Source organism: Salmo salar, chromosome ssa25, assembly GCF_905237065.1.
Source record: "Salmo salar chromosome ssa25, Ssal_v3.1, whole genome shotgun sequence".
NCBI classification, from domain to species: Eukaryota; Metazoa; Chordata; class Actinopteri; order Salmoniformes; family Salmonidae; genus Salmo; species Salmo salar.
Genome location: NC_059466.1, coordinates 41981263 through 42125441, shown reverse-complemented (window position 1 = coordinate 42125441; position 144179 = coordinate 41981263).

The window sequence follows — 144179 nt, the reverse complement described above, 5'->3', positions numbered from 1 at the left end:
GACAAGTGGCAAATCATTTGTAAAAATAGAGAAGAGTAATGTCCCTGAGGCATACCGCAATGTACATATTTTATGTTAGAGAAGCTTCTATTGGAGATGGAGTTAGAGAGGAATGAGGGTGGTGGGCTAGCCTAAGTCTACCTGATTTCCCTGTGGACTACCTGCCTCCTGGTTTTACAGTGCTGGTAAGATGAGGGAGAGAGGGAGGGAGGGAGGTGGAGAGGAGTGAGGGTGTATGGCTAGCCTAAGTCTACCTGATTTCCCTGTGGACCATCTGCTTCCTGGTCTTACAGTACTGGTGAAAGAGAGAGAGAGAGAGAGTAAGAGAGAGAGAGAGAGAGAGAGAGAGAGAGAGAGAGAGAGAGAGAGAGAGAGAGAGTAAAGAGAGAGCAAGAAGAGAGAAAGAGCAAAGAGAGAGCAAGGAAAGATAGACAGAGAGAGCAAAGAGAGAGAGAGAGCAAACATAGAGAGAGCAAAGAGAGAGCAAAGAGAGAGCAGAGAGAGAACAAAGAGAGAGCAAAGAGAGAGCAGAGAGAGAGAGAGCAAAGAGAGAGCAGAGCGAGAGAGAACAAAGAGAGAGCAAGGAGAGATAGAGCAGAGAGAGAGAGAACAAAGAGAGAGCAAGGAGAGATAGAACAGAGAGAGAGAGAACAAAGAGAGAGCAAGGAGAGATAGAACAGAGAGAGAGAACAAAGAGAGAGCAAGGAGAGATAGAGCAGAGAGAGAGAACAAAGAGAGAGCAAGGAGAGATAGAGCAGAGAGAGAGAGAACAAAGAGAGAGCAAGGAGAGATAGAACAGAGAGAGAGAGAACAAAGAGAGAGCAAGGAGAGATAGAGCAGAGAGAGAGAGAACAAAGAGAGAGCAAGGAGAGATAGAGCAGAGAGAGAGAGAACAAAGAGAGAGCAAGGAGAGATAGAGAACAAAGAGAGAGCAAGGAGAGATAGAGCAGAGAGAGAGCAGAGAGAGAGAGAACAAAGAGAGAGCAAGGAGAGATAGAGAACAAAGAGAGAGCAAGGAGAGAGAGAGCAGAGAGAGAGCGAACGAACAAAGAGTGAGCAGAGAGAGAGAGAGAGCCGAGAGAGAGAGAGAGAGAGAGCGACGGAGAGAGTAGCCTAGCTTGAGCCAGTAACTGAAAGTTTGCTGGTTCAAATCCCAAGCCATCTAGGTGAAAAACCGTAACCCTAATCGCTGTGGATAAGAGCGTCTGCTAAATGCCTAGAATATAGAGGGATAGAGAAAGCAGGAGAGAGCCCAATTATTGCCTTTTTAGGGGGATCCAGTAATGCTAAAGAAAACATTGGAATACAGTGACGCAAAATAACTGCATATCACTATTACCACACATCAGCACATTGTATTTAATCCATATTACACACACCTCACGCAAGATCAAACAATGGTATGAGTAATGGTATGAGCATTCCTACAGATCGCCTCCCAAGTAAAAAATGTTATGTTCTCCCCAAGTTCGAATTGACCCACGGCCTCTTCACCAGTAGAAGAGGAGGAGGAGGAGCGGAGAGGGGAGGGGAGGGGGTATTTTTGGACACAGAAAGAGCCTTAAATAGAATTATTTTTATGTGAGATGAATGCATGTTATTTTTTTTACTGTGATACTATAAACTAAAATGTTTCCTTTTGAAAGCTGTGCTGTCCTTTTTTTACAGTTATAATTTCAGACTTAATAAAGATGCCTCTCTTTGTCAATGGCATACCTACCAGTGTTGGGGTAAATTCAGTTTTCAATTCAGTCAATTCTGGAAGTGAATAGAAGATTGTTACATTGTTTTCTATAGGGACTGTCTTAGAGTGGAGATGTTTTAGATTGAGGTAAGTAAGACTTCCCTCAGCTCAGCACAGCTTAGTGGGTTACAGGAGAGATCCATGCCTGGCTCCAGCAGCATCTGCCTCTTATGAGAGAGAGAGAGAGAGAGAGAGAGAGAGAGAGAGAGAGAGAGAGAGAGAGAGAGAGAGAGAGAGAGAGAGAGAGAGAGAGAGAGAGAGACTCAGCATTTTGCTGCAGCTATTTTTAGCTGCTCCAGGTCAGGGGTCACTGTGCTCGGGGAATAGCGGAATTCTAGGCGCAATTCATCTCGTCAACGCTGAAACCAACATGTCTGCTAATTCATTGATATGAATGTTGAAAATATTTGGACTCAAACTGTAGCCTTGTCTCACACCTCAACGTTGTGAAAATAATTCTGTTCTTTGGTTTTTGATTTTTATTGCACACCTGTTTTCTGTGTACATACATTTTATTAAGTCATACACCTTACCACCAAGCCCACTTTGGATAATTTTGTAGAATAGCCCTTCGTGCCAAATAGAATCAATTGCTTTTTTAAAAGTCAATAAAGCAAGCAAAGATTTTGCCCTCTTTTTTTTGGTGGACGTTATTAATTAGTGTGTGTAAGGTCAGTATGGTCAATGTGGTCAGTAGTGCGATGGTTAGGGAGAAAGCCAATTTGACATTTACTTGAAGAAAGGTTTGATATCTTCAATTCAAAATACTACAGAAAACCTTTCCCAAGTTGCTGTTTACGCAAATTCCCCTGTAAATTCCCCTCTCTCTCTCTCTGTCTACCCCCCTTCCTCTTCCCTCTAAAGGACATGACAACCAGAGACTTGTTACTGCAGCGCTACTCGTTAGCTAATGGAGACAGGACGTGGAGACCCTCTCCCCTGGTCACTGCTGCCCAGGAGACCCTCTCCCTTGGTCGCTGCTGCCTAGGAAAGCCTCTCCCCTTGTCACTACTGTCCAGGATAGTAAGCTACTGCTGTTGGCTAGCATACACTGCCTGTACTCTCTGGGTACACACACAGTTACGCAGAGTCTCAAGCACACACACAAACACACACTCATACACACACACATCTAGATACACAGTAGCAAACATCGGCTGGTGGCTCTCAAGTGACGCAGGAGTCTAAGGCACTGCATCTCAGTGCTAGATGCGTCACTACAGGCCCTGGTTTGATCCTGGGCTGTATCACAACCAGCCCCGTTGATGTTAATGGGGACCTGTTTGGCCCGCCTTTTCCTGTAGTCCACGATCAGCTCCTTTGTCTTGCTCACATTGAGGGAGAGGTTGTTGTCCTGGCACCACACTGCCAGTTCTCTGACCTCCTCTCTGACTAGCTGTCTCATCGTTGTCGGTGATTAGGCCTACCACTGTTGTGTCGTCAGCAAACTTAATGATGGTGTTGGAGTCGTGTTTGGCCATGCAGTCGGGGGTGATCAGGGAGTACAGGAGCGGACTAAGTATACACCCCTGAGGGGCCCAAGTGTTGAGCATCAGCGTGGCAGTGTGGAGTGCGATTGAGATTTTGTCATCTGTTGATCTGTTTGGGTGGTATGTGAACTGGAGTGGGTCTAGGGTACACGGGAGGCTGCTGTTTATTTGAGCCATGACCAGCATTTCAAAGCACTTCATGGTTACCGACGTGAGTGCTACGAGGCGGTAATCATTTAGGCAGGTTACCTTCACTTCCTTGGGCACAGGGACTATCGTAGTCTGCTTGAAACATGTAGGTATTACAGACTCAGTCAGGGAGAGGTTGAAAATGTCAGTGAAAACACTCCGCGCATGCTTTGAGTACACCTCCTGGTAATCCATCTGGCCCCGTGGCTTTGGGAAAGTTGACCTGTTTAAAGGTCTTGCCACCATAACAGCCATCTACTAATACTGTGTCTACTGTTTATAGGTTACTGGCCTCTATGACTGGTCCTAGATCAGCCATCTACTAATACTGTGTCTACTGTTTATAGGTTACTGGCCTCTATGACTGGTCCTAGATCAGCCATCTACTAATAGTATGTCTACTGTATTTTAGGTTACAGCTGTTTCTGTAGGACTGGACTGCTGAGGTGGGACAGATACCAGGCACTGAAGGAGCTGCACGAAAGGCACACACACACATGTAGGACCACACACACTACATGGCATGTGTGTTAGCTAGGGAAAGTGTGTCAGCAGTGCTGCCCTGGGGGAGCAACCTGTTCACTTATTCTCTCCAGCGATGCTACTTCCTGTTCCTATTTGCCAATCTAGGGGCCACAATTTAGCGGTCCAGGAATTGATACGTCAAAGTGTGTGTGTGGCGTGCATGTGCATGTGAATTTTCTTTTCTTTTCTTTTCCCAACCAAATTAATTTAGCTTTGCAAATGGACTCATCCTTACCTGTTTCCTGTAATTAGTCATTCAATAACAGCTCTCTCAGGTGTCACACACACACACACACACACACACACACACACACACACGCACACGCACACGCACACGCACACACACACACACACACACACACACACACACACACACACACACACACACACACACACATCTCAGGTGTCAGACAGAACAGTGAAGTTATTGTCTGTGTAATGTCTGGGGTGTTGATTAAGCCATGATGACATCATCAATAAATCACAATCACAGACTCATATTAGCAATTATCGGTCTAGGCTAGGTACATGAGCTACGAGTTGCAGTCTGACACACACACACACACAAACACACAAACACACACACACACACATGCCCAGGGACGTGACCTTGGAGGCAGTGCCAGGACAGTCAGTAGACAGTGTGTAGTATTTATATATCTGTGTTAGCGTCAGAAGTGGAAACACTAATGTGATCTCTTGACAATGACTGCTTTCATCTCAACTACCATAACAGGAAACAAGCAGGAGAGAAAGGGGGGAGGGGTGGGGATGGGGGTGGAGAGAGAGAGAGAGAGGAGTAGAAAGAGGACAGAGGGATGATGTAGAGAGAGAGAGAGAGGAGTAGAAAGAGCATAGAGGGATGATGTAGAGAGAGAGAAGGGAATAGAAAGAGGGATTGTGTAAAAGAGAGGGGGAGATTTTTGACAGTGTTTGTCTGCCGGCTGTTGGCAGGACAACTCTTTCTGTTTATCTCCCACTGTCCTCATCTGTGTGTGGGTCTCATTGTCCTCATCTGTGTGTGGGTCTCATTGTCCTCATCTGTGTGTGGGTCTCATTGTCCTCATCTGTGTGTGGGTCTCATTGTCCTCATCTGTGTGTGGGTCTCATGTCACTCTGTGGTTTCTTTTCACCCTTCTTGATCTCAAAGGTCAGATTTTACATCATCCAAAGGAGACAACATTTAACCATCAGAACTATGTGATAGATTGTCCACCATTTGTTCTGAAACTTGGGTGGGTGTGAGAGAGCTCCACCTAGGCTGGCAGGAAGGATGTTTGTGGCAGAGCGTCTGGGCTGAAATTAAACCACTTCCTCTCCTTTTGTTGTTGCGTCTCAGACGTGTGTACGTGTGTGTATGTATGTGTATCCTGAGTTTCCTGTGGCTCAAACTCTTGGTATGGTTCCACCAAACACTATTCCACAGAGAATTCCCAGAGAATTGGGACACTATACTATTAGTACACATACTACAGAATTAACATTTTTACAGAAATAATTTTACTGTAGTTACCATTATTACAGAAATACTATTACTGTAGTTACCACTATTACAGAAATACTATTACAGTACAAATAACATTATAACAGAAATACTATTACTGTAGTTAGCATTATTACAGAAATACTATTATTGTAGAGTTAACATTATTACAGAAACACTATTACAGTAGAAACAACATTATTACGGAAATACTATTACTGTAGTTACCATTATTACAGAAATACTGCTAGTGTATAATTACCATTATTATACAAATAATAATGGCAACCATTAGTAGGCACAAGGAATTGCTTTGTGGTCTTTTGGAGGGGGTCCACCCCTTGGCCGAACGCCATGACCGGCCGTTGTACATCTTGCTGGAGCAATTCCACGGGTTGGCTGGGAGGCAGCCTACTATGACGGAAACCTAACATCCCCTTAGTAACTCGGCTGTTAGCAGGGCCGCCTCACCGGTCACTCCGTCTTCCCGGGAGCAACGCTTACCTCCCTGGAACGCTTCAATGGACAGCCAGGCACCAGTCGGGCGTTTCTAGCTTAGTGTGGCCTCATCTTTGAGCTTCAGGCCTCCTCCTTCCCCTCCGACCGCTCTAATATAAAGTACCTTATCACGCTGATGTCCGGGAGGGCGCTCGCCTGGGCAACAGCTGTATGGGAGAAACAGCCGGCCATATGCGTCAGTCTGGAGGAGTTCGTGGGAGAGGTCAAGAAGGTATTTGATGGCCCATTCTCCGGGGGAGAGGCTGCCTGGAAGCTACTCCAGCTTCGGCAGGACTCCCGCAGTGTGGCAGTCTATGCGGTGGATTTCCATACATTGGCAGCTGAGAGTGCCTGGAACCAGGAAGCGTACCTGGAACCAGGATCGATGGGCGACTATGGGAACAACAGAGGGAGAGAGAGATTCGATTTTGCTTGCCCATCCAAAGATTCCACCGGAAGTCTCCGACGGCCAAGTATCCAAGAGAACCTGAGGCTACCCGAGGTTCCCCGAGAGTCGCCGAAGACGGCCAAGTCACCGTTTCCCGAGCCTATGCAACTAGGCAGAGCTGGTTTGACTCCAGCAGAATGGCTATACAGGCTCAACACTAAAAGTTGTCTGTATTGCGGGACTCGTGGTCATTTTGTGTCCTGTTGTCTGTTAAAAGACCAGGCTCACCAGTAGGAGCAAGTACTCTGGTGGGCCACATGGAGAACATGTTTGCTTCCCTTACCCGCACTCAGTGTCATTCCATTCTGCTGTGGGGAAACCAGTCGAAATCTCTCCGTGTCCTCATCGACTCTGGGGCCGATGAGAGCTTTTGGACTATACACTGGCTTCCGAGCTGGGCAAACCCACTCAGCCCCTCTCCATTCCCATGGATGTTAGAGCGCTGGACGGGCGCTCTATAGGCCTGGGTCACCCACAACACCACGCCCATCAACCAACGTGTGTCAGGGAACCACAGCGAGGCTATCCAGTTCCTGCTCATTAAGTCTCCTCAGATTCCCATGGTATTGGGATTCTCCTGGCTCCAGCGACACAATCCCCTCTTTAACTGGTCTGTTGGTGCCTTCATTGGCTAGAGCCCGTTCTGCGATGCCAGTTGCCTGAAGTCAGCACAACCTGCCCCGGGACATCTTCTCGGAAGTTGCCCCGGACCTCTCCAGCTGGTCTCCTCTAACTTCTACCTGTCCCTCACCATCCCTGTGTATTTATACCTGTGTTCTCTGTGTCATGACGTTGCCCTCTTTGAGTACAGGGAGGACAGTTGACCCCCTCCCCCTTGCAACATCCCCCAACCTACCTTCCCCCACCCAGGCCCTGTGTGAAGGGGTGGTCAAATTCCAGAGGAGAATCTCTTGCCACATGGCCCATAGAGAGACACAGGAAATTCTTCCAACTCACAGAATTGGGGAACCGAACGACATTTATGTTCTGGAGAAGGTATGGAAAATTGGTGAAGAATCCAGCTACGAACTGGTCCGCTTGGTACAATTTTGTGATACTCAGAAGAGACGATATAGCCATATTACCATAAAACTGTTTATATAACAGCCTCAGCCATGGGACTTGCATCCAAATGGTTGTATAGAATGTATTAATAATGATAAAGCTATTTTATAATACATTGAGATGCTGTGTACTGATGTTAATGTGATAGAATGTATTTATGTTCAAAGATTAAATCAGTCATCGACACGCCCCCAGGGACACAGACAGGACCAGGCGTCATGTGACAAGCCTGTTCTATGTTCACTATAAAACCCCACCCTGATTTACTTTCTTCAGACCAGGCCTCCACTCCATTGCGAGTTGGCCAATAGGTTTGACCATCCAATTCCTATACTGAAAGTGAACTATACCACGTGGTTAACCTCTATGGGCTAGGCGGGACGAATTCGTCCCACCTACGTAACAGCCACTTGAAGCCTGTGGCGCGATTTTCAAAACCTTAAAAATCCTATTACTTCAATTTCTCAAACATATGACTATTTTACAGCTATTTAAAGACAAGACTCTCGTTAATCTAACCACACTGTCCGATTTCAAAAAGGCTTTACAATGAAAGCAAAACATTAGATTATGTCAGCAGAGTACCAAGCCAGAAATAATCAGACACCCATTTTTCAAGCTAGCATATAATGTCACATAAACCCAGAAGACAGCTAAATGCAGTACTAACCTTTGATGATCTTCATCAGATGACAACCCTAGGACATTATTTTATACAATACATGCATGTTTTGTTCAATCAAGTTCATATTTATATCAAAAACCAGCTTTTTACATTAGCATGTGACGTTCAGAACTAGCATACCTCCCGCAAACTTCCGGAGGAATTCGCTAACATTTTACTAAATTACTCACGATAAACGTTCACAAAAAGCATAACAATTATTTTAAGAATTATAGATACAGACCTCCTCTATGCACTCGATATGTCCGATTTTAAAATAGCTTTTTGGTGAAAGCACATTTTGCAATATTCTAAGTACATAGCCCAGGCATCACGGGCTAGCTATTTAGACACCCGGCAAGTTTAGCACTCACCATAATCATATTTACTATTATAAAAGTTTGATTACCTTTTGTTGTCTTCGTCAGAATGCACTCCCAGGACTGCTACTTCAATAACAAATGTTGGTTTGGTCCAAAATAATCCATCGTTATATCCGAATAGCGGCGTTTTGTTCGTGTGTCCCAGACACTATCTGAAATGGTAAATCAGGGTCGCGCGCATGGCGCAATTCGTGACAAAAAAAATCTAAATATTCCATTACTGTACTTCGAGGCATGTCAACCGCTGTTTAAAATCCATTTTTATGCCATTTTTCTCGTAAAAAAGCGATAATATTCCGACCGGGAATGTCCATTTAGCTAAACTGAGGAAAGTAAACAAAGCTTTCGGTCGACGCGGGCACGCGCCTGAGTCTCACAGTACTGTAACCAGCCACTACCCAAACGCGCTACTTTGTTTCAGCCAGAGCCTGCAAAGCCACGATTCAGCTTTTTACCGCCTTCTGAGACCCTATGGCAGCCGTAGGAAGTGTCACGGGACAGCTAAGATCCTCACTCTTCAATAAACAGAGACAAGAAGAACGACACCTTGTCAGACAGGCCACTTCCTGCCTGAAACCTTGTCAGGTTTTTGCCTGCCAAATGAGTTCTGTTATACTCACAGACACCATTCAAACAGTTTTAAAAACTTTGGAGTGTTTTCTATCCATATGTAATAAGTATATGCATATTCTAGTTACTGGGTAGGAGTGGTAACCAGATTAAATCGGGTATGTTTTTTATCCAGCCGTGAAAATACTGCCCCCTAGCCATAACAGGTTAAAAGTGGAACGATGCGACACTAAACTTCGAGGGGTCACTCAGACTACCTCGCCTCTCACATTGAGAGTCATGCTGAAACTACACTTCCAGGACGTATCGCTCGTTCACCCTGTGTATGTTACCAGCCTCGAAACTGTAACCCTGCTACTTGGAGCAGACTTGATGGATCGGTTACTCCCATTGATGGATTGGAAAACCAACCAGGTATGGTCACAGGCCACAGTGCCTTCTGCACTGACCACACTGTCTTCCCCTAACGCTAGCTGCAACGCAGTCATTCACGAGGAGTATCTGTCGAAAGCACCCCTTGGGAAAAAGACGTTTAGAAACCTCTTGGTACAGAATCCAATCCACGGAGATAGTACGATATCTTGACACATTCCATCAGCCAACCTCATTGACCATTCTTTTCATGATTTCGAGCCAGCTGTCTCTGTGAATAAGCAACTTCCCTCCTCCTTGCAGTCGTGCAATACGATAGTTGAGATGAACTTCTCTTGCCCTTTGGACACTTCCGCAAGCACTGCGGCCGTCCCAGCAAGAAAAACATTGATGCGCAGAGTATACTCTGTTTCCGATGATACACCTTCCGCTTTGTTGTGGACTGTCACCCCTTACAATGACACTAATGGCGTCAGTCCAGCAACTGACCCGATGACTCCCACTGGTGAAAAACTTTGCGATATCACAGACCGATATCATCGTCTCAGTTCGCAGGTAATGAAGAGGTTGCCACACGCGGACGCGGTGGTGACTGACATGCCTCGACAGCCACTGAGCGTTTTGAAGCACAAACACCAGGAGATTTGGTTGAAAGGTTACAGCCATTCTCATAAAAATGCGGCCGCTGACAACTCGTACATAGGGTCCGATCTTTTCGTTTGCGCATCGGACAACAACACCACCTGCTGGTGGGGGGGGTCCCAAGGCACAAAGGGGGGGAATAGTAGCCCAGACCCATGATGAGCCTCATCGAGGCCGGTGGGGGGGTCAAGACTACGGACAACACAACGTATGAGGCCGCCAGAGCATAAATCAAATCTAGTTGTAAACTCCCCTATGAGAACAGTGAGGAGCAGACAGGCCCCTAGACGGGGATTATCTTAGAACACATCTAAGATAGTACTGAGGTGTACCACACTGGTCGTAAAGGAAGTCCAGTGGACTTGTCCACCTCAAACAAATGGCATCAATAACCATTCTTTGCCATGTGTAGGTTCAACTACAATACAACTAGTCATATGCTCCAATCATGTGTTCCGGTAGATAATATTTCAGAATAAATCGGTAGGATAACTGGTCCCCTTGAGTACCAGTACCAATACTAGCAACAGTCAGTCCAGCTACTATCAGTAAGAATGTTAGAGACTTAACCAATCAAATTACCATTGACAACAGCGACATAGGAGTCACTCAGAGTGCAACACGTGGAGGGGAATCTCCAGTGCACTCTTCCAATGGTTAACACACATGTCACTAATAAATAGGACCCTCCATTCAGGAGGAAAATTATTAGAAGTCATGAACCATAATCACACCACGTATGACTGGTCCAATACTTAAAGAATACTTCCGTCGTGAGGTTAGCTCCTCCGTGGATAACATAGTTATGAAATAGACTTCATACCTATCGCCACTACAATAGTGGAAGACAGTGACTGGTAGTAAAACCACTACAGACTCCCTTGACACCAATTCTGACTGACCTCCAGACATTGACCTGGAAATTACCTGACTACGTCAGACTCATTCTGAACAAGTTGTAATCTGCCCGGATACTTGGTTTTCTTCCCTTGACATATGCAATTGTGTAAGCATAAGCGCACATGCACAACGGAAGATCCTATTAGTATTTATGATAGGACCACTTAAGGGCCCAAGCAATATACCAGCCTTAGTAAAGTTGAACATTTACTTCTAGGCCTTTGACTCTACAGCACTCACCAGTTTTCTTCCCAGAAGTCCATAGGTCATCCCTGTAGACTGCCCAAAACTAGTGCATTACAGCTGTAGACTTATCATATAGTTATCAACTTAGGATAGCGCCTAAGCAACACACCAAGTAGGAAAAACCCTACATATGGCATTAGAGACAATGCCATGATAATAATTTTGCCAGAACATTGGACGTATATAGAATACAGTCCAATTAGATGATTTTTTGTGTGAGAACTATATTTTGTATATATTTTTTGTTTGTTTATGCTTTCATTCCTTTTCGGTTCAGTTCCTTTGACACTTAGGAAGTGACAGAGCCATAAACAAAGTCCCCATACAACCATCACTTAGTGCCACAACGCCGCTCATTGGGGAATGAATGTAATTATATATATTTCATGAGTGTGTGTGCGTTGTTAACATCTGCCTAAGTTACTGCCAGATCTCCCAGTCTGGACGACGGGTCCGGAACGGCGACCCCAAATCCGGACAGCCACGGCCTATCCTTGTGGCGGCATGCCCGCTGTCAGAGAGCCTACCAAGGTAAAACACCAGAGGGGGGGACCGCAACGGCGATCACCAACCAGGACATCCCCTGGCCCTTCCTGGGGTACTTTGCAGCTTCCAGGGAACCTACCAAGGTACACCACTAGAGGAGACCACAACGGCGATCACCAACCGGACATCACGTGGTCATGATTTTATGTTGATTTGTAACTTGTAGGATAAACAAGATCCAAACCACCAGGGGGGGTATGTCATGACGTTGCCCTCTTTGAGTACAGGGAGGACAGTTGACCCCCTCCCCCTTGCACCATCCCCCAACCTACCTTCCCCCACCCAGGCCCTGTGTGAAGGGGTGGTCAAATTCCAGAGGAGAATCTCTTGCCACATGGCCCATAGAGAGACACAGGAAATTCTTCCAACTCACAGAATTGGGGAACCGAACGACATTTATGTTCTGGAGAAGGTATGGAATATTGGTGAAGAATCCAGCTACGAACTGGTCCGCTTGGTACAATTTTGTGATACTCAGAAGAGACGATATAGCCATATTACCATAAAACTGTTTATATAATAGCCTCAGCCATGGGACTTGCATCCAAATGGTTGTATAGAATGTATTAATAAGGATAAAGCTATTTTGTAATACATTGAGATGCTGTGTACTGATGTTAATGTGATAGAATGTATTTATGTTCAAAGATTAAATCAGTCATCGGCACGCCCCCAGGGACACAGACAGGACCAGGCGTCATGTGACAAGCCTGTTCTATGTTCACTATAAAACCCCACCCTGATTTACTTTCTTCCGACCAGGCCTCCACTCCATTGCGAGTTGGCCAATAGGTTTGACCATCCAATTCCTAAACTGAAAGTGAACTATACCACGTGGTTAACTTTTAGACTATTGATACCGACAGAATAAGAACAAGTCTTTGATATTAATTATTAGTCTGCAGCTAAGTAAATTATATCACCGAATGCGAAGACCAACGAAACATCCATTCTATAACGACATTAATGAATGTCGCTTTGAAAGATCCATTCTAACCGAGAGAGAGAGAGAGAGAGAGAGAGAGAGAGAGAGAGAGAGAGAGAGAGAGAGAGAGAGAGAGAGAGAGAGAGAACTCTCCAACAGAACGACTCTCCAACAAGGATCCTGACGACACACTGAGCGTCCCACCTAGCCCATAGAGGTTAATCTAACCACACTGTCCGATTTCAAAAAGGCTTTACAACGAAAGCAAAACATTAGATTATGTCAGCAGAGTACCAAGCCAGAAATAATCAGACACCCATTTTTCAAGCTAGCATATAATGTCACCAAAACCCAGAAGACAGCTAAATGCAGCACTCACCTTTGATGATCTTCATCAGATGACAACCCTAGGACATTATGTTATACAATACATGCATGTTTTGTTCAATCAAGTTCATATTTATATCAAAAACCAGCTTTTTACATTAGCATGTGACGTTCAGAACTAGCATACCCCCCGCAAACTTCCGGGGAATTCGCTAACATTTTACTAAATTACTCATGATAAACATTCACAAAAAGCATAACAATTATTTTAAGAATTATAGATACAGACCTCCTCTATGCACTCGATATGTCCGATTTTAAAATAGCTTTTTGGTGAAAGCACATTTTGCAATATTCTAAGTACATAGCCCAGGCATCACGGGCTAGCTATTTAGACACCCGGCAAGTTTAGCACTCACCATAATCATATTTACTATTATAAAATTTTGATTACCTTTTGTTGTCTTCGTCAGAATGCACTCCCAGGACTGCTACTTCAATAACAAATGTTGGTTTGGTCCAAAATAATCCATGGTTATATCCGAATAGCGGCGTTTTGTTCGTGCGTTCCAGACACTATCCGAAATGGTAAAGAAGGGTCGTACGCATGGCGCAATTCGTGACAAAAAAATTCTAAATATTCCATTACCGTACTTTGAAGCATGTCAACCGCTATTTAAAATCAATTTTTACGCCATTTTTCTCGTAGAAAAGCGATAATATTCCGACAGGGAATCTCCTTTTCGGCAAACAGAGGAAAAAATCACAAAGGCAGGGGCGGTCGGGTCACGCGCCTAAGCCCAGAGTCCCTTGATCGGCCACTTGAGAAAGGCGATAATGTGTTTCAGCCTGGGGCTGGGATGACGACATTCTGTTTTTTCCCGGGCTCTGAGCGCCTATGGACGACGTAGGAAGTGTCACGTTAGAGCAGAGATCCTTAGTAAAAGATAGAGATGGAAAAGAAGTTCAAGAAATGGTCAGACAGGCCACTTCCTGTAAAGGAATCTCTCAGGTTTTGACCTGCCGTTTTAGAAACTTTAGGGTGTTTTCTATCCATATGTAATAAGTATATGCATATTCTAGTTACTGGGTAGGAGTGGTAACCAGATTAAATCGGGTATGTTTTTTATCCAGCCGTGTCAATACTGCCCCCTAGCCCTAACAGGTTAACAAGACACCAGCCATGCCTGTTTAGCCCACTAGGGCACATTACTCTACCAATTCTTTGTGACGATAATTACTGTTTGTATGCTTTCTGTGAATTACTTAGTTTAGTAAATAAATGATTTTAAGACAATTGATGTATGGATGACTCTTAGTAAAGGCTGGGTTCGTGCAGATACAACAATTTACGACGTTTGGAATGAGACTGGACGCGAGGTAAATTACACCATTTAAACCAGAAGATAATCGGCCTATACTATAATAGAATATAATATATAATGTTATTATATAGGAAAGTTATATTCGGAAAATTATAACTTTGTAATCTGAATATTTTCCTTGGTGCCCAGATCTCCTAGTTAATTACAATTAAACGATTAATCAGTTTGATCGCGTGATAATAATTACAGGGAGTTAATTGATAAACATGTCTTCAGTTTAATGGTACCCCAAAGACACGACATCTGTTTGTCTGTTGCCAGTTCATTTTGTTTCGTCAACCATCCACACGTTTTTCTCTCTGCTCCTGTCTCTCGATTGTTCCTGTTTTCTAGTTTTCCCGGTGTTGGATAACCAGCAGACAACGGCTCCAAGATAATAATCATGGATAACCAGCAGACAACGGCTCCAAGATAATAATCATGGATAACCAGCAGTACCTCTTTGAAGCCAACTGCCAACTATCTAACGCACAACACTACACTCATATCCCTGCTTCTACACAGATCCAGACACAGACAGATAATAGAAGATCTCTACGGAAAGAAAAACATTACACATAGACAAAAGGGAATATCAAGATAGACCAGACCCACCCTGACAGAGACTCTTCTATCTCCTCTCTACGATCCATCAAGCACCAGATAGCTGGACATTCCCATTTGAGGTCTCCAAGGGAAGACCCATTGTGTCAGAGTCCTCACCAGCAGTCGAATGCATTGACTACTTCCTCAATCCAATCTCACAAGTGCACCCTAGCTATCATAAGGACGAGTACCACTTCATAGACAACTCCTCACCATTCCAGTCCCAGCACATGCATATTTATTTACCATAGTCTGCCTCTACACCAACATAGACATCTCATTAGGCTTGACAGCCATGGACTCTGCACTCCGGAGATATTCAGATCCAGATAGATCAGACTCACACCTCCTACAGCTCTTACAACTTGATTTAAAAAACAATGATTTCACATTCAATAATCAACACTACCTACAGATTCATGGGACACTGATGTTTACATGGCAGACTGGGAAGCCTTAGCTAAATTCTGGTTGTGTCCCATGTATTATAGATGCTACCTGGATGATATCTTCGGGGTGTGGGAACATGATCTGGTACACTTCACAACATTCATTGACATAGTCAACAACCATCATCCTACCATAACAGTCAAATATGAGGGAGAGAGAGAGAAAAAGAAAAAGAGAGAAAGCGAGAGAGAGAGAGAGAAAGCGAGAGAGAGAAAGAGAGAAAAAGAAAGAGAGAGAGAGAGAGAGGGAGAGAGAGAAAGGGGTGTGAGGAGAAAATGTTCTTACCTGCCCTACTTCTGAGTGACCTCTTTTCTGTCCTTTTTTGAGAGGAGATGAGAGGAGAAGAGGAGGAGGGAGGTAGAGAGGAATAGAGAGGAGGGCAACTGAGGGATAGTAGTGTTTAAATGAGACCAGTGCTTTAGAGAACACCTCACCCCTACTACCTAGCGCCTTTAACTGTCAATCAAACTACTGAACACCTCACCCCTACTACCTAGCGTCTTTAACTGTCAATCAAACTACTGAACACCTCACCCCTACTACCTAATGTCTTTAACTGTCAATCAAACTACTGAACACCTCACCCCTACTACCCAGTGTCTTAAACAGTCAATCAAACTACTGAACACCTCACCCCTACTGCCTAGTGTCTTGAACAGTCAATCAAACTACTGAACACCTCACCCCCACTACCTAGCGTCTTTAACTGTCAATCAAACTACTGAACACCTCACTCCTACTACCTAGTGTCTTGAACAGTCAATCAAACTACTGAACACCTCACCCCTACTACCTAGCATCTGTAACTGTCAATCAAACTACTGAACAAATGTAGCATTATTTACCCTTGATTCATTATAAACCGTAACTGTCACTCTCTCTCTCTCTGTCTACAGCATATTATGGTGATGGAGGACATGCTGAAGACCAGCTGCAGAGGGATGTGTTCAGTCCCAGGGTCCTTAGCTTAGTGTTGAGCTTTGTGAGCACTATGGTATTGAACACTGAGCTATAGTCAATTAACAGCATTCTCACATAGGTGTTCCTCTTGTCCAGGTGGGAAAGGGCAGTGTGGAGTGCGATTGCGTCATCTGTGGATCTGTTGGGGCAGTATACGAATTGGAGTGGGTCTAGGGTTTTCGGCATGATGGTGTTGACGTGAGCCATGACCAGCCTTTCAAAGCTATCGGCGTGAGTGCTACGGGACAGTAGTAATTTAGGCAGGTTACCTTCGCTTTCATTGTCACAGGGACTATGGTGGTCTGCTTGAAACATGTAGGTATTACAGACTCGCTCAGGGAGAGGTTGAAAATGTCAGGGAATACACTTACATTTTTGTCATTTTAGCAGATGCTCTAACCCAGAGCGACTTACAGTAGTGAATGCATACATTTCATACATTTCTTTTCTACATACTGGTCCCCCATGGAAATCGAACCCACAACCCTGGCGTTGCAAACACCATGCTGTACCAACTGAGCCACACGGGACTACACTTGCCAGTTGGTCTGCTCATGCTCTGAGTGCACGTCCTGGTAATCTGTCTGGCCCCACGGCCTTGTGAATGTTGACCTGTTTAAAGGTCATAAGAGACAGCAGCAGTGTCATTTTGTACGAAAAAATGTTTTAAAACAAAAACACACAAAATAGCACAGTTGGTTCAGAGCCCATAAAACCACAGCCATCCCCTCCGGCGCCATTCTCTCCAAAACTGATGTTTAGTAGTTGTGACAGGGATGTTCTCTATCAGTAATCTGATTTGCTTTAGATGAGTTCCCTTTAAAATATGTGAAGAAAAAGGATACACTGTCCTGTATTGAGAATATTGAGGGACAGTGTACATTAGTTCATCCCTTTATATGTTGAATATATATTGACTTTATTATATTGATATTATATATTGAATAAGGTATTTGTGTTTTACTCACAGGGAGTGAGGATGAATTAGATTGCCGCGCTCATCACGGTGAAATCATCCATAGTGAAGGAGTGACAGTTGATCGGTCAGTCCAGCTAGACCTCAGTTCTTAGGGGAAGGATAGGAGTTCAGTTGATTTCTTTGATTTTTAAACGTCTCAGCTCCCACTCTTGTGCTTTGCATGAGAACTTGACAGTAGGAAAGGTTTTACCCTTGTTTCTTACATGATTGAGGTGTGTGTTTAGTTTTCATGTAAGATTCCTCCCCTTATTGAGGAAGTGGAGGCTAACTGGTGAAAGTCATCTGAAAGTCAAAAGCAGACACGGACAGGGCTGCATGTAAATGTGACCTAGTTACCTTCTATAGCTGTGTGTGTGTGTGTGTGTGTGTGTGTGTGTGTGTGTGTGTGTGTGTGTGTGTGTGTGTGTGTGTGTGTGTGTGTGTGTGTGTGTGTGTGTGTGTGTGTGTGTGTGTGTGTGTACGTGTGTGTGTGTGTGTGTGTGCGCCCTGGTTAACAACTATAACTGTGTGTGTGTTTGTGTGTGCGCGTGCCCTGGTTAGCTACTATAGCTGTGTGTGTGTGTGTGTGTGTATGTGTGTGTGTGTGTGTGTGTGTGTGTGTGTGTGTGTGTGTGTGTGTGTGTGTGTGTGTGTGTGTGTGTGTGTGTGTGTGTGTGTGTGTGTGTGCGTGTGCGCGTGCCCTGGTTAGCTACTATAGTGCTAGCTAATATTAGACCAACATCATGGCTTTGGGGAGGCAGCCTGTCATGAAGTGTACTGAGATGAGTGTGTAGTTGTGGGCACGTGTGTGTGGTTGTGCATGCATGTGGGTACGTCAACTGAGAGGTGTTTCAAAAAGATAATTGTCAAGCAGCCTGGAGGACTGGGGCATGCTGCAGGTCACAAAGTTATGGTAGATGACTCACGTGTTTCATCTTAAAGTAACTGTTCAGTGTTTCCATATTTCTATGAAATATGACCTATAATTAATTATAATATGAGTGAAATAGTTTTCCTTTCAAATTTGTTTAAGTATGTTCTAAAATATATTGTTCACTTGATTTGGATAGTCCAGATTTTCCATCTTTACATGCTCTTCATGTCACGTTCTGACCAGTAAAAGGGGTTATTTGTTATTGTAGTTTGGTCAGGACGTGGCAGGGGTGTGTTTGTTTTGTGTTGTCGGGTTTTTGAGGGTATTGTTCTATGTTTTGTATTTCTATGTTCGTATTTCTAGTATTTGTATTTCTATGTTAGTTTTGGGAACGACCTCCAATTAGAAGCAGCTGGTTGTCATTGCTTCTAATTGGAGGCCATATTTATATGGGTTTATTTTCTCTTGTGTTTGTGGGTGATTGTTCCATGTATAGGCAAGGTTACCTTACAGGACTGTGCGTTTTCTTGTTTTGTTTCAGTGTTCACGTATGAATAAAAATATAAGTATGGACACCTCCCACGCTGCGTATTGGTCCGATATTTCTTACTCTTCATCAGAAGACGAAACGTATGACAGAATCACCCACCAAACGAGGACCGAGGAGCGGAGGAGGGAGCAGCAGGAGGAGTATACGGAGTCATGGACTTGGGAGGAGATACTGGCTGGAGAAGGACCAATATGAATAAAAATATAAATATGGACACTTACGACGCTGCGTATTGGTCCGATATTTCTTACTCTTCATCAGAAGACGAAATGTATGACACTTCAGATGCTCATACTATCAACAACCGATCTTTTGATGTGCAACTGCTTACTAAGATAACAGAATTAGGTTTAGAGTAAGGGTTACTTTTAGGGTTAGGATAAGGGTTAAGGTTTGTTTTAGGGTTAGGGTATCAGGATAAATGTAAGACCCAGATGCAGACTGTGTCGAAGTAACAACGTTTATTACAGCAACAGGGGCAAAGGTACAGGACGGCAGGCAGGCTCAGGGTCAAGGGCAGGCAGAGTGGTCAGGCGGGTGGGTTCAGGGTCAAGACAGGCAAGGGTCAAAAACCAGGGGGACGAGAAAAGAGAGACTGGAGAAAGCAGAGCTGACACAAAATGCTGGTTGAGTTGACAAACAAGACAAACTGGCAACAAACAAACAGAGAACACAGGGGATAATGGGGAAGATGGGCGACACCTGGAGGGGGGTGGAGACAATCACAAAGACAGGTGAAACAGATCAGGGTTAAGGTTAGGGTTAGGATAAGGGTTAAGGTTAGGTTTAGGTTTAGGTTTAGGGATAGTAGATAGCTAGTTGAAAGGCTACTGATAGTCTATAGAGCATCTAAAGGTGGACTACTCAAATAAAGTGTTGCTAAAATGGCAATAAACAAGTAGACCGCTGATTGGCCAGCTCAGCCAATGATCTAACATGGCATCATGTTCTATGAAGAAATAGCAAGCATTCTTTAAACAGTCTGCTTGAGATACAAGTTTGATGTGTTTTTTTAAAGTATTTCTTTCTCCAATTTATGCTTTGCCACAAATACGAGTACAGGATGATTCAACAACATAATTTGGGTGTGAGTAAAAGTAATTGGCCTGGATAGAGGGAAGCATTCCATCTATTCTAAATTTGTTATAGACTGTAAAGTGTCTAACGACTCCATCCTTCCCAGGGACACTACAGTCTTGACCCTGATCCTACACCCTGACCCTACACCCTGACCCTACACCCTGACCCTACACCCTGACCATTCACCCTGACCCTACACCCTGACACTACACCCTGACCATTCACCCTGACCCTACACCCTGACCCTACACACTGACCATTCACCCTGACCCTACACCCTGACCCTACACCCTGACCCTACACCCTGACCATTCACCCTGACCCTACACCCTGACCCTACACCCTGACCATTCACCCTGACCCTACACCCTGACCCTACACCCTGACCATTCACCCTGACCCTACACCCTGACCCTACACCCTGACCCTATACCCTGACCCTACACCCTGACCCTACACCCTGACCATTCACCCTGACCCTACACCCTGACCATTCACCCTGACCCTACACCCTGACCCTACACCCTGACCCTACACCCTGACCATTCACCCTGACCCTACACCCTGACCCTACACCCTGACCATTCACCCTGACCCTACACCCTGACCATTCACCCTGACCCTACACCCTGACCCTACACCCTGACCATTCACCCTGACCCTACACCCTGACCATTCACCCTGACCCTACACCCTGACCCTACACCCTGACCATTCACCCTGACCCTACACCCTGACCCTACACCCTGACCCTACACCCTGACCCTACACCCTGACCCTACACCCTGACCATTCACCCTGACCCTACACCCTGACCCTACACCCTGACCATTCACCCTGACCCTACACCCTGACCCTTCACCCTGACCCTACACCCTGACCATTCACCCTGACCCTACACCCTGACCATTCACCCTGACCCTACACCCTGACCATTCACCCTGACCCTACACCCTGACCCTTCACCCTGACCCTACACCCTGACCATTCACCCTGACCCTACACCCTGACCCTACACCCTGACCCTACACCCTGACCCTACACCCTGACCCTACACCCTGACCCTATACCCTGACCATTCACCCTGACCCTACACCCTGACCCTACACCCTGACCCTATACCCTGACCATTCACCCTGACCATTCACCCTGACCCTACACCCTGACCCTACACCCTGACCCTATACCCTGACCATTCACCATTCACCCTGACCCTACACCCTGACCATTCACCCTGACCCTACACCCTGACCCTACACCCTGACCCTACACCCTGACCCTACACCCTGACCCTACACCCTGACCATTCACCCTGACCATTCACCCTGACCCTACACCCTGACCCTATACCCTGACCCTATACCCTGACCCTACACCCTGACCCTACACCCTGACCCTACACCCTGACCATTCACCCTGACCCTACACCCTGACCCTACACCCTGACCATTCACCCTGACCCTACACCCTGACCCTACACCCTGACCATTCACCCTGACCCTACATCCTGACCCTACACCCTGACCCTACACCCTGACCATTCACCCTGACCCTACACCCTGACCCTACACCCTGACCATTCACCCTGACCCTACACCCTGACCCTACACCCTGACCATTCACCCTGACCCTACACCCTGACCCTATACCCTGACCCTACACCCTGACCCTACACCCTGACCATTCACCCTGACCCTACACCCTGACCCTACACCCTGACCCTACACCCTGACCCTACACCCTGACCATTCACCCTGACCCTACACCCTGACCCTACACCCTGACCATTCACCCTGACCCTACACCCTGACCCTACACCTTGACCATTCACCCTGACCCTACACCCTGACCCTACACCCTGACCATTCACCCTGACCCTATACCCTGACCCTACACCCTGACCCTACACCCTGACCCTACATCCTGACCCTACACCCTGACCCTATACCCTGACCATTCACCCTGACCCTACACCCTGACCATTCACCCTGACCCTACACCCTGACCCTACACCCTGACCCTACACCCTGACCCTACACCCTGACCCTATACCCTGACCATTCACCCTGACCCTACACCCTGACCCTACACCCTGACCCTATACCCTGACCATTCACCCTGACCATTCACCCTGACCCTACACCCTGACCCTACACCCTGACCCTATACCCTGACCATTCACCATTCACCCTGACCCTACACCCTGACCATTCACCCTGACCCTACACCCTGACCCTACACCCTGACCCTACACCCTGACCCTACACCCTGACCCTATACCCTGACCATTCACCCTGACCATTCACCCTGACCCTACACCCTGACCCTATACCCTGACCCTATACCCTGACCCTACACCCTGACCCTACACCCTGACCATTCACCCTGACCCTACACCCTGACCCTACACCCTGACCATTCACCCTGACCCTACACCCTGACCCTACACCCTGACCCTACACCCTGACCCTATACCCTGACCATTCACCCTGACCCTACACCCTGACCATTCACCCTGACCCTACACCCTGACCCTATACCCTGACCCTACACCCTGACCCTATACCCTGACCATTCACCCTGACCCTACACCCTGACCCTACACCCTGACCCTATACCCTGACCATTCACCCTGACCATTCACCCTGACCCTACACCCTGACCCTATACCCTGACCCTACACCCTGACCCTACACCCTGACCCTACACCCTGACCATTCACCCTGACCCTACACCCTGACCATTTACCCTGACCCTACACCCTGACCATTCACCCTGACCCTACACCCTGACCATTCACCCTGACCCTACACCCTGACCCTACACCCTGACCCTACACCCTGACCATTCACCCTGACCCTACACCCTGACCATTCACCCTGACCCTACACCCTGACCCTACACCCTGACCCTACACCCTGACCCTATACCCTGACCCTATACCCTGACCCTACACCCTGACCATTCACCCTGACCCTACACCCTGACCCTACACCCTAATCCTTCAGTTAGAGATGGATTAATGATAGATAAGTATGACTTCTCTATCTATCTATCTCTCTCTCTCTTTCTTTCTCTCTCTCGTACTGTGTGTGTGTGTGTGTGTGTGTGTGTGTGTGTGTGTGTGTGTGTGTGTGTGTGTGTGTGTGTGTGTGTGTGTGTGTGTGTGTGTGTGTGTGTGTGTGTGTGTGTGTGTGTGTGTGTGTGTGTGTGTGTGTGTGTGTGTGTGTGTGTGTTTAAGAAAGATGTGAAGATGGGCCACATCCTGGTGATAGAAGAGGCAGACAAAGCCCCACTAACCTCGCCTCTTGTCTCTGGTATACACACACACAGCCAACACCGTCTACATTTCTCTGTGAGACTCTTCAACATAGTGACAGTGTATAAGGTAAGTTTAGTTAGAGGTGGAAAGTAAAACAGAGTGTAAACAGACAGTGTTTTTCTAAGTCTATTGGTACCTGTCCATAAAGGCTTTTATGCTATTCCCTGTGAGCAGCTTGGATGATGCTGGATCGTAGATGTTAACATCTGTTTATCTATGTTGACATCCTATCTGCTATTTATCTCTTCAATCATTCTCCCTGTCTCTAAAGAGGACCTGGGACACTTCTCTGTCACCCTTTCAAAACACACTTTGTTCTGACTGAAAGTGTGTGTTTGTGAGTGTGTGTGCACGTGCACGTGCATGCGTATGTCTGTGTGTGTACGCATGTGTTTCCATGTTTCTTTGTGTCTATGTGTGTATGCCTGTGTGTGTGCATTTGCGTTTGTGTGTGCATGTGTGTGTGCGTGCGTGTGCATATGTGTGCGTGCATATGTGTGCGTGCGTGCGTACGTGTGTGTATATGTGCGTGCTGTGCTGACAGTGTGTTTTCTCCCCTAACTGGGAAACGACTTCTTTGGCTCTCTGGGAAGACTCTTCATCAAATGTCATCAAAGTCTACTGGAGGACAATGTATTTTTAACTAAGACAAAATAACTTAAAACTACATTTTTCCAGTACAATTTAGGTTCAGCAAATCCCCTTATTGTTCGGGATACCTTTAAATGTACCTTTAGAGGTCATTCAATTCCATATTCATCAATAATAAAAAAGCAGTTTCTGTCTAAAGAGACAAGACTAACAAGGGAAATACATGAACTAATAGTACAGGTAAAAACTACAGAGATACAAAAAAGTTAGAGGAAAAACAAAAACAACTGGAGGAACTTATTCAAGAACGATCTAATGTAATCTATTACAAAAAACGGGATGGAATATGGAGAAAAATGCACCAAATTCTTCCTGAATCTCCAACACTGGAACGCTACCAAAAAGAATTTGCAGAAACCCGTCATCTATGATTCTCCAAATTATATTTTAAAAGAGGAAACTAAATATTTTAGGCAGATGTTTTATTTTCTGTCTCATCCTCACCTTCTGAATGAGGATTAATTTAAGGAATTTTTCCAAATAATTTTAAATTGTTTAAATTAACAAATGTACTGTCACGGGTGTCGTAGGGATTGGACCAAAACGCAGTGGGAATATGTATACTCATCTTCTTTTTTATTGAAGAAGGAAAACAAAAAATAAACACGTATACAAAAACAACAACGAAACAGTCCTGTAAGGCTACTAGGCTATACAAAGAACAACTACCCACAAAAACCCCATGAAAAACACCCCTACTAAATAGGACCTTCAATTAGAGGCAACGATGAACAGCTGCCTCCAATTGAAGGTCAAAACAATAAACTAGACATAGAAAAACTAGAAAATAGAACATAGAAACACAAAACATAGAACACAACCCAAAAACCCCGACAACACAAAACAAACACACCCCTGCCACGTCCTGACCAAACTACAATAACAAATAACCCCTTATACTGGTCAGGACGTGACATGTACAAAAAAATCAGTGTGAAGGCCAAATTACAGAGTAATAACTTTTTGAGTCTTTTAGATCCTTTCAGTCTGGAAAAACCAAAGGGCTTGATGGTATACCGGTAGAGGTATATCAAGCCTTTTTCGAAAAACAGTTGAAGTTGGAAGTTTACATACAGTACTGTAGCCAAATACATTTACACTCCGTTTTTCACAACTCCTGACATTTAATCCTTGAAAACATTCCCTGTCTTAGGTCAGTTAGGATCACCACTTCATTTTAAGAATGTGAAATGTCAGAATAATAGTAGACAGAATTATTTTTGTTCAGCTTTTATTTATTTCATCACATTCCCAGTGGGTCAGAAGCGTACATACACTCAATTAGTATTTGGTAGCATTGCCTTTAAATTGTTTAACTTGGGTCAAACATTTCGGGTAGCCTTCCACAAGCTTCCCACAATTATTTGGGTGAATTTTGGCCCATTCATCCTTACTGAGCTGGCGTAACTGAGTCAGGTTTGTAGGCCTCCCTGCTCGCAAACACTTTTTCAGTTCTGCCCACATATTTTCTATAGAATTAAGGTCAGGGCTTTGTGATGGCATCTCCAATACATTGACTTTGTTGTCCAAAAGCCATTTTGCCACAACTTTGGAAGTATGCTTGGGGTCATTGTCCATTTGGAAGACCCATTTGTGACCAAGCTTTAACTTCATGACTGATGTCTTGAGATGTTGCTTCAATATATCCACAAGTTTCCTTCTCATGATGCCATCTATTTTGTGAAGTGCACCAGTCCCTCCTGCAGCAAAGCACCCCCACAACATGATGCTGCCACACCCGTGCTTCATGGTTGGGATGGTATTCTTTGGCTTGCAAGCTTCCCCCTTTTTCCTCCAAACATAGCGATGGTCATTATGGCCAAACAGTTATATTTTTGTTTCATCATACCAGAGGACATTTCTACAAAAAGTACAATCTTTGTCCCCATGTGCAGTTGCGAACAGTAGTCTGGCTTTTTTATGGCAGTTTTGGAGCAGATGCTACTTCCTTGCTGAGTGGCCGTTCAGGTTATGTTGATATAGGACTCATTTTACTGTGGATATAGATACTTTTGTACCTGTTTCCTCCAGCATCTTCACAAGTACCTTTGCTGTTGTTCTGGGATTGATTTGCACTTTTCACACCAAATACGTTCATCTCTAGGAGACAGAACACGTCTCCTTCCTGAGCGGTATGACGGCTGTGTGGTCCGATGGTGTTTATACTTGCGTACTATTGTTTTTACAGATGAACATGGTAGCCTTCAGGCTTTTGGAAATTACTCCCAAGGATGAAGCAGACTTGTGGAGGTCTACAATTAGTTTTCTGAGGTCTTGGCTGATTTCTTTTGATTTTCCCATAATGTCAAGCAAAGAGGCTTGAGGTTTGAAGGTAGGCCTTGAAATACATCCACAGGTACACCTCCAATTGACTCAAATGATGAAGCTTCTAAAGCCATGACATCTGCAATTTTCCAAGCTGTTTAAAGGCACAGTCAACTTAGTTTATGTCAACTTCTGACCGACTGGAATTGTGAATTATAAGTGAAATAATCTGTCTGTAAACAATTGTTGTAAAAATTACTTGTGTCATGCACAAAGTAGATGTCCTAACCGACTTGCCAAAAATATAGTTTGTTAACAAGAAATTTGTGGAGTGGTTGAAAAACGAGTTTTAATGACTCCAACCTAACTGTATGTCAATTTCCAACTTCAACTCTATACTCATAGCTCCATTATTAGCTTATTTGAACAACTCCTAAAGAAATGGTAGTCTGTCAGGTACTCAGTAGGAAGGTCTGATTTCGCTATTATTAAATCAATACCCAGATGGCAAATATAAAGATCTAGTCTATCTAAAAAACTGGAGGCCTCTTACACTTCAATGTTGTGATGGAAAAATACTAGTGAAATGTATAGCACTCAGAATTAAAAAGGTTTTACCAGGTATTGTTCATCCTGTTCAGACAGGTTTTTTTGCATGGATAATACATTGGAGATAATATACGACAACTACTAGAAATAATAGAACAACATGAAACAGCTAAGAAGTAAGGCCTGGTGTTTATAGCGGATTTTGAAAAGTAAGACTGGATTTTATTTATTTAATGCCTGGATTTCTTCAATTTCAGTGAGTCTCTTATAAAATGGGTAAAAGTGATATATAGCAACCCCAAGTGTAAAATAGTAAATAGCGGCTACTTCTCAGAGAGTTTTGAATTGTCAAGAGGAGTTAAACTTGGGTGTCCGCTGTCACCATATCTATTCGTTATGGCCTTTAAAATGCTAACTCTTAAAATCAGAAATCAGATGGTTGAGGGGCAGGTCTCGGGGAACTGTGAGGGGATCTTGGAGGGCTGGTGGCCTTATGGTTGGGAGCTTGGGCCAGTGGCTTATAATTCGCTGTTTCGGTTCCCCGTTTTTGACCTTGTGGTAGATCTGTCGATGTGCCCTTGAGCGGGGAGTTGCCTTTAGTTGCTCCTGTGGGTTGCTCTGGATGGCAGTCTGTTAGGGGACTGAATGTTATGTAAATGTTGAGTGGCTTCACTGCAAGTAGATTGCATTTTTTCATATTCAATAAAACATAAAAAATGTAATTTAAAAAGACTCAGCTTTTGCAGTAAGAGTTTACTTGAAGGGTACCTACATAAGGACATCTTTACAGATTCATAAACCGTACATAACACATTCATAGGCAGTACATAACACATTCATAAGAAGCATATAACACATTCATAAGGAGCACATAACACATTCATAGGCAGTACATAACACATTCATAAGCAGCACATAACACATTCATAAGCAGCACATAACACATTCATAGGCAGCACATAACACATTCATAGGCAGTACATAACACATTCATAAGCAGCACATAACACTTTCATAAGCAGCACATAACACATTCATAGGCAGTACATAACACATTCATAAGCAGTACATAACACATTCATAAGAAGTAGTTAACACAATCTTCAGCAGTACATAACACATTCATAAGCAGTACATAATAATTACTGAAATGTATATGAATAAATAAATACAATTGTATGTTAAGAGCGGTAATGCTTTAGTTGAACGGTACCCGTACATGACATGTTCATAGGCAGTACATGGCATGTTCATAAGCTGTACATAACATGTTCATAAGCATTAAACTGGCCAATGTTTACACTGACTGGCCGTCTCCCTCATCCATAGGCCTGCTGTATAGGACATGCAGCTAGTTTGAGCTTTCCTATCAATCATCATTGTAGAAGAGAGGAGTATGTGTGTGATTTTCATTACATCACTATGGCAATACAGAAAGTTTGTGTATAGAGTAGCGATAATAGACCAATTACTGCACTGTTACCGTGGAAAATGGCCCAATCCAACCACACATCAACAAAGGTTTTTTCCCCTGGCCTGTCAGCTTATTCACATGCGAAGATGAAGGGTGATTGTTGATAGCTGACAGGCAGTACAATGAACAGAAATCAATCTCATTTGACAACAAAATATCAGCTAAAGTGCAAAACAATTTCCAAATATTTTTGGAAATAAGAGAATGTTGACAATCAACATTCACTTCGAATCAGCAAAGCATATGAGAATGTCAAAACAGTTCCCACAGCAGTTCACCATGACTGGAGTGGTCGCAGGGAAGACTGTGACAAGCGCTGAAAGAATCAAGGTGAGTGACGTTCTACTCAAACTTTTACTCCGCTGACCTTGGCTTTAGTAGGGTGGTCGGCACTCTGCTCTCCACAGTCTGTCTATGGAGAGCGCTGCTCAAAGCACTGAGTGTAATTTGTTAGCTATGCTGTTTTAAACTCTCTGTAAAACTTAATACGGATCACGAAGGCACAATCTTTCTGGATTATTTTTTAAATGGTAATACTGTTTTAAAGGTACATATCAACCACAATACTCTATTTGAATGTTTCCTGTTCTTTACCTCCCTTACGACCCTTTCAGAAAAAAATCACAATCTCAAATACTTTGAAGACAAGAAATATCTATCCTCAAATGGAAAGCGATTAATCAGCTTTGAATATATATATTTTTTTTTGAGAGAGAGAGTAGGAATGGGAGGTGCATCTCGTGTTGGTAGCAAGCCCCAAGCCTGATGGAGAGGAGAGGTGTGTGAGAGTGGGAATGGGAGGTGCATCTCGTGTTGGTAGCAAGCCCCAAGCCTGATGGAGAGGAGAGGTGTGTGAGAGTGGGAATGGGAGGTGCATCTCGTGTTGGTAGCAAGCCCCAAGCCTGATGGAGAGGAGAGGTGTGTGAGAGTGGGAATGGGAGGTGCATCTCGTGTTGGTAGCAAGCCCCAAGCCTGATTTGAGGAGAGGTGAGAGTGAGTGAATGTGTGAGTGGATTATGACAGAGCTGTTTGTTCAAGAAAATAAACACAATTGAGAACTTTAGATGTTTGTAATTGTTTTTGTATTACGTATTCTGCTTAAAATCATCCTAAAACTTTGTATTGCTTTATATGAAATTAACATCGCCAGATGTATTGCAGAATTTCAAAAAAGCTGCTGCAATATCAAGCATTTTTGGTTGCTGAAATCACATTAAAAAAGTGAAATCCTGGAGGGACTGTGTTATGCATCTAACTAAACAGCTGTACGGTTGTGTGTGTCACAAGGCCTAAACTTTGACATTCTTTTAATAAGATTTTGTTTAATTTATGTATTAACGAGTATGAATGTATGCTGTTTTTGACATCTCAATATTCCTCTATTTTGATGACATAAAGTATTACCTTATTTAATTTGAAAGAAAAGTAAGGATTCATTTAAAGGCCATACTCAACGGCATCATAATTGTGCAGTTTTTAATAAAGGAAAATATTAGTTTTTTCTGTCTCTTGTGTTTCATTATAAACCCTGCTTCTGTGATGTTTTCTTTTATAATCCTCAAGTAGAAGAATCTTGAGGTGTGACGATCGTCGTAGTGAGGAGACCAAGGTGCAGCGTAGTGAGTGCTCATGATACATTTTATTTTTGCTCAGAACACTAAATGAAAACAATAAACAACGGAAAACGAACATCACGTTCTGCAGGCTAAACTGAGCTGTACAAATACAAGATCCCACAACTGAAAGTGGGAAAAAGGGCTGCCTAAGTATGATTCCCAATCAGAGACAACGATAGACAGCTGCCTCTGATTGGAAACCATACTAGGCCAATAAAGAAAAAGACAACATAGAAATATAACACATAGACTGCCCACCCCACACCCTGACCTAACAAAATACTGAAATAAAACGTCTTTCTCAGGTCAGGGCGTGACATGAGGACCAAACAGGGAAGAAACAAGTATTTATGAGTCTATATTGGTATGATATGATTATGTTTAATAGACTAGGTTAGATGCTACAATAGGAAGGCTGTGTACTGGAACAGTACGACAACCTGATTCCTAGCACAGCAATTTAACACCAAACACTCATTGTGTACTGCGTTGTCATATTACATTTCCCATATATATATATATAAAACACAATACTTTATCCGCTATCTAAAATAGGAAATAACCTCCACCTATTTTGTCCAGTTGTATCAAAGTAAAGATATCAACTATTTGAAATGAACCAAATTGGGACAAACTGTACTAGACACATGTTGTTTGATGTGTTTAGTGTTTCCATTTGTGGGATGATTTATAATGAGTTGGACAGTTCCTCTCTCTTAAAGTCCATGTGGACTTTAAGGAATCTGTGAGATGTATCCTTGGGGTCCTGCTCACCTCTCTGATAGTGCTGTGTCTGGTTGTCATGGGACATCTCCCACCCTCCCTCCCAGAAGTCAGGGTGTCTAGTTACTGGACCACCAACCAGGAGGGCAACGCCGTCGCAAACTGCTCTGCCCTACAGAGACACACACCATCGATACAAAGGTTCCAACACACACTAACACACATTATGGATACAAAGTTGCACACACACACACATACCATCGTGTAACCTGGAGAGTGGAGACAAAGTCAAGTGTATGGAGCTGTATGATGTCGTCCCCAGGACCATCAGTCTGACAGCCCTTTGTGACTGTCCTGTGCAGCCCACTGGAGTGGCAGGTAGGGGAAAACACAACCAGATACACACACACACACACACACACAACTCACATGACCCCAGACTATGAGAGATATTTCACAACCCAAAATGTTATACAGCTGTTCTGCATTAGGAGGAAGCTCTAAAAATACCCTGGTTTTGGAGGAGAGGAGAGAAGAAAAAGAAAGTGAGTGATAGTATATCATTCCTCCTGTCCAAACGAACAGAACTCCAGACATCAGAACAGAGGTCATACAGAGGTCATGGCTCTCTCAGGGGAGAAAAAAAGACAACAAGAAAGAAAGAAATATTGTAACACTGTCAGCTAGAAACTCACTCACATGCACGTACACACACGTACACACGTGTACACACACACACACGCACACACACACACACACACACACACACACACACACACACACACACACACACACACACACACACACACACACACACACACACACACATACACACATACACACACTCCAGCACCAATTCCAGCACCAACACTCAAAGAGTGACACTTGGTTTCTAAATATAGCTCAGTGCACAGTGCATGTCAGCTAGGCTTTAAGGAAACTATTAGAGTGAAATGGAGGGAGGGACAGGCCTGGGATAGCTCTTCTTCTTGATTTTCCTTTAAGTAGAGTGAGGCACAGGCCTGGGATAGGTCTTCTCCTGCCCCTTGGCTTTCCCTTTAAAAGCAGGGAGGGATAGGCCTGGGATAGCTCTTCTCCTGGCCCTTGGCTTTCCCTTTAAGTAGATGGAAGGATAGGCCAGATTTAGCTTTACTTCTGCCTCTTGGCTTTTCCTTTAAAAACAGGGAGGGATAGGCCTGGGATAGTTCTTCTTCTGCCCCTTGGCTTTCCCTTTAAGTAGACGGAGGGATAGACCTGGGATAGCTCTTCTCCTGCCCCGTGGCTTTCCCTTTAAGTAGAGTGAGGGATAGGCCTGGGATAGCTCTTCTCCTGCCCCTTTGCTTTCCCTTTAAGTAGAGGGATGGATAGGCCTGGGATAGCTCTTCTTCTGCCCCTTGGCTTTCCCTTTAAAAGCAGGGAGGGATACGCCTGGGATAGCTCTTCTTCTGCCCCTTGGCTTTCCCTTTAAGTAGAGGAAGGGATAGGCCAGGGATAGCTTTTCTTCTGCCTCTTGGCTTTCCCTTTAAAAACAGGGAAGGAGAGGCCTGGGATAGCCCTTCTCTCTTTTCTTTCCCCATTAAAGCCATCTGAAGATTAAGTAATGAAAGCATTGGCTTGGTTGAGCTAGACAGTCTTACACGCACACATCACTCACACACACACACACACACACACACACACACACACACACACACACACACACACACACACACACACACACACACACACACACACACACACACACACACACACACACACACACACACACACATGCTGGCACATACAGGGACTACTGACTGTGGTAGGAGATGAACACTTGAGAGTGGCGCCCTCTGTTGACTGGGGTGTGAAGGGATGAATGAATCAATTATGTTTTATTGTCCGTCAAGAGGAGATTCTTTCCACAGTTTACAACAGTTCCACATGTATAACAGACAAAATCATTGGTCTTTCCAGCTATAGCTGACCTGTAGAACACATCTCAGTCCTGCAGATCATTGTAGCTTGCTATTCTCTCTACTCCTCCTCTTTCTAACCAAGTACTGTATCTCTCTTTCTCAACCCCCTTTCTCTCTGTCTGTCTCGCTTTCTCTCTCTCTGTCTCTCCTTCTCTTTCTTGGTCTCTATCTCTCACTCTCTCTCTCTCTCTCTCTCTCTGTCTCTCTCTCGTTCTTGGTCTCTCTCTCTCCCTCGCTCTGTATCTCTCGTTCTTGGTCTCTCTCTCTCTCACTCTCTCTGTGTCTCTGTCTCTCTCTATTTCCCTCATTAAAATGCAAATCATTTTCTAACAGTTTTGACATGCGTTTTTCTGGATTTTTGTTGTTGTTATTCTGTCTCTCACTGTTCAAATAAACCTACTATTAAAATTATAGACTGATCATTTCTTTGTAATTGGGCAAACCTACAAAATCAGCAGGGGATCAAATACTTTTTTCCCCCACTGTATACCTATGTTCTCTGTTTGCCAGTTGCCAGTTCATCTTGTTTGTCAAGTCAACCAGCGCTTTTGTTCTCAGCTCCTGCTTTTCCCAGTCTCTCTTTTTCACGCCCTCCTGGTTTTGACCCTTGCCTGTCCTGACCCTGAGCCCGCCTGTCTGACCACACTGCCTGCCCCTGAGCCTGGCTGCCGACCGGTACCTTTGCCCCCTTCTGAATTGTTTGACCTCTGCCTACCTTGACCCTGAGCCTGCCTGCTTTCCGGTACCGTTGCCCCACCTCTGGTTTACTGCCCCCTGCCTGCCTTGACCTGTCTATTGCCTGCCCCTCTTGGAATATTAAACCATTGTCAATAGTACTGGCCATGTGTATCGATGGGCGATTACGGGAGCGACAGAGGGAGAGGAAATTGGAATTCGCTCGCACGCCCAAGGATCCCACCTTGCCTCCTAGTCATCCCGGAAGTTCCCGACAGTCTCTTTGCCGAGAGAACCCGAGGCTTCCTGACCTGCCCCGAGGCCTGCCGAAGACGGACGAGTCACCGCTTCCTGAGCCTATGCCTCTAGGCAGAGCTGGGCTATCGCCAGCAGAATGGCCATACAGGATCGACACGAAGAGTTGTCTGTATTGCGGGACTCTTGGTAATTTCATTTCCTCTTGTCCTGAAAAAAAAAACAGGCTCACCGGTAGGAGCGAGTACTCTGGTGGGCCATATGGAGAACAGTCCTGCTTCCATTGCTCGCACCACTTTTCATGCCATTCTGCTGTGGGGAGACCAGTAAAAATCTCATTGAATCTGGGGCCAACGAGAGCTTTTTGGACAATACCCTGGCGTCCGAGCTGAACTTCCCTACTTAGCCCCTCTCCATTCCCATGGACGTTAGAGTGCTGGACGAGCGCTCTATAGGCCGAGTCACACACAACACCACTCCCATCAACCTACGTGTGCCAGGGACTCAGCAAGGCTATCCAGTTCCTGCTCATCAAGTCCCCTCAGATTCCCATGGTATTGAGATTCTCCTGGCTCCAGCGACACAATCCCCTCATTAACTGGTCTATCGCCGCTTCATCCGGATTAACCTCTATGGGCTAGGTGGGACGCTTGCGTCCCACCTATGTAACAGCCACTGGCAGCCTGTGGCGCGATTTTCAAAACCTTAAAAATCCTATTACTTCAATTTCTCAAACATATGACTATTTTACAGCTATTTAAAGACAAGACTCTCGTTAATCTAACCACACTTTCCGATTTCAAAAAGGCTTTACAACGAAAGCAAAACATTAGATTATGTCAGCAGAGTACCAAGCCAGAAATAATCAGACACCCATTTTTCAAGCCAGCATATAATGTCACCAAAACCCAGAAGACAGCTAAATGCAGCACTCACCTTTGATGATCTTCATCAGATGACAACCCTAGGACATTATGTTATACAATACATGCATGTTTTGTTCAATCAAGTTCATATTTATATCAAAAAACAGCTTTTTACATTAGCATGTGACGTTCAGAACTAGCATACCCCCGCAAACTTCCGGGAATTCGCTAACATTTTACTAAATTACTCACGATAAACGTTCACAAAAAGCATAACAATTATTTTAAGAATTACAGATACAGACCTCCTCTATGCACTCGATATGTCCGATTTTAAAATAGCTTTTGGTGAAAGCACATTTTGCAATATTCTAAGTACATAGCCCAGGCATCACGGGCTCGCTTATTTAGACACCCGGCAAGTTTAGCACTCACCATAATCATATTTACTATTATAAAAGTTTCATTACCTTTTGTTGTCTTCGTCAGAATGCACACCCAGGACTGCTACTTCAATAACAAATGTTGGTTTGGTCCAAAATAATCCATCGTTATATCCGAATAGCGGCGTTTTGTTCATGCGTTCCAGACACTATCCAAAATAGTAAAGAAGTGTCGCGCGCATGGCGCAATTCGTGACAATAAAATTCTAAATATTCCATTACCGTACTTCGAAGCATGTCAACCGCTGTTTAAAATCAATTTTTACGACATTTTTCTCGTAGAAAAGCGATAATATTCCGACAGGGAATCTCCTTTTCGGCAAACAGAGGAAAAAAATCCCAAAGGCGGGGCGGTCGGGTCACGCGCATAAGCCCAGTGTCCCTTGATCGGCCACTTGAGAAAGGCGATAATGTGTTTCAGCCTGGGGCTGGAATGACGACATTCTGTTTTTCCCGGGCTCTGAGCGCCTATGGACGACGTGGGAAGTGTCACGTTAGAGCAGAGATCCTTAGTAAATGATAGAGATGGAAAAGAAGTTCAAGAAATGGTCAGACAGGCCACTTCCTGTAAAGGAATCTCTCAGGTTTTGACCTGCCATTTGAGTTCTGTTATACTCACAGACACCATTCAAACAGTTTTAGAAAATTTAGGGTGGTTTCTATCCATATGTAATAAGTATATGCATATTCTAGTTACTGGGTAGGAGTGGTAACCAGATTAAATCGGGTATGTTTTTTATCCAGCCGTGTCAATACTGCCCCCTAGCCCTAACAGGTTAACTTCTTCGGGCTAGGGGGCAGTTTTCGGAAGTTTGGATGAATGAGGTTCCCAAAGTAAACTGCCTGTTACTCAGGCCCAGAGGCTAGGATATGCATATAATTGGTAGTATTGGATAGAAAAGACTCTAAAGTTTCCAGAACTGTTAAAATAATGTCTGTGAGTATAACAAAACTGATATGGCAGGCAAAAACCCGAGGACAATCCATCCAGAATTGTTTTTTTTCAGCTCACCTCTGATTACAATGGCTGGGAATAGGAATATAAAATGAAGACCTCCTCATTTTGTATGCGTTTTGAACGAGGGAAACCGGTGGATTACTGAGTCAAGCGCGCCATTGAAACTTACTTTTTGGGATATAAAGAAGGACTTTATCGAACAAAAGGACAATTTTTTATGTAGCTGGGACCCTTGTGATTGCAACCAGATGAAGATCTTCAAGGGTAAGTGATTTATTTTATAGCCATTTCTGACTTTCATGACGCATCTGCTTGGTTGGAAAATGTATGTAATGCTTTTGTGTGCGGGGCGCTGTCCTCAGATAATCGCATGGAGTGCTTTTGCCGTAAAGCCTTTTTGAAATCTGACAACGCGGCTGGATTAACAAGAAGTTAAGCTTTTAAATTATGTTTGACACTTGTATTTCGATGAATGTTTAATATTACAATTTCTGTAATTTGAATTTGGCGCTCTGCAATTTCACCGGACGTTGGCCAGGTGGGACGGTATTTTTTTTTTATTTTAGTAGCTTTTTAGAACCACCCACTGGTGGACATCTGACTGCCAACATTTTCACACAATTCTACATGATGAGTTAATTTCCAAAATACTATATATGCACACACTTTTCATGTTTGTGTTTTTTCTTCAGAAATGGTGGGTATCTTCGTGTATGTAAAATATTACTGTTCTCTGATTTTTTATTAATCGACTTTAGATGTGTAGTTAAATGTTGTTGTTTTTTTGCTAAATGCTATGTGTCCAATATTTCGCTGGAATGGAATGTTCATATCCTGTATATTGACTGTGATATGTGGTTGTCTCAGCTATCTTAAGATCAATGCATCTGCTAAATTACTAAAAATGTCAAATGAATATGTTTTACATACAGATTTCATATGACTATATTTAAGTTTTTTTGTACAAATAATTGTATATTGATGTCACAAATGTATCATTTGTACATTTCTTCATAAAACATGTAGTTATTTAGTACATTGCACAGTGTAAAACCTAGCAGTACTACTTATTTCTCTGAGTGAGGCCAACATATAACACTTTGCAAAAAAACATGCTTATTTTTCTCTTTGAAATGTAACTATCAAGTGATAGATTTTAAACAAATACAAATATGTCATTTTACCACCCTCCCCATGATTAGATATGGAAAAATACACTAATCTCTTTCATATTTCTTTAAAGAATAAAAGCTGATTTACCAACAGTTTTGAAAATGTATAAGCTCTGCTGTATATAACTTTTTGGAATGAAACTCTTCACATGTGGAGTCGGTTTGCACTCGGTTTGCAAATTACGGTGCCAAGAGGTGCCAAGTACTTTCGGCCAGCAAGCGCTACCGGTGTCTCCGTGCCTTAAAGTGAAATGTGTCCCTCCTGCCTTCCTGTAGTAACCAGTTGGATGTGCTGATGTGTTGGAAGGCAGGGTCTTCCTGGTGGCTACTGGTGGAGACCAACACCAACAAGAAACGCAAATCATCTCCTGTCCTCTACTCTGTTTCTTTCTGCTTTCTCAACTATCCTCCCCCATCCACCTCTCTTCTTCTGTTGTGATAACATGACGGTCCTGCTGACCAAGCCCACGCACGTGGGAGCAGAAGACTCTCACCGGCCACGGAGCCAGCTCAAGTAACACAACAGAACACAATGTCATTTAAATAAATGAGTTAATGAGTAATTTAATGTCCCTGACAGTACGACATAAAACGTAATGTCTTCGACACTAACAGCTGCTATGTTATGATATCATGAAACGTAATGTCTTCAACACTAACAGCCGCTATCTAACGATATCATGAAAGGTAATGTCTTCAACACTAACATCCGCCTGGTTATGATATCATAAAACGTAATGTCTTCAACACTAACATCCGCCTGGTTACGATATCATAAAACATAATGTCTTCAACACTAACAGCCACTATGTTATGAAATCATAAAACGTAATGTCTTCAACACTAACATCTGCCTGGTTACGATATCATAAAACATAATGTCTTCAACACTAACAGCCACTATGTTATGATATCATAAAACATAATGTCTTCAACACTAACAGCCACTATGTTACGATATCATAAAACGTAATGTCTTCAACACTAACAGCCGCTATCTAACGATATCATAAAACGTAATGTCTTCAACACTAACAGCCGCTATCTAACGATATCATAAAACGTAATGTCTTCAACACTAACATCCGCCTGGTTACGATATCATAAAACGTAATGTCTTCAACACTAACATCCGCCTGGTTACAATATCATAAAACATAATGTCTTCAACACTAACAGCCACTATGTTATGAAATCATAAAACATAATGTCTTCAACACTAACAGCCACTATGTTATGAAATCATGGGAAAATCTGACTTATCGCCAATAAAAGAGCAGTATAAGTCAGTGGTCTTCAATTAACCAAAATAGTAAGAGTGCACCTTTTTTCCATTGAAGAATTACGTCTTGTCTCTTGGCATTTGACACTGTTAGATGACGAGGATATTGATAAGGCAGACTACACACTGTCTGGCTGTCTGGACCACATTCATTACTTCCCCCATTACATCTCTCTCTCTCTCTCTCTATTCAATTCAATTTCAATTCAAAGGGCTTTATTGGCATGGGAAACATATGTTAACATTGCCAAGGCAAGTGAAACAGATAATAGACTAAAGTGAAATAAATGAACATGAAATTTTACACTCACAAAAGTGCCAAAGTAATGGAGATATTTCAAATGTCATATTATGTCTATATACAGTGTTGTAACGATGTGCAAATAGTTAAAGTATAAAAGGGAATATAAATAAACATAAATATGGGATGTATTTACAATGGTGTTTGATCTTTACTGGTTGGCCTTTTCTTGTGGCAACAGGTCACAAATCTTGCTGCTGGGATGGAACACTGTGGTACATCACCCAGTAGATAGGGAGTTTATTAAAATTGGATTTGTTTTCAAATTCTTTGTGGGTCTGTGTAATCTGAGGGAAATATGTATCTTTACTATGGTCATACATTTGTCAGGGGGTTAGGAAGTGCAGCTCAGTTTCCACCTCATTTTGTGGGCAGTGTGCACATAGCCTGTCTTCTCTTGAGAGCCAGGTCTGCCTATGGTGACCTCTCTCAATAGCAAGGCTGTGCTGACTGAGTCTGTACATAGTACATAGTCAAAGCTCTCCTTAATTTTTGGTCAGTCACGGTGGTCAGGAATTCTGCCACTAAGTACCCTCTGTTCAGGGACAAAAAGCATTCTAGCTTGCTCTGTTTAAAAAAATATATATATATATTCCAATGTGTGTGTTTCCTAGACAGTAGGTAGTGACCAGCTGCTTAATGAGAACCTGAGTGCAGCTCTAGCTAAACCTCCTCCTCTCTGAAACCTCCTCCTGCTATGCATGCATCATAGTGGGCTTCCCTGACCTGATGGTGAGAGACCAGCCACCTTACAGATAGTATTAGGACTTCTCATTAGAGATATCATGACTTTTTTATTAGCTCTGTCATGACTTTTGTATTAGAAATATCTTGACTTTTCATATATACACTGCTCAAAAAAATAAAGGGAACACTTAAACAACACAATGTAACTCCAAGTCAATCACACTTCTGTGAAATCAAACTGTCCACTTAGGAAGCAACACTGATTGACAATACATTTCACATGCTGTTGTGCAAATGGAATAGACAACAGGTGGAAATTATAGGCAATTAGCAAGACACCCCCAATAAAGGAGTGGTTCTGCAGGTGGCGACCACAGACCACTTCTCAGTTCCTATGCTTCCTGGCTGATGTTTTGGTCACTTTTGAATGCTGGCGGTGCTTTCACTCTAGCGGTAGCATGAGACGGAGTCTACAACCCACACAAGTGGCTCAGGTAGTGCAGCTCATCCAGGATGGCACATCAATGCGAGCTGTGGCAAGAAGGTTTGCTGTGTCTGTCAGCGTAGTGTCCAGAGCATGGAGGCGCTACCAGGAGACAGGCCAATACATCAGGAGACGTGGAGGAGGCCGTAGGAGGGCAACAACCCTGCAGCAGGACCGCTACCTCCACCTTTGTGCAAGGAGGAGCAGGAGAAGCACTGCCAGAGCCCTGCAAAATGACCTCCAGCAGGCCACAAATGTGCATGTGTCTGCTCAAACGGTCAGAAACAGACTCCATGAGGGTGGTATGAGGGCCCGACGTCCACAGGTGGGGGTTGTGCTTACAGCCCAACACCGTGCAGGACGTTTGGCATTTGCCAGAGAACACCAAGATTGGCAAATTTGCCACTGGCGCCTTGTGCTCTTCACAGATGAAAGCAGGTTCACACTGAGCACATGTGACAGACGTGACAGTCTGGAGACGCCGTGGAGAACGTTCTGCTGCCTGCAACATCCTCCAGCATGACCAGTTTGGCGGTGGGTCAGTCATGGTGTGGGGTGGCATTTCTTTGGGGGGCCGCACAGATGTGCTCGCCAGAGGTAGCCTGACTGCCATTAGGTACTGAGATGAGATCCTCAGACCCCTTGTGAGACCATATGCTGGTGCGGTTGGCCCTGGGTTCCTCCAAATGCAAGACAATGCTAGACCTCATGTGGCTGGAGTGTGTCAGCAGTTCCTGCAAGAGGAAGGCATTGATGCTACGGACTGGCCCACCCGTTCCCCAGACCTGAATCCAATTGAGCACATCTGGGACATCATGTCTCGCTCCATCCACCAACGCCACGTTGCACCACAGACTGTCCAGGAGTTGGCGGATGCTTTAGTCCAGGTCTGGGAGGAGATCCCTCAGGAGACCATCCGCCACCTCATCAGGTGCATGCCCAGGCGTTGTAGGGAGGTCATACAGGCACGTGGAGGCCACACACACTACTGAGCCTCATTTTGACTTGTTTTAAGGACATTACATCAAAGTTGGATCAGCCTGTAGTGTGGTTTTCCACTTTAATTTTGAGTGTGACTCCAAATCCAGACCTCCAGGGGTTGATAAATTGGATTATTTTTGTGTGATTTTGTTGTCAGCACATTCAACTATGTAAAGAAAAAAGTATTTAATAAGATTATTTATTTCATTCAGATCTAGGATGTGTTGTTTAAGTGTTCCCTTTATTTTTTTGTGCAGTATATATAACTTTTTTCACATTTTGTTAGGTTACAGCCTTATTCTAAATTTGATTAAATACATTTTTTTTACGGGCCTCCCGAGTGGCGCAAAGGTCTAAGGCACTGCAGTGTTTGAGGTGTCACTACAGATCCGGGTTCGATTGAGAGGATCTGCAGAGAAGAATGGGAGAAACTCCCCAAATACAAGTGTGCCAAGCTTGAGGCGTCATACTCAAGAAGATTCGAGGCTGTAATCACTGCCGAATGTGCTTCAACAAAGTACTGAGTAAAGGGTCTGAACACTTATGTTAATGTAATATTTAAGTTCTTTATTTTTTATAAATTTGCAAAATTGTCAAAAATCTGTTTTTGCTTTATCATTATGTGGTATTGTGTGTATAGGGTGTCATGACGTTGGCCTGTGGGTAAGGTTTATGACCCCCCCCCCATAAATACCTTTCTCCCTTCCCCTCTCTGACCCTACTGAAGGACTTGAATAGCCTGTGTTAAATATAGAGAGTCTGCGAACATCAAACAAATGGGGAAAAGGAACCATATTTTGGTAATAAAACCAGTTGGAAATATGCTTGGGAACGGTTCGGTTGTCATCTGAGACATTATGACTGATGACAGGACGACATAAACTGTACCTGAGAAAGTATACACCCTCTAGTTATCAGAGTAACATGGAATTGTTATGCAATTGAAATGTTTGATATTGAAATTGTTTGTTAGGAGATTAACCTCTATGGGCTAGGTGGGACGCTAGCGTCCCACCCGTGGTGCACTCCATCAACAGCAGGTGCATTTCAAGAGCGGCAAATTTGAATCCAAATAAATGTCAAAATTCAAATTTTTCAAACATACAACTATTTTACACCCTTTGAAAGATAAACATCTCCTTAATCTAACCACGTTTTACGATTTCAAAAAGGTTTTACGGCGAAAGCATAAATTTAGAGTATGTTAGGACAGTACATTTACAAGAGTTGTGTGTAATGTTTTGTCAAGTCAAAGACAGGGTCACCAAAACCATAAAACCAGCTAAAATGATGCACTAACCTTTTACAATCTCCATCAGATGACACTCCTAGGACATTATGTTAGACAATGCATGCATTTTTAGTTCTATCAAGTTCATATTTATATCCAAAAACAGCGTTTTACTATGGCATTGATGTTGAGGAAATCGTTTCCCTCCAATAACCGGCAGTCAAGTCAACACACAAATTAAATAATTAAAATTAGAAAACATTGGTAAAATATTATATTGTCATTTAAAGAATTATAGATTTACATCTCTTGAACGCAATCAACTTGCCAGATTTAAAAATAACCTTACTGGGAAATCACACTTTGCAATAATCTGAGCACTGCGCCCAGAAAAATACGGCGTTGCGATACAGACTAGACGTCATGTTGGGGAGATCTAAAATCGAAAATACTATGTAAATAATCCATTACCTTTGATTCTCTTCATCAGATGTCACTTCCAGGTATCACAGGTCCATAACGAATGTAGTTTTGTTCAAAAAAGCTCATCATTTATGTCCAAAAATCTCCGTCTTGTTAGCACATGATCTAAGCCAGCCGGACTTCTCGTCATGAACGAGGGGAAAAAATATATTTACGTTCGTTCAAACATGTCAAACGTTGTATAGCATAAATCATTAGGGCCTTTTTAACCAGAACATGAATAATATTCAAGGTGGACGAATGCATACTCTTTTATAACGTATTGGAACGAGGGTACCCAACATGAACTCGCCGCCAGGTGTCTAATGGGCCATCATCGTTCCATGGCTCTTGTTCAGTCAGATCTCCCTCCAGAAGACTCAAAACACTTTGTAAAGGCTGGTGACATCTAGTGGAAGCAATAGGAAGTGCCAAAATATTCCTCAGCCCCTGTGTTTTTCAATGGGATAGGTAATACAACACATCAGGTATCCACTTCCTGTCAGAAAATGTCTCAGGGTTTTGCCTGCCAAATGAGTTCTGTTATACTCACAGACATCATTCAAACAGTTTTAGAAAATTTAGGGTGTTTTCTATCCATATGTAATAAGTATATGCATATTCTAGTTACTGGGTAGGAGTGGTAACCAGATTAAATCGGGTATGTTTTTTATAATTTTAGCTTCCAAATGAGAGAATTGGGTTTTCATAAGGAAAGTGCCCTGCTTGATCAGTGGCCCACCCCTGTGAAGAGGAGGGGTTATAAACGATGAAACACATCCTTCCCCCCTCTCCACTATATAAGCCTTTGACGAAAAGATAACCACGTTGTTCCAGTACGGGAGGTCTGCAGCCTCTACGTTAGAAGGACACACATGTCAAGTACAGAACTAAGCCAACCTCGGCGTGAGCTTTGGTGGCGAATGGTATGAACTTTGAGCTTATTCACTACAGAAGTGATACTTCCTAGCCGTTGAGTTAGCAGCGGCCGCTGTAGACGTGGGCTAGGAAAGGACGGACGACGGATCCAGTCTAACAACCAGACGAAGATACCACCACGTATCCAATTGACCACCATTGACATTCTTCCGAAAACAGGAAGATCTGTTGGCCAACCCGGCTAGCATCTACGACCAATCTACCGAAGCGCAGCTCAGAGTAAATATTTATTGCATTTTCCTTTTCCAAATGGGCGGTAATTTAGAATGCATAAGATAATGTATTTACGATAGCATAGCTGCTGTTTCTTCGTTCCTAAGTCTTCCCGCTCTTTCATTCAAGCCCAACCCCCTTTCCTTTGAGTAACCAGCCATGATACAGGTTCCGTCCACCAGGACGTTTTCTGTATGACATCATATGTATTCGGTGTATTTGTAATTCTGTGTGATTGTTTAGGTATTTAGTAAATAAATAATTAAACCCAATTTTGTATTGCTGATTCAACTTGTTAGCCAGGGTTCGTGAAGATAGCCAAGAATTTACAACTTTCATTATGAGACTGAAAATAAGATAAGGGTTAATATTGACTGCTATCGATGTAAAATATTACTAAGTATTTTAAGAGTTTATTCGGAAGATAACGGCTCTATAAACGTTCTTCCGTGGTGCCCCGACTTTCTAGTTAATTACATTTACATGATTATCTTAATCAGGTATTATTAATTACAGAGAAAGAATTTTATAGGTTAGCATATCATATCACTTAATCCGGCATAGCCAAAGACACGACAAGGGAAAAAAACGATTTAACACTTTTTAGAATAAGGCTGTAATGTAACAAGATGTAGAAAAAGTCAAGGGGTCTGAATACTTTCCAAAGGCACTGTATTTATTTTATCTTCATTTAACTCGGCAAGTCAGTTAAGAACAATTTGTTATTTTCAATGACAGCCTAGGAACAGTGGGTTACCTGCCTTGTTCAGGGGCAGAACAACAGATTTTTACCCTGTCAGCTTGGGGATTTGATCTTGTAACCTCTCAGTTACTAGTCCAACACTCTAATCGTTAGGCTACCTGCCACCCCTTACGAAGACTTTTGAGAGATATAATTACTTTTCCAATAACATAGCTGACTGAAAGACACCAGCCCCCCAGGTCAGAGCCTCACAATAACATAGCTGATTGGTGTAGAGACAAAGTTACAATAGCCTACTTTGGTGTAGAGAGAACCGTGTCTGAATTGTATACCTACAGTATGTGGATTTGGGATTTGGGAGTAGTTGAAATGTTAAAGCATGTTGTAGTGCCATCCATTGGTCAATGGGAGTACTGCGTCTGAATCCTCCTCCATCCTCTGATCCTGTCATTCTGTCATCTGTTTGGTTAGTTGACTAGTCCCCTCTGTCTCTAATTGTTGGTTTATCTGATTGACAGGTCTCTGAGTGTCTCTCCTTATGCAACATGGATATCGAAGGTGTCCGACTCTGACGTGCTATTGGCCGGTGTGGTCACTGTGAATTTTGGCGGACACATGCGACTCTGGGAGATGGGATTGGACAACCTGCAGTGCTCTCTGCTGGACTGGAGGACAATAAGGCTCCGAGGATGGCAGGACTAGGGTTGTGTTCAGTGAGGTGAAATGCTTGGAACTTGTTGATAGAAATGTAACGCATTAGAGGTAACATGATTGAACAAGTAGCCATTTTCCTTCATTCTTCATGTCCTTCATTAAACAAAACTGTTCTAAAACCAACACCGCAGTCTACATCCTGTAATCCCAATCCGCACCACCAGGTGGCAGTGTTGAGTCATAAATATTCACACCTGATATAGATTGTTGCTGAACCCCACAGTCCTGGATGCTACAACCCGCTCTGAAATACTAGTTTACAGTCCTCCCTGGTCTTTGTGAATGGGCACAATGTAAAGTATGCAAAGTATAATTGTAGCACTTATGTAATGAAATTGACCTAGGGGTCATACTGTGATGTAATGAAGTTGACCCTAGCTAGGGGTCATACTGTGATGTAATGGAGTTGACCCTAGCTTGGGGTCAGACTGTGATGTAATGGAGTTGACCCTAGCTAGGGGTCATACTTTTTTAAACATTTTATTTCTATTTCACCTTTATTTAACCAGGTAGGCCAGTTGAGAACAAGTTCTCATTTACAACTGCGACATGGCCAAGATAAAGCAAAGCAGTGTGACAAAAACAACAACACAGAGTTACACATTAACAAACGCACAGTCAATAACACAATAGAAAAATATATGTACAGTGTGTGCAAATGTAGAATATTAGGGAGGTAAGGCAATAAATAGGCCATTGAGGTGAAATAATTTCAATTTAGCATGAACACTGGAGTGATAGATGTGCAGAGATACTGGGGTGCAAAAGTGCACAAGATAAATAACCATGTGGGGATGAGGTAGTTGGGTGTGCTATTTATAGATGGGCTGTGTACAGGTGCAGTGATCGGTAAGCTGCTCTGACAGGTGATGCTTAAATACTATGATGTAATGGAGTAGACCCAAGCTAGGGGTCATATTGTGATGTAATGGAGTTGACCCTAGCTAGGGGTCATATTGTGATGTAATGGAGTTGACCCTAGCTAGGGGTCATATTGTGATGTAATGGAGTTGACCCTAGCTAGGGGTCAGACTGTGATGTAATGAAGTTGACCCTAGCTAGGGGTCAGACTGTGATGCAATGAAGTTGACCCTAGACCTGGGTTGGCAGGTGAGTATAGGCAGTGATACAGTGACTAATGGGGCTTTCAAGACGAAGTCAAATCATAATGTCAGTGATCTTCAGGTCGGAAAGTCGGAGCTCTAGAAAAAAAAATCCAGTCAGAGCTTGGCTTTTTTCTAGTTCCTAGTTGTCTTGAACACACTGGAATCGGAAGTCTGAGATTTCTGAGTTCTGAGTTCCCAGTTGTTTCGAATGCGGCATAACATTTTTGTTGACAAGATTAGCAAATTTAGGCATGACATACCAACAGCAAACGTTGTGCCATCATATTCATTTATAACGGACCAAATAATGAAAGTCATGCACTGTAGTTTTGAGTACCGCAAAGTTGGTATGGTAGAGGTAAAAATGTTTTGCTATCTATAAATAAGGACAAGCCACCTGGTACAGACAACCTGCATGGTAAATTGCTGAAGTTGGTGACGGAATACATTGTGAGTCCTGTTTGCCACATCTTCAACATCAGCCTAGAAGACGGTGTGTGCCCTCAGGCCTGGAGGGAGGTAAAGGTCATTCTACTGCCCAAGAATAGCAAAGCACCCTGTAGGGGTTCAAACAGATGACCAATACGCCTGTTACCGCTGCTTAGCAAACTTTTTGGGGAAAAAAAACGTTATTTTACTGAAAACCAATTAACAACATACTTTCAGCATGCTTATAGGGAAGGGCACTCAACATGCTCAGCACTGACACAAATGACTGATGATTGGCTGAAAGAAATTGAAGATAATAAGATAGTGGGAGCTGTTTTGTTTGATTTCAGTGCAGCTTTTGATGTCAGTAATCATAATCTATTACTGAAAAAACATAGGTGTCTAGGATTTACATCTTCCGTCTTATCATGACGTGAGAGTTACCTATCTAATAGAACACAGATGGTTTTCTTTAATCAAAGCCTCTCTCGGATGAATGACATGCCCAAAGTAAACTGCCTGTTACTCAGGCCCACTAGGATATGCATATAATTGGTAGCAATGGATAGAACACACTCTGAAGTTTCTAAAACTGAACTGATATGGCAGGCGACAACCTGAGGAGAATCCATCCGGATTTTCATTTTTATTTAGGTCACAGGCCATTTCAATGCTGGTCTATGGGATATACAAATAAATAGCTCCCAGATTGCAGTTCCTATGGCTTCTACTAGATGTCAACAGTCTTTAGAAAGGGTTTCAGGCTTGGTTTTTGAAAAATGAGCGAGTAGTTGTAGTTTTTCCCAAGGTGTCTCTCATTAGAAAAGTAGTCTTATTGTGCGCATGAATGAGGAGCGCGCACTTGGTTATTTATCATCCCTATTGAACATACTATGCTCCATGTTAAATTGTATAATTTATTTAGATATTAGAGTACCTGAGGATTAGTTAGAAACATCGTTTGACTTGTTTGGATAAACTTTACTGGTAACCTTTTGGATTAGTTTCTATGCATGTTGAACGAGTGGATTACTGAATCAAGCGCGCCAAGTAAACTGATATTTTTGGGATATAAAGAAGGACTTTATCGAACAAAATGACTATTCATTGTGGAGATGGGACCCTTGGGATTGCAAACAGAGGAAGATCTTCAAAGGTAAGTGATTTATTTTAACACTATTTGGGATTTTGTGACACCTGTGCTGGTTTGAAAAAGTATTTTGATATGAGGCGCTGTCCTCAGATAATCGCATGGTATGCTTTCGCCGTAAAGCCTTTTTGAAATCTGACAACGAGGTTGGATTAACAAGAAGTTAAGCTTTTAAGTGATGTAAGACACTTGTATGTTCATGAATGTTTAATAACACAATTTTGTAATTTGAATTTGGCGAGCTCCAGCTTCACCGGATGTTGTCGATTTTGATCCCGATAATGGGATCTATGCGCTAAGAGTTAACATAGAGCTCCAGTCAGTTTTAGAATGGGTAACTAGCGATAGGCTGTGTCTCTTCACAGGCCCCATTGGGGATCCTAATAAAATACAAAAATACTAAGTACTGTGCAGTGTTTATGACGTGGTAATGTCAGAGACTTGGGTCAAAGACAAGTCAAATTATTTTAGTACAATGTAACCAATGGGATAGTCCCAAAACTGCAAACTCCGTCATATGGCCTTGAAGGCTGTAGTGTACGTACAGTCAAACATCTGATTAATGAAGAACCGGAACCTCACCCCTGGTTAATATAGGACTGGGTCTTCACCCCTGATTAATAAAGGACTGGAACCTCACCCCTGATTGATAAAGGACTGGGACGTCACACCTGATTAATAAAGGACTGGAACCTCACACCTGATTAATAAAGGACTGGGACCTCACCACTGGTTAATAAAGGACTTGAACCTCACACCTGATTAATAAAGGACTGGAACCTCACACCTGATTAATAAAGGACTGGGACCTCACCACTGATTAATACAGGACTGGGACCTCACCACTGATTAATAAAGGACTGGGACCTCATCCCTGATTAATAAAGGACTGGGACCTCACAACTGATTAATAAAGGACTGGAACCTCACAGCTGATTAATAAAGGACTGGAACCTCACAGCTGATTAATAAAGGACTGGAACCTCTCCACTGATTAATAAAGGACTGGGACCTCACCACTGATTAATAAAGGACTGGGACCTCACCACTGGTTAATAATGGATTGGAACCTCACCACTGATTAATAAAGGACTGGAACCTCACCACTGATTAATAAAGGACTGGAACCTCACCCCTGATTAATAAAGGACTGGAACCTCACCACTGATTAATAAAGGACTGGGACCTCACCACTGGTTAATAATGGATTGGAACCTCACCACTGATTAATAAAGGACTGGGACCTCACCACTGGTTAATAATGGATTGGGACCTCACCACTGATTAATAAAGGACTGGAACCTCACCCCTGATTAATAAAGGACTGGTACCTCACCACTGATTAATAAAGGACTGGGACCTCATCCCTGATTAATAAAGGACTGGGACCTCACACCTGATTAATAAAGAACTGGAACCTCACAACTGATTAATAATGGATTGGAACCTCACCACTGATTAATAAAGGACTGGAACCTCACAACTGATTAAGAAAGGACTGGAAGCTCACCACTGATTAATAAAGGACTGGAACCTCACCACTGATTAAGAAAGGACTTGAACCTCACCCCTTATTAATAAAAGACTGGGACCTCATCCCTGATTAATAAAGGAGGGATTAATAAAGGACTGGAACCTCATCCCTGATTAATAAAGGACTGGGACCTCTCTCTCTCCCTCTCTCTCTGGGACCTCACCCCTGCTTAATAAAGGACCTCACCCCTGATTAATACATGACTGGGACCTCACCCCTGATTAATAAAGAACTGGGACCTCACTCCTGATTAATAACGGACCGGGATCTCATGTTTGATAATGCAATATGTGCCCTTTAGTGATGTCTGCTTCAAAAGCACAAAGCCTTCAACTCACTCAAAATAGGTACGCAATGCTTCATAGGTCATAGGTGACACACACACACACACACACACACACACACACACACACACACACACACACACACACACACACACACACACACACACACACACACACACACACACACACACACAGAGGGCCCCTCAGATGTGAGAGCCCCACTCTCTCAGGCTGTTTTCCACCATCTAGAGGTCTTCTTTGATGGCCATCCTGAGCACACAAAGCATGGCCCTTCGAGTACACACTCTGCCTAGGCTCTCTCGCTGCAATTACTGTAAGCTGTATTTGCCTGCTAACACACAAACATTATCTCACTGTGCCCTCTGAAAGCCCTCTCACACACATACCTACACACTCTGCAGGACTGCCTCCAGTTAAAGATTCATGACAATAAACGCCACCCTGCGACTCCCTATGCCTCCTGAAATAGACACACACACACACACACCCACACACGCACACTGATAAACAGTGTTTAATTAGGGAAGATCACTGCTGTTTCCACTGACGGAGACAGATAGATGGCAGCTCCCTATAACCTCATAATGGACCTATTCACACACAGCCAAGACCTCTCCCACACAAAGAACCCATGCAGTGTGTGTGTGTGTGTGTGTGCGTGCGTGTGTGTGTGTGTGTGTGTGTGTGTGTGTGTGTGTGTGTGTGTGTGTGTGTGTGTGTGTGTGTGTGTGTGTGTGTGTGTGTGTGTGTGTGTGTGTGCGTGTGTGTGTGTGCGCTCAACCATGTCGTCCCATCTATGTGGTAGGCCCAATGTTTGTAAAACAGGCCGCTGCATTGGCTTTATTAGCCCTGATTCTTGTGACTAATCAATTTGTCTAGTTAAGCTCTGAATATCAGCTACCAAACTTTATCAGGAGTTATCGCGAGTCTATTTGCAATGTGTTTACACAGCTGGAAATGCAGAAGTATGTTATGTTTCTCTCTCTCTCTCTCTCTCTCTCTCTCTCTCTCTCTCTCTCTCTCTCTCTACACAACATTAAAACACAACACACACACAGTGGAGTAACGGTCGAATACACGTCAGTGTCATGGCGCCTGGCTTCCAAGATCGTGACCTTGTCTCAGCCAGTGTGTGTCTGATCTTGTCTCAGCCAGAGTGTGTCTGATCTTGTCTCAGCCAGAGTGTGTCGGATCTTGTCTCAGCCAGAGTGTGTCTGATCTTGTCTCAGCCAGTGTGTGTCTGATCTTGTCTCAGCCAGAGTGTGTCTGATCTTGTCTCAGCCAGAGTGTGTCTGATCTTGTCTCAGCCAGAGTGTGTCTGAACTCATTTCAGCCAGAGTGTGTCTGATGTTGACAGAGAGGAGAGTGTGAGAGCTGGGGTTAAACTGTCAGCGGTGCGTAACTGGTGGCAGGGAAGTCAAACGCAGGAGAGCAGAACTTGATATATAGCCAGAGCCGTTTAATATACATAACTACCGGTATACAAAAACAACAAACACATGGGCACAAAACCCGTATCGCACCAGTCACACAAAGGCACACAACTTACAATTAACAATTCCCGATAAGGACATGGGGGAAACAGAGGGAATATATACAACATGTTATTAGGGAATTGAAACCAGGTGAGTGTGACAACCAGACAAAACAAATGGAACATGAAAAATGGATCGGCGATGGCTAGGAGACCGGTGACGTTGACCGCTGAACAAGGAGAGGAACCGACTTCGGCAGAAGTAGTGACATAAACGCTTGGGAGCAGCGTGAACAATTGTGTGACTGGGGTTAAATGCGTGTGTAAGTGTGTGCGTGTGGGTGTGCGTGTGGGCGCGTGAGTGTGTGCGCGTGTTCGTGTTTGTGTGTGCGCGTCTCTGAGCATGTGTGTGCGCATGTGTGTGTGCGTGCGTCTCTGTGTGCGAGTGTGGGCGTGAATGTGTGTGTGTATGTGTGTGTGAGTGCATGAGTGTGTGAGAGAGATCTTGGCTAAGAGAGTGTCACTAAGTAGGGGCTCTGACATCGCTCCCTTAGCCTCTCTCCTACCCCTCTTCCTCTCACCGATGAATACAGAGCCTATCCTGTCTATCCTGCCTATCCTGTCTATCCTGTCTATCCTGTCTTCAATGAAAGTGAAGAGAAATAAAGTGCACATTCTCTAGCTGAATGAAATAGAATACTGTGAAAAGTGACACTGTGTTTCTGTGTACTGCATACTGATAGAGCTGTGACAGGTGACACTGTGTTTCTGTGTACTGTATACTGATAGAGCTGTGACAGGTGACACTGTGTTTCAGTGTACTGCATACTGATAGAGCTGTGACAGGTGACACTGTGTTTCTGTGTACTGCATACTGATAGAGCTGTGACAGGTGACACTGTGTTTCTGTGTACTGCATACTGATAGAGCTGTGACAGGTGACACTGTGTTTCTGTGTACTGCATACTGATAGAGCTGTGACAGGTGACACTGTGTTTCTGTGTACTGCATACTGATAGAGCTGTGACAGGTGACACTGTGTTTCTGTGTACTGCATACTGATAGAGCGCAGGTAGAAAACATGTTAACAGCTAAAGGCTCAGAGAAAGGGTTTTTGGGATAGGAGGTGTTTTTGATGTACTCTTCCTCTCCTCCCTCCCAATCACTCCTTCTCTTCAACCCCCCCCCCCCTGTCTCTCCGTCTCTGTCTCTCCCTCTATCTCTCTCCCTCTATCTCTCCCTCTCTGTCTCTCCGTCTCTACCTCTATCTCTCCCTCTATCTCTCTCCCTCTATCTCTCTCCCTCTATCTCTCTCCCTCTATCTCTCCCTCTCTGTCGCTCTGATCATTTGTGGACTAAATAAATTACAACTAATTGACTGGAATGTAAACAGATTTTTTATTTTCTTATTTTGCCTCTCTTCTGTCTCTCCTCTCCCTCCATCTCTCAGATTACCATCCAAAGGGACAGTGGTCTGAACTTGACGGCCCACAAACACAACAAGGTGGACCCCAGAACCGACCCCCATGTAGGGGGCAACCAGTGGGCCGGGGGCACAGGTGGGTCACCGTAGGTCAGATTAAAGTAGTAACAGTGTGTCTGTGGTGTGTAATACTCCTGTCTCTGTCCTGTAGGGGGCAGAGACACGGCTGGTCTGGGTGATAAAGGGGGACCATATAGTCTAGACATGGGTCACAATGTAAACTAGTTGTCGAAAGCTGAGATAGATTATTTCCCCGAAGAGGTCCACAGAGCAGCCAGAGAGAAGGGAGAGAAGGCTTTCAAAGACAGGTGTGTGCGTTTGTGTGTGCGTGTGAGCATTTGCGTGTCTCTGTCAACCTTTGCCTGTGCCTCTGTGGCTAGGATGGAATGAACAGACTAGGCTGGGGCATGCATCAATGCTGTGATTGATTCTCCTGGCAAAGGGAGTGGGTGTGTGTGTGCATGTGCGTGCCTCTCTCTGTGTGTGTGTGTGTGTGTGTGTGTGTGTGTGTGTGTGTGTGTGTGTGTGTGTGTGTGTGTGCACGCGCGCTCAGGGTGTGGGGTTGAGAGGGCACCCTTTTCAACAGCAATGAAGGCTCTCTCTGTTCTCTCCCTCTCTATTTTCAGTCTCTCTTTTCATCTCTCTTCCTATACAGTATAGAACATATAGTCTAGTAATATACCCTATAAACACGGAGTGTCACAGGTGGCTGCTGGCACCTTAGTTGGGGAGGACCGGCTCATAGTAATGGCTGGAAGGGAATAAATGGAATGGTATCGAACACATCAAGCACATGGTTACCATATGGTTAATACCATTCCATTCACTCCATTCCAGCCCATTATTATGAGCCATCCTCCCCTCAACAGCCTCCTGTGCTGATTATACAAACATTAGGAACACCTGCTCTTTCCATGTCATAGACTGACCAAGTGAATCCAGATGAAAGCAATGATCCCTTATTGATGTCACTTGTTAAATCCACTTCAATCAGCGTAGATGAAAGGGAAGAGACAGGTTAAAGAAGGATTTTTAAGCATTGAGACAAGTGAGACATGGATTTTGTATGCGTGCCATTCAATCGGTGAATGGGCAAGACCAAGGATTTAAGTACCTTTGAATGGGGTATGGTAGTAGGTGCCAGGCGCACCGGTTTGACAGTGTCAAGAACTGGAAAGCTGCTGTGTTATTCACGCTCAACAGTTTCCGTGTGTATGAAGAATGGTTCACCATCCAAAGGACATCCAGATAGCTTGAAAGAACTGTGGGAAGCATTGGAGTCAACATGGGTCAGCATTTATGTGGAACACTTTCTAACACCTTCTGGAGTCCATGCCATGACAAAATGTAGGTCCTCTCAGCATGGGACCTCTATGTGTAGGTCCAGGGGGGGGTCCAGCAGGTCTGGGAGAGTGTCCCGCAGGTCTGGTAGAGTGTCGCGCAGGTCTGGGAGAGTGTCCAGCAGGTCTGGAAGAGTGTCCAGCAGGTCTGGAAGAGTGTCCCGCAGGTCTGGTAGAGTGTTGCGCAGGTCTGGGAGAGTGTCCAGCAGGTCTGGGAGAGTGTCCAGCAGGTCTGGGAGAGTGTCCAGCAGGTCTGGGAGAGTGTCCCGCAGGTCTGGGAGAATGTCCCGCAGGTCTGGGAGAGTGTCCTGCAGGTCTGGGAGAGTGTCCAGCAGGTCTGGGCGGGGTGTCTATTGATCACCTTTATTTAACCAAGTAGACCAGTTGAGAACAAGTTCTCATTTACAACTGCGACATGGCCAAGATAAAGCAAAGCAGTGTGACAAACAACACTGAGTTACACATGGGATAAACAAATGTACAGTCAATAACACAATAGAAAAGTCTAAATACAGTGTGTGCAAATGTAGTAAGATTAGGGAGGTAAGGCAATAAATAGGCCAAAGTGGCAAAATAATTACAATTTAGCAATTAAACACTGGAGTGATAGATATGCAGAAGATGAATGTGCAAGTAGAGATACTGGGGTGCAAAGGAGCAAAAAAACAAAAACAATATGGGGATGAGGTAGTTGGGTGGGCTACTTACAGATGAGTTGTGTACATGGTGCAATGATCGGTAAGCTGCTCTGACATCTGATGCTTAAAGATAGTGAGGGAGATATAAGACTCCAGCTTCAGTGATTTTTGAAATTCGTTCCAGTCATTGGCAACAGAGAACTGGTAGGGAAGGCAGCCAAAGAGGAGTTGGCTTTGGGGATGACCAGTGAAATTTACCGGCTGGAGCGTATGCTGAGGGTTGGAGTTGCTATGGTGACCAGTGAGCTGAGATAAGTTGGGGCTTTACCTAGCAAAGACTTATAGATGACCTGGAGCCAGTGGGTTTGGTGACGAATATGAAGCGAGGGCCAGCCAACGAGAGCATATAGGTTGCAGTGGTGGGTAGTATATGGGGCTTTGGTGACAAAACAGATGGCACTGTGATAGACTACATCTAATTTACTGAGTAGAGTGTTGGAGGCTATTTTGTAAATGACATCGCCGATGTCAAGGATCGGTAAGATAGTCCGTTTTACGAGGGTATGTTTGGCAGCATGAGTGAAGGATGCTTTTTTGCGAAATAGGAAGCTGATTCTAGATTTCATTTTGGATTGGAGATGCAGTTGGAGGCCACGGAAGGAATGTTGTATGGCATTGAAGCTCGTCTGGAGGTTTGTTAATAACACAGTGTCCAAAGAAGGGCCAGAAGTATACAGAATGGTGTCGTCTGCGTAGAGGTGGATCAGAAAACCACCAGCAGTGAGAGCGACATCATTGATGTATACAGAGAAAAGAGTCAGACCGAGAATTGAACCCTGTGGCACCCCCATAGAGACTGCCAGAGGTCCGGACAACAGGCCCTCCGATTTGACACACTGAACTCTGTCTGAGAAGTAGTTGGTGAACCAGGCGAGGCAGTCATTTGAGAAACCAAGGCTGTTGAGTCTGCCGATAAGAATGCGGTGATTGACTTAGTCGAAAGCCTTGGCCAGGTTGATGAAGACGGCTGCACAGTATTGTCTTTTAACGATGGCTGTTATGATATCGTTTAGGACCTTGAGCGTGGCTGAGGTGCACCCATGACCAGCTCGGAAACCAGATTGCGTCGGTGATCTGTTTGTTAACCTGGCTTTCGAAGACTTTAGAAAGGCAGGGTAGTATAGATATAGGTCTGTAACAGTTTGGGTCTAGATTGTCCCCCCCTCTTGAAATTCTCGATTATCATAGATTTATCGGTGGTGACAGTGTTTCCTAGCAGCTAGAAGGAGATGCTCTTATTCTCCATGGACTTTACAGTGTCCCAGAACTTTTTGGAGTTTGTGCTACAGGATGCACATTTATGTTTGAAAAAGCTAGCCTTTGCTTTCCTAACTGCCTGTGTATATTGGTTCCTAACTTCCCTATCAGGGTGGCTGACAGAGGGGGTGCTCAGAGGGGGTGAGATCCCCTGGGATTGGGGTGGACTGTTCTGCTGTGGTGTCAATACTTTTGCCGGGAGCTGAGGTGGGCTGTTCTGCTGGCTTCTCTGCGGGGGTGGCCACCTCTCTAGTGGGTTGTTCTCTGTCACACGCCATCTCCTCACCTTCTCCTCCAGCAGTCTGATCCTCTCCTCTAGTGCTCTGTTCTTCTCCTGCTCTTGCTTTTTATATTGTAGAAGTTGTCTCACCACAGTCCAGAGTGCAGATATGTCTCTCTCCACCTCCAGCTCTCTGGGACTGGTTAATAAGGGGGTGTTGCTGTGCTGGACTGTTGTCTGGGTCTGTGCTGACTGGAGTGTAATCACCTGCTGTTCCAGCTCCACCTGCCTTACCTCCAGCTGGGTAAATGTATCCTTCATTTCAATGAGGGGGTAGTACTCTGTGCTGAGAGGTTGACTTTCCGCTTGGGGTTGCTCGCCTGTGGGGTTATATAATGAAGAGGTCTGGTCTGACCCGCTCGGGGTGGGAGTATCTTTCTCAAGGGAGAGTTTCACCTGCTGGGATAATTATTTGATTAGGTGAAAGTCCAGCAGAAACTGTTTGGGGTTGCCCTGTACCATTACTGTTCCAGACTTAGATTTATATTAACTGACTCAGAGTCCTAGATGTCTAGTATCCTGAGTTTCCACCCCTCGTTAACACCCCCTCTCTTAACAGAGGGGTAGTGTACTAATATAGCACTGTGCCATGCCAGGGTTTGTGTGGATGATGAGGTTGCTGATGTTCCCATTTTATAATAGTCGCAAGAAGTGTCTCTTGATTTCCCATAAGGAGCTTAATTTTGTGATATTTTCTTGCCTTATCATTCTTTACCAATCCATGGGGCAGCAGTCTAGCCTAGTGGTAAGAGCATTGGACTAGTAACTGAAAGGTTGCAAGTTCGACTCCCTGAGCTGACAAGGTACCAATCTGTCTTTCTGCCCCTGAACAAGGCAGTTAACCCACTGTTCCTAGGCTGTCATTGAAAATAAGAATTTGTTCTTAACTGACTTGCCTAGTTAAATAAAGGTAAAATAAAAAACATATTCTCTCTTGCCCCTTTGAGCTTCCATCTCTCATGCTCCCTATTGTGTTGGTGTCAGACTAGGCTTAGCGTAAGCCAAGTTGTTGCATGCTGATAGTCACGTTCCAAAAAGCTGTCACCATAGAACCACTCCTCAATACTAGATCATCACTCGTGACTTCTGTTGTCCAAGTCATTCTGTCTTCTTCTATGGTAAAAGCAGACAGTGAGCGACAGCTATAAGCATGCTGTAACTACTAACCCACCCTAAGGCACTGGAAACATGGCAGAGAGAGAGTTTTCCCCTCTGCAAAGGTTGACTTAGTTATCTACGTAGGACAGAACCGTTTTTCAGTTCTGTTTTAAATTAAAGGCTGAGCATCAATCAGCTCCTTATCTTTCAGACCTCACAATAACATGCTGATACCTGGTACTCATGTGCACGCACTGACACACACACACACACACACACACACACACACACACACACACACACACAGACACACACACAGACCACACACACACACACACACACACACACACACACACACACACACACACACACAAAGACAGACACTACTGATAGATGTGTTGTGATTGTGTATAGAGGTGCTGTGGGGAGAGTAGATGTGTTGTGATTGTGAATAGTGGTGCTGTGGGGAGAGTAGATGTGATGTGATTGTGAATAGTGGTGCTGTGGGGAGAGTAGATGTGATGTGATTGTGAATAGCGGTGTTGTGGGGAGAGTAGATGTGTTGTGATTGTGAATAGTGGTGCTGTGGGGAGAGTAGATGTGTTATGATTGTGAATAGTGGTGTTGTGGGGAGAGTAGATGTGTTGTGATTGTGAATAGTGGTGCTGTGGGGAGAGTAGACGTGTTGTGATTGTGAATAGCTGTGGTGTGGGGAGAGTAGATGTGTTATGATTGTGAATAGCTGTGGTGTGGGGAGAGAAGACGTGTTGATGTGGTGAGTCTCACTCTGGGTACTTGTTGTTGTCGTGAACAACGATTCAGTATTCTGGACATCTTTATTCATCTCTCTCTGGTCTGTGGAACGTTCTGGGTGAAGTAGCCGTGGCTGGGGGCTAACAGTTCTCTCTCTCTGGTCTGTGGAACGTTCTGGGTGAAGTAGCTGTGGCTGGGGGCTAACCGTTCTCTCTCTGGTCTGTGTAACGTTCTGGGGAAGTAGCTGTGGCTGGGGGCTAACCGTTCTCTCTCTGGTCTGTGGAACGTTCTGGGTGAAGTAGCTGTGGCTGGGGGCTAAGCGTTCACTCTCTCTGGTCTGTGGAATGTTCTGGGGGAAGTAGCCGTGTCTGGGAGCTAACCGTTCTCTCTCTCTGGTCTGTGGAATGTTCTATGTGAAGTAGCCATGGCTGGGGGCTAACCGTTCTCTCTCTCTGGTCTGTGGAACGTTCTGGGGGAAGTAGCTGTGGTTGGGGGCTAACCGTTCTCTCTCTCTGGTCTGTGGAACGTTCTGGGTGAAGCAGCTGTGGCTGGGGGCTAACCGTTCTCTCTCTGGTCTGTGGAACGTTCTGGGTGAAGTAGCTGTGGCTGGGGGCTAACCGTTCTCTCTCTGGTCTGTGGAACGTTCTGGGTGAAGTAGCTGTGGCTGGGGGCTAACCGTTCTCTCTCTGGTCTGTGGAACGTTCTGGGTGAAGTAGCTGGGGCTGGGGGCTAACCGTTCTCTCTCTCTGGTCTGTGGAACGTTCTGGGTGAAGTAGCTGTGGCTGGGGGCTAAGCGTTCACTCTCTCTGGTCTGTGGAATGTTCTGGGGGAAGTAGCCGTGTCTGGGAGCTAACCGTTCTCTCTCTCTGGTCTGTGGAATGTTCTATGTGAAGTAGCCATGGCTGGGGGCTAACCGTTCTCTCTCTCTGGTCTGTGGAACGTTCTGGGGGAAGTAGCTGTGGTTGGGGGCTAACCGTTCTCTCTCTCTGGTCTGTGGAACGTTCTGGGTGAAGCAGCTGTGGCTGGGGGCTAACCGTTCTCTCTCTGGTCTGTGGAACGTTCTGGGGGAAGTAGCTGTGGCTGGGGGCTAACCGTTCTCTCTCTCTGGTTTGTGGAACGTTCTGGGGGAAGTAGCTGTGGCTGGGGGCTAACCGTTCTCTCTCTCTGGTCTGTGGAACGTTCTGGGGGAAGGAGCTGGGGCTGGGGGCTAACCGTTCTCTCTCTCTGGTCTGTGGAACGTTCTGGGTGAAGTTGCCATGGCTGGGGGCTAACCGTTCTCTCTCTGGTCTGTGGAACGTTCTGGGGGAAGTAGCTGTGGCTGGGGGCTAACCGTTCTCTCTCTCTGGTCTGTGGAACGTTCTGGGTGAAGTAGCTGTGGCTGGGGGCTAACAGTTCTCTCTCTCTGGTCTGTGGAACGTTCTGGGTGAAGTAGCTGTGGCTGGGGGCTAACCGTTCTCTCTCTCTGGTCTGTGGAACGTTCTGGGTGAAGTTGCCATGGCTGGGGGCTAACCGTTCTCTCTCTCTGGTCTGTGGAACATTCTTTGGGAAGTTGCCATGGCTGGGGGCTAACCGTTCTCTCTCTCAGGTCTGTGGAACGTTCTGGGTGAAGTAGCTGTGGCTGGGGGCTAACCGTTCTCTCCCTCTGGTCTGTGGAACGTTCTGGGGGAAGTAGCTGTGGCTGGGGGCTAACCGTTCTCTCTCTGGTCTGTTGAACGTTCTGTGGGAAGTAGCTGTGGCTGGGGGCTAACCGTTCTCTCTCTCTGGTCTGTGGAACGTTCTGGGTGAAGTTGCCATGGCTGGGGGATAACCGTTCTCTCTCTCTGGTCTGTGGAACGTTCTGGGGGAAGTAGCTGTGGCTGGGGGCTAACCGTTCTCTCTCTCTGGTCTGTGGAACGTTCTGGGTGAAGTAGCTGTGGCTGGGGGCTAACCGTTCTCTCTCTGGTCTGTGGAACGTTCTGGGTGAAGTAGCTGTGGCTGGGGGCTAACCGTTCTCTCTCTGGTCTGTGGAACGTTCTGGGTGAAGTAGCTGTGGCTGGGGGCTAACCGTTCTCTCTCTGGTCTGTGGAACGTTCTGGGTGAAGTAGCTGGGGCTGGGGGCTAACCGTTCTCTCTCTCTGGTCTGTGGAACGTTCTGGGTGAAGTAGCTGTGGCTGGGGGCTAACCGTTCTCTCTCTGGTCTGTTGAACGTTCTGGGGGAAGTAGCCGTGGCTGTTGGAGAGTCACACAGGAATGTGTAGGGGAAACCATATCACCACTGGACTGCATAATGTTATATGCCGTGTGAGAGTATGGGACTGTTGTACAATATTGAGTGTGTACCTCAAATCAAACCAATCAAATCCTTCTATAAAATAGCAACAGTTTACATAATTGCATATAAAGATGACATCTAGCCCAAGGAAGATATAATGCTGGTATGGATGAGAGGCCAGATTGGAGCTGAATGCTAGGCTAGCAGTGAGGGAAGATTGTAGTTGAATGCTAGGCTAGCAATGAGGGCAGATTGTAGTTGAATGCTAGGCTAGCAATGAGGGCAGATCTTAGTTGAATGCTAGGCTAGCAGTGAGGGAAGATTGTAGTTGAATGCTAGGCTAGCAGTGAGGGCAAATTGTAGTTGAATGCTAGACTAGCAGTGAGGGCAGATTGTAGTTGAATGCTAGGCTAGCAGTGAGGGCAGATTGTAGTTGAATGTTAAGGTAGCAGTGAGGGCAGATTGAAGCTGAATGCTAGGCTAGCAGTGAGGGCAAATTGAAGTTCAATGCTTGCAGTGAGTGCAGATTGTATCTTAAAGTGCACGCCTGTCCCATAAAGCAGGCCTCTCTGTACCCACTGTGCAAGTTGCCAGTGGTAGGGATTTGACTCGTGTGTTTCAAACACTGCTACATGACAGGACAGAGCTAGACTGATGGGATGGCTGATACACACGCAGCCACAATACCACCCCCAGGCACACAGATTCTGATAAACACACACACACACACACACACACACACACACACACACACACACACACACACACACACACACACACACACACACACACACACACACACATAAACCCTCACACACACCATCTTGTCACGCTCTGGTTCTAAACTGAGAACTCAAACACCTCATAGGCAATCCCCCAGCAGGCCCTCAGGGAGAGAGTGGTGGTCTCATATCTGTCCTCCCATAATTACCTGTGTGTGTGTGTGTGTGTGTGTGTGTGTGTGTGTGTGTGTGTGTGTGTGTGTGTGTGTGTGTGTGTGTGTGTGTGTCCACATGCGTGATTATCAGGGGCTAGCAGTACTCCGGTCAGGAATCAGTCAGCCCACCTTCAGATGCACACACACAGACACACACACACACACACACATACATACACACACACACACACACACACACACACACACACACACACACACACACACACACACACACACACACACACACACACACACGCACACACACACACACACACACACACACACACACACACACTGGCCATTATAAAATAATGCTGGCCCCTGTCTTTTGCTCCACAGGTGTGCTGAGCTCATCTTTTTCACAGTTCTCACACATGCTAACTAACATGATGGTGTCAATACCCATTAGCTTTCATTTAAGATGAATGCTGTACACATTGGCTCTGATCTAGCTAGTTTTTTACCAATGGTAACAGTAGCCCACTCTTATCAAACTCCCCTCCCTCTCGCCCCTCTACCTCTCTCCCCTACTTATCTGTCCACCTTCCCCCTCTCTCCCATCCCTCTCACCCCCTCCCTCTCCCCTCCCTCTCGCTCTACCTCACTCCTCCTTCTCTCTCTTCCCTCATCTCTCTCTCTCTTCCCTCCCCCTCTCTCTACCTTTCTCCACTCCTATCTCTACCTCTCTCTCTACCTCTCTCCCCTCCCTCTCTCTACCTCTCTCCCCTCCCTCTCTCTCTACCTCTCTCCCCTCCCTCTCTCTCCCCTCCCTCTCTCTACCTCTCTCCCCTCCTCTCTCTCTCCCCTTCCTTTCTTTCTTTCTTTCTTTCTTTCTTTCTTTCTCTCTCTCTCTACTTCTCTCTCTACCTCTCTCTTTGCCTCGCTCTCCTCCCTCTCTCACTACCTTCCCTCCTCTCTCTCTACTAATCCCTCCCTCTCTCTCTCTCTACCTCTCTCTTTGTCTCTCTCCCCTCCCTCTCTCATTACCTTCCCTCCTCTCTCTCTACCTCTCTCTCTACTTCTCTATGTCCACTCACTCAATCCCCTCCCTCCCACTCTCTACCTCTCCCGCCCTCTCTCCCTCCTCTCCCTCTCTCCCCCCCCCCCCCTCTCTCCCTCTCTCTCCCACCCTCTCTTTCCCCTCCCTATCTATATACTTATTTATCCCTTTCTATCTACCTCTCCAGAAACCTCAGAAGACAGGTTCAGTCTACACATTATTCTGGACAGTTTACAGGTAACAACTAAATCTCTGGGAATATCCAATAATACCGTTCCCATGTTGGGAATGCAAGTCCTAAGTGTGGTAGAACATGTGCACACCCTGGGGTAAAATAGTAAAGAATGGGACTGCACTAACGTTTTGGGGTGAATGACCTCTACAAGCCACATAACAATAGCCACCATGTGACATGGGCACTGACCTCAAGTCACTCCATATGTGTGAAAATAAGATGAAGGACTGGGCACTGGCACTAACGATCTCTCTGATTGGTTGTCCAGATGAGGGCACACTCTCAGGAGTGTGATTCAGTCTTTGTTGTCATTTCATCTGTTCTCTTTTCCAACATGGGTAGGTTGTTGTTACTGGTAAGAAGATGTTTCTGGTAGATAGATGTTTCTGGTAGGTAGTTGTTTCTGGTAGGTAGATGTTTCTGGTACATAGATGTTTCTGGTAGGTAGTTCTTTCTGGTAGGTAGATGTTTCTGGTAGATAGATGTTTCTGGTAGGTAGTTGTTTCCGGTAGGTAGTTGTTTCTGGTAGGTAGTTGTTTCTTTTACGCACTGTAGTTGTTTCTGGTAGGTAGTTGTTTCTGGTAGGTAGTTGTTTCTGGTATATAGTTGTTTCTGGTAGGTAGTTGTTTCTGGTAGGTAGTTGTTTCCGGTAGGTAGTTGTTCCTTTTACACACTGTAGTAGTTTCTGGTAGGTTGTTGTTTCTGGTAGGTAGATGTTTCTGGTAGGTAGATGTTTCTGGTAGGTAGATGTTTCTGGTAGGTAGATGTTTCTGGTAGGTAGTTGTTTCTGGTAGGTAGTTGTTTCTGGTAGGTAGTTGTTTCTGGTAGGTAGTTCTTTCTGGTAGGTAGTTGTTTCTGGTAGGCAGTTGTTTCTGGTAGTTGTTTCTGGTAGGTAGTTGTTTCTGGTAGGTAGTTGTTTCTGGTAGGTAGTTGTTTCTGGTAGGTAGTTGTTTCTGGTAGGTAGTTGTTTCCGGTAGTTAGTTGTTTCTGGTAGGTAGTTGTTTCCGGTTGGTAGTTGTTTCCGGTAGGTAGTTGTTTCTTTTACACACTGTAGTTGTTTCTGGTGGTAGTTGTTTCTGGTAGGTAGTTGTTTCTGGTAGGTAGTTGTTTCTGGTAAGTAGTTGTTTCCGGTAGGTAGTTGTTTCCAGTAGGTAGTTGTTTCTGGTAGGTAGTTGTTTCTGGTAGGTAGTTGTTTCTGGTAGGTAGTTGTTTCCGGTAGGTAGTTGTTTCCGGTAGGTAGTTGTTTCTGGTAGGTAGTTGTTTCTGGTAGTTGTTTCTGGTAGGTAGTTGTTTCTGGTAGGTAGTTGTTTCTGGTAGTTGTTTCTGGTAGGTAGTTGTTTCTGGTAGGTAGTTGTTTCTGGTAGGTAGATGTTTCTGGTAGTTGTTTCTGGTAGGTAGTTGTTTCTGGTAGGTAGTTGTTTCTGGTAGGTAGATGTTTCTGGTAGTTGTTTCTGGTAGGTAGTTGTTTCTGGTAGGTAGTTGTTTCTAGTAGGTAGTTGTTTCTGGTAGGTAGTTGTTTCTGGTAGGTAGTTGTTTCCGGTAGTTAGTTGTTTCTGGTAGGTAGTTGTTTCTGGTCTGTTTATGTGTCTGCGCATGTGCGTTTGTGTGTGTGTGTGTCTGTGTGTGTGTACATGTGTCTGTGTGTGCGAGCGCTTGCGTCGTTTGTGTGTGTGTGTGCGCGTTTGTGTCATGTGCGTGTGCATGTCCGTCTGTGTGTGTGCACGCTTGCGTCATGTGTGTGTGCGTCTATTTGTGTGTGTGTGTGTTTGTGTGTTAGCTGATGTACCATTTCAACGATGTGGACGGCAGTGTGGACAGATCCATGGAAGCTGTGTGCATGCTGAGGAGTACGACAGAGCAGCCACATGAATGGTGGGTATTTCATATCAAGTGTTGATAGTAAAGTTGACATGTCGTCTTTGATAAGGTATTGTAGTCATTGTTTTGCTGACATATTGACAGACATTGTGTGTTAGTTTCTTCAGACTCTGTGAAGTATCTTTCATCTTCTCATCTTGACCTCCTGTCCTCTGTTATCTGCATCTGTGACAGCAGCTTGGAAGAGAATAGAGATATGGAGAAAGAGATGGGGGGTAAAGAGAGAGCAACGAGAGAGAGAAGTCGTAGGGGAGAGAAAGAGGAGGGGTAGAGAGGAATGGGGCAGAGTGATGAATGGATAGAGAGAGGGAGGAATGGATAGAGAGAGGGAGGAATGGATAGAGAGGGAGGAATGGATAGAGAGAGGGAGGAATGGATAGAGAGAGGGAGGAATGGATAGAGAGAGGGAGGAATGGATAGAGAGAGGGAGGAATGATAGAGAGAGGGAAGAATGGATAGAGAGAGGGAGGAATGGATAGAGAGAGGGAAGAATTGATAGTGTCAATTTCAGACGTGTGTGAGGAGAGGAGGGGTGGAGAGACAGACTGCATTCTCTACTGCTTGCATAACATGCCTTACATAAAACTACACACACACACACACACACACACAGACACACACCAGCCTGGGTGTGGGTTTGACCTGTAGGTGAGCATCTCACATACCTTGGAAAGACATTTGCAGAGTTATAAAAGAGAGGAGAGGAGGAAGCTTCAGTGTTCCATACCAGAGCATAATAAAGTCATGTTTTGAAGAAGCTAAGCCTGTGTTAAGTCAACAGCGCAGACACACACACATACGTAAGAGTGAGCGCCCCAGACACAAACCTCAGTCGGCTGCTGTAAATTCCCTTGTCATAAACAGCACCAGGAGTAAGACATGGGGCCGGGGGCCTATGCATTTATGTAAACAACAGCTGGTGCATGATATCTAAGGAAGTCTCAAAGTTTTGCTCGCCTGAGGTAGAGTATCTCATGACAAGCTGTAGACCACACTATCTACCTAGAGAGTTTTCATCTGTATTTTTTGTAGCTGTCTACATAACACAACAGAGCGAGGTTGGCACTAAAACCGCACTCAATGAGCTGTATTCCGCCATAAGAAAACAGGAAAACGCTCACCCAAAGGCGGCACTCCTAGTGGCCGGGGACTTTAACCTGTCTGGGCTAGGGGGCAGTATTTTCACGGCCGGATGAAAAACATACCCAATTTAAACAGGTTACTACTCTGGCCCAGAAACTAGAATATGCATATTATTAGTAGATTTGGATAGAAAACACTCTGAAGTTTCTAAAACTGTTTGAATGGTGTCTGTGAGTATAACAGAACTCATATGGCAGGCAAAAACCTGAGAAAAATCCAAGCAGGAAGTGGAAAGTCTGAGAATTGTAGTTCTTCTTTTGAATCTCTATCGAAGCTACAGTGTCTGTGGGGTAACGTTGCACTTCCTAAGGCTTCCATTGGCTGTCAACAGCCTTCAGAAAGTGGTTTGAGCATTCTCCTGTCACTGGGCAGATAATAGGAGCTCAGTTTCTGAGTGGACTGCCTGGCAACAAAGGGATTGGATATGCGTGGTCACGCGAGCACGCCGTTCCTTCTTTTTGTTCTTGAATGAATATTCCTTCTTTTTGTTCTTGAATGAATATTATCGCAATTTTACGTTAACAATACCATAAAGATTGATTTTAAACAGCAGTTGACATGCTTCTAAGTACGGTAATGGAACATTTTGACTTTTTGTCTCTGGTTCCGCTCTCGCGCTATGCCTTTGGATAAGTGATCTGTACGCACGAACAAAATGAGGTATTTGTACATAAATATGGATTATTTAGGCAAAGAACGCAACTGCGTCACCAAACAATGAACCAGTGAAGCAGCACAAAGTACAAAAACACAAGTACAAAGTACAGGCTGCCACAAAGCACGGGTAATAAAATAAACCCAGTGCAAACCAGCCGGAAGTGTGCCAACCTCAACAATAAACAATCACACACACAGACATGGGGGGAACAGAAGGTTAAATACACGACATGTAATGAGGGAATGAATACCAGGTGTGTGGGAAAACAAGACAAAACAAATGGGAAATGAAAGGGGGATCGGCGATGCTAGAAGACCGGTGACGTCGACTGCCAAACGCCGCCCGAACAAGGAGAGGAACTGACTTCGGCGGAAGTCGTGACAGCAGTCGTGCAGAGGGCATGACAAAACCTATTCCTCCTCAGGAAACTGAAAATATTTGGCATGGATCGTCAGCTCTTCAAAAGGTTTCACAGCTGCTTCATCGAGAGAATCCTGACGGGTTGCATCACTGCTTGGTATGGCAACTGCTCAGCCTCCGACCACAAGGCACTACAGAGGGTAGTGCGTACGGCCCAGTATATCACTGGGGCCAAACTTCCTGCCATCTGGTACCTCTATACCAGGCGGTGTCAGAGGAAGGCCCTAAAAACTGTCAAAGACTCCAGCCACCCTAGTCATAGACTGTTCTCTCTGCTACCACATGGCAAGCGGTACCGGATCTCCAAGTCTAGGTCCAAGAGGCTTCTAAACAGCTTCTACCCCCAAGCCAGAATACTCCTGTACAGCTAATCAAATTCCTATCCAGACTATTTGCACCCCCCTGCGCTGCTGCTACTCTCTGTTATCATCTATGCATAGCCACTTTAATAACCCTACCTGCATGCACATAATTACCTCTACCTCGAAACCGGTGCCCCCCGCACATTGACACATTGACTCTGTACCGGTATCCCCTGTATATAGCCCAGCTATTGTTATTTACTGCTGCTCTAGGACATATGGAACGGTAGCGTCCCACCTCGCCAACAGTCAGTGAAATAGCAGAGCACCAAATTCAAAACAACAAAAATCTCATAATTCAAATTTCTCACACATACAAGTATTAAACACCATTTTAAAGATAATCTTCTCGTTAATCCAACCACATTGTCCGATTTCAAAAAGGCTTTATGGCAAAAGCATAGCATTAGATTATGTTAGGACAGCACCTAGACAAGAAAAACCACACAGCCATTTTCCATAGCAAGGAGAGGTGTCACAAAAACCAGAAATACAGCTAAAATTAATCACTAACCTTTGATGATCTTCATCAGATGGCACTCATAGGACTTCATGTTACACAATACATGTATGTTTTGCTCGATAAAGTTCATATTTATATCCAAAAACCCCATTTTACATTGGTGTGTAATGTTCAGAAATGTTTTGCCTCCAAATCGTCCGGTGAATGAGCACATCAATTTACAGAAATACTCATCATAAACTTTGATAAAAGATACAAGTGTTATACACAGAATTATAAATAAACGTATCCTTAATGCAACCGCTGTGTCCGATTTGAAAAAAGCTTTACGGCGAAAGCAAACTTCGCAATAATCTGAGTACAGCGCTCAGATATCAAAACAAGCCATACAGATACCAACAGAAGTCAACAGATGTCACAAATAACATTATAAATATTCACTTACCTTTGATGATCTTCATCAGAATGCACTCCCAGGAATCCCAGTTCCACAATAAATGTTCATTTTGTTCGAGAAAGTTCATATTTATGTCCAAATACCTCGATTTTGTTCGCGTGTTTAGTCCAGCACTCCAAATTCACTAAGCGCGTGAGTTTAGTCCAGACAAAAAGTCAAAAAAGTTCCATTACATTTCGTAGAAACATCTCAAACGTTGTATAGACTCAATCTTTAGGATGTTTTTATCATAAATCTGCAATAATATTCCAACCGGACAATTCCATCATCTTTAGAATTGATAGGAAAGGCAGCTCGCTCTCACGGCCATGCGCATGTTTGAGCTCATGCCAATTTTCCAGACACATGACTGAATCAGCTCTTATTCTCTTCCCATTCACAGTAGAAGCCTGAAACAAGGTTCTAAAGACTGTTGACATCTAGTGGAAGCCTTAGGAAGCGCAAAATGACCCCACAGACACTGTATACAGGAGAGGCAATCACTTGAAAAACTACAAACCTCAGATTTCCCACTTCCTGGTTGGATTTTTCTCAGGTTTTTGCCTGCCATATGAGTTCTGTTATACTCACAGACATCATTCAAACAGTTGTAGAAACTTCAGAGTGTTTTCTATCCATATCTACTAATTGTATGCATATTCTAGTTTTTGTGCCTGAATAGCAGGAATTTTACTTTGGGCATGTTTTTCATCCAAGCTACTCAATACTGCCCCCCTTTCCTAGAGCGGTTTTAAGCCTCCTACTTATCTCCTCTCTCTCCTCCCCCTCTCTCTCTCCTCCCCCTTACTCTCTTTTCATGTCCCCCTCCTCCCCTCTCTCTCTTTCCTCTCCCCCTCCTCCCCTCTCTCTATTTTCCTCCTCCCCTTCTCTCTTTTCCTCTCCCCTTCCTCCACCTCTCTCTATTTCCCTCCCCTCTCTCTCTCTTTTCCTCTCCCTCTCCTTCCCCCTCTCTCTTTTCCTCCTCCCCTCTCTCTCTTTTCCTCTCCCTCTCCTCCCCCTCTTTTCCTCTCCGCCCCTCTCTCTCTCTCTCTCTCTCTCCTCTCCCCCACAATTCCTTTCCTCTCCTTCTCCTCCCCCTCTCTCTCTTTTCTCCAGTATGACATTGTGGGTCATTCAGGTGATGGTTATGACATTGAGCTGGTCAGGACAGACAAGCTCCCCAATAAAACAGAGACAGAAGGTCCTCAAGGTGCGGACTCTAGCCCACCCTCTCTTCTATTCTCTTCAACTCTTCTTCTTCTGTTCTATTTTATTTTTTATGTATTTTTATTCTCCCCTCTCCTGTGTGAATGTTCACTGAAAAAAAGCCAGTTTAACCAATTGCTTAATCAGCCTTATTCTGTGAGTTGATTTCAAAAGGACAAGAATTTGTGCTAATGTGTTCAAGTTTGTTTACTCAACAAACCCTGCTCGAAGTGAGCTGAATTAAAACAATCTTGTCGGGTAAAATTACAAATTTATGTTTCTTCTAAACCACTCAAAACCACACCCATCATTATAATATTTCCCAACATGCTCTATTGCAGTTTGATTTTCAGAATTATTTGTTTCAATACCTGTGTTTTTGCATGAACATTGGTTGGTTGAATAATCTTACATAAATACCATGCATTTTTCTAAACTAATCCAATCTATTAGAAGTTGGACTTAGTGTACCTGTTACTGAGATGGCGGTTCCAGTTTATATGATTTACGTTGTCTCAGTAATCACATTGTGTGTGTGTGTGTGGTTGGATGTAGATGGTAATGTGTTTTCTTGTATGCTGATTATTGTTGTTCTGGGGATGAGGTGCTGATTTTGGAAGTGGGCTGCTCATTTGATTGTTACACGGAGCAGGCCTTTTCTGTCAAGCTCCTTAAATAGCAGCCCCTCATATCAGGCTTGGATAGCCTGGGATAAAGATGCAGGTCGGTGGTGTTAATATCTGGCAGTCAGGGCCACCTACACAGGCTTACTGTACGTGGCCTTCAGATTACAGGCCTGCCTAAGAGTAGATCAAACCAACTGGCTAGGTACTGCACTGTTTCAGACGTTATGGTCAGCCAAGCTGTGTGAAAGAGAAGGTACGGCTCTGTTTCAGCCGTTATGGTCAGCCTAGCTGTGTGGAGGAGAAGGTACTGCTCTGTTTCAGACGTTATGGTCAGCCTAGCTGTGTGGAGGAGAAGGTACTGCTCTGTTTCAGCCGTTATGGTCAGCCTAGCTGTGTGGAGGAGAAGGTACTGCTCTGTTTCAGCCGTTATGGTCAGCCTAGCTGTGTGGAGGAGTAGGTACTGCTCTGTTTCAGCCGTTATGGTCAGCCTAGCTGTGTGAAAGAGAAGGTACTGCTCTGTTTCAGCCGTTATGGTCAGCCTAGCTGTGTGGAGGAGAAGATTGTAAGTAGGCTGCTCATTCAATTGGCGCCTACCCACCAACTCGCAGTGTAGTTTGGCCAGTACTGTATCTTAGCCACACAGAGATGTTTGCTGCCTGCTGCTCCTGAAGGTAATTGTTCTAAAGGAAATCCCAGTTGAAAGAGATTCTAAATGCAGTACCAAGAAGGATAAGTGCTCTCTTAAACCTAATTATCGTTCTGTCTCTGGCGCACATTGTGTGTGTGTGTGTGTGTGTGTGTGTGTGTGTGTGTGTGTGTGTGTGTGTGTGTGTGTGTGTGTGTGTGTGTGTGTGTGTGTGTGTGTGTGTCTGTGCGTGTCTGTGTCTGTGTGTGTGTGTACCAGAGAAAAGAGGCGAGGTTAGTGGGGCTTTGTCTGCCTCTTCTATCACCAGGATGTGGCCCATCTTCACAGCTTTCATAAACACACACATACACACACACACTGTTGTCTGTCTCGACTGTGTTGTGGTTTGTGTGGCTTGCATCGCATGTCCTTTGAAGACTGAACGGTGTCGGCCATGTTGTTTGTTGTTCTGTCCCTGCCTCAGGCTGGAAGAATATCAAAGTGCGGCTTCAGGCTCCGGCTAAAACTCTCTGTGGACTCTCTAAGAGCTTAGGGCAGAGTTAGAGAGAGGGAGGGAGGGGGAGAATAGACAGAGAGAGTTATATGTGGGAGAACATTCCTCCCTGTCCCTGTCGCTACGGCTAGTTGTGGCTGTGCTGTCTCCAAGCTGGTCAGTGCCATGGCCTCAAGCAGTGATTTAAACACCTCTATCTCAGCCTGCCAGGACACTCTCACTCACTCCTCTTCACTCGCTCATTGGAGCATCTCGACAAATGGATCTCCACCGCATCCTATTCTGGGACAGATCTCAGGCTGCTGTGGTGTTGAGTCCCAGGTTGTGTATGTCTTCCTCCAACTGGTCTGACCACCTGGCTCTCTGTCTTCCTTTTTGGCATGGCAAGTTGGGGGATGGCTCTTTGAGGATAAGGGCAGGCTCCAGAGGTGGATTTGATCTGTCCAGGTGACCGAACAGTTGGAGTCGGGAGGCTCTGACCAGAGAGGAGACGGGAATGTGGTCGCGCCAGGTGATGCCCAGTATGCGGCGGAGACACTTGGAGTCAAATTCGTTCAGACAACATGTGAGTTCCAGGGTGAGGGTTCATGACTATGATCTGTCCATCAGGATGGAGATGACCAGGCTACTGTATATGAGAAGTGTTGTTTCCAGAAGATGTTTAGGCTGGCCATGGTTGATGCTTCCCGGCTGGTGCGTAGGTGGATGTTGGTGTTGCTCCTTAACTGTTAGGGACAGACGTTCCGCTAGCGGAACGCCTCACCAATATCAAATGGTATAGAGTGGCGCGAATTACAAATACCTCAAAAATGCAAAAACTTCAATTTTTCAAACATATGACTATTTTACACCATTTTAAAGACAAGACTCTCCTTTATCTAACCACATTGTCCGATTTCAAAAAGGCTTTACAACAAAAGCAAAACATTAGATTATGTCAGGAAAGTACCCTCACAAAAATAATCACACAGACATTTTCAAAGCAAGCATATATGTCACAAAAACCAAAACCACAGCTAAATGCAGCACTAACCTTTGATGATCTTCATCAGATGACACTCCTAGGACATTATGTTATACAATACATGCATGTTTTGTTCAATCAAGTTCATATTTCTATGAAAAACCAGCTTTTTACATTAGCATGTTTTGTTCAGAACTAGCATACCCACCGAAAACTTCCGGTGAATTTACTAAATTACTCAGGATAAACGTTGACAAAAAACATAACAATTATTTAAAGAATTATAGATACAGAACTCCTTTATGCAATCGCGGTGTCCGATTTTAAAATAGCTTTTCGGTGAAAGCACATATTGCAATATTCTGAGTAGATAGCCCGGCCATCATGGCTAGCTATTTTGACACCCACCAAGTTTGGCACTCACCAAACTCAGATTTACTATAAGAAAAATTGGATTACCTTTGCTGTTCTTCGTCAGAATGCACCCCAGGACTTCTACTTCAACAACCAATGTTGTTTTGGTTCCAAATAATCCATAGTTATATCCAAATAGCTCCGTTTTGTTCTTGCGTTCAAGTCACTATCCGAAGGGTGACGCGCCAACGCGTTTCGTGACAAAGAATTTCAAAATATTCCATTACCGTACTTCGAAGCATATCAAACGCTGTTTACAATCCTTTTTTTATGCGATTTTTCTCGTAAAATAGCGATAATATTCCAACCGGGTGACGTTGTATTCGTTCAAACACTGAAAGTAAAACATGGAGTCGTCACATGCATGCGCACACCAGTGCCATTGTTCTCAGAAGGACCACTCACCAAAACCCCTGCTGTTTTTCTCCCAGAGACTGCAGAGCTATCATTCAACGTTCTGGCGCCTTCCTAGAGCCAATGAAAGCCTTAGAAAATGTCACGTTACAGCAGAGATCCTGTATTTTTGATAAAGAGGCTATAGAAGGACAAGAAATGGTCAGACAGGGTACTTCCCATATAGAATCTTCTCAGGTGTTGGCCTGCCATATGAGTTCTGTTATAGTCACAGACACCATTCAAACAGTTTTAGAAACTTTAGGGTGTTTTCTATCCAAATCTACTAATTATATGCATATTCTAGTTTCTGGGCAGGAGTAATAACCAGATTAAATGGGTACATTTTTTATCCGGCCGTGAAAATACTGCCCACTATCCCTAACAGGTTAAAACTGCAAGGATCCTAAGGATCGTCCAGAGGGCTCCAGGTTTCCTACCTCAGAGGCAGCCTCAGCTTAAACAGCAAGGGTGTCATGCCACTTCTGTTTTTCCTTTCCGTAACTACTTATTGTGCATGGAGTTCAACCTTCTGTCCTCGCTCCTGAGTTGAGTCTGGCTGCTATTATGACCTCAATTATACTTAGGGTTTCCTCTGAGATATAGTCCTTGTTCTTTGGTCTTTTGTGCCCAAATATCTTTCCAGCTGTTTCAGTGATGTTTTTCTTAAAGGCGGTCCAGATCTCTTCTGGATCGGCTGGGATATTGTGGGTGAGAACAGAGAAGCGGTTCTGCAGCTCAAGTTTGAATGTGGATGTGACATCAGGGAGCTATATCTTAGCAACGTCAAACCTGTGTTGATTGGAAGAGGACACAATTTGTTTTAGGTGAAGATGGAGGGACATGGATAGAAGCCTGTGATCGGTGTTCCCAACTTTCACTCTGCAGTAGACCTGGCAATTTGAGGAAGCATGCCAGCAGGGGTTAGTTGAGAATGTGATCTATATTTCCTTGGTTGTCCAGCCATCATTACTGATCCATGTCATGCAGTGTATGTGTTTATGAGCGTAGAAGGATCATTCAGTACATAGTCCGTGGCTGGTGCAAAACTCCAGGAGTCTGTTTCCATTGTCGTTGCAGGTACCAGTGCCCTGGTGTTCTAGTGCACTTTTAAAGCCACTTTTAAAGCCAGTCCTTGAAGTCACCCACAATGCTGACGATGTCGTGTCTCGAAATTCCCTCAGTTAGGCTTTCCAGCTGTGTGTAGAAGGTGTCCTTTATCGTCTTCTGAGGCCACATCTGTTTTAGCGTAATACACTATAACTGTAAGCCTGCCTTGTTAGGTCATAGTCGGGCAATCAGGAACCGGTTGTTTATGGCTGTTCAGGATAGAAGGGCCCGATTTGCAGAATCTGAAAGAGCTAGGGCCACACCATGTCGATGTACTGTAATCTGTCATCCCTGCATGACCAGAGAATGCTGTTGGAAGAGCTAGGGCCACACCATGTCGATGTACTGTAATCTGTCATCCCTGCATGACCAGAGAATGCTGTTGGAAGAGCTAGGGCCACACCCTGTCAATGTACTGTAATCTGTCATCCCTGCATGACCAGAGGATACTGTTGGAAGAGCTAGGGCCACACCCTGTCAATGTACTGTAATCCATCATCACTGAATGACCAGAGGATGCTGTTGGAAGAGCTAGGGCCACACCCTGTCAATGTACTGTAATCTGTCATCCCTGCATGACCAGAGAATGCTGTTGGAAGAGCTAGGGCCACACCATGTCGATGTACTGTAATCTGTCATCCCTGCATGACCAGAGAATGCTGTTGGAAGAGCTAGGGCCACACCCTGTCAATGTACTGTAATCCGTCATCCCTGCATAACCAGAGGATACTGTTGGAAGAGCTAGGGAAAAACCCTGTCGATGTACTGTAATCCGTCATCACTGAATGACCAGAGGATGCTGTTGGAAGAGCTAGGGCCACACCCTGTCAATGTACTGTAATCCGTCATCCCTGCATGACCAGAGGATACTGTTGGAAGAGCTAGGGCCACACCCTGTCAATGTACTGTAATCCGTCATCCCTGCATGACCAGAGGATACTGTTGGAAGAGCTAGGGACAAACCCTGTCGATGTACTGGAATCCATCATTTAAATGTTTTTATTTTTTATTTCATCTTTATTTAACCAGGTAGGCCAGTTGAGAACAAGTTCTCATTTACAACTGAGACCTGGTCAAGATAAAGCAAAGCAGTGTGACAAAAACAACAACACAGAGTTACACATGGGATAAACAAACATACAGTCAATAACACAATAGAAAAATCTGTATACAGTGTGTGCAAATGAGGTAGTACAATAAATAGGCCAATAGTGGAGCGGTAATTACAATTTAGCAATTTACACTGGAGTGATATATGTGCAGATGAGGATGTGCAAGTAGAAATACTGGTGTGCAAAAGAGCAGAAAAACAAAAACAAATATGGGGATGAGGTAGGAAGTTGGTTGGATGGGCTATTTACAGATGGGCTGTGTACAACAGCTGCAGCGATCGGTAAACTGCTCGGAACGCTTAAAGTTATTGAGGGAGATATAAGTCTCCAACTTCAGTGATTTTTGCAATTCGTTCCAGTCATTGGCAGCAAAGAACAGGAAGGATAGGCGGCCAAAGGAGGTGTTGGCTTTGGGGATGCCCAGTGAAATATACAATTGAAGTCGGAAGTTTACATACACCTTAGCCAATTACATTTAAACTCAGTTTTTCACAATTCCTGAAATTTAATCCTGGTAAAAAAATCCCTGTTTTAGGTCAGTTAGGATCAGCACTTTATTTTAAGAATTTGAAATGTCAGAATAATAGTAGAGAGAAGGATTTATTTCAGCTTTTATTTATTTCATCACATTCCCAGTGGGTCAGAAGTGTGCATACACTCAAATAGTATTTGGTAGCATTTCATTTAAATTGTTTAACTTCGGTCAAACTTTTCGGGTAGCCTTCCACAAGCTTTCCACAATAAGTTGGGTGAATTTTGGCACATTCCTCCTGACAGAGCTGGTGTAACTGAGTCAGGTTTGTAGGCCTCCTTGCTCGCACACACTTTTTCAGTTCTGCCCACACATTTTCTATAGGATTGAGGTCAGGGCTTTGTGATGGCCACTCCAATACCTTGACTTTGTTGTCCTTAAGCCATTTTGCCACAACTTTGGAAGTATGCTTGAGGTCATTGTCCATTTGGAAGACCCATTTGCGGCCAAGATTTAACTTCCTGACTGATGTCTTGAGATGTTGCTTCAATGTATCCACATAATTTCCCCTCCTCATGATGCCATCTATTTTGTGAAGTGCACCAGTCCCTCCTTCAGCAAAGCACCACCACAACATGATGCTGCCACCCCTATGCTTCACAGTTGGGATGGTGTTCTTCGGCTTGCAAGCCTCCCCCTGTTTCTTCCAAACATAACGATGGTCATTATGGCCAAACAGTTCTATTTTTGTTTCATGAGACCAGAGGACATTTCTCCAAAAAGTGCGATCTTTGTCCCCATTTGCAGTTGCAAATCATAGTCTGGCTTTTTTATGCTGGTTTTGGAGCAGTGGCTTCTTTCTTGCTGAGCGGCCTTTCAGGTAATGTCGATATAGGACTTGTTTAACTGTGGATATAGATACCTTTGTACCTGTTTCCTTCAGCATCTTCACCACGGCCTTTGCTGTTGTTCTGGGATTGATTTGCACTTTTCGCACCAAAGTACGTTCATCTCTAGGAGACAGAACACGTCTCCTTCCTGAGCGGTATGACGGCTGTGTGGTCCCATGGTGTTTATGCTTGTGTACTATTGTTTGTACAGATGAACATGGTACCTTCAGGCATTTGGAAATTGCTGCCAAGGATGAACCAGACTTGTGGAGGTCTACAATTCCTTTTCTGAGGTCTTTGCTGATTTCTTTTGATTTCCCCATGATGTCAAGCAAAGAGGCACTGAGTTTGAAGGTAGCCTTGAAATACATCCACAGTTACACCTCCAATTGACTCAAATGATGTCAATTAGCCTATCAGAAGCTTCTCAAGCCATGACATAATTTTCTGGAATTTTCCGAGCTGTTTAAAAGCACAGTCAACTTAGTGTATGTAAACTGACTCTCTGGAATTGTGATACAGTGAATTCTAAGTGAAATAATCTGTCTGTACACAATTGTTGGAAAAATTACACAGTATAAAGTGAGAACTTAATGATTTAAAAAGAGACAAACACACATCAAGCTGGTTCATTATTAAAATACACTTTGGTCACATGACCATAACAAGACCTATAACATGATTAGAATATATATGATAATATGTATGATGAAAGAACATTTCATAACTGCTTTGTGAAACCACAAAAGCTCTGATGAAGTTTAAGGTTGATACTGGGAATTGCCATGTGCAGGTTGACATTTATTGGGATGAGTCTTGTCCTGGAGGCAGACCTGAGCAATATCTGCTTGATGTGCCAGCATGAGTTCCAATGCACAAAGTAGATGTCCTAACCCACTTGCCAAAACTATAGTTTGTTAACAAGAAATGTGTGGAGTGGGTTGAAAAACGAGTTTTAATGACTCCAACCTAAGTGTATGTAAACTTCCGACTTCATCTGTATGATGATATATGTGATAATATATGTTATGATATACACTGCTCAAAAAATAAAGGGAACACTTAAACAACACATCCTAGATCTGAATGAAAGAAATAATCTTATTAAATACTTTTTTCTTTACATAGTTGAATGTGCTGACAACAAAATCACACAAAAATAATCAATGGAAATCCAATTTATCAACCCATGGAGATCTGGATTTGGAGTCACACTAAAAATTTAAGTGGAAAACCACACTACAGGCTGATCAAACTTTGATGTAATGTCCTTAAAACAAGTCAAAATTAGGCTCAGTAGTGTGTGTGTGGCCTCCACGTGCCTGTATGACCTGGGCATGCCTGGGCATGCTCCTGATGAGGTGGCGGATGGTCTCCTGAGGGATCTCCTGCCAGACCTGGACTAAAGCATCCGCCAACTCCTGGGCAGTCTGTGGTGCAACGTGGCGTTGGTGGATGGAGCGAGACATGATGTCCCAGATGTGTTCAATTGGATTCAGGTCTGGGGAAGGGGCGGGCCAGTCCATTGCATCAATGCCTTCCTCTTGCAGGAACTGCTGACACACTCCAGCCACATGAGGTCTAGCATTGTCTTGCATTAGGAGGATCCCAGGGCCAACTGCACCAGCATATGGTCTCACAAGGGGTCTGAGGATCTCATCTCGATACCTAATGGCAGTCAGGCTACCTCTGGCGAGCACATGGAGGGCTGTGTGGCCCCCCAAAGAAACGCCACCCCACACCATGACTGACCCACCGCCAAACCGGTCATGCTGGAGGATGTTGCAGGCAGCAGAACGTTCTCCACGGCGTGTCCAGACTCTGTCACTTCTGTCACGTGCTCAGTGTGAACCTGCTTTCATCTATGAAGAGCACAGGGCGCCAGTGGCGAATTTGCCAATCTTGGTGTTCTCTGACAAATGCCAAACGTCCTGCACGGTGTTGGGCTGTAAGCACAACCCCCACCTGTGGACGTCGGGCCCTCATACCACCCTCATGGAGTCTGTTTCTGACCGTTTGAGCAGACACATGCACATTTGTGGCCTGCTGGATGTCATTTTGCAGGGCTCTGGCAGTGCTCCCCCTGCTCCTCCTTGCACAAAGGCGGAGGTAGCGGTCCTGCTGCTGGGTTGTTGCCCTCCTACAGCCTCCTCCACGTCTCCTGATGTACTGGCCTGTCTCCTGGTAGCGCCTCCATGCTCTGGACACTACGCTGACAGACACAGCAAACCTTCTTGCCACAGCTCGCATTGATGTCACATCCTGGATGAGCTGCACTACCTGAGCCACTTGTGTGGGTTGTAGACTCCGTCTCATGCTACCACTAGAGTGAAAGCACCGCCAGCATTCAAAAGTGACCAAAACATCAGCCAGGAAGCATAGGAACTGAGAAGTGGTCTGTGGTCTCCACCTGCAGAACCACTCCTTTATTAGGGGTGTCTTGCTTATTACCTATAATTTCCACCTGTTGTCTATTCCATTTGCACAACAGCATGTGAAATTTATTGTCAATCAGTGTTTCTTCCTAAGTGGACAGTTTGATTTCACAGAAGTGTGATTGACTTGGAGTTACATTGTGTTGTTTAAGTGTTACCTTTATTCTTTTGAGCAGTATATATAATATGTATGGTGATATATATAATATGTATGATGATATGTGTGATGAAATGTAAGATGATATATATACATAATATATATGATAATATGTATGATGAAAGGTATGATTATATATCTGATATGTATGATGATATATATATATATATATATATATATATATATATAATATGTATGATGATCTGTATGGCAATATGTATGCTGATATATATATAATATGTATGATGATATATATAATATGTATGATGATATCTATAATATGTATGATGCTATGTATGGCAATATGTATGATGATATATATATATATATATATATATAATAAGTATGATGATTTACATAGTATCTATAATGATATGTATAATATGTATGATTGAATGTATGATGATATCTATAATATGTGTGATGATATGTATGGCGATATATATAATATGTATGATGATTTACATAATATCTATGATGATATGTATAATATGTATGATAATATGTATGATGATATGTATAATATGTATGACGATATGTATGGTGATATGTATGATGATATGTATGATGATATATATAATATGTATGATGATATGTATTATGATATATATAATATGTATGATGATATGTATGATGATATGTATGATGATATGTATGATGATATATATAATATGTATGATGATTTATATAAAATGTATGATGATATGTTTGAGAATATGTATGATGAAATGTATGCTGATTTATATCATATGTATGATGTTATATATTTATATATAATATGTGTGGTGATATACAGTACATGATAATATTTATGGTGATATTTGTGATGATATCTATAATATGTAAGATGACATCTATGATGAATATATATATAATATGTATAATGATATGTATGATGATATATATGATAATATATATGATGTTTTATATATATGTATGGTGATATTTGTAATGATATCTATAATATGTACAATTATATGTATGATGATATACATAATATGTATGATGATATACATAATATGTATGATGATATACATAATATGTATGATGATATACATAATATGTATGATGATATACATAATATGTATGGTGAGATATATATATGATGAGATATATATATATATATATATATATATAATATGTAGAATGATATGTATGATGATGTGTTTGATGATATATATGATATGTATGATGATATGTAAGATCATATATATGATTGTATATAAACTCAGCAAAAAAAGAAACATCCTCTCACTGTCAACTGCGTTTATTTTCAGCAAACTTAACATGTGTAAATATTTGTATGAATATAACAAGATTCAACAACTGAAACATAAACTGAACAAGTTCCACAGACATGTGACTAACAGAAATGGATTTATGTGTCCCTGAACCAAGGGGGGCTCAAAAGTAACAGTCAATGCAGCAGGTGGCCACACCAGATACTAAGTACTGCAGTGCATCTCCTCCTTATGGACTGCAACAGATTTGCCAGTTCTTGTTGTGAGATGTTACCCCACTCTTCCACCAAGGCACCTGCAATTTTCCGGATATTTCTGGGGGGAATGGCCCTAGCCCTCACCCTCTGATCCAACAGGTCCCAGACGTGCTCAATGGGATTGAGATCCGGGCTCTTCACTGGCCATGGCAGAACACTGAGATTCCTGTCTTGCAGGAAATCACGCACAGAACGAGCAGTATGGCTGGTGGCATTGTCATGCTGGAGGGTCATGTCAGGATGAATCTGCAGGAAGGGTACCACATGAGGGAGGAGGATGTCTTCCCTGTAACACACAGCGTTGAGATTGCCTGCAATGACAACAAGCTTTGTCCGATGATGCTGTGACACACCGCCCCAGACCATGACCTCCACCTCCAAATCGATTCCGCTCCAGAGTACAAGCCTCGGTGTAACGCTCATTCCTTCGACGATAAACGCGAATCCGGCCATCACCCTTGGTGAGACAAAACAACGACTCATCAGTGAAGAGCACTTTTTCCCAGTTCTGTTTGGTCCAGGGACAGTGGGTTTGTGCCCATAGGTGACGTTGTTGCCGGTGATGTCTGGTGAGGACCTGCCTTACAGCAGGCCTACAAGTCCTCAGGCCAGCCTCTCTCAGCCTATTGCGGACAGTCTGAGCACTGATGGAGGGGTTGTGCGTTCCTGGTGTGACTCGGGCAGTTGCTGTTGACATCCTGTACCTGTCCTGCAGGTGTGACGTTCGGATGTACCGATCCTGTACAGGTGTTGTTACACGTGATCTGCCACTGCGAGGACAATCACATGTCCGTCCTGTCTCCCTGTAGCTCTGTCTTAGGCGTCTCACTGTACGGACATTGCAATTTTTTGCCCTGGCCACATCTGCAGTCCTCATGCCTCCTTGAAGCATGCCTGAGAGACGTTCACACAGATGAGCAGGGACCCTGGGCATCTTTCTTTTGGTGTTTTTTAGAGTTAGTAGAAAGGCCTCTTTAGTGTTCTAAGTTTTCATACCTGTGACCTTAATTGCCTACCATCTGCAAGCTGTTAGTGTCTTAACAACCGTTCCACAGGGGCATGTTCATTAATTCTTTATGGTTCATTGAACAAGCATGGGAAACAGTGTTTAAACCCTTTACAATGAAGAACTGTGAATTTATTTGGATATTTACGAATGATCTTTGAAAGACAGGGTCCTGAAAAATGATCATGTCTTTTTTGCTGAGTTACTATGATATGTACAGTATGTGTCAGAGTTTTGGCACAGCTCATAGCCCTGCACTATAAAGGGAAAGGAAAGGGAAAGGGGGATACTATAACTGCATCCGTGTACACACACACACACAAAGTCATGTTTGTGCTGTGTGGGTTGGAGGTGAACTTCAGGAGAGCGTCTCTATTTTTGTACTTCCTGTGCCTTCTGCCCTTTGACCTGGCACATACAGATACACACGCACACGCACGCACACGCACACGCACACGCACACGCACCTCTTGTGGAATGCTGGGACTGTGAACAGGGTACTTTCCCACCTGACTGCACAAGCTCAGCTAAATGTTGAGCAACACCTTCCTCTAAGTGTATGTGTCTCTGTGTGTGTGTGAGTGTGTGTGAGCGTGTGTGTTTGCGTGTGTTTGCGTGTGTGTCTGCCTCTGTGTGTGTTCCTAAGCTCCATCTATATCAACAAATATCCTTTCCTTCCTGGACACTGGATACTGTGACGCCCGCACTGCACCTCTAATCACCACTGTTCCTCACAGTTCCACTCTCCTCCTCTCAGCCCCAACTCTGTTCCACTCAGCCCCAACTCTGTTCCACTCAGCCCCAACTCTGTTCCTCTCAGCCCCAACTCTGTTCCTCTCAGCCCCAACTCTGTTCCTCTCAGCCCTTCAACTCTGTTCCACTCAGCCCCAACTCTGTTCCACTCAGCCCCAACTCTGTTCCTCTCAGCCCCAACTCTGTTCCTCTCAGCCCCAACTCTGTTCCTCTCAGCCCCAACTCTGTTCCTCTCAGCCCCAACTCTGTTCCTCTCAGCCCCAACTCTGTTCCTCTCAGCCCCAACTCTGTTCCTCTCAGCCCCAACTCTGTTCCTCTCAGCCCCAACTCTGTTCCTCTCAGCCCCAACTCTGTTCCTCTCAGCCCCAACTCTGTTCCTCTCAGCCCCAACTCTGTTCCTCTCAGCCCCAACTCTGTTCCTCTCAGCCCCAACTCTGTTCCTCTCAGCCCCAACTCTGTTCCTCTCAGCCCCAACTCTGTTCCTCTCAGCCCCAACTCTGTTCCTCTCAGCCCCAACTCTGTTCCTCTCAGCCCCAACTCTGTTCCTCTCAGCTCCACTCTGGTCTGTGATTAATAGAAGCATTTGCAGGATGCAGAGGGCGACTTTAGAGTGGACAGAGGAACAGGAGTCAGCGAGAGCAGGTTCAGAGAAAACAACTACTGAGAAAGCGAGTGGAATAGAAGGGGGAGAGGGAGAATGTCTGCGCTGCTATCAAAGGATCCTTTCTTAAACTTGCCCTTCCAGTGTTGGTCAGCACAGTGCCCATCAGCAAAATCCTCATCATTTCACTCAATAGGCTGATCTCTTTCTCGATTTCTCTTATGTGATGGAGGGATAGTATGGTGGAGGTGTAGTGTGGTAAAGGGATAGCATGGTGGAGGGATAGCATGGTGGAGGGATAGCATGGTGGAGGGATGGCATGGTGGAGGGATAGCATGGTAAAGGGATAGCATGGTGGAGGGATACCATGATAGAGGGATAGCATGATAGAGGGATAGCATGGTGGAGGGATAGCATGGTGGAGGGATAGCATGGTGGAGGGATAGCATGGTGGAGGGATAGCATGGTGGAGGGATAGCATGGTGGAGGGATAGCATGGTGGAGGGATAGCATGGTGGAGGTATAACGTGATGGAGGGATAGAAGGATGGCATGGTGGATGAATAGAAGGATAGCATGGTGGAGGGATAGCGTGATGGACGGATAGCATAGTGGAGTGGAGTGATAGCGTTGTGGAGGGATAAAATTGTGGAGGGATAGCATGTTGGAGGGATAGAAGGATTGCATGGTGGAGGGATAGCGTGACAGAGGGATAGCAATGTGGAGGGATTGCATTTTGGAGGATAGCATGATGGAGGGATAGAAGGATGGCATGGTGGATGGATAGAAGGATAGCATGATGAAGGGATAGCATGGTAGAGGGATAGCATGGTGGAGGGATAGCATGGTGGAGGGATAGCATGGTAAAGGGATAGCATGGTAAAGGGATAGCATGGTGGAGGGATAGCATGGTGGAGGGATAGCATGGTGGAGGGATAGCATGGTGGAGGGATAGCATGGTGGAGGGATAGCATGGTGGAGGTATAACGTGATGGAGGGATAGAAGGATGGCATGGTGGATGGATAGAAGGATAGCATGGTGGAGGGATAGCGTGATGGATGGATAGCATAGTGGAGTGGAGTGATAGCGTTGTGGAGGGATAAAATTGTGGAGGGATAGCATGTTGGAGGGATAGCATGTTGGAGGGATAGAAGGATTGCATGGTGGAGGGATAGCGTGACAGAGGGATAGCAATGTGAAGGGATTGTATTTTGGAGGATAGCATGATGGAGGGATAGAAGGATGGCATGGTGGATGGATAGAAGGATAGCATGGTGGAGGGATAGCATGATGAAGGGATAGAAGGATAGCATGGTGGAGGGATAGAAGGATGGCATGGTGGATGGATAGAAGGATAGCATGGTGGAGGGATAGCATGATGAAGGGATAGAAGGATAGCATGGTGGAGGGACAGCGTGACAGAGGGATAGTAATGTGGAGGGATAGCATGATGAAGGGATAGAAGGATAGCATGGTGGAGGGATAGCATGATGGAGGGATAGCTTGATGGAGGGATAACATGGTGGAGGGATGGAAAGGTGGAGGGATAGCATGGTGGAGGTATAACGTGATGGAGGGATAGAAGGATGGCATGGTGGATGATAGAAGGATAGCATGGTGGAGGGATAGCGTGATGGACGGATAGCATAGTGGAGTGGAGTGATAGCGTTGTGGAGGGATAGCATGTTGGAGGGATAGCATGTTGGAGAGATAGAAGGATTGCATGGTGGAGGGATAGCGTGACAGAGGGATAGCAATGTGAAGGGATTGCATTTTGGAGGATAGCATGATGGAGGGATAGAAGGATGGCATGGTGGATGGATAGAAGGATAGCATGGTGGAGGGATAGCATGATGAAGGGATAGAAGGATAGCATGGTGGAGGGACAGCGTGACAGAGGGATAGTAATGTGGAGGGATAGCATGATGAAGGGATAGAAGGATAACATGGTGGAGGGATGGCAAGGTGGAGGGATGGCATGGTGGAGGGATGGCATGGTGGAAGGATAGCATGGTAGAGGGATAGCATGGTGGAGGGATAGCGTGGTGGAGGGATATCATTATGCAGGGAAAGCATGATGGAGGGATAGCGTGGTGGAGGGATAGCCTGTTGGAGGGGTAACATGGTGAAGGTTAACATGGTGGAGGGATAGCGTCATGGAGGGATAGCGTGGTGGATGGAAAGCATGGCAGATTGATAGCGTGGTGGATGGATAGCATGGTGGATGGATAGCATGGCGGATTGATAGCATGGCGGATGGATAGCGTGATGGATGGATAGCGTGGTGGATGGATAGCGTGGTGGATGGATAGCGTGGTGGATGGATAGCGTGGTGGATGGATAGCGTGGTGGATGGATAGCGTGGCGGATGGATAGCGTGGCGGATGGATAGCGTGGCGGATGGATAGCGTGGCGGATGGATAGCGTGGTGGATGGATAGCATGGCGGATTGATAGCGTGGTGGATGGATAGCATGGCGGATTGATAGCGTGGTGGAGTGTTAGCATGGTGCAGGGAAAGCGACCTGTTTTCACTCTGACTCTGTTTTACAGCGATGGTTGTTGGTTTGTGTGTTGCGCTCACTGTGTGCTGTATGTGTTTGACTAGACTGAATATAGACCCAAACCAAGTGTCATGATTCAACTTTGGGCTTTCTAAACACTTCTGTATATCAGATCTTTTCCATTATTTTTCTAGTAATTCCTAACATTGCTATTGTATTTTATTGAACTGTATCATCCATTTGTTTCATGCTACCTGTGAGTTTTTTTTCATTGATTGTAATGGTATAAATATGTACAAAGATTTCCTGTGCGGTGTTGCAAGATGTATAGTGTTTGTTTTCTGTGTTTGGTAAGTAGTGTGTTATGGTTGAACCCAATTGTTCAAGCAAAGACCAGTAGCCCTGTTCTCAGAATCTCAGGGAGTTCCTGGAACGCTTCCACAACAGTTCCAAGTCAAACATTGATGCTTATCATCAGTAGCAGCAGGGAGTGTGGATGTGTGTGTGTGTGTGTGTGTGTGTGTGTGTGTGTGTGTGTGTGTGTGTGTGTGTGTGTGTGTGTGTGTGTGTGTGTGTGTGTGTTTCCTGATGCAACCCAGCTGTCTTTGCATTCTTTTTTCTTTTGCTCTCTGGCCACATTTTCCAAGTCCTGTTACGAGCCTTGTAAGCCTTATCCCCCAAAAGACTCCTTGGACCTCCTTAATGCTGGGTTAGGCCTGCAATTTGGATCGATATGACAACAGCCAGTGAAAGTGCAGGGCGCCAAATTCAAACAACAGAAATCTCATAATTAAAATTCCTTAAACTTACAAGTATTATACACCATTTTAAAGATAAACTTCTTGTTAATCCAACCACAGTGTCCGATTTCAAAAAGGCTTTACGACGAAAGCATACCATGCGATTATGTTAGGTCAGCGCTTTGTCACAAGAAACATACAGCCATTTTCCAGCCAAAGAGAGGAGTCACAAAAAGCAGAAATAGAGATAAAATGAATCACTAACCTTTGATTATCTTCATCAGATGGCACTCATAGGACTTAATGTTACACAATACATGTATGTTTTGTTTGATAAAGTTCATATTTATATCCAAAAATCTCAGTTTACATCGGCGCGTTATGTTCAGTAATGTTTTGCCTCCAAAACACCTGGTGATTTTGCAGAGAGCCACATCAATTTACAGAAATACTCATCATAAACATTGAAAAATTCTCCTTAATGCAACCGCTATGTCAGATTTCAAAAAAGCTTTACGGCGAAAGCACACCATGCAATAATCTGAGTACAGCGCTCAGCCACCAAAACAAGCCATGCAGATACCCGCCATTTTGTGGAGTCAACAAAAGTCAGAAATAGCGTTATAAATATTCACTTTGATGATCTTCATCGGAATGCAGTCCCAGGAATCCCAGTTCCACAATAAATGTTTGTTTTGTTTTGATAAAATCCATATTTGTGTCCAAATACCTCCTTTTTGTTCACGCGTTTAGTTCACTAATCCAAATGCACAAGGCGCGGGCCAGACGAAAAGTAAAAAAAGTTCCATTATAGTTCGTAGAAACATGTCAAACGATGTATATAATTAATCTTCAGGATGTTTTTATCATAAATCTTCAATAATATTCCAACCGGACAATTCGGAGCTCGTGCTCACGGCCGTGCGCGAAAAACAACTTACTGTGACCTACTGTGACTGGTCTTATTCGCTCCCCTTTCACAATAGAAGCCTGAAACAACTTTCTAAAGACTGTTGACATCTAGTGGAAGCCTTAGGAAGTGCAATCTGACCAAATTTACACTGTATATTGGATAGGCAATCACTTAAACTACAAACCTCAGATTTCCCACTTTCTGGTTGGATTTTTCTCAGGTTTTCGCCTGCCATATGAGTTCTGTTATATACTCACAGACATCATTCAAACAGTTGTAGAAACATCAGAGTGTTTTCTATCCAAATCTACTAATAATATGCATACCCTAGCTTCTGGGCCTGAGTAACAGGCAGTTTACTCAGGGCATGCTTTTCATCTGGACGTGAAAATACTGCCCCCTAGCCCAAAGAGGTTTTAAGCCTCCTCGTTGGACCTCTGGGTTAAGCCTCCTAGTTGGACCTTCTTAAGGCTGGGTAAAGCCTCCTCCTTTAGACCTCCTTAAGGCTGGATTAAACCTGCTCCTTAGCCCTCCTTAAGGCTGGATTAAACCTGCTCCTTAGCCCTCCTTAAGGCTGGGTTAAACCTCCTCCTTAAACCTCCTTAATTTTGGGTTAAGAATCCTCCTTAAACCTCCTTAAGGCTGGGTTAAGTCTGATTCCTGAGCCACAGGCCAAGGTTTACCCCATTCCACTCGTGAGATAGGGGCCACAGATCTAGGATCAGATCACCCTACCCCCTCATAAATAACAATTAAGGGGGTAAACATAAATCTGACCATGAATCTGTGATTAGTTTGAACTTCTGCCTGTAGGATGTCTACACCCTGGAGTGTGTTGTTAACACTTCTACCTGTAGGGTGTCTACACCTGGAGTGTGCTGTTAATACTTCTACAACATAAACACACACTCACAATGTCATAATGCACACCTGTCTGGACCTGCTATTCTTTCCCTGATTGCAATGGAGAGATAAGGTGTCTAGACGCGTGGGATGTTCTCTGAGTCAATCTCTGATAGCTGTGTTTGTTTGTGTATGACTTGCAATTCCGACTGCTGTTGCGGCCCCTAGAACACACAGACAAACATACAGCTCTTTGTTAAGTTGTGGGTTGTAGTTGACTGATGTCACTGTTTGAGTCAGGTTCAGTGTCTTAGGGTCATTTAGTCCATAGTATATACTATTCTAGTCAGTCTCTCAGAGCCATGGACACAACAGTCTCCAGAGCCATAGACACAACAGTCTCCAGAGCCATAGACACAACAGTCTCCAGAGCCATAGACACAACAGTCTCCAGAGCCATAGACACAACAGTCTCCAGAGCTATGGACACAACAGTCTCTCAGAGCAATGGACACAACAGTCTCTCAGAGCAATGGACACAACAGTCTCTCGAACCATAGACACAACAGTCTCTCAGAGCCATAGACACAACAGTCTCTCAGAGCCATAGACACAACAGTCTCTCAGAGCCATAGACACAACAGTCTCTCAGAGCCATAGACACAACAGTCTCCAGAGCTATGGACACAACAGTCTCCAGAGCTATGGACACAACAGTCTCCAGAGCTATGGACACAACAGTCTCTCAGAGCAATGGACACAACAGTCTCCAGAGCCATAGACACAACAGTCTCCAGAGCTATGGACACAACAGTCTCCAGAACCATAGACACAACAGTCTCCAGAACCATAGACACAACAGTCTCCAGAACCATAAACACAACAGTCTCTCAGAGCCATGGACGCAACAGTCTCTCAGAGCCATAGACACAACAGTCTCCAGAGCCATAGACACAACAGTCTCCAGAGCCATAGACACAACAGTCTCCAGAGCCATAGACACAACAGTCTCCAGAGCCATAGACACAACAGTCTCCAGAGCCATAGACACAACAGTCTCTAGAGCTATGGACACAACAGTCTCCTGAACTATGGACACAACAGTCTCTCAGAACAATGGACACAACAGTCTCCAGAGCCATAGACACAACAGTCTCTCAGAGCCATAGACACAACAGTCTCTTAGAGCCATAAACACAACAGGAAACACACTGGAATATAGCTAGTTACACTTGACAGAACAACTAGGACTAAATAGCAGTCATAGACTGTAGTGGACTCAAGTGGAGCGTCACTTAGAGAGCATTCTTGTGGTTCCAAAACTTTTTATAGTCCTGTACCCCTTCAAACATTCAACCTCCAGCTGCGTACCCCCTCTAGCACCAGGGTCAATGCATTCTCAAATGTCGTTTTTTTCCATCATTGTAAACTTGCCACACACACACTATATGATACATTTATTAAACATAAGAATGAGCGTGAGTTTGTCACAACCCGGCTCGTGGGAAGTGACAAAGAGCTCTTATAGGACCAGGGCATAAATAATAATATAATAATAATCTATAATTTTGCTTTTTATTTCGCCATCTTACATATAAAAACATCAAAACATGTGAATAACTCACCACATGTTAATGAGAAGGTTATGCTTGAATGGATGCACTTAACTGCAATGCTGGGTTGTATTGGAGAGAGTCTGTCTAAAATCATTTACCACACATAGTCTGTGCCTGTATTTAGTTTTCATGCTAGTGGGGGCTGAGAATTCACTCTCATATAGGTGCGTGGTTGCAAAGGGAATCAGTGTCTTAACAGCGCGATTTGCCAAGGAAAGAAACTGAGTGCAGGCCTATGCAGAAATTTGGCAGTGGCTTCTGAATAAATTCAATTTTCACAGAACCGCTTGTTGTAATTTCGATGAGGCTCTCATGTTCTGATATTGGTTAATGGACTGCAGGCAGGGCATGAAAGGGATAACAAATCCAGTTGTTTGTGTCGTCCATTTCAGGAAAGTACCTGCGTAATTGTGCATCCAGCTCACTCAGGTGCTGCGCTAAATCACATTTGACATTGTCCGTAAGCTTGAGTTCATTTGCACACAAGAAAAGCATACAATTATTGAAAGACCTGTGTATTGTCCTTGTTAATGCAGACAGAAAAGAGCTCCAACTTCTTAGCCATAGCCACAATTTTGTCCCGCATATTGAATATAGTTGTGGAGAGTCCCTGTAATCCTAGATTCAGATCATTCAGGCGAGAAAAAACAACCAGATAGGCCAGTCATGTGAGAAACTTGTCATCATGCAAGTGGTCAGACAAGTGAAAATTATGTTCAGTAAAGAAAATTTTAAGCTCACCTCTCAATTACAAAAAAAACGTGTCAATACTTTGCCCCTTGATAACCAGCGCACTTCTGTATGGTGTAAAAGCGTGACATGGTCGCGGCCCATATCATTGCATAATGCAGAAAGTACACGTGAGTTCAGGGGCCTTGCTTTAACAAAGTTAACAATTTTCACTGTAGTGTCCAAAACGTCTTTCAAGCTGTCAGGCATTCTCTTGGCAGCAAGAGCCTCTCAGTGGATGCTGCAGAGTAGCCAGTGGCGTCGGGAGCAACTGCTCGCACGTGCGTTACCACTCCACTATGTTCCTTGTCATGGCTTTTGCGCCATCAGTACAGATACCAACACATCTTGACCACCAAAGTCCATATGATGTCACAAAGCTGTCCAGTACTAAAAAAATATCCTCTCATGTTGTCCTGGTTTCCAGTGGTTTGCAGAAGAGGATGTCTTCCTTAATTGACCCCCCATAAACGTAACGGACATATACCAGGAGCTGTGCCACGTCTGTTGACTCATCCAGCTGTAACGGATATAATTCACTGGCTTGTATGTGAAGCAGTAATTGTTTCAAAACAACTCCTGCCATATCACTGATGCGTCGTGAAACAGTGTTGTTTGATGAAGTCATTGTCTATAGTTTTTTTGGCCTTTTCCCCCAGCATTGTCCCAGCCGTATCCGCGGCAGCAGGAAGAACTAAGTCCTCCACAATAGTTTTGGGCTTGCCTGTCCTAACCACTCGGTAGCTCACCATATAAGACGATTCTAGCCCCTTCTTATTAATGGTATCTGTTGCTTTTATACATGTCTTACTACTCGAAAGTGATCTTTATTCACTTTCCAAAAACTTTGCTTATTTTTCAAATTGACATGTTTTGTTTCTAAATGTCTGCGCAAGAGTGAAGTATCCCGCAAGAGAGTAACGGTTAATGTGATTGGATGTTGATTATTTGACTAAGCTACCTGTATTTGACATTGTGTTGTTATTTCACTGAAAACTAGATGGTTGAATTTGATTTTTGACAGTGAAACAAGGCGATAAAAAAACCTCACCCAAGGTTGGAAAACATAAATGTACTGTTTGAAAATGTGAAGAAAACTAGCAAAGTTTGTGAATGACATTTTTATTTGATGTACCCCCGACGGCATTCCGCGTACGTACCCCAGTTTAGGAATACCTGATGTAGTGTACTCAAGTGGAGCGTCACTTAGAGAGCGTTACTGTAGTGGACTCAAGTGGAGCGTCACTTAGAGAGTGTTACTGTAGTTTTGTATTTATTTTCATTGTACCTTTATTTTTAACTAGGCAAGTCAGTTAAGAACAAATTCTTATTTACAATGACGGCCAAATCCGGACAACGCTGTGCCAATTGTACGCCACCCTATGGGACTCCCAATCACGGCTGGATGTGATGCAGCATGGATTCAAACCAAGTACTGCAGTGACGCCTCTTGCAATGAGACCCAATGCCTTAGATCGCTGCGCCACTTTGGACTCGTTACTGTAGTGAACTCAAGTGGATGGTAATTTAGAGAGCATAACTGTAGTGGATTTAAGTGGATTATCATTTAGAGAGAGCATGACTATTTCACCTGGAACGTTTAGTTACAACGACAGTCTGACCTCTGTTGTTGTCATCTCTTCACTCCAGAGCTCACATGACATTTATCAGTAAGTTCCTGGAACACACACGCACACACAAAGACACATACACAAACACACATGCACACACACATGGACAATGTGACCTATCTTCTATGGTCACTTTACCTCAGTATGAAAGTGCAGTGCCAATGATCCGGAATCAGGAATGATTCACGTGTTACCATGGAGACCAAGAGGATGGAATAGGATAGCTAGATTAACAGTTGATTGTTTGTGAAAAATGGACTCACATCGTCATGATCAAGGTTGGCATGTCAGCGTGTCTGACTGTGTGTGGTTCATGAGCATTCATATGGAGTTGGTCCCCACTTCGCTGTTCTATCAGCTTTCAGGGAAAGCTTTCCACTAGATGTTGGAACATTGCTGTGGAGACTTGCTTCCATTCAGCCACAAGAGCATTAGTGAGGTCGGGCACTTATGTTGGGCAATTAGGCCTGGTTCGCAGTCGGCATTCCAATTCATCCCAAAGATGTTCAATGGGGTTGAGGTCAGGGATCTGTGCAGGCCAGTCAAGTTCTTCCACACTGATCTCAACAAACCATTTCTTTGTGGACCTCTTTTTGTGCACGGGGTCATGCTGAAACAGGAAAGGACCTTCCCCAAACTGTTAACACAAAGTTGGAAACACAGAGTCATCTAGAATGTCTTTGTATGCGGTAGGGTTAAGATGTCCCTTCACTGTAACTAAGGGGCCTAGCCCAAACAATGAAAAACATCCCCAGGCCATTGTTCCTCCTCCACCAAACTTTACAGTTGGCAATATGCATTCAGGCAGGTAACATTCTCCTGGGAACCACCAAACCCAGATTCGTCCATCAGACTGCCAGAGGGTGAAGCGTGATTCATCAATCCAGAGAACACTTTTCCACTGCTCAAGAGTCCAATGGCAGTGAGCTTTACACCACACCAACCAAAGCTTGGCATTGCGCATAGTGATGTTAGGCTTGTGTGCGGCTGTTCAGTCATGGAAACCCACTTCATGAAGCTCCCAATGAACAGTTCTTGTGCTGACATAGTGAGTGTTGCAACCGAAATCCGGAGTGAGTGTTGCAACCGAGGACAGACGATTCAGCACTCAGCGGTCTTGTTCTGTGAGCTTGTGTGGCCTACCACTTCGCGGCTGAGCCGTTGTTACTCCTAGAAGTTTCCACTTCACAATAACAGCACTTACAGTTAACCGGGGCAGCTCTAGCAGGGCAGAACATTTATGAAATTAGTTGTTGGAACGGTGGCATCTTATGTCGGTGCCACGTTGAAAGTTAATGAGCTCTTCAGTAAGGCCATTCTACTGCCAATGTTTGTCTATGGAGATTGTATGGCTGTGTGCTCAGTTGTATACACCTGTCAGCAACGAGTGTGGCTGAAATAGCCAAATCCACAAATTTGAAGGGGTTTCCACATACTTTTCTATATACAGTGTATGAGCCATATGTGTTTGCCTGTTTATGAGCATGTTTGAGAAAATATGTTTTTGTGTGTGTGTGTGTGTGTGTGTGTGTGTGTGTGTGTGTGTGTGTGTGTGTGTTTCCTGATAGTAATGAGTGTTCGTGAAACTAGGGGAACAGGAAACTCGTCATGAAGAGGAAGTAATGTTGTCACACAATGACACACGCCGGTGGTGGGGCACAGAGGTCCAGGGATTCCGGGAAAACATTTGGAAAAACACTACTAATTCAGTGGGTAAACAACTTGCAGAAACAAACACACACACACACACACACACACACACACACACACACACACATATATAAATGTTTTCACTTCCCTGCAGTCATGAACATAAACAGGAGACGGGCCAGCTTTATTACTGATCATTACACACACACACACACACACACAAAGAGAGAGAGAGAGAGAGAGAGAGAGAGAGAAGTCCATACCTCAGCACCACAGGTAAGAAAGCTGTGAACTTTTTCCAGAAAGCTGTGAACGATCTTAGAGACAAGGCAAGAAGGGCCTTCCATGCCATCAATAGGAACATGAAATTCGACATGCCAATTAGGATCTGCCTAAAAATACTTGAATCGGTTATAGAACCCATTGCCCTTTATGGTTGTGAGATCTGGGGTCCGCTGACCAACCAAGAATTCACAAATTGGGACAAACACCAAATTGAGGCTCTGCATGCAGAATTCTGCAAAGATATCCTCCGTGTACAACGTAAAACACCAAATAATGCATGCCGAGCAGAATTAGGCCGATACCCGCTAATTATCTAAATCTAGAAAAGAGCTGTTTAATTCTACAACCACCTAAAAGGAAGCAATTCCCAAACCTTCCATAACAAAGCCATGTCCTACAGAGAAATGAACCTGGAGAAGAGCCCCTTAAGCAAGCTGGTCCTGGGGCTCTGTTCACAAACACAACAGACCCCACAGGACAGCAACACAACGTTACTGTAGTGGACTCGTGCATTATTACTTAAAGAGCATTACTGTAGTTTTATATGACCTTTATTTAACTAGGCTATAACATATTCTTATTTACAATGATGGCCTACCCCAGCCAAATCCAGACAACGCTGGGACATTTTTGCACAACCCTATGGGACTCCCACATCACATCACATCACATCCGGTTGCGATAGAGGCTGGATTCAAACCAGGGTGTCTGTAGTGACACTTCTGGCACTGAGATGCAGTGCCTTAGACCACTGTGCCACTCGAGAGCCCTAACCTCAAATCATCAGAAAACAGATAATTACTTGACACATTGGAAAGAATTCACAAAAAAAACATAGCAATCTAGAATGCTATTTGGCCCTAAACAGAGAGTACACAGTGTCAGAATACCTGACCACTGTGACTGACACAAAATGAAGGAAATCTTTGACTATGTACAGATTCAGTGAGCATAGCTTTGCTATTGAGAAAGGCCGCCGTAGGCCGACCTGGCTCTCAAGAGAAGACAGGCTATGTGCACACTGCTCACAAAATGAGGTGGAAACTGAGATGCACTTCCTAACCTCCTCCCAAATGTATTTTATTTTTATTTAACCAGGCAAGTCAGTTAAGAGCATATTCTTATTTAGAATGACGGCCTACCCTGGCCAAACCCTAACGACACTGGGCAAATTGTGCACCGCCCTTTGGGACTCCCAATCATGGCCGGTTGTGATACAGCCTGGAATCAAACCAGGGTCTGTAGTGACACCTCTAGCACTGAGATGCGTTGCCTTAGACTGCTGCGCCACTCGGGAGCCCCAAAATGTGTTGGCCATATTGGAGACACATATTTCCCTCACATTTCACAGACCCAAAAAGAAATTGAAAACAAATCCAATTTTGATAAACTCCCATATCTACTGGGTGAAATACCACAGTGTGCCATCACAGCAGCAATATTTGTCACCTGTTGCCACAAGAAAAGTGCAACAATTGAAGAACACCATTGTAAATACAACCAATATTTATGTTTATTTATTTTCACGTCTGTACTATTTGCACATCGTTACAACACTGTATATATACATAGTATGATATTTGAAATGTCTTTATTCTTTTGGTGTAACGTTTACTGTTAATTAGACATTTTTGTGTATTATCCATTTCACTTGTTTTGACAATGTAAACATATGATTCCCATGCCAAAAAAAAAACGTACATTGAAATTGAATAAAGAGAGACAAGTTGTGTAGACAGGAGTTAGCAGCCCCAGTGTTTTATGGATGCTGCATTAATGACAGCTCTGCTATAATTGCCCTCACTAATCACCACCTGGGTTCTCTGCTGGGACCCCACCACACAGACTAACGGATGGAGGGGGGTTCTACACACACACACACACACACACACGCACACACACGCGCGTGCGCACCGCCCCCCAGACACCTGGTGCTGGCTGTAGGTGGGTTGTCTGAGAAACATTGAGATGTACAGTACACTTCATTGTGAGAATGCACACACAAACACACACTCAGACCCTACTGGGAAGACTGATGAGAATCTAATATACCATACTGTTGACAGACAGACTGCCCTAAGGACAGACAGACATAATATAACTGACAGACTGCTGACAGACTGACCACCTTAATGAGCAGAATATCAGATCAGGTTTCACTCAGATCCTTACCCTAAGAAACATGTAGCCTGCTGATGAGGTGGTCTTTAGTCCTTCCTTCCAACCAGGAATCATGTTCTGAATAGTGGAAAGTCGTACTTCTCCCTCAACAGAATCTGAGGCTTAGTCCAGTACGCAGTTAAAGGTTCAGCAGTGTACCTGCTGTGACCTTGGTGCTGGAATGCACCAGAATATCAGTGAGGAAAGAAAGACAAGCTTTTATAAATGAAACTATGTATGTGTGATTTACACAACATTATCAGTGTGTGTCGATTCATCGTAGGCTGAATTTGAGTATAATAACGAAGCGAAAGTTTTAAAAGAATCAACTGATCAGCAGATTATGTTTTTGGAGTGTTTCTGACGTCATCCAGAGGAGTGGTTTACCTCTGTGTTTCTGTGTTTCCTCAACCATGTGAATAAGATTGTGTCGTTTCTCCTGGAAACACTGGCAGTTGTTTTCACTGACATTTTCAACATGTCCCTGATTGACTCTGTAGTACCAACATGCTTCAAGCAGATCACCATAGTCCCTGTGCCCAAGAGCACTAAGGTAACCTGCATAAATGACTACAGACCCTTAGCACTCACGTCCTTAACCATGAAGTGCTTTAAAAGGCTGGTAATGCCCCACATTAACACCATTATCCCAGAAACCCTGGACCCACTCCAATTTGCATTCCGCTCAAACAGATCGAGAGATGATGCAATCTCTATTGCACTCCACACTGCTCTTTCCCACCTGGACAAAAGGAACACCTACGTGAGAATGATATTCATTGACTACAGCTCAGCGTTCAACACCATAGTACCCTCAAAGCTCATCACTAAGCTAAGGATCCTGGGATCCTGCAACTGGATCCTGGACTTCCTGATGGGCCGCTCCCAGGTGGTGAGGGTAGGTAGCAACACAACAATGGAGCCCCTCAGGGTCCCCTCCTGTACTCCCTGTTCAACCATGACTGCATGGCCAGGCACGACTCCAACACCATCATTAAGTTTGCAGACGACACAACAGTGGTCGGCCTGATCACTGACAACAACGAGAGCCTATAGGGAAGAGGTCAGAGACCTGGTCGGGTGGTTCCAGAATAACAACCTATCGCTCAACGTAATCAAGACAAAGGAGATGATTGTGGACTACAGGAATAGGAGGACCGAGCACGACCCCATTCTCATTGACGGGGCTGTAGTGGAGCAGGTTGAGAGCTTCAAGTACCTTGGTGTCCATATCACCTTCAAACTATCATGGTCCAAACACACCAAGAGAGTCGTGAAGAGGGCACGACAAAACATATTCCCCCTCAGGAGACTGAAAAGATTTGGCATGGGTCCTCAGATCTTCAAAAGGTTCTACACCTACAACATAGAGAGCATCCTGACTGGTTGCATTACTACCTGGCACGGCAAATGCTCGGCATCCAACCGCAAGGCACTACAGAGGGTAGTGCGTACGGTCCAGTACATCACTGGGGCTAAGCTACCTGCCATCCAGGACCTCTACACCAGGCGGTGTCAGAGGAAGGCCCCAAAAAATTGTCAATGACCCCAGCCACCTCAGTCATAGACTGTTCTCCCTGCTACTGCATGGCAAGTGGTACCGGAGCACCAATTCTAGGACCAAAAGGCTTCTCAACATCTTTAACCCCCAAGCCATAAGACTCCTGAACAGGTAATCAAATGGCTACCCAGACTATTTGCATTGTGTCCCAACCCCTCTTTTACGCTGCTGCTACTCTCTGTTTGTCATCTATGCATAGACACTTTAACTAAACATTCATGTATATATTACCTCAATTACCCCCGCACATTGGCTACCCGGACTATATGCATTGAGTACCGCAACTCCACACTCGCCAACCCCCTCTTATGCTGCTGCTACTCTCTGTTTATCGTCTATGCATAGTCACTACAGTGGCTTGCGAAAGTATTCACCCCATTTTGCATTTTTTGTATTTTGTTGCCTTACAACCTGGAATTAAAAATTATTTTTGGGGGGGGGGTGTATCATTTGATTTACACAACATGTCTACCACTTTGAAGACGCAAAATATTTTGATTGTGAAATAAACAAGAAATAAGACCAAAAAAAGAGAACTTGAGCAACCATAACTATTCTACTTTGTAGAGACATCTTTTGTAGCAATTACAGCTTCAAGTCTCTTGGAGTATGTTTCTATAAGCTTAGCACATCTAGCCACTGGGATTTTTGCCCATTCTCAAAGGCAAAACTGTTCCAGCTCCTTCAAGTTGGATGTGTTCCGCTGGTGTACAGAAATGTGTAAGTCATACCACAGACTTTCAATTGGATTGAGGTCTGGGCTTTGACTAGGCCATTCCAAGACATTTGAATGTTTTTTCTTAAACCACTGGAGTGTTGCTTTAGCAGTATGCTTAGGGTCATTGTCCTGCTGGAAGGTGAACCTCAGTCCCAGCCTTAAATCTCTGGAAGACTGAAACAGGTTTTCCTCAAGAGTTTCCCTGTATTTAGCACCATCCATCATTCCTTCAATTCTGACCAGTTTCCCAGTCCCTGCCGCAGAAAAACATCCCCACAGCATGATGCTGCCACCACCATGCTTCACTGTGGGAATGGTGTTCTCGGGTGATGAGAGGTGTTGGGTTTACGCCAGACATAGCGTTTTTCCTTGATGGCCAAAAAGCTACATTTTAGTCTCATCTGACCAGAGTACCTTCCTTACATTTACATTTTAGTCATTTAGCAGACGCTCTTATCCAGAGCGACTTAGTAGTGAATGCATACATTTCATACATTATTTAAAAAATAATGTATATATTTTTTCCTTCTGTACTGGTCCCCTGTGGGAATCGAACCCACAACCCTGGTGTTGCAAACACCATGCTCTACCAACTGAGCCACACGGGACCCACATATGTTTGGGGAGTCTCCCATATGCCTTTAGGCAAACACCAAGCCTGTTTGCTTATTTTTTTTAAAGCAATGGCTTTTTTCCAGCTCTTTGGAGTGTACGCCTGGTCTGTGAGTTTTGGTGGGCGGCCCTCTCTTGCCAGGTTTGTTGTGGTGCAATATTTCTTAATAATGGATTTAATGGTGTTCTGTGGGATGTTCAAAGTTTGATAGTTTTTTATAACCCAACCCTGATCTGTACTTCTCCACAACGTTGTCCCTGACCTGTTTTGAGAGCTCCTTGGTCTTAATGTTGCTGCATGCTTGGTGGTGCCCTTGCTCAGTGGTGTTGCAGACTCTGGGGCCTTTCAGAACAGGTGTATATATACTGAGATCATGTGACACTTAGATTGCACACAGGTGGACTTTATGTAACTAATTATGTGACTTCTGAAGGTAATTGATTGCACCAGATCTTATTTACGGGATTCATAGCAAAGGGGTGAATGCATATGCATGCACCACTCTTCCGTTTCAAAAATTTTTGAAACAAGATTTTTTTTTTACTTCACTTCACCAATTTGGACTATTTTGTGTATGTTCATTACATGAAATCCAAATAAAAATCTATTTAAATTACAGATTGTAATACAACAAATTGGAAAAAAGCCAAGGGGGATGAATACTTTTGCAAGGCACTGTCTCTACATGTACATATTACCTCAATTAACACCTCAATTAGACCGACTAACCGGTGCCCCCGCACATTGACTCTGTACCGGTACCACCTGTATATAGCCTCACTACTGTTATTTTCACTGTCATTTAACTTCAATTTTTTTCTTCTTTCTTTACTTACAGTTGAAGTCGGAAGTTTACATACACTGAGGTTGGAGTCATTAAAACTCGTTTTTCAACCACTCCACACATTTCTTCTTATTAACAAACTATAGTTTTGGCAAGTCGGTTAGGACATCTACATTGTGCATGACGCAAGTCATTTTTCCAACAAATGTTTACAGACAGATTATTTCACTTATAATTCACTTGTATCACAATTCCAGTAGGTCAGAAGTTTACATACACTAAATTGACTGTGCCTTTAAACAACTTGGAAAATTCCAGAAAATGATGTCATGGCTTGAGAAGCTTCTGATAGGCTAATTCACATAATTTTAGTCAATTGGAGGTGTACCTGTGGATGTACTTCAAGGCCTACCTTCAAACTCAGTGCCTCTTTGCTTGACATCATGGGAAAATCAAAAGAAATCAGCCAAGACCTCAGAAAAACAATGGTAAACCTCCACAAGTCTGTTTCATCCTTGGGAGCAATTTCCAAATGCCTGAAGTTACCACGTTCATCTGTAGAAACAATAGTACTCAAATATAAAAACCATGAGACCACTCAGCCGTCATGCCGCTTAGGAAGGAGTCACGTTCTGTCTCCTAGAGATGAACGTACTTTGGTGTGAAAAGTGTAAATCAATCCCAGAACAACAGCAAAGGACCTTGTGAAGATGGAGGAAACAGGTACAAAAGTATCTATATCCTCAGTAAAACGAGTCCTATATCAACATAACCTGAAAGGTCGCTCAGCAAGGAAGAAGCCACTGCTCCAAAACCGCCATAAATAAGACAGACTACGGTTTGCAACTGCACATGGGGACAAAGATTGTACATTTTGGAGAAATGTCCTCTGGTCTCATGAAACAAAAATAGAACTGTTTGGCCATAATGACCATCGTTATGTTTGTAGGAACAGGGGGGGTACTTGCATGCCGAAGAAGACCATCACAACCGTGAAGCACGGGGGTGGTAGCATCATGTTGTGGGGGAGCTTTTCTGCAGGAGGGACTGGTGCACTTCACAAAATATATGGCATCATGACGGAGGAAAATTATGTGGATATATTAAAGCAACATCTCAAGACATCAGTCAGAAAGTTAAAGCTTGGTCGCAAATGGGTCTTCCAAATGGACAATGACCCCAAGCATACTTCCAAAGTTGTGGCAAAATGGCTTAAGGACAACAAAGTCAAGGTATTGGAGTGGCCATCACAAAGCCCTGACCTCAATCCTATAGAAAATGTGTGGGTAGAACTGAAAAAGCGTGTGCGAGCAAGGAGGCCTACAAACCTGACTCAGTTACACCAGCTCTGTCAGGAGGAATGGGCCAAAATTCACCCAACTTATTGTGGGAAGCTTGTGGAAGGCTACCCGAAACATTTGACCCAAGTTAACCAATTTAAAGGCAATGCTACCAAATACTAATTGAGTGTATGTAGACTTCTGACCCACTGGGAATGTGATGAAATAAATAAAAGCTGAAATAAATCATTCTCTCTACTATTATTCTGACATTTCACATTCTTAAAATAAAGTGCTGATCCTAACTGACCTAAGACAGGGAATATTTACAAGGAATAAATGTCAGGATTTGTGAAAAACTGAGTTTAAATGCATTTGGCTAAGGTGTATGTAAATTTCCGATTTCAACTGTATCTAACGTTTACCTAATACCATATTTTTTCTTAAAAATGTCACTATTTTTTGGGGCTTGTAAGTAAGCATTTCAATGTTAGGTCTACACCTGTTGTATTCAGCGCACGTGACAAATAAACTTGGATTTGATTTGATCTTAAACAACCTTGTATCTCTGTGTAAACTTGTCAAGTTCATGTCAGTTTCGTCATAGTGCAAAGTGACAATCTTAAAGTATCAGATGATGTAATGATTTGATAGAGAAGTCCATGACAATATGAGAACCATTATTTCAAACATCAGAACAAACATCTTTCTATATCAGCGCAACATTTTTGTGTAAGTTTCCAAACAGTTCTTTATCTAAAGTCATTTAATAATAGGCCTATGTTTTTGACAACATAAAATGGCTTGGTATCTCTGCATGCTTGCATAGATTCATCCTTCATCACTCGGTGTGTTGCTTTTGTATCATGTAGATCTACCTACTCATCTCATAGGGAAAACATTTCCAATATTATTTTTGCATTAGGTTTTGCAACAGGTCTCTCTAAAATTATATGATGGGGACTGCAGATGGAAATTAGCTGTTAGCTAAGTCTCGTGCCAAGCATCACATCTCACTTCTGAGATGTGTGTTTTTGCTCCCACATTGTCCATGTCCAAATAAACATATTAAATTAAATAATGATGGGATAGTAGTCCTAGACATTAGCAAAACATTGTTTCTCAGAGTGCCTCTTTACACCAATAATTTATATGTACCCTAGATGATTGATAGACGGTGCAGTCTTGAAGTCACCGTGCCTACATCTTGGCACTCACCACTGTAAAAAACATATTTTGGAGGCTTTAGAAATGCATTTACTAATGTCTACATTCATACAGACACCTTAATACATAGTTTTAAATTATATTGTAAACACGTTGTTTGAATCCTGGGCTCTGATTGGTTGAAATGCAACAACAACTCCTGTAAAATACCATGAAGTGTTATTGTCATAATTCCACTGTCCTTCAGACCAGACAGGAAATTCAAAAAACGTAATCTCCCTCTGGAAAAAACATTATTTTTCTATACTACTATTTGGTTTCCAACAGTTGGGTGTTGTATAAAACAACCTGTCTGCCACTACAACCTGTGCAACAATGTATCATTTCACAAATGTATTCTCTCCCATGCTAGTAGGCTAGCTTGCCCAAGAATGAAGGTGAAACTAATAATTCACCATGAAAACCGCAAACAGAATTCGATTAATTCATTCATTCCTTTGGGTGCTCCTTCTAGGGAGTGCCAATATGTCCGACAGGTGGCTTCAAAGCCTCTCAATGGCCAATACACAGCATCAGCAATCCAGGGTTCATATCATTGTTATAAACAAGTCTTTCAGTGACAAAATATATGATTTCTATATTAGTCTTCAACAACACCAACACAGTGTTACGTTAGCACGCCCTCTCCCTGAACATTGTGTTAGTATGAAGCTACATGTATAACAACACACTCATCGCATCAGCATGACATGGTAACCCACTTCTCATTTAGCCTAGGGCTCTGCATACCACTCTGCTCAGAAGTAGTGCACTATGCAGGGAATAGTGTGTCATTTCACCAACTCTTTCATCATGTAGTGGTGGAGAACTCATTTCAACACATACATCTGTTGTCATAGCTACAGACAGTGACTGACTTCTGACTTGGTGTGAAGCCTGTTTTGTTAGTGCCATAGATATGGTCTGTGGTCTGTGAGTGCATCGTCACACACTCCACTCCCTACTGGGTGTGGTGTGTTAAATGTCTGTCAGACTGTCTGTGTGTGTGGACAGACAGGGTGACACGTCTCTGCGAGAGGTAACAGTGTGTTCCTCTAAGGAGTCAAATAGTTTCCCCCCCTTCTCCTTTCTCTCCTTCCTCCCTCTTTCTTTCCTCCCTCTTTCTCTCCTCCCTGACCTTGGTGAGCATGGTGACTAGTCACCTTCAACATACAAAATCATATCATCACATTTTATTTTTAGATTTTATTTCAGCTTTCAATACAATGCAAATACACACACTGCTGAAACGACTACTGGACCTGAACGTCAATAGAGGCTTCGCAGGTTGGATCAAGGACTTTTTAACTGACCGCCTACACAGGGTCCTCATGAATGGGGCCCTCTCTGATGAACTGACCCTGAACACAGGGGTGTGTCCTTTCATCGTTGTTGTCCTCTATCTACACTAACGAGATGAAGATCCGGGGAAACAATGTGAGCCTTTTTAAGTATGCGGATGACATGGCTCTGGTAGGACTCTTTTTTAAAGATGCTACGTCAGATGGGGACAGCTATTTTAAACAGACCAACAACCTTTAAGAATGGTGTCGGTCAAGTGCCCTCCACATCAATGTGGAAAAGACAAAGGAGCTGATCATCAATGGCAACAACTTACCAATGTCCCAACCCCTCTTCCTGAATGACCAACCTGTGGAGGTGGTTGAGTGTTTTAAATACCTAGGGACACAAATTGATAACATGCTGAGTTTCAGAGAATGCAGACTGTATTTTTTTTAAAAGCAAGCCAACACCTGTTCTTAATCAGGAAATTAAAAGGGGTTTGGGGTCAGCCAGGATGTTCTGGAGAGTGTGTTCAACAGCTTGGTGGAAAGCATCCTCAAGTTCAATATGACAGTCTGGTATGGTAATCTGAGTGTGAGGAGCAAAAGCAAACTGACCAGAATAGTAAACACAGCCAGCAAAGTAATTGGTCGACCACAGGCACATTTGAACAGTCTGTTCAACAAGGCAACCAAAAAGAAGGCACTGGCTGTCGTTAGCGACCCTTCCCACCCTCTACACCATCAGTTCCAGAGGCTTCCCTCTGGCCAGAGCATCAGAATGCCCATGGCCAAGAAGAACATGTTCAAACATTCATTTGTTCCTTGTGCTGTAGGAATACTAAATGCAAAGTCAGTTGAATCAGTATATGTACTTATCTATCTAGGGCAGTTGGGACAGCGGTCTGTTTTGAGTGAATGTATGAATGTCCTCATGTTGTTAGTATGCAACATGATGGACTGACTGGTTTAAATGTGTATGATGTGAGAATGTACGTGAATGTGATTCTTTTAACCTGTTTGGGCTAGGGGGCAGTATTGAGAATTTTGGAAAAAATATGTGCCCATTTTTAACTGCCTCCTACACCAACTCAGAAGCTAGAATATGCATATTATTTTTCAGGTTTGGATAGAAAATACCCTAAAGTTTCTAAAACTGTTTGAATGGTGTCTGTGAGTATAACAGAACTCCTATGGCAGGCAAAAACCTGACAAGGTTTCATGCAGGAAGTGGCCTGTCTGACAAGGAGTCGTGCGTCTTGCATCTGTTTATTGAAGAGTAAGGATCTTAGCTGTAACGTGACAATTCCCAGGGCTCCAATAGGCTCTCAGAAGCCGGGAAAATCCTGAAGGATGACGAGGCAGCCTCAGGCTGAAACAGATTATCAACTTATCCAAGTGGCCGATCAGAGGACCATTGAATGAGGCGCGTGCGCGATTAGCCCCCGTGGAGTATATTCATTAGGCTGTTTAGCTTATTGCAGATTCCCGGTCGGAATATTATCGCTTTTCTACGAGATAAATTGCATAAAAATTGATTTTAAACAGCGGTTGACATGCTTCGAAGTACGGTAATGGAATATTTAGACATTTTTTGTCACGTTCTGCGCACGACCGTGGATTACCATTCTGATAGTGTCTAGAACGCACGAACAAAACGACGCTATTTGGATATAAAGATGGATTATTTGGGACCAAACCTACATTTGTTATTGAAGTAGAAGTCCTGGGAGTGCATTCTGACGAAGACAACAAAAGGTAATCAGACTTTTATAATAGTAAATCTGATATTGGTGAAGGCTAAACGTGCTGGGTGTCTAAATAGCTAGCCCTTGATGGCTGGGCTATGTACTTAGAATATTGCAAAATGTGCTTCATCCGAAAAGCTATTTTAAAATCGGACATATCGAGTGCATAGAGGAGTAATGTATCTATAATTCTTAAAATAATTGTTATGCTTTTTGTGAACGTTTATCGTGAGTAATTTAGTAAAATTGTTAGTAAATTCACCGGAAGTTTGCGGGGGTATGCTAGTTCTGAACGTCACATGCTAATGTAAAAAGCTGTTTTTTGATATAAATATGAACTTGATTGAACAGACATGCATGTATTGTATAACATAATGTCCTAGGTGTGTCATCTGATGAAGATCATAAAAGGTTAGTGCTGCATTTAGCTGTGGCTTTGGGTTTATGTGACATTGTATGCTAGCTTGAAAAATGGGTGTCTGATTATTTCTGGCTGGGCACTCTCCTGACATAATCTAATGTTTTGCTTTCGTTGTAAAGCCTTTTTGAAACCGGACAGTGTGGTTAGATAAACGAGAGTCTTGTCTTTAAATAGCTGTAAAATAGTCATATGTTTGAGAAATTGAAGTAATAGTATTTCAAACGATTCAAAAATCGCGCCACTGGATTAGACTGGCTGTTACGTAGGTGGGACGAATTCGTCCTGCCTAGCCCATAGAGGTTAATGGAAGGTGATAACAAATAAACATTTCCATCATGGATGGACAATAAAGCCAACCAAGAGAGAGGGAGAGAGAGAGAGATGTACCTCAGCCAACCCAGAGAGAGAGAGAGATGTACATTAGTCAACCCAGAGAGAGAGAGATGCACGCCAATATCCAATGGTAGTGCCTGGCGCGAAATACGAAAAACCTTAAAAATGCTATAATTTCAATTTCTCAAACATATGACTATTTTACACCATTTGAAAGATAAGACTCTCCTTTATCTAACCACATTGTCCGATTCAAAAAGGCTTTACAGCGAAAGCAAAACATTAGATTATGTCAGGAGAGTACCCAGCCAGAAATAATCACACACCCATTTTTCAAGCTAGCATATATGTCACAAAAACCAAAACCACAGCTAAATGCAGCACTAACCTTTGATTATCTTCATCAGATGACACTCCTAGGACATTATGTTATACAATACATGCATGTTTTGTTCAATCAAGTTCATATTTATATCAAAAACCAGCTTTTTACATTAGCATGTTTTGTTCAGAACTAGCATACCCACCGAAAACTTCCGGTGAATTTACTTAATTACTCACGATAAACGTTGACAAAAAACATAACAATTATTTTAAGAATTATAGATACAGAACTCCTTTATGCAATCGCGGTGTCCGATTTTAAAATAGCTTTTCGGTGAAAGCACATTTTGCAATATTCTGAGTAGATAGCCCGGCCATCACGGCTAGCTATTTTGACACCCACCAAGTTTGGTACTCACCAAACTCAGATTTACTATTCGAAAAATTGGATTACCTTTGCTGTTCTTCGTCAGAATTCACTCCCAGGACTTCTACTTCAATAACAAATGTTGGTTTGGTTCCAAATAATCCATAGTTATATCCAAATAGCGGCGTTTTGTTCGTGCGTTCAAGACACTATCCGAAGGGTAACGAAGGGTGACGCGTATCGTGACAAAAAAATTCTAAATATTCCATTACCGTACTTCGACGCATGTCAAACGCTGTTTAAAATACTTTTTATCTGATTTTTCTCGTAAAATAGCAATAATATTCCGACCGAGAAACCCTGTTTTCGTTCAAAGACTCAAAGTTGAAAATGGAGTCGTCTCGTGCACATGCGCCCCAGTCTCATTGTTCTCAGATCGACAACTTACCAAATGCGCTACTGTTTTTCAGCCAGAGACTGCAAAGTCATCATTCAACGTTCTGGCGCGTTCTGAGAGCCTATGGGAGCCTTAGAAAATGTCACGTTACAGCAGAGATCCTTTGTTTTGGATAGAGATGACAAAGAAGGCCAAGAAATGGTCAGACAGGGTACTTCCTGTACAGAATCTTCTCAGGTTTTGGCCTGCCATTTGAGTTCTGTTATACTCACAGACACCATTCAAACAGTTTTAGAAACTTTGGAGTGTTTTCTATCCAAAGCTCCTAATTATATGCATATTCTAGTTTCTGGGCAGGAGTAATAACCAGATTAAATCGGGTACGTTTTTTATCCGGCCGTGAAAATACTGCCCCCTATCCATAACAAGTTAACCAACCCACACAGAGAGAGAAATGTACCTTAGCCAACCCACACAGAGAGAGAGAGGTACCTTAGCCAACCCAGAGAGAGAGAGAGAGAGATGTACCTTAGCCAACCCAGAGAGAGAGAGAGAGAGAGATGTACCTTTGCCAACCCAGAGAGAGAGAGAGAGAGAGAGGTACCTTTGCCAACCCAGAGAGAGAGAGAGAGAGAGGTACCTTTGCCAACCCAGAGAGAGAGAGAGAGAGAGGTACCTTTGCCAACCCAGAGAGAGAGAGAGAGAGAGGTACCTTTGCCAACCCAGAGAGAGAGAGAGAGAGATGTACCTTTGCCAACCCAGAGAGAGAGAGAGAGAGATGTACCTTTGCCAACCCAGAGAGAGAGAGAGAGAGATGTACCTTTGCCAACCCAGAGAGAGAGAGAGAGAGAGATGTACCTTTGCCAACCCAGAGAGAGAGAGAGAGAGAGATGTACCTTTGCCAACCCAGAGAGAGAGAGAGAGAGATGTACCTTTGCCAACCCAGAGAGAGAGAGAGAGAGATGTACCTTAGCCAACCCAGAGAGAGAGAGAGAGAGAGAGAGAGAGGTACCTTAGCCAACCCAGAGAGAGAGAGGTACCTTAGCCAACCCAGAGAGAGAGAGAGAGAGAGATGTACCTTAGTCAAGCCAGAGAGAGAGAGAGAGAGATGTACCTTAGTCAAGCCGAGAGAGAGAGAGAGAGAGATGTACCTTAGTCAACCCAGAGAGAGAGAGAGAGAGAGAGAGAGATGTACCTTAGTCAACCCAGAGAGAGAGAGAGAGAGAGAGAGAGATGTACCTTAGTCAACCCAGAGAGAGAGAGAGAGAGAGAGAGAGAGATGTACCTTAGTCAACCCAGAGAGAGAGAGAGAGAGAGAGAGAGAGAGATGTACCTTAGTCAACCCGAGAGAGAGAGAGAGAGAGAGAGAGAGATGTACCTTAGTCAACCCAGAGAGAGAGAGAGAGAGAGAGAGAGAGAGAGATGTACCTTAGTCAACCCAGAGAGAGAGAGAGAGAGAGATGTACCTTAGTCAACCCAGAGAGAGAGAGAGAGAGAGATGTACCTTAGCCAACCCAGAGAGAGAGAGAGAGAGAGTACCTTAGTCAACCCAGAGAGAGAGATGTACCTTAGCCAACCCAGAGAGAGAGAGAGGTACCTTAGCCAACCCAGAGAGAGAGAGAGAGAGGTACCTTAGCCAACCCAGAGAGAGAGAGAGAGGTACCTTAGCCAACCCAGAGAGAGAGAGAGAGAGAGAGAGAGAGAGAGAGGTACCTTAGTCAACCCAGAGAGAGAGAGAGAGAGAGAGAGATGTACCTTAGTCAACCCGAGAGAGAGAGAGAGAGAGAGAGAGATGTACCTTAGTCAACCCAGAGAGAGAGAGAGAGAGAGAGAGATGTACCTTAGTCAACCCAGAGAGAGAGAGAGAGAGAGAGAGAGAGAGATGTACCTTAGTCAACCCAGAGAGAGAGAGAGAGAGAGAGAGATGTACCTTAGTCAACCCAGAGAGAGAGAGAGAGAGAGAGAGAGATGTACCTTAGTCAACCCAGAGAGAGAGAGAGAGAGAGAGAGAGATGTACCTTAGTCAACCCAGAGAGAGAGAGAGAGAGAGAGAGATGTACCTTAGTCAACCCAGGAGAGAGAGAGAGAGAAAGAGATGTACCTCAGTCAACCCAGAGAGAGAGAGAGAGAGAGAGAGATGTACCTTAGTCAACCCAGAGAGAGAGAGAGAGAGAGAGAGAGAGAGATGTACCTTAGTCAACCCAGAGAGAGAGAGAGAGAGAGAGAGAGAGAGAGAGATGTACCTTAGTCAACCCAGAGAGAGAGAGAGAGATGTACCTTAGTCAACCCAGAGAGAGAGATGTACCTTAGCCAACCCAGAGAGAGAGAGAGAGAGAGAGAGAGAGATGTACATTAGTCAACCCAGAGAGAGAGAGATGTACCTTAGCCAACCCAGAGAGAGAGAGAGAGAGAGAGAGAGAGAGATGTACATTAGTCAACCCAGAGAGAGAGAGATGTACCTTAGCCAACCGAGAGAGAGAGAGAGAGAGAGAGAGAATTCAGGTAATTTAGGGAGAGGTAAAGAGGTTGCTGTGCTTACATGACTGATGGAGTAACAGAGGTTGGTGAAAGGCTGAGCGTTGCACTTGTGTGTACAGTCGTGGCCAAAAGTTTGGAGAGTGTCTGCTGCCTCAGTTTATATGATGGCAATTTGCATATACTCCAGAATGTTATGAAGAGAAATCAGATGAATTGCAATTAATTGCAAAGTACCTCTTTGCCATGCAAATGAACTGAATCCCCCAAAAAACATTTCCATTGCATTTCAGCACTGCCACAAAAGGACCAGCTGACATCATGTCAGTGATTCTCTCATTAACACAGGTGTGTGTATTGATGAGGACAAGGCTGGAGATCACTCTATCATGCTGATTGAGTTTGAATAACAGACTGGAAGCTTCAAAAGGAGGGTGGTGCTTGGAATCATTGTTCTTCCTCTGTTAACCATGGTTACCTGCAAGGAAACACGTGCCGTCATCATTGCTTTGCACACAAAAGGCTTCACAGGCAAGGATATTGCTGCCAGTAAGATTGCACCTGAATCAGCCATTATTCAGATCATCAAGAACTTCAAGAAGAGTGGTTCAATTGTTGTGAAGAAGGCTTTAGGGTGCCCAAGAAAGTCCAACAAGCGCCAGGACCATCTCCTAAAGTTGATTCAGCTGCGGGATCGGGGCACCACCAGTACAGAGCTTGCTCAGGAATGGCAGCAGGCAGGTATGAGTGCATCTGCACACACAGTGAGGCGAAGACTTTGGAGGATGGCCTGTTGTCAAGAAGGGTAGCAAAGAAGCCACTTATCTCCAGGAAAAACATCAGGGACAGACTGATATTCTGCAAAAGGTACAGGGATTGGACTGCTGAGGACTGGGGTAAAGTCATTTTCTCTGATGAATCCCCTTTCCGATTGTTTGCGGCATCCGGAAAAAAGCTTGTCCGGAGAAGACAAAGTGAGCGCTTCCATCAATCCTGTGTCATGCCAACAGTAAAGCATCCTGAGACCATTCATTTGTGGGGTTGCTTCTCAGCCAAGAGAGTGGGCTCACTCACAATTTTGCCTAAGAACACAGCGATGAATAAAGAATGGTACCAACACATCCTCTGAGAGCAACTTCTCCCAACCATCCAGGAACAGTTTGGTGATGAACAATGCCTTTTCCTGCATGATGGAGCACCTTGCCATAAGGCAAAAGTGATAACTAAGTGGCTCGGGGAACAAGACATCGATATTTTGGGTCCATGGCCAGGATCCTCCTCAGACCTTAATCCCAATGAGAACTTGTGGTCAATCCTCAAGAGGCGGGTGGACAAACAAAAACCCACAAATTCTGACAAACTCCAAGCATGGGAAGGTGGGCTGCCATCAGTCAGGATGTGGCCCAGAAGTTAATTGACAGCATGCCAGGGCGGATTGTAGAGGTCTTGAAAAAGAAGTGTCAACACTGCAAATATTGACTCTGCATCAACTTCATGTAATTGTCAATAAAAGCCTGACACTTATGAAATGCTTGTAATTATACTTCAGTATTCCATAGTAACATCTGACAAAAGTATCTAAACACACTGAAGCAGCAAACGTTTTGGAAATTAATATTTGTCATTCTCAAAACTTTTGGCCACGACTGTATGTCTATAATAGGAATGTCTGTCAGCAGTATTCTCCACATCTATCCATCAATAAGAGGTTACACCCACTCTTCACATTACTCCAAACACTGCCTTCCAGAGAAACACCACTGGACTGGAACATGTGGAGTGTGTGTGTTTGTGTACTAGAGTGTGTTCTTGTGTGTGTGTGTGTGCGTGCGTGTGATTGGGTCTCTGTGTTTTTGTGTTGTGAACTTTCACACACATGCGACCAGGAAGTGCACTTGAGACTTGAAGCCGAACTGAAGCTGTTTTGGAAAACAAGAGAAGACGTTTTTCCTTTCCTCACTGGAAATGGTTCTGCTTATAATTATATATCTACAGTAGCCACATGGTTTCCTCTCCTCACAATTGATTATAATATTTCACTGGCTAATAGTCCATGAAAATACACTGTGGACCTTTAATCCAACCAATCACTTTGTGTGTGTCTGTGTGTCTGTGATTGTGTGTGTGTCTGTGAGTGTGTGTGTGTCTGTGAGTGTGTGTTTGTGTGCGCGTGTGTGTGTGTGTGTGCATGCATGCGTCTTCCCATAGTTGCGTCATTCCTGTACAGTATGTCTTGATACAGTGTCTGGTTACAGTGGCAGGTTACAGTGGCAGGTTACAGTAGCTTGTTGCAGTATCTAGTTGCAGTATCTGGCTGCAGTGGCTGGTTACAGTAGCTGGTTACAATGGCTGGTTACAGTAGCTTGTTACAGTGTCTGGTTACAGTTTTTGGTTAAAGTGGCTGGTTGCAGTGGCTGGTTACAGTAGCTGGTTACAGGGGCTTGTTACAGTGCCTGGTTACAGTTTCTGGTTATAGTGGCTGGTTGCAGTCTGGTTACAGTTTCTGGTTACATTAGCTGGTTAAAGTAGCTGGTTACAGTGTCTGGTTACAGTGGTTGGTTACAGTAGCCGGTTACAATGGCTGGTTACAGTAGCTGGTTACAGTAGCCGGTTACAGCGGCTGGTTATAATAGCTTTTTACAAGTGCTGGTTACAGCAGCTGGTTACTGTGGCTGGTTAGAGTATCTGGTTACAGGGGCTGGTTACAGTGGCTAGTTACAGTGGCTAGTTACAGCAGCTGGTTACAGTAGCTGGTTACAGCAGCTGGTTACAGTAGCTGGTTACAGCAGCTTGTTACAGCAGCTTGTTACAGCGGCTAGTTACATGTCTGGTTACAGTGGCTTTTTACAAGTGCTGGTTACAGTAGCTGGTTACAGTAGCTGGTTACAGTAGCTGGTTACAGGGGCTGGTTACAGGGGCTGGTTACAGGGGCTGGTTACAGTAGCTGGTTACAGTAGCTGGTTACAGTAGCTGTTTACAGTGTGCTTACAATAGCTGGTTACAGTGGCTGGTTACAGTGGCTGGTTACAGTGGCTGGTTACATTACGCTGGTTACATTACGCTGGTTACAGTGGCTGGTTATTGTGTCTGATTACAGTAGCTGGTTACATTAAGCTGGTTATTTTGTCTGGTTACAGTAGCTGGTTACAGTGGCTGGTTAATGTGTCTGGTTAACGGAGGCTGGTTACAGTGGCTGGTTACAGTGGCTGGTTACATTACGCCGGTTACATTACGCCGGTTACAGTGGCTGGTTACAGTGGCTGGTTACAGTTGCTGGTTACAGTTGCTCATTAGGTAATTCCTGTATATCTGATTGGATGGTTACAGTGGCTGGTTACAGTAGCTCATTAGGTCAGCAGGCGGCAGGTAGCCTAGTGGTTAGAGCATTGGGCCAGTAACTGAAAGGTTGCTTGATCGAATCCCTGAGCTGACAAAGTAAAAATATTTTGTTCTGCTCCTGAACAAGGCAGTTAACCCACTGATTCTAGACCATTATTGTACATAAGAATTTGTTCTTAACAGACTTTACTAGTTAAATACAAAAAAAAGAAAGGTCATTATTGTCTCTGTGGCTGGATGGAGTTAATGAACTTATTGCTGAGCCTGGAACAAAGTCCCTGAGGAGTGCCTGTCTGTCTAGATCACAATTAATTTATGTTTGGGAAAACATCCCTTCACTCAACAACCATAAATCTGGACAAGTATGGACTTAGTTATGTAGGACGCACACGCACACACATACACACACACACACTAGTAGGGACAAAGACCCTACTACTGTGATGACCCTACTACTAGATGTCATCATGTACTGACTACGAAAACCAACACTGTGTCTGACAACAGTAGAGCTGCAGGGTTGGTGTAAATTACCCTGTCTAATTGCTGCTCTAAACGCAGTCAGTGAAAACAGGCCAAGTTGTGTCTCTATTTCAGACAAAAGTGAGTGTTTTAGAGGTCTTTGTCCCTACTGCTGTGTGTGTGTGTGTGTGTGTGTGTGTGTGTACCAGATACAGTGTACCAGACACAGTATTGGTATTAGTAGTCAGTACATGATGTTACCAGACACAGTGTTGGTATTAGTAGTCAGTACATGATGTTACCAGACACAGTGTTGGTATTTGTAGTCAGTACATGATGTTACCAGACACAGTGTTGGTATTTGTAGTCAGTACATGATGTTACCAGACACAGTGTTGGTATTTGTAGTCAGTACATGATGTTACCAGACACAGTGTTGGTATTTGTAGTCAGTACATGGTGTTACCAGACACAGTGTTGGTATTAGTAGTCAGTACATGGTGTTACCAGACACAGTGTTGGTATTTGTAGTCAGTACATGATGTTACCAGACACAGTATTGGTATTTGTAGTCAGTACATTATGTTACCAGACACAGTGTTGGTATTTGTAGTCAGTACATGGTGTTACCAGACACAGTGTTGTTATTAGTAGTCAGTACATGGTGTTACCAGACACAGTGTTGGTATTAGTAGTCAGTACATGGTGTTACCAGACACAGTGTTGGTATTAGTAGTCAGTACATGATGTTACCAGACACAGTGTTGGTATTTGTAGTCAGTACATGGTGTTACCAGACACAGTGTTGGTATTTGTAGTCAGTACATGGTGTTACCAAGCACAGTATTGGTATTTGTAGTCAGTACATGATGTTACCAGACACAGTGTTGGTATTTGTAGTCAGTACATGGTGTTACCAGACACAGTGTTGGTATTTGTAGTCAGTACATGGTGTTACCAGACACAGTGTTGCATGGAGAATTTCTCTTCTACTGCTTCCCTGATGCTAACATGGTGGCATCACAATTCTAAATGTTCAGATGCATTTGGCAAAAGTATGCATATCTTTGGCTCTGGGTAACGCTATTGACAGGTAGTAATGATCAGGACTGGGCCAGTCTGTGAATATCAGGAGGTATAGGTGACCAAAAGGGCTGAGTGACCTTCACTGACTCCAGGGTCCAGGAGTTACAGAGACTCCAGTCACTCGTGAACCAGAACTCTAAGAACTGACTCAATGAAAGGACTCAAAAGGGGCCTGATGCAAAAGTAAATAACAACTGACCTACCACTCTAACCTGGACGGCTGGGTGGGGGAGGGAGGGAGACCCACCTCCCTAATCTGGCCAGAGGGGTAGGAGGCTGGGTGGGGAAGAGAGGGAGGGAGACCCACCTCACTAACCTGGCCAGAGGGGTAGGAGGCTGGGTGGGGGAGAGAGGGAGAACCACCGCCCTAATCTGGCCGGAGGGTGGGTGGCTGGGTGGGGGAGGGAGGGAGCCCCTTCTCCCTAACCTGGCCAGAGGGGTGGGAGGCTGGGTGGGGGAGGGAGGGAGACGCACCTCCCTAATCTGGCCGGAGGGGTGGGGAGGGAGGGAGCCCCACCTCCCTAACCTGGCCAGAGGGGTGGGAGGCTGGGTGGGGGAGGGGAGGGAGACCCACCTCCCTAATCTGGCCGGAGGGATGGGAGGCTGGGTGTGGAGGGAGGGAGGGAGCCCCACCTCCCTAACCTGGCCAGAGGGGTGGGAGGCTGGGTGGGGGAGGGAGAGTGAGTGAGAAAGAAAGAGAGGGGGTGGGAGAGATAGATAGACAGAAGAGGAGGGGTACAGAGGTAAAATGAGGGAGACGAGGGAAGATGGGAGAGAAAGGGAAGGGGCGTGGAGTTGCAAGAATGGGAGAGATTTAAAGAGGGAGGTAAGGGATTACAAGCTGTTTCCTTCTTGTCCTTATCTGGACATCTGTTAGAAGTTAATAATTAACACTGACTATCTCTGTCTGACCAAGTAGCTGTATGTCCCATTTAAAAATCTGTAGTTAAAAATACTCTTTAACCTTCCAATTCATGAGCTAATTTTGGGCACATTTACTGCCCTGTGCTTTGAGAAATGTAATGAGTAACCTAAAATATGCTCTTAGATTGACGGGAAATGTCAAACTCATCAGAATTTGTTTCCGAGATGACATGAGTCTACCAGAGCCCTTATTCACATTTTAACACACTATTTTCTTTCTCAATTGCAAGGCACATAAAATGTAGCTGCATTTGACAGAAGTGAAGCCAAGCTATTAGTTGAATTAGTCGAGCTACATTTGTCACATCTCATTCACATCACAACACGTTTATCTTCTCTTGAAGAGATTAAACAGCAATTTTACACTCAACTAGCACTGTTAACTCAATTACCATGGCGAGATATTTTGCATTCTGTTGGGAAGGTTTCAATGTGGGAATAGATTCTCTCTCTCTCTCTCTCTCTCTCTCTCTCTCTCTCTCTCTCTCTCTCTCTCTCTCTCTCTCTCTCTCTCTCCTCTCTCTCTCTCTCTCTCTCTCTCTCTCTCTCTCTCTCTCTCTCTCTCTCTCTCTCTCTCTCTCTCTCTCTCTCTCTCTCTCTCTCTCTCTCTCTCTCTCTCTCTCTCTCTCTCTCTCTCTCTCTCTCTCTCTCTCTCTCTCTCTCTCTCTCTCTCTCTCTCTCTCTCTCTCTCTCTCTCTCTCTCTCTCTCTCTCTCTCTCTCTCTCTCTCTCTCTCTCTCTCTCTCTCTCTCTCTCTCTCTCTCTCTCTCTCTCTCTCTCTCTCTCTCTCTCTCTCTCTCTCTCTCTCTCTCTCTCTCTCTCTCTCTCTCTCTCTCTCTCTCTCTCTCTCTCTCTCTCTCTCTCTCTCTCTCTCTCTCTCTCTCTCTCTCTCTCTCTCTCTCTCTCTCTCTCTCTCTCTCTCTCTCTCTCTCTCTCTCTCTCTCTCTCTCTCTCTCTCTCTCTCTCTCTCTCTCTCTCTCTCTCTCTCTCTCTCTCTCTCTCTCTCTCTCTCTCTCTCTCTCTCTCTCTCTCTCTCTCTCTCTCTCTCTCCTCCCTTGTCAGTGTTTGAGTTATTGACTTGGTTATTTTATCAATAGTTAAAGAGGCTATCTGTTCTGACATATGAGGGGTGGAGCTGCATAGGAGCTGAGGATTGGGTGTCTGGCAGACAGAGGCAGAAAGGCCTATGGACTACACTAACAAGTAAACTAAGACCCCTTCATGTCACAGACTCTGGTCAATGTAAAATATACAGTGCCTTGCAAAAGTATTCATCCCCCTTGGCGTTTTTACTATTTTGATGCATTACAATCTGTAATTTAAATTGATTTTTATTTGGAAGTGGTCCGTGCATATGTATTCACCCCTTTGCTATGAAGCCCCTAAATAAGAGAGAACTCATGGACCAGGCAAGGAGGGCATTAATCAGAGAGGCAACAAAGAGACCAAAGATAACCCTGAAGGAGCTGCAAAGGTCCACAGCGGAGATTGGAGTATCTGTCCATAGGACCACTTTAAGCCGTACACTCCACAGAGCTGGGCTTTACAGAAGAGTGGCCAGAAAAAAGCCACTGCTTAAAGAAAGAAATAAGCAAACATGTTTGGTGTTCGCCAAAGGGCATGTGGGAGACTCCCCAAACATATGGAAGAATGTACTCTTGTCAGATGAGACTAAAATGAAGCTTTTTGGCCATCAAGGAAAATGCTATGTCTGGCGCAAACCCAACACCTCCCATCACCCCGAGAATACCATCCCCACAGTGAAGCATGGTGGTGGCAGTATCATGCTGTGGGGATGTTTTTCATTGGCAGGGACTGGGAAACTGGTCAGAATTGAAGGAATGATGGATGGCGCTAAATACAGGGAAACTCTTGAAGGAAACCTGTTTTAGTCTTCCAGAGATTTGAGACTGGGATGGAGGTTCAGCTTCCATCAGGACAATGACCCTAAGCATACTGCTAAAGCAACACTCAAGTGGTTTAAGGGGAAACATTTAAATGTCTTGGAATGGCGTATTCAAATCCCAGACGTCAATCCAATTGAGAATCTGTGGTATGACTTAAAGATTCTATTCACCAGTGGAACCCATCCAACTTGAACTTTGCCTTGAAGAATAGGCACAAGTCATTTTTCTAACAATTGTTTACAGACAGATTATTTCACGGTATCACAATTCCAGTGGGTCAGAAGTTTACATATGCTAAATTGACTGTGCCTTTAAACAGCTTGGAAAATTCCAGAAAATTATGTCAAGCTTCTGATAGGCTAATTGACATCATTTGAGTAAATGGGAGGTATACCTGGGGATGTATTTCAAGGCCTACCTTCAAACTCAGTGCCTCTTTACTTGACATCATGGGAAAATCAAAAGAAATCAGCCAAGACCTCAGAAAAATAATTGTAGACGTCCAAAAGTCTGGTTCATCCTTGGGAGCAATTTCCAAACGCCTGAAGGTACCACATTCATCTGTACAAACAATAGTACGCAAGTTTAAACACCATGGGACCACGCAGCATTCATACCGCTCAGGAAGGAGATGTGTTCTGTCTCCTAGAGATGAACGTACTTTGGTGCAAAAAGTGTAAATCAATCCCAGAACAACAGCAAAGGACCTTGTGAAGATGCCGGAGGAAACAGGTACAAAAGTATCTATATCCACAGTAAAACACCATTAAAAAGCCAGACTACAGTTTGCAACTGCACATGGGGACAAAGATCATACTTTTTGGAGAAATGTCCGCTTGTCTGATGAAACAAAAATAAAACTGTTTGGCCATAATGACCACCGTTATGTTTATAGGAAAAAGGGGGATGCTTGCAAGCTGAAAAACACCATCCCAATCGTGAAGCACAGGGGTGGCAGCATCATGTTGTGGGGATGCTTTGCTGCAGGAGGGACTGGTGCACTTCACAAAATAGATGGCATAATGAGGGGGAATTATGTGGATATATTGAAGCAACATCTAAAGACATTAGTCAGGAAGTTAAAGCTTGGTCGCAAATGGGTCTTCCAAATGGACAATGACCCCGAGCATACTTCCAAAGTTGTGGCAAAACGGCCTTAGGACAACAAAGTCAAGGTATTGGAGTGGCCATCACAAAGCCCTGACCTCTATCCTATAGAAAATATATGGGCAGAACTGAAAAAGCGTGTTCGAGCAAGGAGGCCTACAAACTTGACTCAGTTACACCAGTTCTGTCAGGAGGAAAGGGCCAAAATTCACCCAACTTATTGTGGGAAACTTGTGGAAGGCTACCCGAAACGTTTGACCCAAGTTTAAAGAATTTAAAGGAAACGCTACCAAATACTAATTGAGTGTATGTAAACTTCTGACCCACTGGGAATGTGATGAAAGAAATTAAAGCTGAAATAAATAATTATCTCCACTATTATTCTGACATTTCACATTCTTAAACTAAAATGGTGATCCTAACTGACCTAAGACAGGGAATTTTTACTAGGATTAAATGTCAGGAATTGTGAAAACCTAAGTTTAAATGTATTTGGCTAAGGTGTATATAAACTTCCGACTTCACCTGTATATATTTCTCCCGCACCCTCAAGCATACTCCGGCTCAAGGTGCTAATCTCTAGCCTCAGTTCTCAAGATTCACTTGTGCATCCCTTCTTTCACTTCCTTCAGAGTTTAGCTCCTATAACACATCCAAACAATGCATCCAAACAACACATCCAAAGAACAATGTAAATAATGAATCCTTATAACAATGCATTAAAACAATTCGACCTCACTCTTCCTAAGCTACTGCCCTGCCTAATTTTACACTTGGAAGACTATTGTTATCTATTGTAACTCCCATAGCCTGGGTTTGTTGAACTCCAGATGGAGGGATGGAGGGAAGAGAAAGAGATTGATTGTTGGAGAGATGGACATCCTCCATACAGAAGGCAGCAGAAACAACAGATGGAATCCAGACAGTCCTGGAGAGGAACCAGAGAGGAGTGGTCACCGCACCATAGAACCATTTAGTGGGATGTTGATGTGATGTCTACAGTCTTCAAACTGTCTTTCTCTCTGAGAAGCTGGGCTCAGATACAAGCTGCACATACCGTATGATTATGGATAGGGAGAATAAACTACTGCCATAGATTTGGCTGTGAAACTGTTCTGATCCTTTGGCTAAACCCTGTCCCCCTTAAGCTGGCCTGCCGGTGGGGGTGAGAGTTCATTGGTGTTACTGGGGGGTCAGGAGATGTCATAGGGGTGGGGGAGGGGTGATACAACCACAATGGTAGAGCTGAATTGAAGAACTGAGGTCTGGGAGCCCCATCACTTTAAATCACTGTGCCTAAGCTGTGTTGCCTTAGGGAAGCATTCCATACCCCACACACACGCACACACACACACACACACACACACACACAGGTACCACCATAAATTAGAGTCCGACATGTACAGAGAATTATCTTTAAATCAGTGTTCTATATAATAATGGTGAATATGTCAGAAATATTTTGTTCACCAATGTAGATCTAGGGCTAGATTGAATCATCCGCATAGCGTTGTTTTGGCGACGTCGGAGGTGAAACTACATTAGAGCTGTCAAATCCACAAGTGGCTTGTTACCTTATCGCGTACAATGCCATTGGATGCAACGAAAAACCACACTTGACTATAATCCAACAAATCTCATGCAGCCGAGTTACTAGTTCAAACACTCAAATTAGACTGATAGGCATGAACTTCTAACGCGGTAGGGATAGTAAAGAAGGGAGTGGTATGTGACAGACAAGAGAAGCTGCTCACAGATGTGTCAGGTAGGGATAGTAGAAGAGGGAGTGGTTTGTGACAGACAAGAGAAGCCGCTCACTGATATGTCAGGTAGGGATAATAGAGAAGGGAGTGGTTTGTGCAAGACAAGGGAAGTCGCTCACCGATGTGTCAGGTAGGGATAATAGAGAAGGGAGTGGTTTGTGACAGACAAGAGAAGCCGCTCACCGATGTATCAGGTAGGGATAGTAGAGAAGGGAGGGGTTTGTGACAGACAAGAGAAGCCGCTCACCGATGTGTCAGGTAGGGATAGTAGAGAAGGGAGTGGTTTATGACAGACAAGAGAAGCCGCTCACCGATGTGTCAGGTAGGGATAGTAGAGAAGGGAGTGGTTTATGACAGACAAGAGAAGCCGCTCATCGACGTGTCAGGTAGGGATAGTAGAGAAGGGAGTGGTTTATGACAGACAAGAGAAGCCGCTCACCGACGTGTCAGGTAGGGATAGTAGAGAAGGGAGTGGTTTATGACAGACAAGAGAAGCCGCTCACCGATGTGTCAGGTAGGGATAGTAGAGAAGGGAGTGGTTTATGACAGACAAGAGAAGCCGCTCATCGATGTGTAGGCTCGCACCGCTGTTACACCTCCAACACCGCCAAAACATCTGCTATGTGGATGTGGGCCAACGCTGCTTAGGGCTGGTTAACGCTGGTTAATGCTGGTTAAAGCCCTAGAGGCATTCTGTATTTGCCTTTACAGTAATTCCACAGTAATTCCACATCACACTGTATATCCACATCACGCTGTATATCCTCACCACCTTATATAAGCATGCCCCATTCAAAAAATATAGAACTAAGAACAGATATAGCCCTTGGTTAGCTCCAACCTTGACTGCCCTTGACCAGAACAAAAACATTCTGTGGTGTACTGCATTAGCATCGAGTAGCCACCACGATATGCAACTTTTCAGGGAAGTTAGGAACCAACACATACAGTCAGTTAGGAAAGCAAAGGCTAGCTTTTTCAAACTGAAATTTACATCATGTAGCACAAATTCCCAAAAGTTTTGGGACACTGTAAAGTACATGGAGAATAAGAGCACCTCCTCCCAGCTGCCCACTGCACTGAGGCTAATCCTGAATTTCAATAAGCATTTTTCTACGGCTGGCCATGCTTTCCACCTGGCTACCCCTACGCCGGCCAACAGCTCTGCACTCCCCGCAGCAACCTGCCCAAGCCCCCCCCCTCCGGTTCTCCTTCACCCAAATCCAGATAGCTGATGTTCTGAAAGAGCTGCAAAATCTGGACCCCTACAAATCACCCGGGCTAGACAATCTGGAACCTCCCTTTCTAAAATTATCCGCCGAAATTGTTGCAACCCCTATTATTAGCCTGTCCAACCTCTCTTTCATATCGTTTGAGATCCCTAAAGATTGGAAAGCTGCCGCAGTCATCCCCCTCTTTAAAGGGGGAGAAACTCTAGACCCAAACTGTTATAGACCTATTGCCATCCTTCCCTGCCTTCCTAAAGTCTTTGAAAGCCAAGTTAACAAACAGATCACTGGTCATTTCGAATCCCACCGTATCTTCTCCACTATGCAATCTGCTTTCCGAGCTGGTCATGGGTGCGCCTCAGCCACGCTCAAGGTTGTAAATGATATCATAACTGCCATCGATAAAAGACAGTACTATGCAGCCGTCTTCATCGACCTGGCCAAGGCTTTTGACTCTGTCAATCACCGCATTCTTATCGGCAGACTCAACAGCCTTAGTTTCTCAAATGATTGCCTCGCCTGGTTCACCAACTACTTCTCTGATAGAGTTCAGTGTGTCAAATCGGAGGGCCTGTTGTCCAGACGTCTGGAAGTCTCTATGGGGGTGCCACAGGGTTAAATTCTCGGGACGACTCTTTTCTCTGTATACATCAGTGATGTCTCTCTTGCTGCTGGTGATTCTCTGATCCAGCTCTACGCAGACAACACCACTCTATATACTTCTGGCCCTTTTTTGGACACTGTGTTAACAAACCCCCAGACGAGCTTCAATGCCATACAACACTCCTTCCGTAGCCTCCAACTGCTCTTACGTTAAATGCTAGTAAAAGTAAATGCATGCTCTTCAACTGATTGATGCCTGCACCCGTCTGCCCGACTAGCAGCAATACTGTGGACGGTTCTGACTTAGAATATGTGGACATCTACAAATACCTAGGTGTCTGGTCAGACTGTAAACTCTCCTTCCAGACTCACATTAAGCATCTCCAATCCAAAATTACATCTAGAATCGGCTTCCTATTTCGCAACAAAGCCTCCTTCACTCATGCTGCTAAACATACCCTCGTATCCTACCAATCCTTGACTTCGGCGATGTCATTTACAAAATAGCCTCCAACACTCTACTCAGTAAATTAGATGTAGTCTACCACAGTGCCATCCGTTTTGTCACCAAAGCCCCATGTACTACCCACCACTGCGACCTGCATGCTCTTGTTGGTTGGCCCTCGTTCATATTCGTCGCCAAACCCACTGGCTCCAGGTCATCTACAAGTCTTTGCTAGGTAAAGCCCCGCCTTATCTCAGCTCACTGGTTACCATAGCAACACTCACCAATAGCATGCGCTCCAGCAGGTACATTTCACTGGTCATCCCCAAAGCCAACTCCCAATTTGGCCGCCTTTCCTTCCAGTGCTCTGCTGCCAATGACTAGAACGAATTGCAAAAATCTGTAATGGCCGTCGTATGAAGTAGACCAAGGCGCAGCGGGTTGAGTGCCATTTTAACGTTTTATTTTAATAAACTTGAACACGTAACAAAAATAACAAAACGAACGACAGCTAAACAGTTTTGCAGGCTAACTCTAGCAGTGCAAAAACAACTTCCCACAAAAGACAGGTGAAAAAAGGGCTACCTAAGTATGACTCCCAATCAGCAACAACGATGTACAGCTGTTCCTGATTGAGAGCCATACCAGGCCAACAAAGAAATACACATCATAGAAAAACCATAGAATACAAAACATAGAACAATACCCCAAAAAACCCGGAACACATAAAACAAACACCCCTCTTACATGAATACATATCCCAACAAACCCCGAACCACATAAAACAAACAACCCCTGCCATGTCCTGACCAAACTACAATAACAAATAACCCCTTTACTGGTCAGGACGTGACAAAATCAATATATCTCCCTCACTAACTTTAAGCATCAGCTGTCAAAGCAGCTTACCGATCACTGCACCTGTACACAGCCCATCTGTAAATAGCACACCCAACTACCTCATCCCCATATTGTTATTTATTTTTGCTCATTTGCACCCATCCTCTGCACATCTATCACTCCAGTGTTAATGCTAAATTGTAATTATTTCGGCACTATGGCCTATTTATTGCCTTACCTCCCTAATCTTACTACATTTGCACACACTGTATATAGATTTTTCTATTGTGTTATTGACTGTGCGTTTTTTTATCCCATGTGTAACTCTGAGTTGTTGTTTTTGTCGAAATTGCTTTGCTTTATCTTGGCCAGGTTGCAGTTGTAAATGAGAACTTGTTCTCAACTGGCCTACCTGGTTAAATAAGATGAAAAAATATACTGCTCAAAAAAATAAAGGGAACACAAACAACACAATGTAACTCCAAGTCAATCACACTTCTGTGAAATCAAACTGTCTACTTAGGAAGCAACACTGATTGACAATAAATTTCACATGCTGTTGTGCAAATGGAATAGACAACAGGTGGAAATTATAGGCAATTAGCAAGACACCCCCAATAAAGGAGTGGTTGTGCAGGTGGAGACCACAGACCACTTCTCAGTTCCTATGCTTCCTGGCTGATGTTTTGGTCACTTTGAATGCTGGCGGTGCTTTCACTTTAGTGGTAGCATGAGACGGAGTCTACAACCCACACAAGTGGCTCAGGTAGTGCAGCTCATCCAGGATGGCACATCAATGCGAGCTGTGGCAAGAAGGTTTGCTGTGTCTGTCAGCGTAGTGTCCAGAGCATGGAGGCGCTACCAGGAGACAGGCCAGTACATCAGGAGACGTGGAGGAGGCCGTAGGAGGGCAACAACCCTGCAGCAGGACCGCTACCTCCGCCTTTGTGCAAGGAGGAGCACTGCCAGAGCCCTGCAACATGACATCCAGCAGGCCACAAATGTGCATGTGTCTGCTCAAACGATCAGAAACAGACTCCATGAGGGTGGTATGAGGGCCCGACGTCCACAGGTGGGGGTTGTGCTTACAGCCCAACACCGTGCAGGACGTTTGGCATTTGTCAGAGAACACCAAGATTGGCAAATTCGCCACTGGCGCCCTGTGCTCTTCAAAGATGAAAGCAGGTTCACACTGAGCACGTGACAGATGTGACAGAGTCTGGGGATGCCGTGGAGAACGTTCTGCTGCCTGCAACATCCTCCAGCATGACCGGTTTGGCGGTGGGTCAGTCATGGTGTGAGGTGGCATTTCTTTGGGGGGCCGCACAGCCCTCCATGTGCTCTCCAGAGGTAGCCTAACTGCCATTAGGTACCGAGATAAGATCCTCAGACCCCTTGTGAGACCATATGCTGGTGCGGTTGGCCCTGGGTTCCTCCTAATGCAAGACAATGCTAGACCTCATGTGGCTGGAGTGTGTCAGCAGTTCCTGCAAGAGGAAGGCATTGATGCTATGGACTGGCCCGCCCGTTCCCCAGACCTGAATCCAATTGAGCACATCTGGGACATCATGTCTCGCTCCATCCACCAACGCCACATTGCATCACAGACTGTCCAGGAGTTGGCGGATGCTTTAGTCCAGGTCTGGGAGGAGATCCCTCAGGAGACCATCCGCCACCTCATCAGGAGCATGCCCAGGCGTTGTAGGGAGGTCATACAGGCACGCGGAGGCCACACACACTACTGAGCCTCATTTTGACTTGTTTTAAGGACATTACATCAAAGTTGGATCAGCCTGTAGTGTGGTTTTCCACTTTAATTTTGAGTGTGACTCCAAATCCAGACCTCCATGGGTTGATAAATTGGATTTACATTGATTATTTTCGTGTGATTTTGTTGTCAGCACATTCAACTATGTAAAGAAAAAAGTATTTAATAAGATTATTTCTTTCATTCAGATCTAGGATGTGTTGTTTAAGTATTCCCTTTATTTTTTTGAGCAGTGTATATATATATTGTTATTTGCGAGAGAGAACTATCTTTACAGTAAATCAGGTTGATATACATCAGCTGTTTGTGTCTGAAGTTAGGTTTGAGTTTTTTTGTCTGCTAAGGAAATTGACCTTTTAGCAAACATAACTTGTTACACCTGCTCAAGTTTGCAGCACTTTAAGACACTTTAACATGATAAAGGCTAATATGAAACATTGACTGTATAGGTCCATGTGTGTATGGTTGATAATGAATGCTAGATATTCATGTATTCATTATTTAACCAGGAAAGAATCTTGGGGGTTAAAAACGTATTTTGCAAGTCAAACTGTGTCTGTGTGTGTTGTGTGTGTCTCTGTGTGTGTTGTGTGTGTGTGTGTGTGTTGTGTGTGTGTATGTATGTGTGTGGTTGAATCTATTGCAAAATCTCCCCTTGAGATTTGCCTCATGTGTCCGTTCGGGTTGTTTGTCATGTCTACCAGGTCACTCTCAGGTCACCATATTATCTCTGCCTCACAAGCTCTGTTCCAGCATCCACACTAACCACTGAGAATATAATAACGTTTTGGAAAAACATTGTAATAGACAATGTATATTGTGTGTTTGCAGCCTATCCCTCATTAGGGAGATAACTAGGACAAGTCCTTCATCAGGTCTAAGGCATGAAGATGGAATGTTTGTTAGCTTATTCCCAAGTTTGCTGTGTTGAGTTGAGTCAGTGTAGCGGTAAGACAGACGAGACAGCTACGTCCAGCACGATCAGTGGAACCAGTGGTTTCGGTCAAGCCCTGTGACATCAGTTTCCTCCACATTGCATCACAGTGACATCATCACCCCAGGCCAACGCTTCTCCCACGTGAGACATCTCTCAAGAGGGCAAAGTATGTAGTTGCAAGACCATTTTACCGTGTTGTGATGGGCGTCGTGGGTTTCTCTCATACTCTCCCAATGAGTTGCAACAACACCATGTTACTGGCATCATGGGTTTCTCTTATACTCTCCCAAAGAGTTGCAACAAAATCCTGCCAAACTTGAATGTTCCCTTTCTCCTCAGTTTCAAGTGATGTGAGTCTTTTCCAAAATGACTGCGTGTTCAGAATCCCATCTAGCACCTTCCATTCAGCTGAAGATACTGTACACACACAGCAATACATTCTAGGCTGTGTGAGTGCCCACACACCCACGCATTTTGACCTTGCTGTGACACATGCTGGACTGTGTGTGTTTGTGTGTGTGTGTCTGTGTGTGTAATGTCATGGGAGTCTTGGGGTTGTGTGAAATCCTTTTGGAGATGTGGGTGTATAATCGGTTACCATCATGGGAGTATTCTCCGTCCCCTTCCTAAGCTGACTAAGATGCATACGTAGACAAATGTGAGGTGAAGATTTGTACATGTAAGGCCAAAAAAAGCAGGAGTTTTCTGCTTCATATTTTTTTTTATTGCAGAGTGAGTCATGAAAGTCACAGGGTTATTTTGTTAGACATAGGTCCGTCAAATTTATAAAACAATGAATGTTGTTCTAAATCATAATGAATGTGAAACTTCAGAAAGTTTACGAACTTCAGAGGACAGAGGACTAACAGAAGTACTGTATGTAAAACTGACTGCCCTGGCCCATGTAGAACTGTATTTAAAACTGACTGCCCTGGCCCATGCAGAACTGTATTTAAAACTGACTGCCCTGGCCCATGGAGAACTGTATTTAAAACTGACTGCCCTGGCCCATGGAGAACTGTATGTAAAACTGACTGCCCTGGCCCATGGAGAACTGTATTTAAAACTGACTGCCCTGGCCCATAGAGAGAACTGTATTTAAAACTGACTGCCCTGGCCCATAGAGAGAACTGTATTTAAAACTGACTGCCCTGGCCTATAGAGAGAAGTGTATTTAAAACTGACTGCCCTGGCCCATAGAGAGAACTGTATTTAAAACTGACTGCCCTGGCCCATAGAGAACTGTATTTAAAACTGACTGCCCTGGCCCATGGAGAACTGTATTTAAAACTGACTGCCCTGGCCCATGGAGAACTGTATTTAAAACTGACTGCCCTGGCCCATGGAGAACTGTATGTAAAACTGACTGCCCTGGCCCATGGAGAACTGTATTTAAAACTGACTGCCCTGGCCCATGGAGAACTGTATTTAAAACTGACTGCCCTGGCCCATGGAGAACTGTATTTAAAACTGACTGCCCTGGCCCATAGAGAGAACTGTATTTAAAACTGACTGCCCTGGCCCATAGAGAGAACTGTATTTAAAACTGACTGCCCTGGCCCATGGAGAACTGTATTTAAAACTGACTGCCCTGGCCCATGGAGAACTGTATTTAAAACTGACTGCCCTGGCCCATGGAGAACTGTATTTAAAACTGACTGCCCTGGCCCATGGAGAACTGTATGTAAAACTGACTGCCCTGGCCGATGGAGAACTGTATTTAAAACTGACTGCCCTGGCCCATAGAGAGAACTGTATTTAAAACTGACTGCCCTGGCCCATAGAGAGAACTGTATTTAAAACTGACTGCCCTGGCCTATAGAGAGAAGTGTATGTAAAACTGACTGCCCTGGCCCATAGAGAGAACTGTATTTAAAACTGACTGCCCTGGCCCATAGAGAACTGTATTTAAAACTGACTGCCCTGGCCCATGGAGAACTGTATTTAAAACTGACTGCCCTGGCCCATGGAGAACTGTATTTAAAACTGACTGCCCTGGCCCATGGAGAACTGTATGTAAAACTGACTGCCCTGGCCCATGGAGAACTGTATTTAAAACTGACTGCCCTGGCCCATGGAGAACTGTATTTAAAACTGACTGCCCTGGCCCATGGAGAACTGTATTTAAAACTGACTGCCCTGGCCCATAGAGAGAACTGTATTTAAAACTGACTGCCCTGGCCCATGGAGAACTGTATTTAAAACTGACTGCCCTGGCCCATGGAGAACTGTATTTAAAACTGACTGCCCTGGCCCATAGAGAGAACTGTATTTAAAACTGACTGCCCTGGCCCATGGAGAACTGTATTTAAAACTGACTGCCCTGGCCCATGGAGAACTGTATGTAAAACTGACTGCCCTGGCCCATGGAGAACTGTATTTAAAACTGACTGCCCTGGCCCATGGAGAACTGTATTTAAAACTGACTGCCCTGGCCCATGGAGAACTGTATTTAAAACTGACTGCCCTGGCCCATAGAGAGAACTGTATTTAAAACTGACTGCCCTGGCCCATAGAGAGAACTGTACTTAAAACTGACTGCCCTGGCCCATGGAGAACTGTATTTAAAACTGACTGCCCTGGCCCATGGAGAACTGTATTTAAAACTGACTGCCCTGGCCCATGGAGAACTGTATTTAAAACTGACTGCCCTGGCCCATGGAGAACTGTATTTAAAACTGACTGCCCTGGCCCATGAGAGAACTGTATTTAAAACTGACTGCCCTGGCCCATAGAGAGAACTGTATTTAAAACTGACTGCCCTGGCCTATAGAGAGAAGTGTATTTAAAACTGACTGCCCTGGCCCATAGAGAGAACTGTATTTAAAACTGACTGCCCTGGCCCATAGAGAGAAGTGTATTTAAAACTGACTGCCCTGGCCCATGGAGAACTGTATTTAAAACTGACTGCCCTGGCCCATGGAGAACTGTATTTAAAACTGACTGCCCTGGCCCATGGAGAACTGTATGTAAAACTGACTGCCCTGGCCCATGGAGAACTGTATTTAAAACTGACTGCCCTGGCCCATGGAGAACTGTATTTAAAACTGACTGCCCTGGCCCATGGAGAACTGTATTTAAAACTGACTGCCCTGGCCCATAGAGAGAACTGTATTTAAAACTGACTGCCCTGGCCCATAGAGAGAACTGTATTTAAAACTGACTGCCCTGGCCCATGGAGAACTGTATTTAAAACTGACTGCCCTGGCCCATGGAGAACTGTATTTAAAACTGACTGCCCTGGCCCATGGAGAACTGTATTTAAAACTGACTGCCCTGGCCCATGGAGAACTGTATGTAAAACTGACTGCCCTGGCCCATGGAGAACTGTATTTAAAACTGACTGCCCTGGCCCATGGAGAACTGTATTTAAAACTGACTGCCCTGGCCCATGGAGAACTGTATTTAAAACTGACTGCCCTGGCCCATAGAGAGAACTGTATTTAAAACTGACTGCCCTGGCCCATAGAGAGAACTGTATTTAAAACTGACTGCCCTGGCCTATAGAGAGAACTGTATTTAAAACTGACTGCCCTGGCCCATAGAGAGAACTGTATTTAAAACTGACTGCCCTGGCCCATAGAGAGAACTGTATTTAAAACTGACTGCCCTGGCCCATGGAAAACTGTATTTAAAACTGACTACCCTGGCCCATAGAGAGAACTGTATTTAAAACTGACTGCCCTGGCCCATGGAGAACTGTATTTAAATCTGACTGCCCTGGCCCATAGAGAGAACTGTATTTAAAACTGACTGCCCTGGCCCATAGAGAGAACTGTATTTAAAACTGACTGCCCTGGCCAATGGAGAACTGTATTTAAAACTGACTGCCCTGGCCCATAGAGAGAACTGTATTTAAAACTGACTGCCCTGGCCCATGGAGAACTGTATTTAAAACTGACTGCCCTGGCCCATGGAGAACTGTATTTAAAACTGACTGCCCTGGCCCATAGAGAGAACTGTATTTAAAACTGACTGCCCTGGCCCATAGAGAGAACTGTATTTAAAACTGACTGCCCTGGCCTATAGAGAGAACTGTATTTAAAACTGACTGCCCTGGCCCATAGAGAGAACTGTATTTAAAACTGACTGCCCTGGCCCATAGAGAGAACTGTATTTAAAACTGACTGCCCTGGCCAATGGAGAACTGTATTTAAAACGGACTGCCCTGGCCCATAGAGAGAACTGTATTTAAAACTGACTGCCCTTGCCCATAGAGAGAACTGTATTTAAAACGGACTACCCTGGCCCATAGAGAGAACTGTATTTAAAACTGACTGCCCTGGCCCATAGAGAACTGTATTTAAAACTGACTGCCCTGGCCCATAGGGAACTGTATTTAAAACTGACTGCCCTGGCCCATGGGGAACTGTATTTAAAACTGACTGCCCTGGCCCATAGAGAGAACTGTATTTAAAACTGACTGCCCTGGCCCATAGAGAATTGTATTTAAAACTGACTGCCCTGGCCCATAGAGAGAACTGTATTTAAAACTGACTGCCCTGGCCCATAGAGAGAACTGTATTTAAAACTGACTGCCCTGGCCCATAGAGAGAACTGTATTTAAAACTGACTGCCCTGGCCCATGGGGAACTGTATTTAAAACTGACTGCCCTGGCCCATAGAGAGAACTGTATTTAAAACTGACTGCCCTGGCCCATAGAGAGAACTGTATTTAAAACTGACTGCCCTGGCCCATAGAGAGAACTGTATTGAAAACTGACTGGCCTATAAAGAACTGCTGCACATCTGTCATCTGTACAAAGCTTACGATTATCATCAGGGCTGCAGTTGAAAGGTCTGGAGGCCCAAAGGTCAGCCTGTCGTTTATAAGTGTGTGTGTGTGTGTGTGTGTGTGTGTGTGTGTGTGTGTGTGTGTGTGTGTGTGTGTGTGTGTGTGTGTGTGTGTGTGTGTGTGTGAGTGTGTGTGCTTGAGTGTGTGTGCTTGAGTGTGTGTATCCAGTTATGTGTGTACCCAGATGTGTGGGTCATGAAATATTGTGTGAATGAAGTGCGGGCGGGTTGAATAAAGAGGAAAAAAAAGCATTTTATTATTATCTGGCATTAGTGAGTAGCCTAAACCTAAGCTTTAGGATCTAACTGTAGAGTGCCAAATACACGCCGATTGCAAAACGCTTTTGGGAACATTTGCAGACAGAGTTAACTTTGATCCACTGAGGCAAAAAGGACAATGTTGGAGTTTAATTAAATAATAGAAAAGCTGTGAAATGGAGAGTTGAAAATGAAGAGAACGGAGGGCCAGAACAGTAGTCTAATGTTTGGGAAAGATTTCGTCATGTGGTAAAAGAGGAAGATAGCTGTGTCAAAATAAACCTTACAGTGAAATGCTTACTTACAAACCCTTAACCAACAATGCAGTTTTAAGAGAAATACCTAAACAAAATAAGAAATAAAAGCAACAAATAATTAAAGAGCAGTGGTAAAATAACAATAATGAGGCTATATACAGGGGGTACTGGTACTGTTGCTGGCTAGAGGGCAGTGGCTAGAGGGCAGTGGCTAGAGGGCAGGGGCTGGAGGGCAGTGGCTAGAGGGCAGGGGCTAGAGGGCAGTGGCTAGAAGCCAGGTGTCACGGCTATCTAGTGTAGTAGGAAGGGGCAGAGTCAATTGCAGGAGATGGAGGTCCAATAAACACAGATGTTTAATAAACACTGTTTGGAATAAATAGGTAGCCGCAATGCAGGGTGCGTAAAACCACCTGACCGGAGCGCAACTCCAAAATAACGAAAAGCGAATGGGCTGCAGTCCGGCAATATAAGTGACAGCTCCACAGAACGCTGCAACTAACAGTCAGCGTTGCAAAATACAAACAGCCCTCCGAACAGACACAAAACAATCCCGCACGAATACCTGAACAAAAAGGACAAACTAAATTCCCCAACCACCCCACACTAATTACAAACAAGGAACAGGTGCAGACCTAGACAGACAAAACCAAACGACACAGAAACATAGATCGGTGGCAGCTAGTAGGCCGGCGAAGACGACCGCCGAGCGCCGCCCGACCGGGGAGGGGCGCCACCTTCTGTGGATACTGTGACAGTACCCCCCCGACGCGCGGCTCCAGCTGCGCGCCAACGCCGGCCTCGGGGACGACCCGGAGGGCGAGGCGCAGGTCGATCCGGATGGAGGCGGTGGATTTCCTGCAGCAGGGCTGGATCCAGAATGTCCCCCACCGGGACCCAGCACCTCTCCTCCGGGCCGTACCCCTCCCAGTCCACGAGGTACTGCAGGCACCCTACCCAACGTCGGGAGTCCAGGATGGCCCGGACTGTGTACGCCGGGGCCCCCCCGATGTCCAGGGGGGGGCGGAGGGACCGCCCGCACCTCAGCGTCCTGCAGCGGACCAGCTACCACCGGCCTGAGGAGAGACACATGAAACGAGGGGTTAATACGGTAATATGAAGGAAGTTGTAACCTATAACACACCTCGTTTATTGTCCTCAGGACTTTGAACGGCCCCACAAATCGCGGACCCAGCTTCCGGCAGCGCAGGCAGAGGGGCAGGTTCCGGGTCGAGAGCCAAACTCTGTCCCCTGGTTTAACACGGGGGCCTCACTGCGGCGGTCAGCGCTCTCCTTGTGCCATCCTCCCGCCCGCTTAGACACTCCTGGACAGCACTCCAGGTCTCCTTCGAGCGCTGTACCCATTCCTCCACTGCAGGAGCCTCCGTCTGGCTCTGATGCCATGGCACCAGGACTGGCTGATACCCTAAAGCAAACTGGAAAGGTGACAGGTTAGTAGAGGAGTGGCGCAGAGAGTTCTGGGCCATCTCGGTCCATGGCACAAACCTCGCCCACTCCCCTGGCCGGTCCTGGCAATATGACCGCAGAAACCTGCCCACATCCTGGTTAATGCGTTCTACCTGCCCATTACTCTCGGGGTGAAAACCCGAGGTCAGGCTGACCGAGACTCCAGCCTCTCCATAAACGACCTCCACACCCTGGACGGAAACTGGGGATCCCGATCAGATACGATGTCCTCGGGCACCCCATAGTGACGGAAGACGTGTAAATAGGGCCTCCGCGGTCTGTAGGGCCGTAGGAAGACCGGGCAAAGGGAGCAGACGGCAGGACTTCGAGAACCGATCCACAATGACCAGGATCGTGGTGTTCCCAGGGGACGGCGGGAGATCCGTGAGGAAATCCACAGAGAGGTGAGACCAAGGTCGCTGTGGAACGGGGAGAGGCTGAAGTTTCCCTCGAGGCAGGTGTCTAGGAGCCTTACACTGGGCGCACACCGAACAGGAAGAGACATAGTGTCTAACATCCTTAAACCTCTTACATCTAGACGTTCCGCTAGCGGAACACCTGCTCCAATATCCAATGATGGGCGTGGCGCGAAATACAAATTCCTCGAAAATCCGAAAACTTCCATTTTTCAAACATATGACTATTTTACACAATTTTAAATACAAGACTCTCCTTTATCTAACCACACTGTCCGATTTCAAAAAGGCTTTACAGCGAAAGCAAAACATTAGATTATGTCAGCAGAGTACCGAGCCAGAAATAATCAGACACCCATTTTTCAGGCTAGCATATAATGTCACAAAAAACTAAATCACAGCTAAATGCAGCACTAACCTTTGATGATCTTCATCAGATGACACTCCTAGGACATTATGTTATACAATACATGTATGTTTTGTTCAATCAAGTTCATATTTATATCAAAAAACAGCTTTTTACATTAGCATGTGACGTTCAGAACTAGCATTCCCACCGAACACTTCCGGTGAATTTACTAAATTACTCATGATAAACGTTCACAAAAAACATAACAATTATTTTAAGAATTATAGATACAGAACTCCTTTATGCAATCGCGGTGTCCGATTTTAAAATAGCTTTCGGTGAAAGCACATTTTTCAATATTCGGAGTAGATAGCCTGGCCGTCATGGCTAGCTATTTTGACACCCACCAAGTTTGGTACTCACCAAACTCAGATTTACTATAAGAAAAATTGGATTACCTTTGCTGTTCTTCATCAGAATGCACTCCCAGGACTTCTACTTCAATAACAAATGTTGGTTTGGTTCCAAATAATCCATAGTTATATCCAAATAGCGGTGTTTTGTTGTGCGTTCAAGACACCATCCGAAGGGTAAAGAAGGGTGGCGCGTTTCGTGACAAAAAAATTCAAAATATTCCATTACCGTACTTCGAAGCATGTCAAACGCTGTTTAAAATCAATTTCTATGCGATTTTTCCTGTAAACCCTGTTTTCGTTCAAAGACTGAAAATAAAAACATGGAGTCATCTCGTGCACGCGTGCGCCAGTCTCATTGTTCTCAGATCGACCACTTACCAAATGTACTACTGTTTTTCAGCCATGGCCTGCAAAGTCATCATTCAACGTTCTGGCGCCTTCTGAGAGCCTATGGGAGCATTAGAAAATGTCACGTTACAGCAGAGATCCCCTGTTTTGGATAGAGATGATCAAGAAGGCCAAGAAATAGTCAGAGAGGGCGCTTCCTGTTTGGAATATTCTCAGGTTTTGGCCTGCCAAATGAGTTCTGTTATACTCACAGACAACATTCAAACAGTTTTAGAAACTTTGGAGTGTTTTCTATCCAAAGCTAATACTTATATGCATATTCTAGTTTCTGGGCAGGAGTAATAATCAGATTAAATCGGGTACGTTTTTTATCCGGCCGTGAAAATACTGCCCCCTATCCATAACAAGTTAACCAAGGTGGGCCACCAGTACTTTCCTTTCAGGCCCCACACTGTCCGTTCCACCCCAGGATGACCCGAGAAGGGTAGAGTGTGGGACCATCGGATCAGGCGATCGCGAACACCAAGCGGAACGTACTTCAGAACCGCGGGACATTGAGGTGGAGTGGGTTCTGACTGACCCGCCCGCTCGATGTTCGCATCCACCTCCCATACCACCGGTGCCACCAGACAGGAGGCGGGGAGTATGGGAGCAGGATCAATGGTCCCCTCCTCGGTGTCATAGAGACACGACAGTGCGTCAGCCTTCCGGTTCCGGGAACCTGGAATGTATGAGAGGGTAAACTGAAACCTCAAAAGAACATGGCCCACCTGGCCTGACGAGGGTTAAGTCTCCTCGCTGCCCGGATGTACTCCAGGTTAAGGTGGTCGGTCCAGATGAGAAAAGGGTGTCGTGCCCCCTCAAGCCAATGTCTCCACACTGTCAAAGCCTTGACCACGGCTAACAACTCCCTGTCCCGCACATCATAGTTGCGCTCCGCCGGGCTCAGCTTCTTAGAAAAGAATGAGCAGGGGCGAAGCTTCGGAGGATCGCCCGAACTCTGCGACAGCACCGCTCCTACCCCAGCCTCGGACGCATCCACCTCCACTATGAATGGCAAAGAGGGGTCCGGATGCGCCAGCACCGGAGCGTCGGTAAACAGAGCCTTCAGACGACGGAAGGCTCTGTCCGCCTCTGTCGACAACCACAGCCACACCGGACCCCCTTCATCAGTGAGGTAATGGGAGCCGCCACCTGGCCAAAACCCCGGATAAACCTCCGGTAATAATTAGCAAACCCCAAGAACCGCTGCACCTCCTTCACTGTGGTTGGGGTCGGCCAATTAGTCACAGCCGTAACGCGGTCACATTCCATCCCCACCCCTGTGGTGGAAATGCAATATCCCAGAAAAGAGATGGCTCGTTTGGAGAACTCACATTTCTGAGCCTTGACGTATAGGTTATTCTCCAGCAGCCGCCATGTGTGGCGGAGTAGATCAAGATGTCATCGATGTACACCACCACACCCTGGCTGAGCATGTCTCTGAGAACCTCGTTCACAAAGGATTCGTAGACGGCGGGAGCCTTTTTGAACCCATACGGCATGACGAGGTACTCATAATGGCCAGATGTGGTACTAAATGCGGTTTTCCACTCGTCTCCATCTCGGATACGCACCAGGTTATACGCGCTCCTGAGATCTAGTTTTGTGAAGAAGCGCGCCCCGTGAAATGACTCCACTGCCGTAGCAATGAGAGGTAGCGGGTAACTGAAACCCACCATGATAGAATTTAGACCTCTATAGTCAATGCACGGGTGCAGACCCCCCTCCTTCTTCTTCACAAAAAATAAGCTTGAGGAGACGGGTGACTTGGATGGCCGAATGTATCCCTGTCTCAAGGACTCAGTGACGTATGTATCCATAGCCGCTGTCTCCTCCTGAGACAGAAGATAGACGTGACTCCTAGGAAGGGCCGCGTCAGCCTGGAGGTTTATCGCACAATCCCCTCACCGATGAGGGGTAATTGGGTCGCCTTCGTTTTACTGAAGGCGATAGCCAAATCGGCATATTCTGAGGGAATGTGCACGGTGGAGACTTGGTCTGGACTCTCGTGGTCGCACCAATGGAAACTCCTAGACACCTACCTGAGCACTCCCTCGACCACTCCTTAAGAGCCCTCTGCCTCCACGAAATCTGAGGGTTGTGAGTGGCTAGCCAGGGGATTCGCAGTATCACCGGAAACGCCGGGGAGTCAATGAGGAATAGGCTGATACGCTCCTCATGCCCCCCCCACGTTACCATGACCAGTGGCACTGTGACCTCCCCCACTTGGCCGGACCCTAGCGGTCGACTGTCTAGGGCGTGCACGGGGAAGGGGTGGTCCAACTGAACCAGGGGAATCCCTAACTTCTTGGCTACCCCACGGTCCATAAAACTCCCAGCTGCGCCTGAATCGACTAGTGCCTTATACTGGAAGTGAGGGGAAAACTCTGGAAAACAAACTGAGGTGTACATGTGGTCGACAGGGGGTTCTGGGTGTGACGGGTGCTGACTTACCTGAGGGGTCGACGTAGTTCTCTGCCTGCCATCCGAACTCCCTGGTGGACCTCTCCAGCTCTGGTCCGCAGTGTGCCCTCTACGTCCACAGTGTGTGCAGGAGAGGCCCCCCCTCCGGTCCTCCTCGAAGCAGCCCCTCCTATCTCCATGGGCAGTGGAGCAGGAGGGCTGGGAGGTGGAACGAGCAGACCCCGACTGGAACGTCCCCGGGCAGCCAGCAGGTTGTCCAGCCTGATGGACATGTCTATAAGCTGATCTAGGCTGGTGGTGTTATCCCGACAAGCCAGCTCCCGGCGGACATCCTCCAGAAGACTACATCGGTAGTGATCAATTAGGGCCCGCTCATTCCACCCCGATCCTGTGGCGAGAGTCCGGAATTCCAATGCGAAGGCTTGAGCGCTCCTCGTCTCCTGTCTCAGGTGAAATAAGCGCTCACCCGCCGCCTTGCCCTCCGGGGGATGATCGAATACTGCCCGAAAGCGGCGGCGGGCGAACTCCGGGTAGTCGCCCCTAGCCGAGTCTGGGCCATCCCAGACTGCGTTGGCCCATTCCAGGGCTCTACCCATGAGACACGAGACGAGGACGCTCACCCTCTCTTCGTCGGAGGGAGAGGGGCGGACAGTTGTCAGGTACAGTTCCAACTGGAGTAAAAACCCCTTGCACCCCGCGGCCGTCCCATCGAACTCCCTGGGAGGTGTCATCCGGATCCCACTCGAGCTTGCTTCCGTGGGTGTTGGTAGGGGCGCAGGATGGGGAACCGGGGCTGATGTGGCTGGGGACGCACCTCTCTCCCAGCTCTCCAACCGGGCTAGCACCTGGTCCATCGCCGAACCCAGACGATGGAGGAGGATGGCGTGTTGAGACACCTGCTCCGCCATGGACGGTGCTTCTGCTCCTGCTGACTCCATTGTAAGTGGTGCGGGATTCTGTCACGGCTATCTAGTGTAGCAGGAAGGGGCAGAGTCAATTGCAGGAGACGGAGGTCCAATAAACACAGATGTTTAATAAACACTGTTTGGAATAAATAGGTAGCCGCAATGCAGGGTGCGTAAAACCACCTGACAGGAGTGCAACTCCAAAATAACGAAAAGCGAACGGGGCGCAGCCCGGCAATATAAGTGACAGCTCCACAGAACGCTGCAACTAACAGTCAGCGTTGCAAAATACAAACAGCCCTCCGAACAGACACAAAACAATCCCGCACGAATACCTGAACAAAAAGGACAAACTAAATTCCCCACCCCCCCCACACTAATTACAAACAAGGAACAGGTGCAGACCTAGACAGACAAAACCAAACGACACAGAAACATAGATCGGTGGCAGCTAGTAGGCCGGCGACGACGACCGCCGAGCGCCGCCTGCCCGGGGAGGGGCGTCACCTTCTGTGGATACTGTGACACCAGGGGTTAGAGGGCATGGAGTAGAGGGCCCGGTGTACAGGGCAGGGGCTAGAGCCAGGGGGTAGAGGGCAGGTGTAGAGGGCAGGGGGTAGAGGGCAGGGGCTAGAGGGCAGGGGAGTAGAGGGCTACCTCTGCCCTCTATCCCCCTGCCCTCTACACCCTGGCTCTATCCCCTGCCCTCTACACCCTGGCTTTAGCCCCCTGCCCTCTACACCCTGGCTCTATCCCCCTGCCCTCTACACCCTGGCTCTATCCCCCTGCCCTCCTACACCCTGGCTCTATCCCCCTGCCCTCTACACCCTGGCTCTAGCCCCCTGCCCTCTACACCCTGGCTCTAGCCCCCTGCCCTCTACACCCTGGCTTTATCCCCCTGCCCTCTACACCCTGGCTTTATCCCCCTGCCCTCTACACCCTGGCTCTATCCCCCTGCCCTCTACACCCTGGCTCTATCCCCTGCCCTCTACACCCTGGCTTTATCCCCCTGCCCTCTACACCCTGGCTTTATCCCCCTGCCCTCTACACCCTGGCTCTAGCCCCTGCCCTCTACACCCTGGCTCTAGCCCCTGCCCTCTACACCCTGGCTCTATCCCCCTGCCCTCTACACCCTGGCTCTATCCCCCTGCCCTCTACACCCTGGCTCTAGCCCCCTGCCCTCTACACCCTGGCTTTATCCCCCTGCCCTCTACACCCTGGCTCTATCCCCCTGCCCTCTACACCCTGGCTCTATCCCCCTGCCCTCTACACCCTGGCTTTATCCCCCTGCCCTCTACACCCTGGCTTTATCCCCCTGCCCTCTACATCCTGTCTCTAGCCCCTGCCCTCTACACCCTGGCTCTAGCCCCCTGCCCTCTACACCCTTGCTCTATCCCCCTGCCCTCTACACCCTGGCTCTATCCCCCTGCCCTCTACACCCTGGCTCTATCCCCCTGCCCTCTACACCCTGTCTCTAGCCTCCTGCCCTCTACACCCTGGCTCTAGCCCCCTGCCCTCTACACCCTGGCTTTATCCCCCTGCCCTCTACACCCTGGCTCTAGCCCCTGCTCTCTACATCCTGGCTCTAGCCCCCAGCCCTCTACACCCTGGCTTTATCCCCCTGCCCTCTACATCCTGGCTCTAGCCCCCTGCCCTCTACACCCTGGCTCTAGCCCCCTGCCCTCTACACCCTGTCTCTAGCCTCCTGCCCTCTACACCCTGGCTCTAGCCCCCTGCCCTCTACACCCTGGCTTTATCCCCCTGCCCTCTACACCCTGGCTCTAGCCCCTGCTCTCTACATCCTGGCTCTAGCCCCCAGCCCTCTACACCCTGGCTTTATCCCCCTGCCCTCTACATCCTGGCTCTAGCCCCCTGCCTCGTACACCCTGGCTCTAGCCCCCTGCCCTCTACATCCTGGCTCTAGCCCCCTGCCCTCTACACCCTGGCTCTAGCCCCTGCCCTCTACACCATGGCTCTATCCCCCTGCCCTCTACACCCTGGCTCTAGCCCCCTGCCCTCTACACCTTGCCTGGTCCATGTCGCTTGTCTTTCCCACACATCCCAGTGTGCCTGGCTGTGGCTGGCAGCTCCCTGGGAGCTGGAGGCTGCCTCCCCTGCCAACTGCCAAGCCCATGCAGCGCCATTCCATACGCCCTGACGTTGCCAAAAAGGTGCCCAGGGATGCCAACAGGGTTGCTTGTTTTAGAAGCCAAGGGATCATGTGTTGTGTCAACACGTCAGCCCAGCACCAATTTCTTCCTGGCACAGGACAATGCTAACATGTGGGCTACGGATGGGCTGCACTGGGCTGCAGTGGGCTCTGTTCTGCCCTGTGCCAACTGTACTAATGAAACAAAATGGATGGTGTGTTACTGCAACCCATGGTTGCAGTAACACAGACTGGCAGATATCTAGCGGCTTAAGTGCCACAGGCAGATGTGAGTCAGAGTCTCCAAATTCTATCATTTCGTTATCGTTTAGATTTGAAAACAAAATGAGCAAAAAAGATTGCAGTAGAACGAAGCAAACTACCCATCATCACATGCTGTAATGTTACTGTGAAGCCGGTGCGGAGAGTCTTCTCCCAACGACCTGTGACCGCAGCAATCAGCTGACAGAAATCAGGCCCAGGATATGCCAATAGACACCTCCTGCCCCCCCCCCACCATTCAGCATCAGAGCACCCATCCACCCTTCTGCCCCAACCTTAGTCTGTTTCATAACCACTAGAGTTGTTGATGAGTTGAGTAATGATCACAAGAGCCCTGGGATTTGGAATGTCTATTTCAGTGGGTCTGTCTCAGCCCCACAGAGCAGTACACAGAGCTGCAGAGACACCAACAGCAGGTCACTGACTGCCACTCACACAGAGTGTCACAGTTATATAAGTCTTAGAGAAAGGGACACAGAGGGGGACAGTCATATAAGTCATAGAGACAGGGACACAGAGGGGGACAGTCATAGAAGTCATAGAGACAGGGACACAGAGGGGGACAGTCATATAAGTAATGGAGACAGGGACACAGAGGGGGACAGTCCTAAAGTGCTGTGGCGGTGGCCAGTGACAAGCTGTCACTCAAAATCTCCACCGAGCAATCACTCTCCCCTAACTAGCTCCCCCCCTGTGGATTTATCCCTGTGGATCTATCCCTGTGGATTCATCCCTGTGGATTTATCCCTGTGGATTCATCCCTGTGGATTTATCCCTGTGGGGGGTCGGTAGTAATTCACATTCATTTGACCCTTATTCCATGTTGGTTTTCAATAACTGCTTTAGTATCCAGACCAGTGTTGTGTTCGAGACCACCTAAAGCGAGACCGATTCAAGACCAAGACCGTAAGGGGGGCAAGACCAAGTCATGACCGAGACCGGGAGTGGAACGAGAGTCAGAGTCAAGACTGAGACCAGGAAAATGTGAGTCCAATTCAAGATCATGATTGTGATTTTGTCAAATCGCCACCTTAACCCCCCTGGGAAAGGTGGGACGTTTGCGTCCCACCTAGTCAACAGCCAGTGGAATCGTGTGGCGCGAAATACAAATACCTCATAAATGCTATAACTTCAATTTCTCAAACATATGACTATTTTACACCATTTTAAAGACAAGACTCTCGTTAATCTAACCACACTGTCCGATTTCAAAAAGGATTTACAGCGAAAGCAAAACATTAGATTATTACATTTTACATTACATTTAAGTCATTTAGCAGACGCTCTTATCCAGAGCGACTTACAAATTGGTGCATTCACCTTATGATATCCAGTGGAACAACCACTTTACAATAGTGCATCTAAATCTTTTAGGGGGGGTTAGAAGGATTACTTTATCCTATCCTAGGTATTCCTTAAAGAGGTGGGGTTTCAGGTGTCTCCGGAAGGTGGTGATTGACTCCGCTGTCCTGGCGTCGTGAGGGAGCTTGTTCCACCATTGGGGTGCCAGAGCAGCGAACAGTTTTGACTGGGCTGAGCGGGAACTGTGCTTCCTCAGAGGTAGGGGGGCCAGCAGGCCAGAGGTGGATGAACGCAGTGCCCTTGTTTGGGTGTAGGGCCTGATCAGAGCCTGAAGGTATGGAGGTGCCGTTCCCTTCACAGCTCCGTAGGCAATCACCATGGTCTTGTAGCGGATGCGAGCTTCAACTGGAAGCCAGTGGAGAGAGCGGAGGAGGGGGTGACGTGAGAGAACTTGGGAAGGTTGAACACCAGACGGGCTGCGGCGTTCTGGATGAGTTGTAGGGGTTTAATGGCACAGGCAGGGAGCCCAACCAACAGCGAGTTGCAGTAATCCAGACGGGAGATGACAAGTGCCTGGATTAGGACCTGCGCCGCTTCCTGTGTGAGGCAGGGTCGTACTCTGCGAATGTTGTAGAGCATGAACCTACAGGATCGGGTCACCGCCTTGATGTTAGTGGAGAACGACAGGGTGTTGTCCAGGATCACGCCAAGGTTCTTAGCACTCTGGGAGGAGGACACAAGGGAGTTGTCAACCATGATGGCGAGATCATGGAACGGGCAGTCCTTCCCCGGGAGGAAGAGCAGCTCCGTCTTGCCGAGGTTCAGCTTGAGGTGGTGATCCGTCATCCACACTGATATGTCTGACAGACATGCAGAGATGCGATTCGCCGCCTGGTTATCAGAAGGGGGAAAGGAGAAGATTAATTGTGTGTCGTCTGCATAGCAATGATAGGAGAGACCATGTGAGGATATGACAGAGCCAAGTGACTTGGTGTATAGCGAGAATAGGAGAGGGCCTAGAACAGAGCCCTGGGGGACACCAGTGGTGAGAGCGCATGGTGCGGAGACAGATTCTCGCCACGCCACCTGGTAGGAGCGACCTGTTAGGTAAGACGCAATCCAAGCGTGGGCCGCGCCGGAGATGCCCAACTCGGAGAGGGTGGAGAGGAGGATCTGATGGTTCACAGTATCAAAGGCAGCAGATAGGTCTAGAAGGATGAGAGCAGAGGAGAGAGAGTTAGCTTTAGCAGTGCGGAGAGCCTCCGTGACACAGAGAAGAGCAGTCTCAGTTGAATGCCCAGTCTTGAAACCTGACTGATTTGGATCAAGAAGGTCATTCTGAGAGAGATAGCAGGAGAGCTGGCCAAGGACGGCACGTTCAAGAGTTTTGGAGAGAAAAGAAAGAAGGGATACTGGTCTGTAGTTGTTGACATCGGAGGGATCGAGTGTAGGTTTTTTTCAGAAGGGGTGCAACTCTCGCTCTCTTGAAGACGGAAGGGACGTAGCCAGCGGTCAAGGATGAGTTGATGAGCGAGGTGAGGAAGGGGAGAAGGTCTCCGGAAATGGTCTGGAGAAGAGAGGAGGGGATAGGGTCAAGTGGGCAGGTTGTTGGGCGGCCGGCCGTCACAAGACGCGAGATTTCATCTGGAGAGAGAGGGGAGAAAGAGGTCAAAGCACAGGGTAGGGCAGTGTGAGCAGGACCAGCGGTGTCGTTTGACTTAGCAAACGAGGATTGGATATCGTCAACCTTCTTTTCAAAATGGTTGACGAAGTCATCGGCAGAGAGGGAGGAGGGGGGGGAGGGGGAGATTATGTCAGGAGAGTACCCTGCCAAAAATAATCACACAGACATTTTCAAAGCATGCATATATGTCACAAAAACCAAAACCACAGCTAAATGCAGCAGAACCTTTGATGATATTCATCAGATGACACTCCTAGGACATTATGTTATACAATACATGCATGTTTTGTTCAATCAAGTTCATATTTATATCAAAAAACAGCTTTTTACATTAGCATGTGATGTTCAGAACTAGCATACCCACCGCAAACTTCCGGTGAATTTACTTAATTACTCACAATTAACGTTCACAAAATACATAAGAATTATTTTAAGAATTATAGATACAGAACTCCTTTATGCAATTGCGGTGTCAGATTTTAAAATAGCTTTTTGGCGAAAGCACATTTTGCAATATTCTGAGTAGACAGCCCGGCCATCACGGCCAGCTAATTTGACACCCACCAAGTTTGGCCCTCACCAAACTCAGATTTACTATTCGAAAAATTGGATTACCTTTGCTGTTCTTCGTCAGAATGCACTCCCAGGACTTCTACTTCAACAACAAATGTTGTTTTGGTTCCAAATAATCTGTAGTTATATTGAAATAGCTCAGTTTTGTTCATGCGTTGAGGTCAGTATCCGAAGGGTGACGTGCGGGCGCATTTCGTGACAAAAAAATTCTAAATATTCCATTACCGTACTTCGAAGCATGTCAAAGCTGTTTAAAATACATTTTTACGTGATTTTTCTCGTAAAATAGCGATAATATTCCAACCGGGAGACGTTGTATTCGTTCAAAGAGAGAAAGAAAAAAATGGAGTCCTCTCATGCACGCTCGCTCCAGTGTCAGTGTTCCCTGCCTGACCACTCACAAAAACTCTGGCTGTTTTTTGCCCAGAGACTGGAGAGCTCTCATTCCACTTTCTGGCGCCTTCTTAGAGCCAATGGAAGCCTTAGAAAATGTCACGTTGCAGCAGAGATGCTGTATTTTTGATAGAGATGCCCTAGAAGGACAACAAATTGTCTGACAGGGCACTTCCTGCATGGAATCTTCTCAGGTTTTGGCCTGCCATATGAGTTCTGTTATACTCACAGACACAATTCAAACAGTTTTAGAAACTTTAGAGTGTGTTCTATCCGAATCTACTAATTATATGCATATTCTCGTTTCTGGGTAAGAGTAGTAACCAGTTTAAATCGGGTACGTTTTTTTATCCGGCCGTGAAAATACTGCCCGCTAGCCCCAACAGGTTAATGAGAGTTCAAAACGTCCAATATTTCTGTGTTCATATTTCAGAAGAACATATGGATTTTTAGACATTCAGAATGGTGAAAGAAATGCCTGCTGAGTGCAAATAGAGCCACTCTACAAGTTGTTACTAACCCAAACACAGTGGGGAACAATGAGGGCCTAGTCTATGCCTTCAGAGAAGGCCTAAGGATTTATAAAATAATAATAATACTTATTATTCTTTTCATTGATGTTCTGATTTAATCTCTTCAGTTTTTGTTCGAAAGGAAAGGGTTAAAACTGAAGATTAAAAAAAAATATCCAATCAGGATTTTTCGTTGGTGGTCTCTGGGGAGATAAATCTAGCTAGCTAAATCAGCCATTGGCTAGGCCTTCAGAAGCTAGATATAGGCATAATGTTGGACTGAAGGTGGAATCAACCAATCACGTTTTGATTTGTAACAGGTGGACACATTTTTACAAAAACGTATGGAAACTTCTGTCTTCTCGAAGGCCAA